General features: G+C 39.7%; 5 protein-coding genes and 1 pseudogene across 6 annotated transcripts in view; 5 read left to right on the plus strand and 1 right to left on the minus strand.

The window, feature by feature from the left end:
• The first annotated feature begins 35754 nt into the window (after positions 1 to 35754).
• LOC142160249 (interferon-induced protein with tetratricopeptide repeats 5 pseudogene) lies at positions 35755 to 37542 on the plus strand (annotated as a pseudogene).
• A 9106-nt stretch (positions 37543 to 46648) lies between these two features.
• On the plus strand, positions 46649 to 66141 carry LOC142095324 (interferon-induced protein with tetratricopeptide repeats 5-like). Its single transcript, XM_075178279.1, has 2 exons — positions 46649 to 46797; positions 64479 to 66141. Exons 1-2 carry the CDS (start codon positions 46649 to 46651, stop codon positions 65929 to 65931), a joined length of 1602 nt encoding a protein of 533 aa, XP_075034380.1. The 3' UTR covers positions 65932 to 66141.
• Positions 66142 to 74026: 7885 nt separating this feature from the next.
• Positions 74027 to 80614, plus strand: LOC142095325 (interferon-induced protein with tetratricopeptide repeats 5-like). The gene is made up of 2 exons (XM_075178280.1): positions 74027 to 74079; positions 79159 to 80614. The coding sequence occupies exons 1-2, from the start codon at positions 74027 to 74029 to the stop codon at positions 80612 to 80614; spliced, it is 1509 nt and encodes a 502-aa protein (XP_075034381.1).
• Positions 80615 to 84580: 3966 nt separating this feature from the next.
• LOC142095327 (interferon-induced protein with tetratricopeptide repeats 5-like) lies at positions 84581 to 88703 on the plus strand. Its single transcript, XM_075178281.1, has 2 exons — positions 84581 to 84670; positions 87230 to 88703. The coding sequence occupies exons 1-2, from the start codon at positions 84666 to 84668 to the stop codon at positions 88701 to 88703; spliced, it is 1479 nt and encodes a 492-aa protein (XP_075034382.1). The 5' UTR covers positions 84581 to 84665.
• Positions 88704 to 93107: 4404 nt separating this feature from the next.
• LOC142095328 (interferon-induced protein with tetratricopeptide repeats 5-like) lies at positions 93108 to 114269 on the plus strand. The gene is made up of 3 exons (XM_075178282.1): positions 93108 to 93408; positions 111842 to 111905; positions 112768 to 114269. The coding sequence occupies exons 1-3, from the start codon at positions 93108 to 93110 to the stop codon at positions 114062 to 114064; spliced, it is 1662 nt and encodes a 553-aa protein (XP_075034383.1). The 3' UTR covers positions 114065 to 114269.
• Positions 114270 to 134041: 19772 nt separating this feature from the next.
• Positions 134042 to 144179, minus strand: part of SLC16A12 (solute carrier family 16 member 12) — a 71201-nt gene continuing 61063 nt past the window's right edge. For both annotated transcript variants that reach the window (XM_075215186.1, XM_075215187.1), the window contains 3 exons: positions 140255 to 140810; positions 137570 to 137829; positions 134042 to 136191 (listed from right to left, as the gene is read on the minus strand). In XM_075215186.1, the coding sequence (XP_075071287.1) occupies positions 135968 to 136191; positions 137570 to 137829; positions 140255 to 140810 (1040 nt within the window). In that variant the 3' untranslated portion in view covers positions 134042 to 135967. The remainder of the gene's footprint in view (positions 136192 to 137569; positions 137830 to 140254; positions 140811 to 144179) is intronic.

Here is a 144179-nt window from a genome sequence, read left to right on the forward strand (position 1 = left end):
AGCACCATATTCTGCCCTTCAGCAAACTGAAAACTGTTATAAATGTCCAGCACATCCTCTCCTATCACATGGAGGAAGATGGATGACTTTGTTTTATCCTCCATTGCATCAGCTCCACATGCAGCAAGATATATATTAAACCTTTGTTTAAATCTTTTCCAGTTTTCAGACAAGTTGCCAGACATGAGCATGCCTGCTGGAGGAGACAGCCTATCCATAGTTACTCACTGTTTGATGTGACCAGAGCACAAGACAGATATTCAGACACTGCGTGTCACAGCTTTACAGACTTCTGCAGGATCCTTTCACACTCTGAGCTCTAGCAGTCCAGTTAAAACTTCTTCTGACACCATGTTTTGTTAATATACTTGTAAATCAGTTCATCAGGACACTGAAGCATGGGTGGGCACTGCTGAGCTCTTTATTCAGCCATTTGCAGACTCTGGGTACATTGCACACTGGCCACACCCACTTCCCAGCATTCCCCATGGTCTTAGGGACCATCACTAAAGATTCAAGCTTAAACATATAAGGGAGTGTCTACAAACATTAAGCATATCTAATGCAATAACATCACACCCTCCACGCCTTTTCCACCATTCAAAACATTTAAATAAACTTCTCCCACAAAACAAAATCTCTTTGTGCCAATGTAGGTGTGTTATGTCACAAATTAGTAATTTTATTTCAATTTATCAGCCAGCTTGAGGTATTTGAAAGAACAGTAAGCGTAATTATAGATGGACTTCGTAAACTGTATTTGTACATGCTTCTATTAACTCCCATTTTTAATACCCTCTCATGCTGAGTATGGATTAATTTTCTGAAATCAAAATATTCACAAAGTACATGCAAGTGTCACAGATGGCGATTAAATTGTAAGGAACATCATAGTTGCCTACTCTCCGGGAATATCTTGGAGACTCCTCCTGGACTCCCGAGCGAGCAGGCAATTATCCCTGATCCTGGCCGGCTGTGTAAACAAAATGGAGGGAACGGGGCTTAGTGATGTCATGGACGCATTATCGTGGCCCAACCCCCTGTTTTTATTGGTCCATAGTAGTGATGTCCGTTTTGGGGGCATGGCTAATGATGCAATTCTTTGAGCCCCGCCCCCACACACCCACCTGCACCCCAGACCTCCCGGGAAACATCTTGACAATGTTGGCAAGTATGAGGAACATTGACAGAGACAAACTCATTAAACTCAATATCAGCAACTCCTGAATTGAACTGATGACAGCAACAAAAACCCCAAAATTTAACATTGATGGAGAAGCTACTAATACATACAAGCGCAATACAATAGATAATATGTGCTTAGTATTCTTTTTAAATAAAAAGATAAATCAAATGTATAATAATAGTAACCCACAATAATGTATATTCATATGTAGATTTGTAAATCAAACGGGTCTATCAGCTTGTTATTATTATTCATGTTCTTTGCCAAACTTCTCAAACAGAGGTCACAATGTTGGATGCTGTTTACATATTGAAAAACTGTGCAGATAATATAGGGAAATGGAAACTAGAAACTAAACTGCTCTGGGGAAAAGATCCACTTGCTGAGCTAGAAAACTGGCAGCTGTATAAGAAACACAAAGTAACATGATGTAAATTTAAAGGGACACAAGAGATTGGGGGAAGATGTAAGTGCACAAAGCAAACATGAGAAATAAATAGAAACACAGAACACATCAGGGAAAGGTGAGGGAAAAACAGGAAACATGAAGGAGAGGTGATGGAACACAGGAGAGGTAATTAGACAAAGGAAAGATGAGAGACAAAAGGCTAGATATCCTGTATCATTTAATGTGTTTTATATTATACTATATAGTGTTCAAAAGCATCTAAAATTAATTTCACACTATACAAATCCCTAAGGCAAAGATTTGGGTCTGCAGCGACCCACACATACTCGCCCACAATCGGGATCGGAGAGTCAGCTCACAGAGCAGGAGTACTGTCCATAGCGCTTCTTAGATGGAGCTCTTTTAAAACTCTTCTGTTTAATTGCTGTGGATGTCTTGTAGTGTGTGTGTGCACATTTTCTCTGCAGGGACAAAAGCAGGAAAAATAGCCAACTGGCTCTCTAGTACGGGTAGACAGTGGTCACTTCAGGGGAAAGGGGAGATGGATGTCAAAAGTGCTACACATAGGGAGAAAGAATTTTTACGAAGTTATTATCCTAAAGTGGACAAACTCGTTACTATAATGTTTTGGAAGATTGAGATATTTTTTACAAACTCTGTCCTGTTGTCCAGCACGCTCTCTATACTCTTCCCACTCCCGGCACAGAATCTTGTGCCATAATAATACTTTGTCCAATAGAAAGCGCATGGCCCTTTAAGAGCTCTGGACCTGTGATCATGTGTTCTGACCTGAGACCCACCTTTTTTGTCAGCTCACCTATTTAAACCTACTCAGTGCACAAGCCTGTGCCAGAGTATTAGGCTCCAAACCTTTACTCCAGCGTTCCAGTACTTCTTGTGGCTAATCCCTGTGAATTCTGACCTGGACCGTTCCTGGCCTCTCTTCTGCCTGTCGTTTAGTACTATTTATGCTCCTGATTGTTGCTGATCCATCTTGTTCTGACACTTCTTCCGTTTGCTGATTTGGCAAGCTGCAGTCCGTTTGTGTATCAGTCCTGGCTACGTTGAACAGTCATTTGTGACAATCTGTTACCAGCTCATCATGCCTGGAGGCAGCATTGAGGGCCACGACCTGCGAAACTACCTGTAGTAAAATCCAAACTTACTTGCTGGTGTCCCTGGCGAAAACCGGGGGGGTTCAATAGACTCTGTGCCTCTGTTATTGCCAATGCTAATCCAGTTTGGTGAAAGTGAATCCACTTTATCCGCTAGACTTGTGATACCTGAGAATTAATATTTCTATACGTTTTTGTTGTTGATCGAGTAATAAGTGTTTGATGAAACAGTTGAATTTTTTTCTATATGTAATGTACTGATGGAACACTGGCCATATAAAAATAAATGGTAATTTCCCACCTTTTCTTAAAAGCCTTCCAGTTTCCCGCATAACTACTCACTTTGTCGTCTACCTCTATCCCCTTTTTCCCCCTTCCTTGAGTTACTGTGCTTATTGTTAATTGTACCGTGCTGTCTCACCGTGTACTGCGCCCTATAAATAAAAACACAGGTCTGCAAAAAAAAAAAATTGCAAATAAGTTTCAGTGTTTCTCATACAACTGAAAGTCTCAGCATATGGTTGTTTGTCGGCTGAGAAGTAGGTTGAGTTTCAGTTTCCATTCCCTTATGCTAGCTGCACAGTTTTTCAATACGTAAACAGCGTTTCAACATTTGAACCACTGTGTGAGATATTTGGCAAAGAGAATACAGTGTGCTAAAAAGCATATACTAATGTTTAATTTGCAGTATAAAGCTGCTAGTACATATAAATTATTATGGGTTAGGGTAAGTAATTTTTAAATGATGTATGTGATGAAGAACTGGCAGCCATTGCACTTTTTATTTATTGCAGTGTGATGTTCAATGTTAATTGTTGTTGTTGTAGTCACTAGTGGTTTAGGTGTAAGTGATGTAAAACTTCCTTTTTAGAATACTTAGGATATCTACTCCCAGGTCTCATTCTACACTTTAAAAGTTTTTGGGACAAACGTTACACCTATCAGTTACACTTATGAGAGTGAATTATTAGCTATCCAGCGATGTCTTGATGACCTGGACAACAGAGGGATATGCAACAATCTACGGATCAGGGGGACTCCTGAGGACATACCATCGTAGGGACTGGTGGATGTCCTAACCAAAATATTTAATGAAGAAAGGCAGCTTGAGTGAGTGATTTCCTCCAGAGCTATTCTACACTACGGGACCATTTATAAGGATGAAAGAGAATGTGAAACGACCAATGATGTCTGGTGAGAATAACTTTAGGGGATGGAGAAGTTGAGAGGTGGGGGAGAGGTTTAACTTCTTACTGGTAGTATTATCATGTGTAAAGTGTCATTCCTTTTTGTGTGGCCAATGTTTTATCCAGTGATACATATAGCAAAAAAATTGATTTATTACTCAATAAACAACAAAAATGTTTAGAAATAGTAATTCTCAGGACAGAGTAGCTACCAAAACATTGTATTAATGGGTTTGCCTACTTTTGGACAATCATTTCTTAATAAATTCTTCCTCCTTTGTATAGTGCATAGGAAGAAGTATTTACCTTTACCTGAATCAGAGAGCCAGCTGGCTACTTTCCATACTTTTTTCCCTGCAGGGAATATGAAAAAGACATCCATAGCAATTAAACAGAAGAGCTTTGAAAGAGCTTAACAGAAGAAGCGCTATGGACAGACTGAGTCCTCTAGCTCCATAGGTCGACTTTCCAAAGCAGGTAATGGGGGTGTGTGTGTGGGTCTCTTGGGACCCACCTTTTACTATAACTGGAACCAGGATTGATTAAGAATGGGTTTTCCAGTTTTGAATGAATTATTTAATTCATCCCAAGTGAATACAACTGGAAAATAAATGAGAATAACAGAAAAAGAGAATTGTGTCCTGGGTGGAATATTTCATTTATAATATACAATAGGTTACTATAGAATAAATGTAAATGTAACCCCTGCCTAAGGTGGTCCATAGGTAATAGTAGGACAGATTCACTCCATTTCAGCAATGCCTGGGATATTCAGATTTTAGACAGCGAAACTCCTACAAATCCACAAGTCGATAGTGCGAGTAACTTATTCTAAATTACAGAAGTGATTATGTTCTTCTAATTGAAAATACAAATTACTTGGTTTTTTTTTATATATATATATATATATATATATATATATATTTATATATATATATATATATATATATATATATATATATATATATATATATATGTGTGTGTGTAAATTATGTGATTTTCCTACACGTTTGCTGCAGAGCTACTAATTAGGTTATATTGGACATATATGGAGACAAATCATTAATATTTAACAAAGATAAAAAGGTGGATAAAACCATTACCTGTACCTCTGACATGCATATAGCTGTTTAACACTGCAGTAACACTAAAGATTATACTGCAAACCAATGATCAGATTAAGGCTAATGCAATAAACTAGCCTTGTAAAAAGCAAATTGGATAAGTCAAGCAAATGTTATCCATTTTCTACTCGTATGTGCAAAGCACTATGAGATATAACTTGCATATTTATGTCATACTATACAACAATGTTTTTTGATTCACCAATATACGTATTTTGGACTTTGATAGTAGTCATAGAAATGAATAAGAACAAGTGTGATTATTTTAATAAATATATATATATATATATATATATATATATATATATATATATATATATATATATATATGGATAGATAGATAGATAGTAAAAGTTTTAGCATTTCTTAAAATGTAACCATCACTTACTAGCAGTTGAAGCAGGTGTAGAGTGAGAAAGTTATCTGGGCTGAGGATACTGACACATGGAGAGAGTGGACAGGCAAAGGAAAGGAGAAAGTACAGGGGAGAAATTATGGAAATTTAAAGGGACACTAGTGATATGAGGGAAAAATGTAAGTACACAAAGGAAACATGAGAGATAAATAGAAACATGGGACACATCAGGGAAAGGTAAAGTAAAACAGGAATCAAGTGGGTAAGGTAAAGGGACATATTATACTATACAGTAATCAAAAGCATCTAAAAGTAATTTCACCTTGTGAATATCCCTAAAGGTTCTGGAATTACACAGGACTGATGATAGCGCTCACCTTTCCTTCTCCGGATAAGCATTTTTCCAGATGCCCCAAACAATCTGAAAGGGGATTCATCAGAGAAAATGACTTTAACCCAGTCCTCAGCAGTCCAATCCCTGTACCTTTTGCAGAATATCAGTCTGTCACTAAAGTTTTTACTGGAAAGAAGGGGCTTCTTTGCTGGCCTTCTCGACACCAGGCCATCCTCAGAATGTCTTCTCCTTACTGTGCATGCAGATGTACTCACAACTGCCTGCTGCCATTCCTGAGTAAGCTCTGCACTGGTGGTGCCACGATCCCTCAGCTGAATCAACTTTAGGAGATGGTCCTGGCACTTGCTGGAAGTTCTTTGGTGTCCTGAAGCCTTCTTCACAACTATTGAACCTCTCTCCTTGAAGTTCTTGATGATCCGATAAATGGTTGATTTAGGTGCACTCTTACTAGCAGCAATATCCTTGCCTGTGAAACTCTTTTTGTGCAAAGCAATGATGACTGCATTTGTTTACTTGCAAGTAACCATGGTTAACAGAGGAAGAACAATGATTTCAAGCACCACCCTCCATTTAAAGCTTCCAGTCTGTTATTCTAGCTCAATCAGCATGACATAGTGATCTCCAGCCTTATCCTCCTCAACACTCTCACCTGTGTTAACGAGGGAATCACTAACCTGATGTCAACTGGTCCTTTTGTGGCAGGGCTGAAATGCAGTGAAAATGTTGTTTTTGGGATAAAGTTCATTGTTATGGCAAAGTGGGACATTGAAATTAATTGCAATTCATTTGATCACTTTTCATGGCATTCTGGAGAATATGCAAATTGCAATTATAAAAACTGAGGCAGCAGATTTTGTGAAAAATAATATTTGTGACATTCTCAAAACTTTTGGCCATGCATACAGTTTAACTCAAAGATGCTCATTATCATGCATCGGGGCATTCTCCCCCCCCTAGCAGCAAAAAGCTAGGTCCCAGCCGCCGATTAAAACGGGAGGGGCGGGGCTAAGCGCGAGTGGGGGGCGGGGCTAAATGTGGGCCAGCCAATCAGAGTGGTCCCAGCGGCGACCACAACGGGAGGAGGCGGGGCCAATCGCGGGCGGAAGGCGGGGTTAACGCAGGCCAGCCAATCAGAGCAAAGGAGGGGCGTGATTATGCAAAATCGCCCCCCCCTAAACATAAAGTCTAGATCCGCCCCTGAACCTGAATGCTGTCTGTCAAGTGTCTTAGCCCCTGGATGAGACAGTATCTCAAGTATTTTAACCCTTGTCTGGCATTGCTGTACTTTATCCTTTGCAACCTTGTGTCCTGTCTGCGAGAAAGAAAGTAAGAAGTGTTTAGTATGATGAAAAACAAATCAGGACATAACAATACTACATTTACATACTACTTAAAACCGACCTATTGTTTTAGTTGGAGAGATTAAAAACAGTCACACCAGGCTTGTGCCAAAATACTGAGGCTCTCTAGGTATATTGTACCCCTTTATAAGAGAAAGAAAAGCTACCTGACAGAAAAAAATGTAAGAACGGAGAATAAAACAGCAAGGAATAATAATAATGAAATGATTTGCAGAAAAGGAGATTTACATCAAGATGACAGCTGGATTGGGCAATACAGGGAATTGGCTCACAACTATTTCATTAATCCCCTTAAATCTTGAACTAACCCTAACCTGTAGTCCCTCCCCCATTCGTCCTAATCACAACAGGGAGTTATATTAGTCCTCCATCCAATGTCCTGTCCATCTTTTAGTCCATAAGGGACCTGGTATCTTGATCACAGTTATTGTTATTACCATTACCTGTGATGGACTCTTATCTATAACACTGGTGCGCAAAATTAACCCTTGTAAAGCATATTCTGTACATCCCATGGGTGTCTCCCTGGAATATCTAAAAACACCATCAGAAGTACAGTATATAACACATCCTACTTTACATAATACATTTTGGTGACGTTAGTGTGAGCCACCACAACTAGAAAAAAGAATGGTAGAATGACCCAATGTTAACGTCTGCCGGTGACTGAAATATATCTATATATATATATAGATATATATGGACAAGAATTTTTTTTAATTAATACCTTATGTGACACACTTTTTTTTTCTTTACATTTGGTTCTTATCATTAGTCAACCAGACTGCAGACTTTAGTCTGTTTGCCTATGTATCCATTCAATGCCATCAGATGTTTATTTCAGAGGTTTAGCCTGCCATTGAGTGAAATACTAATCTCTACCAGTCTCACTGGTTTCAGCCACTACCCCTGCGGATGGGAATGTTCCTCCTTTGTTTTGCATATGTGGCAGTTCCTGTATATTAACAGCAGGGCTATGGCTGAAACAAAATTGGGTTCATCATCTTATATTATGCCACTCAATATGAGTTATAAATTACATTTGTTATTTTTTTTTAATTTTTGGTATGGTATCCATTATACTTTCTCTCACCGAAGGCCTGTGACAGCAGCAGTTGCGCTGGCGCACTCTCTTTGTTCTGCAGCACAGCACATGTTCTCTTGTGCAAAATATTCACTTCCTGTTGCCACAGATTTAAACAGTCAGTGTGTTTAATTCTCTACTTTAGTGATTTACACAAACATTTTTATGTCTAACCATACTCAATATCTCTGGATCAAAACTATCAACTTTAGGAAAAAGGTTTCACACATTCAACGGTCATTTTGACCCATTTATCGCCATTGCGTACACACCATATGTAAAACTTACCATACACTTTCCTAGCTTAACCTGTACTTTGGGTACATTGCCATCTTGCACCCATTTGGAAACGGAATCCTCAACGCTTCACAGCATTCTATTATAGCCAATATTTATTGATTTAAAATGACTTCATCCAATTACTCGACTTCAACACTATAGGTGTCTATTAGCTGCTATTGCTTGGGGTGCACTTACCTTTAAAAATTATGTGCAGGTTAGCCCCAACCCAATTAAAAAGCATAGCAATGATCATGTTAAAATTCAGATTGAATTCATGTTTGTATTTAGTGTAGGACTGATCAGAAGAGGAAGACATTGATGTCAGTTGGTCAGCTTAACATGTATTACAATATGTGGAACTAACATTTCCTGTTTATTATAGAGAGAATATAGCTTGAAGTAGCTAGAATGTCATTAATAATTTATTTGCTGAGTACAGAGTATCAAATATATTTTTGTTTACCCAATCTAATCACACCCTGCTTGCACCCTAGTTGTCAGGTTTTTTACATTCATTAAAAACTTGGGGTAGAGCAAAATACTTTGCAGCCATTTTTGTGTGTGTTAGGTTTGCCTAATGTTACAGTAGCGCCTTGCATTGTTGTGACTCATACCATTGATACAACTAGGGATTAAGGTGTGCTAATCATCCTCCACTTTTAACCAGCCCACGTGAGGCCACTTTCAGAATTTGTCCCAAGGTCACTTTAAGTTTCCAATCATTATAAGTGTAACATATCCAAAGTTCAAGATGGTACAGGTTGAACAATCCTCCCAAGTCCAGTCATTGGGCTGGAGACAAAGGATCAAGATCCTTGGATAACAGAGAAGTTGTATGTGGCCTTTGTCTTCCAGAAGCTATGGACCAGATCTTTTTAGAGGGTTTGTAAGCATTGCTTATAGGACAGTCAAAGAAGGGGGTGCAGAACAGATTATTGCGGTGAAATATTCAATTTAGCAGAAAGATCCATCATTCCCTCCGATGTCTTAGCAAATAGTTGTCTGCCCTCATGAGACACTACTGGGAAACCGCAGTTATACTTAATATCTCTGTCTCTGAGAACCGTAGTGAACTCCTTCAGTTGATATCTTCTGAATGTGGTAGGGGCAAAGTCTTGGAATACAGCCAGACGAATGTCCTCAAACTAGCATTTATCTTTATGATCAACGAAGGATCTTCTCTTTGGATTTATAATAGTGCATTCATAAAACAACGTCCCAAGGAGGGGGAGAGCCCCGGGGTTTTTAACACAAGGTCTTTTGGGCACTATCGATAATGGGTTGTTGTATAGTAAGATCAGGAACAAGATGTTGGAAGAATCTTAATAGGAATGGCTCAGGTTGTGTAAAGTCAATGACATCCAGGGATATTGTTGATCATGAGCTTATTTAATTTTGCTCTGTTATCCAAGTCCTCATGTCTCGTCTAGAGATATTTAACATGAGTGGGGTGTTTGCAGTTACTGTCTTATTTCGTGTTGGTATTCAGTCATTTTATCAAATTTATTTTTCAAGGTATCAGTCCAATTTCCAACATTGCCAATCTCAGAGTGCAGATCTGCAATTGCTTCTTGTAAGTCAGACTGCAAAGTGTGTTTTGTTGATCTCATTTCACTAAGAGTGTAAGCAATATCACCTTCTGTAGAATATTAAAGACAGAGATTTCTGGATCTCAGTCTGATCTAGGTGGTGAAGAGTCAATGGGTGTGTGTTCCATAGCTGAAGATCCCCTTCAATTTTATAGGCATTTTTGAGATATATTGAGATGTCTCTGGTTCCTTGGACTTTGGCATCTTAGATTTTGCAAAAATAGTTTCACTGAAAAAAATAGATTAGGCAGTGTTTATAAACATCTCTAGTATCATAAAAATGGTTGTTTCTCTCTGGTGGGAAAAAGTCTTCATAAGGCATAATTGTAAGGTAAAAATCAAAAGTGGTAGGAATTAGGGCATTCTGACAGCCATTGGCAAAAGAACTTACCTTGATGCGTCCCATTTAGAGGGCAGATAAGCAACCGTTATTATGTAAGGGAAAATATGGATGGATTATTAGAAGAAGTCCTTTGTTCTGGTGAAGTAAACAAAAAGACTAAGGCCCTAAATCGTTAAGGCACTTAAATGCTGAAATGTGCCGTATTTAGAGTAAAATCGCTCTGCACATGCCTAGAAACAATCCATGCGCCAGAGAACGCAGCAACGTCCAATTCGTCTTCAAGTGCAAAGTACCTTTGCAACAGCCTACAATTTCAGGGGTATGTATAGTAAGGATGGGCCAAGCTTAAGCGCATGCAGCAGTGTCCGATTCAAGCTTTGGGCCTCTCAAAGGTAAGTGTTTTTCTGTCATATCACTTGCATTAGCTACCGGTCTGGTGTAAGTGCCAATTACTAGTGGTGACGGTCGCATATGCAAGCTACAACTTGTGTTTGCAAACCAAAGCAACTTTAAAAATGCATTTATGCACAGTAGACATTCATAACATCCCAATAAATGTATTTTATGGGGGGAAAATGAAAAAAACTACTTTTTTTTTTATTTTTTAATGTTTTGTTATTAATTAACATTAATATTAACAGGTGATATTACTTGAATAGTTTTATTTATCTATGCACTCTTTTGGGACATTATATTCCACCACAAAGACTCCTTTTTCTTCACTCGGTTTTCACATCTTAGCACTTCCAACTGCCGCTGGACTACTTACTACCACCCTCTCAGCTGGATTTTATCCATATATACTAGTATTCTTTACATATACTATAAGTCTCCATTTGTTATGAATGTTTAGAAAAAACATTGGTAATTGCTGTAGGCGGGGTCTACAAGCATATACCCTGCAATAAATCTATTAAGGACAGGCACTAAGCAAAGTTGCCTAGTTTCCTGGAATCTGCATGACACTCTGGACGACTTCCCAGACTAGAGGGAGAGTAGTTCACCCTCTTGGCCCCACTTCTCTTTGTTGTGAAGTAAGTGGGGCAGGGCCATAATGGGGAGGTCCAAAGAGTAGACAATTATGGAATTAAGGTATAATATCATAAAAATTCCATTAATAATAAAATTATTTAATACATGACTGATTAAGGAAAAAGTCCACTAAATAAAAATAAGCTAAATAAAGCTCCAGGTCCAGATGGCATACACCCAAGGGTTCTTATGGAGCTAAACTCAGAAATAGCTAGACCTCTATTCTTAAAATTTCATAGATTCAATTTCATCAGTACCAAGGGATATGTGGTGCCATTGTTTAAAAAGGGAATGAGATCATAACTAGGCAATCATAGACTTGAAAGCCTAACATCAATAGTGGGGAAACTACTGGAAGGTATATTAAGTGATGTTCTTCAGGATTACTTGGTGTGCAATAAGATTATTAGTGGGAATCAGCATGGATTTGTGAGGGATAGGTCATGTCAAACTAATCTAATCAGTTTCTTTGAGGAAATTAGTGGGAACTAGTGGGACAATGGTAGTACAGTAGATGTGGCCTACTTAGATTTTGCAAAGGCCTTTAATACAGTGCCACACAAGAGGTTGATTTAAAAAATAAGGGAACTGGGTCTAGGAAACAAAATTTGTAATTGGGTCGAAAACCAGTTTGAGAATTGGGAACATAGAGTTGTGATAAATGGAATATTTTCTAATTGGTCAAAAGTTTTAAGTGATGTACCTCAAGGTACCATGCTGGGGTCACTCCTTTTAATATATTTATTAATGACCTTGGTGATGGTTTAGAGAGAATTGTTTCCATTTTTGCAGATGACACTAAACTTTGTAAGATAATAAAATCAGAGCACGATGAAGTTACTCTACAGAGGGACTTGAATAAACTGGAGGATTGGGCAGCCAAATGGAAGATGAATTTTAACAAAATGTAATGTTATGCATTTAGGAATCAAAAACATGCACGCAATATATAAATTAAATGGGATAAATTGAGGTTACCCCCTAAGGTTAGAGGACAAAAAGTTTAACAATCAGCAAAGGAAGGGGTTCTTGGTAGTGCTGTTCTCTGCTACCCGAGGTGCTGCTGTTGTTCTTGGACAGTTTCTCTTTGCCTGTAAGGGCTTAAGCCTTCATCATCTGAACTGGATTGTTCTCACCTCTGTCTGGCCTTTATTAAACTACCTTTTTGCTATAAACTGGTGTCAGTTTTTTGTCTTTGCTACTGCCGGTATCTCTGTGAAACTACTGTTTGGATCCTGACTTCTCCCTGGCATTTGACTCCTGCTTATGTTTCATTGTCCTGCACCGTTTTTTGTGATCCAGATCCCGGCTTTGTTTGACCTTGCTCCTGCTTACTCCCTGGTATATTGTGAATTTTCCGGCCTATGACCTCTGGCTTGCCTGACTCTGCTTTTGCTTGATTTTCCTGTGGATCATCCAGTGCCTCATGCCTCCTGGCTAACCTGTGCCTCATGCCTCCTGACTAAACTTGGTAACCTGAATCTGCACTTCACCATGTGTGCCTGATATCCAGTGTCTCCAGCTTCATCTACTAAACCTTCTAAGCCTGGAATCCTGCCTCATCTGTTACACCTGGACATCAGTCTTTCCTGCTCCAGCTTTCCAGCAAACCTGAGTATCCTAATAAATCTTTGCTAATTAACCAATTGAACTTTGCATTTGTGTTAGAAACTTGCCAGTCCAACGCTTCTGCTGCACAATTTTGTTCTGTTGATTCCTCTGATCTGTGTGCAGGTCAGCATTTCCTGGTTCAGGCGGTCACATGATCTGAGCTAGGAAACGGCATATGCAATCTGCAAACTATATTTAGCTCAATTTGTTACTGTAGTTGTGTCAGAGCAACAAGTTACCACTTGGCTTCTGGCTCTCCCTGTGTAAAAATTATTAATTTTATAAATTTGATCTTTGACTACAAACCCTTGAATTCCACTATTCTCACTGGCAATCAACCAACAAGCTTGTCACATTCCACATCTAAGAAACCTTTGCTTTTAATCTGACTGCCAAATTTCAACCTGACAATTACAGTGGGAAAAGAAGGTTGGCAGTGTGTTTCCAATCAGAAGCAAAATGGCAAGTGACAGCAGATATAATTTGGTGGGCCAACTTGTTCTGGTGTTTAGTGGCTCTAAGGAATCCAAGGGGCAGAAGGAAAAATTTCAGTCCAAGTGGAGTGTTGATCTGAATAATGAATTCTATCAAGTCTTTTACTTCCCACCACAAAAGAGTTACACCATATATGAAGAAATGAGACTACGCCAGAGCATAAATGTCAATATCTGTCAGAGGAGTCAGGCAACATTTTATGGGATGCTCACTATTTTTTAAGATATATGTATTGCTATCTGTAGGGTTTTTATAGCAATTTACTTGAATCTTTCCATTATTAATATATATTTCAAGATCTAAAAAATTGTCTGATGTCTTACTAATATCGAATATAAATGAAATGTTTCAATCATTCTCATGAAGATATATACAAAATTGTTCCAAATAAAAAAGACATCATCGATGTATCTAAACCAGAATACCAGGCCTGCCCCGAGTTTTCCAGCATCACCTATGAATAAGACTGTGTATAATCAGTATATTGTGATTTTCTATTTTCATGGCAATTCCATTTGGTAAACATTCATTGTTTGAATAACTGGATCAGAAAACTTCATTAAGAAAAATGTAAGTATAACTTTTTCATTTTTATTGATATGTATCTAATAATAAATAATAACATCACTTGTATGGTTTCTAATTGTTATTTTTCATCAAAGGAAGAAAAGTCTATTACTCCCAAAATCAACCCTGATGGTGGTGAGATTCGCTAGCGACGGATTCCCCATGCAAATTTCCCAAGTATTATGCGCTTCCCCCAATGTGACCCCTTCCACCCTGTACAATATGCCCTGCACCAAAGCATCCTTCCAAATGTCTTATTGCAGATACCTGTGCTGAATTAATTAATTCATAGGTTCAAATAGGTGAATGTATGAACAGTCGGGTTATTTTCCCAGTTCTGGGTATAGGCATTTGCATCCTTTAACTCTTAGTAATAAACTGTTAGTGGTCATGAGGTATATATATTGATCATATTTTTACGCACAGAGGCATTTTTAATGGTAATTTGTGACATCCATTTTCTTGATGTTTTATAACTATTTTGTTTAATAAATGTTTAATTGTTTTGTAGAAATATATGTGCTTTTATGAACATTACATTTAATACACCCTGTGGTGCTGACTAGATCTTGTATTTTTAATAGCCATGTATATGTCTGTTTATAGTTTAAACACAGGGATTCAGTTTCTATTCCAGGCTAGAACTTGGTATTTATTGCTACAGCAGACTTTGACCATGTTCATGCAGACTCCAACAACAAGTATCATTTCCCCCATGACTCCTCCTATAAACAGTGTCAACTCAGCTGATCTTCATAACACAGAGCGAAGACCTTAATCATTAGTTGTTGTGAGATTAACAGTATGACTTTTCACATTCTTCTGTGGAAACATAAATGGGAATTTTTCACAATTCTCAGTCTAATTCAGATTCCCCAATTTATTATAAGATTATGTAAAAGAACATACCTCCCCACCGCCCCGATTTAAGCAGGACAGTCCAAATTTGAGGACAGCTTTCCATCACAGGTGGGAAATTTAGGAGGTATGCTTCATTCACAGCTGTTCTGCATGGCGCAGGGCAACGGAGGTATTTGGAGGGGAGGACACACGGCGCAGCCTAACACTTCAAAAGTTCGGCCACACCCCAGTATTCAGGGCCATCTTAACAACATTATGGGCCCCCGGGCAAAGCAGTGCACCGGGGCCCTAGATATAGATATATAGATATATACAGATACAGATATATATATAGATATATAGAGATAAAGATAGATAGATGTACTTGCTCAGTGACCCTTGAAGGTTTTTTTTGCAGGTTTATTTCTTTTGCAGGATTATTTATTCTCATTAAGAGCCGTGCCTATGGGGCCCCCTTGTCCATGGGGCCCCCGGGCAGCTGCCCATCGTGCCCAATGGAAAAGATGGCCCTGCCAGTATTGACATGCTCATGTCCCCATCGTGCAGTGGCCATGCTCCCTGTCCCAATACCCAAATATTAGGAAGAATAAAAAAAATTAGCATATATTAGTACATGTTTTGTTGTCTTCAAGTGGACGTCCAAATCAATACCCATGGAGCATTAGTAGCTGTGTAGCAGTGAAAATGCACTAAAGATACTTGAATAGAGGTCTCTCCTGTTATAAAACCAAAAAGAATTAGGGATCTATTTATCAAATAGGGAAAAGTCTTAAATGCAGCAAAATGGGTGTTTTCTCAAGAGTTAGGGTTTCTCCCTATTTAAGAATTCCTCCCTCTTGATGATAGCTTTGGCCAGCTATTGCCAGCAATTGTTATTGCCAGGTTTGTCTAATCTATTTAACATGGACCGTGGCAGCATGACAATTACCGGGGTTCTGAAATGCGTTGTTTATTTTATATAAAGCATTTTTTACTTTGCATAGTAAAGTTTCCTTTTCTATATTTATAATTTTTTTTTTTAGCTTAATTTTTTTTTTTTTAATGAATCTGGAAATGGAAGCCAAAGTCCAGGCTTCCAGTATGCATCTGTAAGCCAGCAAACTGGCTCACACACAGAGCTGTAACTGGGCAGGTGCGGGCGGAGCCGTTGCCCAGGGCGCAAGCCCAAGGAGGCGCCCGATACCTGCCTCTGTGCCCAGGCTCAATCACTCCACACAGTGCCACAAGTCTAATCTCGCCAGCTATATTACCAACTTCTCCCACACAAGCAAAGATTCATTCCCGGCATCAGAAACAGTCATTGAAAGCAGGAAGTCCGGCATTTGGAACGCTTTCCGTGGAACGTTCCACTGCTTCTGATGCCGGGAATGAATTTTTGCTAGTGTGGGAGAAGCTGGCGATATAGCATGAAATGAAGACTGGGCATACCATAAAGGCAGCATGTGTGGCTTCTGAGCCACTTCTTTGGACTGACCATGAGACAACGATTTAGGAATAGGCACTGGTCCTGAACTATCCATTCGAGCCACAATAGAAAAAACAGATTCTCTGCTGCCTTCATTTTCATACTCTGCAATAGAAATAAATTCATTTAAGTTGCTTAATTCAGTTTGGTCAGTGGTTTCATATGCACTCTCCCCAATACCAGAGTATTTTATCTCTGGGAGGCTGTCCAGTAAATACTGAATGGAAGTCTTCCTTTCCTGGTAGTTGGTTGCTTTCTCTTCTCGGCATTTGGAACGCAAGTTTGCGTTCCAAATGCCGAACTCCCTGCTTTCAGTGGAACTGCGTTCCACTGCTTCTGATGCCGGGAATGAATTGTAATCTCCCGGATACAACTTCCCGATTTACACTTTCCAAAGCGTCCCGTCTCTATCCCGCAGGATTATTGTCATTTCAGTGGACCTTGAATAGGAGTGCCATACACACTAGATGAATTTGGACTTTGGAGCATATCAAAACCCAAAATTTGTGTGTGATTTCAATTGTCCTCGGCAAGGGGGACATACAAACTACAGTCTAAGTTTCAATGGCTCATTTACTAACTTTGCATTTAAGCACAAAAGTTGGACTAAAACATAGCAACCATCCACATACACGAGACAGCTATAAGCTGGTTCAGGGCAAATTGTGCACCTAAATGGAATGTTAGTAAATGAGCCCTTCACACTCAAAATAACTTGAGTGCAACAGTGTCTTCAACTGATCTTACACTGGATAAATTTACATAATTACATCCGTTGGAGTAGACAAAGGTTTAGAAATCATATCATTTTAATAAAACAACATTTCAATAGATGATCAAAAACGTAATGCAAACGGAGCAAACACGAAGTGCAGAGCTCTGGTAATTGACCCACTATGTCAAAATACTGACTCCTACTAGTATTATTTAATACTAGTTAAAGAGTATGAGGATGGAACCCAATGACCCCATACTTACTAGTATTTGAATTTGCTGTCAGGAGAGTTTGTGTTGCGGGATGATTTTTCCAATGCTGCCTGCTCCATTTCTTGCATTCAGTGAATGAACTGGGATAAATGCATGGTCCTCTATTGAACCCACAGACCACAAGTGCAAATACTAGTTAACCACTGTGTTTTACATGTAGTGCCACTGGTATTTAATCCAGTGTCTGTGGGTAAGGGCCCTTATATGTGGGATTTTCAAATATTTCTAATAATTTTCATGCATATGCGAATATATGTAACAGAATTCTTTCAGCAAAGTGCCAACCACACCCCCACATTAGGTAAATGTCACTCCCACTTAAATGGGGGCTCCGATGCCCTGTCTCGCCCAGGGCACTAAAATATCTAGTTACGGCATTACTCACACATGTGCAGATGGACCCTGTCCCTTGCTAACGAACTCCCTTGCCAGCCAGTATTGCAGGAAAACTGAGCATTGCTCAGCTGTCCCTGCAAATTTTAAATAATATATTGAACAACAGAAGATTTTCTCTCGCTCCGATAAGCAGAGACTATAAACTGCCAACTCAGTCTTCCTAGGGGTATAATATTCAATAGTATAAAGCAATGTTTGGCAATACCACATCCAAAAAGAGTTGATGCAAAAGTTTATTTCACACATGACAAGGTTACAGGAAAGTGTTCAAAGTTCTTGCATACAGGTACATTCATGTACAATACAGCCTATTTCACAGGATGAAATCTTTTGATATTCAAGCCCTTCAGATTATACCTATTTCCAGTTAGACCATATAAGTCAATATTGTCCTGACTTGAAGCAATGTTTGTCGTATTGTGGCTGTTTATTTTGGCCTGTCCTTATCAATAACAGATCCAAGCCCAATACAATCTCAAATGCTGCAGCCAAGGCTTTGTCATATAAATAATACCTTCTTATTTTCTTTGTAAATTTTGTAGTTAGGCCTTTATCAAAAGGATACAAAACTTCTCTCTTTGTAACCGTTGGTCCTCTCATGGTCACTGATTCTATATATACTTGTTTGACATTGAAATATGATTTATAATCCCCTATCCACACATGCTACTTTTAGAAGGCTATGATAATGGGATGGCTGGCTGTGGCTGGGATATTATGACCAGCAAGATGATCCTGGAAATATATCATCTAGTATGTATGTATCCTAGAAAGTAAATGAAACCTGTTTTTACAAAATCATAATGACAATTACAAGTTGTGATAAACATCAGACTGATCACTTATATTGGGGACAGTGATACACATGCAAAGATCCTTGCTGTGTGACACTAGTAGATGCAGATACAGGTCCCAAGACCAGCGGAAGCTCTGTGCCCCAGGTGTGACCTTCTCGTAATGTGAAGCCCCCCCCAGACGTGGGCACCCCAACCCATGCTGCTGCTTACCTGAGCAGATGGAAAGAAGTGTCAGTGACATCTCTTACAATATTCAGTCTGGGAGAGTGGTGTTAGGCAGGGATATCATAGCCCAGCAACACTATTTCAGCACATCACTGACATTGACGAGCAGCCATGGCCGCTATCAGGGGTGTACAGGTGGTGCCAATGTATTGGGCCAGGGCTGACCACAGTCAGAATTTTTTATTTTATTTTAATAATCTGTTAAGTCCCTCACTCATTCACTCATTCGGAGTGGGACCCCAGAGAACAAAAGATGAGCACAGGGCGAAAAATTCAGGCATTCCTAATTGAAGATTAGGTTAGGTTTATTATAAGCAGAAGAGCCTATTACTGGCAAAATCAACCGTGATGAGGGCAAGATTCGCCAACAAGACTTCCCCATGCAAACTCAACAAGTGTTATGCAGACTCCCTAACATGACCTCTACAATATGCACTTCCTACTAAATTTCTTATTTCAGTTACCTGTGCTGAAGTCACAAATTTAGAAGTCCTAATAAGTGGATATATGAACAGACATGTTGTTTTCCCAGTACTGAGAACAAAAATTTGACATCCTTCCACACTTAATTACAAACCGTCAGTGTTCAGGAGGAATATATGTTGGTCGTATTTTTACGTGCAGAGTCATTTTTTTTAATAGTGGTTTGTAACATCCATTTTCTTGATGTTTTATAACTAATTTGTGTAATAAATTTATAATTGTTTTACACAAATATGTGTGTTTTTGTGAACATTACACATACTACACCCTGTGGTGCTGCCTAGATCTTGTATTTTAAGTAGCGATGTATATGTAAGTTTATAGTTTCAACACAGAGATTAAGTTTCTATTCCAGGCTAGAACTTGGTATCTATTGCTGCAATGACTTTGACCATGTTCATGCAGATTCCAGCAACAAGTATCATTTCCCCCATGACTCCTCCTATAAACAGTGTCAGCTCAGCTTATCTTCATAGTACAGAGCAGATACCTAAAATCATTAGTTGTTGTTAGATTAACAGTATGACTTTTCACTTTCTTTTGTGGATACTTGTATGAGAACCTTTCACAATCCTCAGTCTAATTCAGATTCCCCAAGTTATTATAAGATTATATAAAATAACATACCTCATACCTACAGGAGACTCCCGACTTTCCGCGGATTCCCGGGAGAGTGCGGCAATCTCCCGGATCTGCCCACTTCACTGCCCACTAGGTCCAAAACACCGTGATTCACCAGGAATTGCGTCATTTTGAGGCCAAAATGACGCGCTTTTCGGAGCCCCTCCCCTGCACGCCCACCTTCCCCAGCAGGCTCCCGGATCATACTTGCCATAAGTTGGCAAGCATGACATACCTCTCAACCGTTCCGTTTTAAGCAGGACGGTCCCAATTTGAGGACAGTTTTGCCCCGCGGGTAGGAAATTTAGGAGGTCTGTCTCATTCACTGCTGCTCTGCATGGCAATGGAGGTATATGGAGGGGAAGAGAGTACTAGGCAGCCTAGCACTTAAAAAAAAAAAGCTCTAGACATGCCCCTGGCCACACCCCGATTGTGACATTGTGACGCTGCCATGCTCTGTGTCCCAATACCCAGATGTTGGGAGGTATAAAAGAATATTAGTATATGTTCGTACATGTTTTGCTTTCTTCTAGTGGATGCCCAAATCGATACCCATGGAGCATTAGCCAGAGATCTATGTAGCAGTGAAAATGCACTAAAGATTCTCTGATAGAGGTTTTTCCTGTCATAAAACCAAAAAGAATTAGGGGCAATTAGCGTTAAATGCAGCAGAAATGGGTGTTGTCCCCAGATTTAGGGCTTTGCCCTAATTAAGAGTATCTCCATCTTGATGATAGTTTTTTGACGGCTTAGTCTAGCCTTTTAACATGGACAGCATCAGCATGACAATTCCTGGGGTTCTGAAGGAAAAATGCGTTATTGTTAAAATAAAGCATTGTTTCATTTTTTAGTAAAGTTCCTTTTATCTATACTTATATTTCTTTTAGCTATTTTTTTTTTTTATTCACAGTTAATATGGAACTAGAAGCCAAAGTCCAGACTTCCAGTGTGCATCAGTAAGACAGCAAATTGGCTCACACATGTGCAGATGGACCCTGTCCCTTGCTAGCGAACCCCGCTGCTAGCCAGTATTGCAGGGAAACTATGGCAGAAATATGCAGCTATAGAAAATCTTCATTAATGTTCATTAATATACTTATCAATAACTTGATAAGTATACCTCTTTGTATGAAACTGTATACCTGCTGTTGAAGATGAAGTTATTAAATAATAAATTATAGACTATCAACTCTGTCTTCCTAGGGGGAAAATATTCTATATTATAAAGCAATGTTTGGTGATACCACGTGCAAAAAGAATTGAAGCAAAGATTTATTTCACACATGACAAGGTTACAGCAAGGTGTTCATAGCAGAGTTCCCCATGCCCTTAATTACAAGTGCATTTATGCACAATACAACCCATTTCACAGTATAAAATCACTTGATATTCAAGCCCTTCAGACTACTGTACACCTATTTACAGTAAGACTGTATAAGCCCATATTTTCCTGACTTGAAACAATGTCTCTTATGGTCGTGTCTGTATATTTTGTTCTGTTTTTATCTGTAACAGGTCCAAGCCCAATAAAATCTCAAATGCTGCAGTGAAGGCTGTCATATAATAAATACCTTCCTTTTTCCATTTTGGAGTTAGGCCTTTATCAAAAGAAAACAAAACTTCTTTATCTTTGTAATGGTTGGTGCTCTCATGACTGAATCTATATATACTTGTTTGACATTGGAATATGATTTATAATCCCCTATCCACAATGCTACTTTTATAAGTTTATGGTAATGTGATGGTTGGCTGTGGTGCCTTGACCAGAAAATGCCAACTGGGATTTTTATCCCTAAGAAATACAAATGTATTTCTTTTTAATATTTCGCTACTATTTAAACCATCAGGAGTTTGAGCTATTTTTAATGAGTTATTAATAAAATTTGAATATATATTTTTTTAAGCTCTTTATTTTTGACAACAACATGAATACAATGCTGAACATGAGAAGCATAATCGGTCATTGTGACTGAACAAAACAACCACAGAAATGTAGTACCTCAAACAAAACATATTCATTTTAGTGTGTTCAAAAATAAGGACCACTTCAGTGAGCCTGTAGTAATAATAAGGAACTTTCTAAAGTGGATCAAATTCTTTTGCTTGCTAGATCCATGTTGTTGGGGGTTTTCTATGTTATTATTTGTTTTGTAATTTGTGAAGGGATAAGGAGAGAAAGAAAATGAGGGAAAAAGGGGAGGGCGGAGGGAGAGGGAAGGGGGATGCGACCTGCACATCAGCCCCTCGGGGACACACAGATCCCACCGATATGCACTCAAGTGTCTTACATCCAATTCCGCAGGGCCTTTTCTTTACATTAATACCAGAAATGAGAATAGAAAATGTATGAACACTCAAGATATTAGCAAATGTTGTGGTTTACTGAGTAGCAGTCATTGGGGGTCTGATGGAAAGAATACCAAGGGTCCCACACTTTGTGGAAGTGTGGGATTTTGTCACAAAGAAGACTGGTGATATATTCCATTGAGGCCATATACCAGACCCGGGAGATTATGCGCTAGAGACCTGGGGGGCGGGGAGACTTTGATTCTTTAGCTATTTGCAGGCGCATTGTGGCGCAAATATGTTGCACCAGCTTGACGCTGTGTTTAGTTAGGGATTTAACCGGGGAGCATAATAGCATAACCAACCGGTCCGGGGACACCTCAATCTTCAAAATTCTAATAATAGAAGCTGAAACCTGAGACCATAAATTAGAAATGCTAGGACATGACCACCATATGTGGTAGAAGGACCCCACGTCCCCACAGGCCCTCCAGCACAGATCCGACATACCTGGGTACATTTTATGCAATCTCGTGGGAACCATATACTACCTTGTATATACTTTGTATGTGTTTTCTCTAATCGAAGTGTTCATGGAGACCTTGGAGATTCTGAGTCTAAGCTGGGACCATCCCTCCTGATCCAAAGTTGTACGAGTGTCAAGCTCCCATGCAGACTCAAATGGTTCGTTGAGATCTGTTTCTGGATTTAGATAAACATGGTAAACCAGAGATATCAATCCTGGGACTCCAATTCGGTCCATACAACTCCTCTCAAAATGGTGTGGGCATGCGCAGTTTTGATGCTCTGCATTGGGCTTGAATAAAGCCTCTAATTTGAATGTAAGCAAAGTACAAGGATGAAGGAAGACCAGCTTTCTCTTTCCATTCCAGGAAAGTCTCAGAAGCAATTTCTTCTAATATGTGGGTAAATTGAGTGATGCCCGCTTTCTGCCAGGGTGATGAGTATGAATTAGAGTTTCTTACTGGGAAGTCTGGGATGTGCCACAAGGGAGTGAGAGGTGAGGGTCATGAGGTAAGTATCCATCTTTTGTGTAATTTGTCCCAAATATCAAGTGTGGATTGTATAGTAGGGTGAGAATAGACTGAAGCCAGTCTTTGACTACGGGGGAGCCATGGGAGGGAGTTCAAAATGTGAGCTGGTGTGAGTGCATTCTCTAGGTCAACCCATCTCTTAATCCCCAGGGTCGACTGCCAAGAAATAATATGGCTGAGGTTACCTGCATGATAGCAACGATCAAAGAGCGGGAGACCATATCCCCCCCGAATGGGTGGACTTGGCTAGACAATAACACTTGAGCCTAGATTTCTTCTCCTGCCAAATTAATATACCACAGATTAGTTGTAGGTTCGCTAAAAATGTGCCCGGGACTGGTATAGGTAAAGTTAGGAACAAGTATAGAACTCGGAATAAAACGTTCATCTTTATAACATTGATCCTGCCAAACCAAGAAATAAAAAACGAATCTCATCTTTGGAGATCTTTTTTTATTGAGTCAAGAAGAGGGGTGTAATTAGCGTGGAACAGCTGTTTATACTCTTTTGTGAACTGAATCCCTAGGTAACGTAACGCTTTGGGCACCACTGGAAACCAAACGATGATATATTTTTAAGTCTGCTAGGGACTTGAAGCGATAGAGCGTTCGACTTATCTGTGTGGAGTTTGTATGTTCACCCCGTGTATATGTGGGTTTCCTCCCACACATCAAAAACATACAGTAGGTTAATTGGCTGCTATCAAATTGACCCTAGCATCTCTATCTGTCTGTGTGTGTGTGTGTATGTTAAGGAATTTAGACTATAAGCTCCAATGGGGCAGGGACTGGTGTGAGTTCTCTGTACAGCGCTGCGGAATTAGTGGCGCTATATAAATAGATACTGCTGCTCTTTAAGCAAGTTTGTAAGTGAAATTAGTTAGTTGGAGGGCGTTAATAAGACGTCGTCAGCAAATAACTATATTTTGAAATGACGAGGGCCTATCCGGAACCCAGTTATATCTGTGTTTTGTCTGATAGCTGTGGCCAATGGTTCAATACACAAGGCATATAACAACGGTGACAGGGGGCACCCCTGTCTCGTGCCATTACCCAGAGAGAAGACAGGGGAAAATAAGCCGTTCGTCAACACTGACGAAGAGGGGCGGTGGCTCAGTGGTTAGCACTTATGCCTCACAGCACTGGGGTCATGAGTTCAATTCCCGACCATGGACTATCTGTGTGGAGTTTGTATGTTCTCCTTGTGTGTGTGTGTGGGTTTCCTCCGGGTGCTCCGGTTTCCTCCCACACTCCAAAAACATACTAGTAGGTTAATTGGCTGCTATCAAAGTGACCCTAGTCTCTCTCTCTCTCTCTCTCTCTCTCTCTCTCTCTCTCTCTGTGTGTTTGTTAGGGAATTTAGACTGTAAGCTCCAATGGGGCAGGGACTGATGTGAATGAGTTCTCTGTACAGCGTTGAAGAATTAGTGGCGCAATATAAATAAATGATGATGTTGGTATAAGGCCTGAATGGCCGATAGAAATGCCCTGTTCAGGCCATAGTGACTGAGGGTACGAAACATGAAAGGCCATGAGAGCCTGTCAAAGGCTTTTTTTTGGCGACTGATGGAATCTTATTTTGGTTAATATGGGCGATAATATCTATAGTTCGTCTGGTGTTGTCCAGAGGTTGCCTAGAGGGGATAAAACCTACTTGGTCAGGGAAAACCAGGGTTGACATGTAGGTATTTAAACGAGTTGCCAAAACTTTGGTGAAGAGTTTTACATCTGCATTAATTAATGAGATGGGAGGGTAACTAGTAGAACATGTAGGTTCTTTATTTGGTTTAGGGATAACCACTAAAGTGGAATGAGTGGATTCGTCATGGAATTTACCTCCCTGCAATATGTTATTGCAGATGGGTCAGATTAGGAACAAGCTCTTTAGAGAATGTTTTATAGTATGACATCATAAAGTCGTCATTACCAGGGGCTTTAGAGTTTTTCTCTGATTTCAAAGCAAATGTTACTTCCTTGTCAGTAATATCTTGATTCCGAGTTGAGACCTGATGAGGGGACAGTATGGGCAGTGAGCATTTGTCTAGTATTAGTTAATATCCTGAGAAGAGACTACGGAGGCATTTTGGTCTTTATGGAGGTTGTATAAGTTTTCATTAATAACCCTGGGGTCAAAGGACATGTTCCCTTTTTTATCTCTAACTGTAGTGATTGTTTGAGAGGCCGTTTAATTCTCAATATTTTGGCCAGAAGTGTATCGGCCTTATCTCCCTTCCCGAAGTTGGCATTCAGTCTTTTCGGCGTGAATCGATTGGATTTCTCCTCTAATCTTTTGTATACATTGCAACAGTAAGCAGGAGTTAGACTGTTTATGTAGAGTTTCTAAGTTTTTAAGCTGAGAAGATAGGTTGTTAAGAGCCTCACTACATTCCTTTTTCCGACGGGAAGCAAATTGGATAATTTCTCCCTGGATCACTGCCCTATGGGCCTTCCAGGTAGTGGGGGTTGGAACCTCTGAGTTTGAGTTAATATCAAAGTATTTCTTTATAGCTTCAGTTACGTACTCTTTAAAAAAAGGTATTTTGAGAAGAGTCTCATTTAACTTCCAATTTGTTCTACCCCCAGGATTTTGAAAGAGGCCGACCGAGAGTGAGAGTATTGAATGATCAGACCAAGTGTTAAAAATAATATCAGCCTTCTTTATGTGAAGGAAAATATTTGTACATCCCATAAACATATCTATCCGAGAGTAGGATTGATGAGGAAATGAATAAAACGTGTAGTCCCTGGATGTGGGGTAGAGCGCTCACCAGATATCAAAGAGACCGGCCTCAGTCACTTGTTTTTGCAGATTTTTTGTATGTGGGGATAGCGAGGAGGAGTGCCTAGAGGCTGATCTGTCCAGGGAAGGTGACATAACAGTGTTAAAGTCACCCCCTAGGAGAAGCAATGCAATTCTGAAAAAAAAGTGTAAAGAAGGTCGTCCGGCCTGTATTAGGCGCATAGATGTTGGCAAGAGTTATTTCAAGATGCCCAATCTTTCCTGGAAAGATGAGAAACCGGCCTTCAGGATCTTCCTTGACTTCCGCTATTACGAAGGGAACAAAGTTTCAGAGTAGGATAGCTACACAGTTTTTCTTTGCGGGATGAGAGGAGTAGTATGCCATGGAGTATCTTCTTGAGGACAGGGAGGGATGGCCACCAGCCTTGAAATGAGTCTCCTGCAAAAAAATAATATCTCCTTTAAGCTTATGTGTGATATGGAAAAGTATAGAATGTTTTTGCGGAGTATTCAGCCCTTTGACATTGAGATTAAGAATTGTGAGGGACATAATTGATACCCAGGGGGTCACAATAAATTAGAAGGGAGAAAAAAGGAGAGCCCCAGAGAGACAAGAACCACAAAAAAACAGAAAAGGGGAGAAGGATAGACACCAAAAACAATAATATAAATTACTGCGCTGTGGTACAGAGGTAGAGAGGGGAAGGAGAGGGTAAGGAAGAGAATAAGCAAAAGAATATGGAGAGAAGGAGGGAGAGGGCGTAGGCTCGAGCCTCACAGGCAGAGGGGAAGCCTACAGGAAAAGTGCCTAAAAAAAAGAATAGCCAACAATTAGGTGAGATACACCTATACAGTGAATTGTATCAAGGCACAATGTGTGGGAGTGCAATTAAATTTTATGTTTCTAAAAAAAAAGAGAATGTATGATTCCCTATGTGAGAGGGTGGGCGGCTAAGGGGACAAAAAAAGAATGTCCCCCGCCGTCTGTAAAAAAGTGAAGTAAATAAATATTAGTTAGAAACAAACAGCCAGAAATGGCTGCATCTATATCAGAGCAATAAGAAAGTTACCATGAAGAAAACAACAAAAAACATTTGTTAACCAAACAGAGGAAGAGGAATTTTTTTTTGTCAACAAGGCATGCCAACATGTAAACAGTGGGAAAGATAAACAATTAGATCCTTCCAAATAGAAGGGATGGGAATGTAGGTCACGGAGGTTGTTGTGCGGTGGAGCTCTGTGGATCCCCTTCGGCAGCCCGATCAGAACGAGAAAGGTTGAGCCAATGAATCAGGCCTTTCCCTTCTTTAGGTGTGCGAATCGATTCTTGATGATATTCCACTTCAATTATCAAGCGAAACGGAAATCCCCAGCGGTATTTGTAGCCATTCTCTCTGAGGATACGGGTTACTTCCCTAAGGTCGCGTCTTTTAGCGATCATTGTGGGGGCAAGATCTTGGAACACTTGAATGCAGCAGCCATCAAAGAGAATGTAGGGTGAGTTCCTTACCGTGGTAGAGATGAGGTCTTTAGTCTTAAAAAATAATAAACACAGAATTACATCCCAAGGGGGGTCAGATTCTTTTGGGCAGGATCTCAAGGCCCTGTGTACTCGCTCAATCTGTATTGGGTGGAAAAGAATTTGCACACGTATTCTTCTAGGTCTTTAGGTTCAACAGATTCAGAGATGTTACATAGGCGGAGGTTGTTACGGCGTTTCCTGTTTCCCAAATCCTCCAGTTTGTCTCTCAGGAGATTGTTCTCTTTAAGAAGGAAGTCAGAGTCCTAAGATGCTTCATTTTGGAATTTGAGTGAAGACTCCACCTTGTTTTCCAGGACCGTAGTTCTTTTAGATATTATGACCATTTCTGACTTGAGTTCTCCTATAGCTTTCTGGAGGTCTACAGAAAAGGCATTAGTGCGGTCTACGATTAAATTACGTAACTCGGCAAAGTCGGCCTTGGTAGAGGATATTGTGGTGTTAGGAGGATCTAGGTCATTTTGAACCCCTTGGTGGGAACGGGGAGGTGAAGAGGTGATTGCTTTCTCTTAATGGGCAAGTGCCGCGTAATTTCGCCAGCTGTAACTCGGCGACCTCTGCCCACTGGTTTATTCATGGTTAGGATAATGTCTCTGTTGGTCTGATTGACCATTGTTAAATATATAGCAGACAGACGGGGGGCAAGCCCAGATGGGCTAGATGGACATCAATAGCTGCTAAATTATTGCGCGGAAGAAAAGAGTACCTTAAGTGCCAGTAACAGGTTTTACCTTTAGAGGCCTCTGTGACTCTAGATCCTAGAGTTGAATAATGAGACAGTGATCTCCCAATATTAGGCAAGAATGATATAAACAAAATGCCACACAAAGCCTAAGGACAAGTTTGTATACTTGCGGTTACAGATAGTCTGGACACCCAGGAGGTGTGTTGCAGGGTTCCAGGCAGCTGTTAAGAGAGCTTTGCTTAACTGCATATAGAGGCACAGATCCAGCAATAATCACAAAGACGGCTTTGCTGAGTAGCGATTAGCTCCGCCCACACCGGCAGTGAACCATTGTATCACCGCACCTCGGGGCTGGAAAACTGGAAGAAGGCCTCTCCCTCCCCACGAAGCACCAACTGCACCAGAGTTCAGCCCAGGCACTAAAGCAAGGCGAGCACAGCAGACACGCTGCTCCGAGCTGTCAGGCATGACCCAGTCAAGGTACGTTGTGCCGGGTAGATGCCGTGTCTGTTTGTGATCGGCCGTCTGGGATGGAGTGGGCAGCCCGTTGCAACTTGTAAGTGTAGCGTGGATGCGGAGATTCTCCAGAGAGGGGTCAACCGGGTCCAACGTGCCAATTAAGGAGGGAGCACTGGGAGCCAGCAGTCCCGCGTAGACCGCTGCAAGTGACCAACTGCAACTCTCACCGCCGGAACACAGTCTCATAATATTCGGCCTCCCGCAGCTTCCTCTGTCGGGTAAGGGAGGGTTTGGGCACAGATTTAGCCAGGATGGCAAGGTTTTTTTTCTTTAAATGGGCTCGGTGAACGGAGCTAATGAAAAGCGTGTCCATTCAACATGGCCCCCAAACCACTCCAAACTTTGAATATATTTTAACAACATTCTGTACCCCAGAGTGCCCCTCTAGAAACATATTGCTCTTCTTTTTGTGTGTTAAAAATAGACTTAAACATATGTATGGGGGCACCTCCCAGTTTATATATATAATTGATGTTCTGGGTGGTTAAATATTCTACAAATTGCTGGGGATGTAAATACCTGGTGTGGTTGGAATCTGTGGTATGTTTCTGTATCAGTTTTATAGATATCCCAATGTTTCTGTTTTACTAGTCATGTTGTTTGACTTCCATTTCCTTATGTACTGACGTAAAAATAGGCAGCAAAAGACTATAAAAGTCTTTAAAATCCCTGCAGAAATAAGCAGTTCACTCTCACAGCATAGAGAACTTGCAAGTCTACAAAGTACAGAGCTGAGATTGGAGTGACACAGAACGTGACAGAATGAGGTACGGTACAGTAAACTGTAGTTGCATTATTTAATAATATTTAAACATTTAACAATTTTACTTTTAAATGCACATGTGACAGTAGTCTGTAAGCAATGTAAAAATGTTTAATCAATCTTACAAAAGAACTTGTATTGATTCATTGTTGGATTTAATGCAGCTATTTAGTTGTGTGCTTTGAATATAAATCATGGTCAGTCTTCTTATGAAGCATACAGTAGATGGATTGGAGTTTCAACGTTTCAGGAACTTATTTCCTTAAAAGCATGTTTATTGATTAATAAGCTATTTATTTTTCCTGTATGACATATCATCATCTCAATTTACTTAAATTACAAAATCCGTAGCACCACACAATCAACAAAAAATAGAATAAAATACACATAAGTAAGGGGCAAAAGAATAAATAGAATTAGTGAAAATCAATACAAAAAGAGACAATAAAGCAACTACATAAGAACACAGCTATAACAAAGGAAACCTTGCACAGATGATGAGGAGATAGGAAGTAGAGAGCACCAAACTTGTGATAGTTAACATTTAAGAGGATTAGGGAAGTAAACAGAGACAATAGGGGAAATTAGGAGGAAGAGGTAGATGGAGCAAGAAGAGGGAATTGTTTAGGATAGAGAGGGGTTGCAAATGGAGGTAATAGGGTAGAGGAAAAGGAGTGTAAGGGAAAGGGGTAGAACAATGTATATCCCTTACTGTGAAAAATATGAATACTAGAAGTAACTGAGGCGTTTCATGACAATAGAATGAGGCTACAGATCAAGTGCTTTTTTTTCCTCCAAATCCATAGTTGCCAATTGTCCCTAAGTCTATAGTCAAATTAAATAAAGTTGACACAACTGGGATTGCAGTGTCCAAGGTTCACCAAGATAATACAGTATGTGACATACTTTGATGTAGTGGCTCAGCAGCAAAACGTTCCTTGAAAGATTTTAAAATGTTGCCAACAATACCTGAAGCTTCTACTATCCTAATATTTATTATCTGTGACAGAATGCTGCATAAGGTAGTGGCTGTTGCAGGATTGATGCTGCATATGTTTTATGATCAAAATAAATGGGACAATAAAAATCTAAATTAAGAAATGAAAAATTGTGTAGTTTAAAAATTTAAAATAGAATTGATCAATGCTGTGATGCTAAAATAATGCAGAAATGTATGCAACATATAATTTATGTGGGGACTCACAAATCATGATTTCAAATAATCACTTATTGGTCACTAACCCTCAAGACTAATAAACAAGAATATTGGATATAGGTTTCTATCACAGGCTCCGGACAGCAGTAAATATGTAAGTTATTCTTAATTTATATATATATATATATATATATATATATATATATATATATATATTGTGCATTGACCATAACAGCTGAAACTATTATGAAACCACCCGTAAGTTACAGCCCTATCTCTGCTACAGCTTGGTGTCCTGTCACATTGTGAGGCTTTTTAGTCCAGGCTAGGAAGACTTCATAAATATGGAAGTTTATATACTGAACTCTTTTTTCATTATGTCGCATTTTATGCATTTCCTGCATTGTCTATTGCAATACAGACCTTGCTGGTCTAACTCGAATCAGACTCTCACCCCTACAATTTATTTTGCATGCAGTGGTGAGATTGATTTTCCTTTCAAATTATTCTTCCACTGCTGATCTGCTCTGTCAATCTTTACTTTGGTTGCCTGTTTTTTACTGAATCCAATATAAAATACTTCTACTAATGTTGTAGGATACTTTGTTACCATGCCGACCTTAAGCAAGGAATCCCAGTTGTGATGCATTTAAACTTAAAAGAGCGACTTATGCGATTTCTTTGTTTGCCAGGCTTTAGACAGCCCAAGTATTACACACCTAATGACCTCCACATCGTATAGTCGACCAGTCTACCATTATGTGTTAACTGCTAAATAAATAGCAATCTATCATTCACCTCACTTTACTGAATTATCATCCTTTCTCTCAGTTATCTAAACATACAAACATATGTGAGGTACAAAATCTTTTACTTTACAAAGATAACTTTGAGATCAAGTATACAGTACATAAAATGCTTACATACAATACAGACAATACATTAGTTTCAATAGACATGATGTTATTATATATATTACTAAGCCACTTCAGAAGTGAGTTGCCAGTTCAAATCTTATATGTTACGCTGTTGCTATCTTAAATTTGTATTACATTAATCCTCCTTTGTGTATTCAGGGATTCCTTTGTGTGTGTGTGTGTGTGTGTGTGTGTGTGTGTGTCTGTGTGTGTGTGTTTGTGTGTACATGTATGTGTGTATTCTGAAAGGCAGAAATAATGTATATGGGTGTATGTTCAGTCCTTGCTCTTTGTGAATGAGTGCTTATGTTGAGAGAGAGAGCAAAAGAGAAACAAGCATGCACGAGTGTGTGTTTAAGTGAAGAGGAGGTGTTTGAGGAGAAAGAGAAAGACATGTGGGCAGAGCATGTTGGAGATGAGAGATAGAGAAAGTATGATAAATGAGTTCAGGCTTGAGAGAAATAGTACAAGCATGGATGAATAGGCCTGAAAGAGAAAGTATCAAGGAAGTGGGGGAGGGAGAGAGAAAGTATAAAGTTAGATATATAGAAATAGATGGCAGGATTATTTTAGAAACAGTACATATAAATACAAGCAGATATATATATATATATATATATATATATATATATATAGTGGCAGGAGCCCGCTACTGCAGAAGCACACGCGTACAACTTCTTGCTTTTTATGGTTCTTTATTGTCAGAATGGTAATAATGTTTTGACACCGTATACTTGCACAGCAATTATGGAGACCCTCAACGCTTACTATACATAGTCCAGCTCTCTGTCCAGATCAGCCAGCTAGCCCAGCGTTGATCTCCCTGAACAATGAAACAAGCAGGGTTTTATACCTGACACTCCTCCCACAGGCCTAGCTTGATGGACAGGTGACACACCCACCTTCTCTTTAAAAGGAAACGCCCATCCCTGGCTCTGTTTAGACTATCAGACCCACCCTGTCTGTTTTTAATAGATTCAATAAAATTTGGAATTCCAATAATTAATAAAAATATGATTTCCTTCCTTTCAAATCAAGATGGTAACGTCAGCGTATCTAAATATATATGGGAGTAAAAGGTAAAAAAGTTCCCTGACCCCTGCTATAGATTGTAAGCTTTCTGAGCAGGAACCTCTTACCTCTCTGTCTGTATTACTCAGTATTGTTTTATTACTGTGTTTGTTCCCAATTATAAAGTGCTATGGAATATACTGGCGCCATATAAATACATGTTGATGTTGATGATTGTTTGGATATTAATATAGCCCTTCCCCTTACTTAACATGACATTTACCTTATACAAACAGCCTGCTTGGTATTCTTAAATACATACGATTGTTATTCCATCTCTTTATCCTTTTACAATTGTCAGTAATTCTGGTTCTCAGGGGTGATGTGGGCCTACAACCAAGCTGGTCACATTTAAAGTCGCTCCCATCAAATACATACTGCAGAATATTAATTATTAAACAAGGACATTTCAATATATTTTAGCAAGACTAATTTGCATAATGGAATTTGCTTATACTTGCCTAATTTAAAAACCTCCCTTCCTGGAGATGCCAGATGGGAGGTCAAGTACAAAGCGTAGGTGTAATGCAGAAAATCTTGCAATTTTGGCACCACCTCCCCATGTTGAAATACTGTGACTGCGTCATCGAGTCGCAGGCCTAAATTTGCTGCATATTACGTTACTAGGGCCCCCATCCAGCCCACTTAACTAGGAAGTGGGCAGGATCTGGGAGAAAGGTCTAGAGTAGGCTTACTTGCCTACTCTACCTGAAATTCCAGGAGAGTAGAATGAATTTGATATACATAATAGAGTAGGCAAAATTGTAAAATGACACAAAAACTAGAGCGATAATGCAATGAAAATTGAGAATGGCTATTCAATTTTAAAGACACCTGAGTTCAAAAAGCCCAATAGATTATCTTAAATAAATAACATCTTTATTAGCAAGACATATAATGCATTCCATTGAACTAGATCTCTGAACGTTAATAAATCCAATTATGCAAATATGATGAAACTAGTTTAAAACCTGTCAAAATGACAGAAAAAAATAAGAATAAGATCATGTTGGACCCTTTTTTGGTAACTGCTAAATTCTGCATATAATTTAACCCACGACTGTGCAATCAACTATCGGCTCAAAAAAAAAAAAAACTTAACAGGGGCAGACCTTAATGCAACCAATTTGACTTTACACTTTTGGCAGCATTGATTGAATAGTTTGTCAGATGGCTACTCAGCCACAAAATGCTTTTCAAAATTCATGGGACTACAGTTATGAGCATTAATATTTGTTTCATCAAAGTTACCGACATCAAGAATGGTGTGACATCTTGTTCGCTGACCTTGTAGTCATTGATGTGATATTAGCTCTGTCCTGTTTGCTTTTCGATTGTTTTCTCTGTGCCTGTCAATTTGCAGAGGAGTCATATTTGAATGGTCATCAGTCATAGTTTGTCGTTGAGCTTTATCCCACTCCTCCTTTCATCTTTTTGCTGGTTCTTGCTGTGCAGTTACTCCCACAGCAGACATTTGCCTTTTTGGTGACATTGCAGTTACATTTTGCTGCTTAAATAAATTAGTATATTCCTATTACTTTAACACTAATAAAACACTAATAAAACGAATGGATAGAAAATTGAGTCAATTTTGAATACCAAAGGTCATTAGAAATGGTAACTGCAACACAAAAAAAATTAATAAACCAAGCAAAACTAGGAAAAAACAAATAATGAGGAAAATCTAGGCAATAGGAATAGTCAAGTACACAAATGAGTTCTTTGAAAACATTTTATCAAATTTGTTTGTGAGTTTTGTGTGTGTAATTATAAAGTTGGGATGCTCCAGACTGGCTTTTACTCCAGAAAGGGACCAGATATTTCAACACATATACCTGCAGATGATATTTCTAAGGGCAGTGATTGTGTAAGGCCATTCATTTGGGTTATATTCCCTTTCTCATGTGTATTGTCTATGTTAAAATCCACCCATGTCTTGTCTATGATCCCCACTGCCCCCTTTGTCTAGTATATGCCTTCTTTATGCTTCTCTTATCTATATTTTCTGTCTGCTGTTTATTCCTTTTGTCTATTTCCCCGCTTTTCCATGTATTTTTGTTGAAAACTCCACGTGTGTCTTGTCTATTTCCCATCTCTCACTCTCTTGTATCTTGTCTTTATCCCCCCTTTCCTTCCTGTCATTTGGCTGCCTTTTTTTGCCACCATGTCTTGCCTCTGTAGCTTCTCCTGTCTGTGTTTATTTGTCTCTGTTTTCCTACTCTCTCCATCTTCTGCCTCTCCCAATGTCTTTTTATTAGCTACCTTCCCTCCTCTGTGCGTGATCTGTGCCCATTTCCCTCCCTCTAGTGCATTGTCTGCAGTCCTCTCTCTCTATCTCCAGTATCTTTTCTGTTGTCCCCTTTCTCCCCATTCTATGCTTAATTTGTCACCCCCTACCTATTCTGTATCTTTGGTCTCTCCCCCTCCTTTTGTGCCTTTTCTGTTGTCCGCTCTACCCCACTTTGTGTGTCTTATCCCCTATACTTCCTGTGCCTTATCTTTACTCCCATCTTATATCCTCTTTTGAGTTGTCTGTGGTCCTCACTCTTCCCTTCTGTGCATTGTGAGGAGTTCCTCCCTGTCCATATCTGTGCCCCTACCCCCGTGTCTTGTCGGTTGTTCCTTTTATTGCATTCTTGTGTCTTGCCTGTGATCTCCCTCTCCTATATACCGTGTGTGGGTTTCCTCTCTCCCTTTCCTAAGCCTTATCTAAGGTCCCTCTCCTCATACAGTGTCTTGTGTGGGGCTCTTTCGCCTCCCCTCCTATGTATATTGACCCTCTTCTTTGCCTCAAATAAAAAATTGGAAAAGTTTGAAGCCATCTTAAATGTTTTCTATAGATCAAACTTATTGACATCTAGTACAAGACGGTCTGCCCTAGCTTAGTGCAGACTGAATTTACATGGTAGTGAAATGGACCAAAAGATTTTGGCCTGTAGTTTTTATATTTCACTATATTTAATACAAGTGCATATCATTAAGCTATGAATTATCCTCTACATAAAATATATGTAGTTTATGGTTTCAAAATGTTTTGCTGTATGTAACGTATTAATGTTACTGCTCTGCAAAATTTTCAATGAACCAAATAAACAGTTTTTATTCATTAAAACATTTATATACTTACACTACTACTTTGGGTAGTTGACACTACTGCATCAGATATGTAAGTGTAGTGCTGAACCAGTTAATAAAAAAATATTCTTTAAAATGATGCATATTGATATTGTTATTGATGATTAATATTTGCAGGCATGGGTTTATATAGCAATCTACTAATACATTAACCACTTCTAATGTCTCTAATGTTTTTGTACTATAGTGAGCTGTCAGAGAAAACCTTGGAATCACGTCTACTACAGCTAAAATGCCATTTCACGTGGAGTTTCCTGGAAAAGGCCACTGATATTGATGCTTTGGAACACAGATTACACAACCAACTGATATTTCTGGTCACCAAGAAAAATTACATAGTGTTCAATCTACTGGCCTATATAATGCACCTTAAAGGGGACTATACAGAAGCTATTGTCAACCTAGGAAAAGCTGAGGAAAGGATTAAAGAGAACAATTTAGGTGGAACAGATAAAAAATATCTGGTGACATTTGGGAACTACGCCTGGGTGTACTACTACTTGAAGCGGTATGAAGATTCTCAGAACTACATAGACAAAATAGACCAAATTAACAAAGAATTAAAAGTTTCACCAAATGACAATCAAGACATAGCTGAGATTTATGGGGAACAAGGATGGTCCTTTTTAACATTTTGTGCGAAATATTACGAAAAAGCTAAAGAATGTTTTGAAAAGGCTCTTGAGCTAGACCCAGAAGATCCTGAGTGGAACTCTGGCTACGCAACAGCCGTTTATCGAGTGGAAGGATTCAAAGGCAAAATATGCTCTGCTTCAGAATGCAGATCATTACCACTTCTGAAACGTGCTATAGAGCTAAATCCAAATGATGCTGTGGTGAAGGTACTTTTTGCGCTGAAACTGCAAGAACTAGAAAGAGCTGATGAGGGAAAACAATATGTTGAAGAAGCTCTAGAACAAGCTCCAAACCTTCCATATCTACTTCGCTATGTTGGAATGTTTTACAGAAGAGCTGGGCTGGTGGATGAAGCTCTGGAAGTTCTAAAAGCTGCACTAGTTCATATATCCTCTGAATTTGTACATTTTCAAATAGGACTATGTTACAAAACAAAGATCATTAGCAAGAAGGAAATTAAAATGGCGAGCATCCAAAATAGTCAAATGCACACAGAGGAAATGAATGCACTCATCCAAGAAGCCATATTTCACTTTCAAAAAACTGTGGAATACAAGAAAACATATGTATACGCACAGGTAGAGTTAGCAAAAATGTACGGTGAAGCAAAGAAATACCGAAAAGCAAAACATATATTTGAAAATGTTTTGACATTCCCCAATCTTACAGATGAAGAGAAACAGCAGATCTACTTGAATTATGGATGTTTTGAAGAATATACCAAGAAATCTGAAAGTGAAGCTATAAAACATTATAAAAAATGTTTACAGATAACTGAACCAAACCAATACAGAGAACGCTGTGAGAAAGCTTTAAGAAGACTAGCCGATTGGAAGATTCATAGTAACCACAATAATGTCCTGGGGTTGGGGTTTGGTTTGCTTGGATTCGTCAATAAGAATAATGGTAGCACCATAGAGGCAATTGAGTATTATGAAAAAGCTTTAATATATGATCCCAACAATGAGGAATATCTCAGTGATCTGAAGATGATGAAATGCAAGACTAATGGGCTATAAGTAGTATAGTGTCATGTACTGTCCTGCACAGAGCCTGATTAAGGGTTCTGGCAGCTCTAGGCTTATAAACTTGCAGCGCCCCCCTACGCCCCACCCCAATATATAGGAGCACAGGAATACTTCTGAATATGAATATTAAAGAGTATTCTCTAACATTCAAATTTAGGCAGACTGTGCCGTTGTCTCTTACATGTTCTTGCTCTTCTCTCTTGCTTGTTCTTGCAGCTTTGTTGTCCTCAAGGCTTCTGGAAAGTTGGGGTTTTGTTTTGAAAATGCAAAAATTGTATTATAATGCAAAATGTTAACAAACCCTGAATGATTAGGCCCTTTAGTTACAACAAAACCCTCCATTATGGCCAAGTAAAACTAACTCATTGTATAGGCATATATAAGCAATATCTGAACATTTGTGGTCAATCAAATACAAACTTATATCAGTTCCATCTTACTAGTATTTAGTATTCTAGTGATCGCTAAGACCACAAAGAGCATCCATGTAACCGCCACACAATAAAGAGATCATGCCCCCCCAAAGCTGCTCTATTCTTTAAATATCCCCTTAGCCATTTCATTACCTCAACCACTATTATTACTTCCCACACTGCATACATTCCCCCCTTCACCCCCCCTTCAGCCATTTTCCTTAACCCCCTGCAGCCATTTTCCTTACCTCCCACCCTTCATCCATAACCCCACCCTGCAGCCTTTTTCCTTACACCCCCTGCAGCCTTTGTCCCCCCCGCAGCTATTTTTCTTCCCTCCCTCCCCCTGCAGCTATTTTCCTCACCCCCCTTCAGCCATTTTCCTTACACCCCGATGAAACCATTGCCCTCCGTGCAGCAATTTTCTTTACCTCCTTTCCAGCATCCATTCCCCCTATATTTCTGACTTTCCCAACCCGTAGCTATTTTTCTCACTTTTCCCTCTGCAGCTATTTTTCTCACCCCCTGCAGCTATTCGCCCCCCCCCAGCTATTTTTCTCACCTCCCACTCACCTGCAGATATTTCCTTCACTACCTCCCTTGCAGCCATACCCTCCCCCCCAACTCACTCACTTACCTCATTACAGCAGTCATCCTCTTGTACAAAAGGCAGTCTGCAGGAAATCCACTTATCTGTTGTCTGTGCAGGGGCAGAGAATGCTTAGTCAAGTCTCGTGAGATGTGGAAATTTTGCAAGACTTGACTAGGAGCTCCGTGGCTGCAAGGCAGTGAACAGCATGGGATTTGCTGTCAGGATGCCTGTCTCCATATTGACAGTAGGGGCTGCCCCCTTTGGACCAGGGGTGGCCCCAATGCCAGACAGCAACGAAGCACCTCATTTTAAGAAAAAAAGTGAAAAAATTAAATGTTGGCAGCGCCGCGTCCCTCGAGACCCAGGCTGCAGCCTGATCAGCCTAATGGTTGATCAGGCCCTGGTACTACAAATATGTTTTAATGTATAAGGATGTTAGAATGAATAGTGCTAAGAAATTACATAGGAATGTTTAATGATGTTATAATATTTGATTATTTGAATGATTTTCGTGATAAAGTTTGAAACATTTCTGGTGGCAAGGTAATATCTGATGATGTGCATAATGACAGTTGAAGATGGAGTGAAATAAAGACAGATGACAGGATTTCATTCTAAAAGGAAAAGATGTCTTAGAAAGATGTCTTAGAAAGATGTCTTCATTACTGTACTGTGTTAATTTTTGTCACATTATACTCTCAAATAAAAACCTTTCCTGGCCTTGTGGTTCATCTCATTTACTCATAGTCTGAATCCGGCTGGGGCCTAGCCTTTCTTTGCCTTGGGGTTGTCAACGTCCTCTCCAGAGATGCCATCAGTGCCCCGTCGGATCATAAGATTAGTGCAACATAAAATACAGCCATAGAAGCATAAATGCATGGACACATTTTTTTTGTACGCAAAAGTTGCAATTTTTACGTGAACTAAATTAGTCTCTCTCTCTTTTTATATAAATAGTAATAATTACTGAGTGGCGGCATTGCAGAGCTGTCAGCTGAAAAACTAATTTTAATAGCAAAGCTTTATTGTAATTTATAGCCAGTAATACAGGTGTATGGTATCTCAACCACTTCCAGCGGTGAATCTGTCGACATTTATCCTGTCGACATCAAAATTGTGCTACGGCAAATGTCGACAGATTCAATCATGTTTAAAATGTAGACATTACTGCTGTCGACAGTCACAATGCTAACATTAAAAGAGCAATGTCGGCGATTCCGGAGGCTATACAGCACAGAACAGTTTTAAAAAAAACAAATAAAAGCACTAATAATGCTTAAACCCCCTCCAAAAACACATGAAAACCTGTGTGGACACTCGGGAGACCCGGCAGCAATACAATTGCTGGACCCGCCAGCTGCCAGCACACAAAGGATACAAATTTTAAAGAAAGAGCATGCCCTCTCTAATCACATTAATCCTAGTGCTGCCAATCTAGTGTTGGTACTAGCAAAATCAGGGGGACAAAAAGTGTGGGGTCCTACCGATTTTAGAACAAGTACTAGGCTGGTTTTAGGTGTATTTATAACTTAGGATTTTCCCATGACACAACTCTGACAGTTTGGGAAAGTTCCAGGTTATAAATAGACCTAGCGACTGTCATTCTTTCATTATGCGGCTGCAGCTCCTGACTGTAGGAGTTGTGGTTCCCGAAGTGCCAGCATGCCCTGACAGTCATGGGAATGCTGGTGTTTGGAATGCTGGTGTTCTGCAAGCACCAGCATGCCTAAACTGTTGTTATTATTATTAACTTTTATTTATATAGCGCCACATATGGTCCACGGCACCGTACATAGAGCAAGGGACAAGATGGGACACAGCATACAGGGCATAACAAAAACAAATTATTGACCCAGTTGAAAGCAGATACACTGGGCAAGGTGAAGGCCAGGACACTAAGAAACTAGAGAGTGGAAGAGGGAGAGAGAGGGTAGAACTTGTAGCCAGGGCAGTGCTTGACAAAGAGGGAAGCAGATGTAGTCCAGTGAGAGAGAAAGAATAGCCTCGCTGCAGCAATAAGTATGGACTGAAGAGGAGGGAGATGGTTCAGGGGGGGCCACTAAGGAGTAGGTTGCAGTAATCAAGGTAGGAAATGATCAGGGCTGGATGAGAGTTATGGGGGGATTGATGGAGAGGAAGGGTCTGATTTGAGAAATATTGCGAAGGTGAAAGACGCAAGATAGGTTGAGTGATTGGATATGGGGAGTGAAGGAGGGAGAGGCGTCGAAGATAACACCCAGGAATATCAAACTTGGGGAAAATAGGAGATGTTTGTATTACCAATAATGGTGGAGAGGATGGAACGATGAGACTCTTGAGGGAGGGAAGATTATAAGTTCACATTTGGCCATGTGCAATTTAAGGAACTGATGGGACATCCAGGAGGAGATGGCAGCAGGACACCTTGGAGAGGCGGGAAGGGAAAAGATCAGGAGAAGTGAGGAGAGGTGGATTTGGGTGTCGTCAGCATAGAGTTGGCACTGAAGGCTGAAGGCTCTGTTAAGTTCACCCAGTGAAAATGTGTAAAAACAAAAGAGCAGAGGGCCAAGGATGGAGCCCAGAGGGACTCCAACGGGAAGTGGGAAGGATGGGGAGGAGGATCATGTTGCATTACCGCTTTAAATATGCAAGTCACGGTTCAGTAACGTAATTTTAAAGTGTCGGGCTCTCCTCACATCGTAACTGTGGTGTCTGTGTATACGTAAGTCTGTGTTTTTGATGGTGTCTTATGATTCTAATTGTTTATGTTGGTGTAAAAACTTTCAGTGTTTACAGCACTGTTAAACTGACTACTACCGAAGGGATCCAACCCCATGCTGACCAGCCTGGGTCTTGTTGTTATTTTGTTACCCCACGCTACGGGTTCCCTTGCTATAGTGCTACCAGCTGGCAAAGCCTAGTGCTGGTTCTAGTAAATTCAGGGACCCCCACGCGTTTTGTCCCCCCAATTTGGCTAGTGCTGGCAGAACTAGGGTTTATCTGATTAGGAGGGGGAGGCAGTGTCAGATCTACCATTGGTGCAGCAGGTACAGTGCACCGGGGCCCATGGAGATAATGGGACCCGCTGCACAGGGAACTAGCTAGCTAGCTCTGGGCCTCAGTTCCCTCCTCCCTGCTTCCACAGCTCGCTAGTTCTGCTTCTGGGGGGGGCACACTCTTTTTTTTTAACATTCTTTTATATTTAACTCCCTGTATTGCCACCTGGTCATCCCGCTGCTAGCACAACTTTACATTTGTTTTAGGAGGGGGTGTGTGTGACAGGATGGAGAGCCTATGTCTCCTTGTCTGTTGTTGTTGGGAACCGGCTGGGCTTACTTTGCCACCGTCCTCTTTCGCTATTCTAAATACGCCCCTCCTGCCGCAGTGGGAGTGACCTGCTGCCACCATTGAACTCCTTTTATGGCACTGCTAGCGTACCTCGTTGCTGGTGTACCTGGGCTGGTACTCCTGACCTCTTACTCTGGATCAGGGTTGCTGTGGATGGATCCCCCCTGGCCTATCACACTGACCAGGGCTGCATGAGTAGCAGACAGAGAGGTGGTACTGGAGAACTGGGTCCACCTCAGAATCAGCCAGAGAACAGATTAGAGTTTGGGTCTAATCTGTAGGTCACAGGATTTTTAGCATGGAAGATATTTTCAAGCAGGTTTATGAATCAAGTGATGTTTACTTGCTCAAAAACTGGTTGAAGGTACCAGCGTTTATTTCAGATGAAATCAGAAATATAGGGAAATATATAGGGACTCTCATTGTTTAGAGTAGGACCATCCTATTAGCAAAAGCGCCTTGGCGTGGCGGATGGCTTAAACATACATTTGCAAATGTGTGCAACAAAGACTTTTGCATTTTTATCTACAGTAGAAATGGCAGATCTGTTGCTGGCTATAGCAGTGTGCTGGGGGAAAAAATGTTGTGTGTATTTTCCTTGTAGGATAACCCCACCCTTTCAAGCACCTGTTATGGCCTATAAATTGATTTGAGCAGCTTCCACTTTTGTATTTGTCTGAGAGGCATGTTGGTGTCAGTAGCTGAGGGGGAGTGCTGACATTGGATTGCTATTTGGAGGCTTCTGGGGTACCTCTTTGGTAAGTTAGCTCTCAATTTAAAAACACATATGTATGGCCCAAATATAGGGACTCTCATTGTTTAGAGTAGGACCATCCTATTAGCAAAAGCGCCTTGGCGTGGCGGATGGCTTAAACATACATTTGCAAATGTGTGCAACAAAGACTTTTGCATTTTTATCTACAGTAGAAATGGCAGATCTGTTGCTGGCTATAGCAGTGTGCTGGGGGAAAAAATGTTGTGTGTATGTTCCTTGTAGGATAACCCCACCCTTTCAAGCACCTGTTATGGCCTATAAATTGATTTGAGCAGCTTCCACTTTTGTATTTGTCTGAGAGGCATGTTGGTGTCAGTAGCTGAGGGGGAGTGCTGACATTGGATTGCTATTTGGAGGCTTCTGGGGTACCTCTTTGGTAAGTTAGCTCTCAATTTAAAAACACATATGTATGGCCCAAATATAGGGACTCTCATTGTTTAGAGTAGGACCATCCTATTAGCAAAAGCGCCTTGGCGTGGCGGATGGCTTAAACATACATTTGCAAATGTGTGCAACAAAGACTTTTGCATTTTTATCTACAGTAGAAATGGCAGATCTGTTGCTGGCTATAGCAGTGTGCTGGGGGAAAAAATGTTGTGTGTATGTTCCTTGTAGGATAACCCCACCCTTTCAAGCACCTGTTATGGCCTATAAATTGATTTGAGCAGCTTCCACTTTTGTATTTGTCTGAGAGGCATGTTGGTGTCAGTAGCTGAGGGGGAGTGCTGACATTGGATTGCTATTTGGAGGCTTCTGGGGTACCTCTTTGGTAAGTTAGCTCTCAATTTAAAAACACATATGTATGGCCCAAATATAGGGACTCTCATTGTTTAGAGTAGGACCATCCTATTAGCAAAAGCGCCTTGGCGTGGCGGATGGCTTAAACATACATTTGCAAATGTGTGCAACAAAGACTTTTGCATTTTTATCTACAGTAGAAATGGCAGATCTGTTGCTGGCTATAGCAGTGTGCTGGGGGAAAAAATGTTGTGTGTATTTTCCTTGTAGGATAACCCCACCCTTTCAAGCACCTGTTATGGCCTATAAATTGATTTGAGCAGCTTCCACTTTTGTATTTGTCTGAGAGGCATGTTGGTGTCAGTAGCTGAGGGGGAGTGCTGACATTGGATTGCTATTTGGAGGCTTCTGGGGTACCTCTTGGTAAGTTAGCTCTCAATTTAAAAACCCATATGTATGGCCCAAATATAGGGACTCTCATTGTTTAGAGTAGGACCATCCTATTAGCAAAAGCGCCTTGGCATGGCGGATGGCTTAAACATACATTTGCAAATGTGTGCAACAAAGACTTTTGCATTTTTATCTACAGTAGAAATGGCAGATCTGTTGCTGGCTATAGCAGTGTGCTGGGGGAAAAAATGTTGTGTGTATGTTCCTTGTAGGATAACCCCACCCTTTCAAGCACCTGTTATGGCCTATAAATTGATTTGAGCAGCTTCCACTTTTGTATTTGTCTGAGAGGCATGTTGGTGTCAGTAGCTGAGGGGGAGTGCTGACATTGGATTGCTATTTGGAGGCTTCTGGGGTACCCCTTTGGTAAGTTAGCTCTCAATTTAAAAACACATATGTATGGCCCAAATATAGGGACTCTCATTGTTTAGAGTAGGACCATCCTATTAGCAAAAGCGCCTTGGCGTGGCGGATGGCTTAAACATACATTTGCAAATGTGTGCAACAAAGACTTTTGCATTTTTATCTACAGTAGAAATGGCAGATCTGTTGCTGGCTATAGCAGTGTGCTGGGGGAAAAAATGTTGTGTGTATGTTCCTTGTAGGATAACCCCACCCTTTCAAGCACCTGTTATGGCCTATAAATTGATTTGAGCAGCTTCCACTTTTGTATTTGTCTGAGAGGCATGTTGGTGTCAGTAGCTGAGGGGGAGTGCTGACATTGGATTGCTATTTGGAGGCTTCTGGGGTACCTCTTTGGTAAGTTAGCTCTCAATTTAAAAACACATATGTATGGCCCAAATATAGGGACTCTCATTGTTTAGAGTAGGACCATCCTATTAGCAAAAGCGCCTTGGCGTGGCGGATGGCTTAAACATACATTTGCAAATGTGTGCAACAAAGACTTTTGCATTTTTATCTACAGTAGAAATGGCAGATCTGTTGCTGGCTATAGCAGTGTGCTGGGGGAAAAAATGTTGTGTGTATGTTCCTTGTAGGATAACCCCACCCTTTCAAGCACCTGTTATGGCCTATAAATTGATTTGAGCAGCTTCCACTTTTGTATTTGTCTGAGAGGCATGTTGGTGTCAGTAGCTGAGGGGGAGTGCTGACATTGGATTGCTATTTGGAGGCTTCTGGGGTACCTCTTTGGTAAGTTAGCTCTCAATTTAAAAACACATATGTATGGCCCAAATATAGGGACTCTCATTGTTTAGAGTAGGACCATCCTATTAGCAAAAGCACCTTGGCGTGGCGGATGGCTTAAACATACATTTGCAAATGTGTGCAACAAAGACTTTTGCATTTTTATCTACAGTAGAAATGGCAGATCTGTTGCTGGCTATAGCAGTGTGCTGGGGGAAAAAATGTTGTGTGTATGTTCCTTGTAGGATAACCCCACCCTTTCAAGCACCTGTTATGGCCTATAAATTGATTTGAGCAGCTTCCACTTTTGTATTTGTCTGAGAGGCATGTTGGTGTCAGTAGCTGAGGGGGAGTGCTGACATTGGATTGCTATTTGGAGGCTTCTGGGGTACCTCTTTGGTAAGTTAGCTCTCAATTTAAAAACACATATGTATGGCCCAAATATAGGGACTCTCATTGTTTAGAGTAGGACCATCCTATTAGCAAAAGCGCCTTGGCGTGGCGGATGGCTTAAACATACATTTGCAAATGTGTGCAACAAAGACTTTTGCATTTTTATCTACAGTAGAAATGGCAGATCTGTTGCTGGCTATAGCAGTGTGCTGGGGGAAAAAATGTTGCGTGCATGTTCCTTGTAGGATAACCCCACCCTTTCAAGCACCTGTTATGGCCTATAAGTTGATTTGAGCAGCTTCCACTTTTGTAGAAATCAGAAAGATGCATTTCAGTGTACAGTACACTGTTTTTTATACAGATTTAGACACAGGCTATTTTTAGAATCAGGATGTACCCTGCTTACCAAAACATAGATTTACATGCATTGCAAAGCTAACGATATTTACACTTGTCTGTGATATCTTACAAATCCAGTGATGTCTTGCATCTTGTCTTTAGACACAGGAAATTTAGTAGCAAGGTTTTAATTAACCCTTTCAGTGGTGCACGCAAAGGGGGTTTCTGGGTCTCCAGAACCCCCCCCCCCTCCGCTAACTAAGTGCCCACCATAGTGGCACTATCCTATACAGCAGCCACAGCGCTGTCAAAGAAGCGTCCGTGGCGGTGCTGTATTGTATACGCTTCTTTGACAGCGCCACGGCTGCTGTATAGGACAGTGCTGCCGAAACGGAGCTGCTGCGCATGCTCTCGCGTGTTTTTTTTGGGGGGGAGGGTCAGGGGGGGAACGCCCCCTGACAATCCTGCGTGCGCCCCTGCCTTTCTGCCTTCAAAAGGCTTCACATATCAAAACATCCAATCAACGCGAATCCTTTCATTAGACAGTAGCAGGATACGCGTTCCCAAAGACAGGAACAACTAAGCAGTTCCTTGCACCAAGATATGCAAAAGGCTTTCAAAACAAAGACTTATTGTATCAGAGATAAGGTATTTGCTTTTGAAAGGTTTAAAACAGAAAAACCAAATTTTCTACCCTGGTCTCAGCTATAATGATTTCCTATCTCACAATATACACAATATCAAAAATAAGTGCACATGCAATTATATAAATAAGCGCCCTTCGCTATTTCCTTTAAATAAATATATACCAAAGTTATTTATCAGTGACCCAGTCACAGGGGGGTTAAGCATTATTAGTGTTTTTATTTGTTTTTTATAACTGTTTGTGCCAGCGGGTCTGTTTGCTTTATAGCTGCCCGTCCCGCTGGCATTGTTCTTTTAATGTCGGCATTGTAACTGTTGACATTACTACTGATGACAATCACAATGTCTATATTTTAAACATTTTGTCAGAATGAATCTGTCAACATCTAACCTGTCACCATTTTGGTGTCCACAGGATAAGTATCGACAGATTCGGAAAATCGTACCCAACCCATCCAAACCACAACTCAGCCTTACTGGTGCCTGGATTCGGCTAAATAAAAGGCCTGCAGCAGAAAGGCATTTGAATCATTGATATATGCAGGGATTGAAAGTTCCATATTAATCTTTTGGTAGAGAACTCACCTGATGCTGCTTTGTTTAAGGACCGCTTTATGGCAGCAGTAAAGCAATAATCACTAACTTCTGCAAAAAAGATCCCAGCATGAGAAAATAAATGGGGTGAAATTACTAGAAGTACTTCTAATAGTGTGCTTTGGCAGGATTTTTCTTATTGGTATGAGTAGGTTCAAAGAAAAGTGAGTAATAAAAAGGGTTAGAAAAACGTGGAATCAGAAGGATTGAAGATGATTAAACGATGGAACTTGAGTCCCAATCATAATTAAGATGCCCAAATGTAATTGTTTTCATTGTTTCAGTACGCAAAATAGATGCTAAAAGAGACAAAAGCTGGGACTCAGATTACAGAGGTGTAAAACACAATATGATGTGGAGGTCCACTGATGTATATAGTTATATACATTTTTAAGAAGAGGTATTCAAAGACATTCCATTTCCTGAAGAGTGGAAAATAGAGATCATGAATTTGTCCTTAACATGTGGTGTCACAAACCATGGCAGTAGTGACCTTCCAATGGCCTAGATCAATTTACATAATGAGAAAAGCATTCTATAAGAGACTGTCAAAATGTTATAACTCAAATGCATTCACTGTACTGGCATCTGGACTGTGGCAGGGAAGGAACTGGTAAGATAGGAGATAGTAATTGGTGCCAGGCGCATACCTGCCACTATAAACATCTGTAATTGCAAGCATGCAGCAAGCAAGTCTTTTTTGGTGTGGACTTGGCCACCAAATTCCCCACATCTGTGGGATGTGTTGAAAATACAAATCAGAGCCACTTCACAACTTAATGGATCTGCTGCTAACGTCATGGTGCCAGATGCCACAGGATACCTTCAGAGGTCTTGTGGAGTACATGGCCTGATGGGTCAGAGCTGTTTTGGCAGCATGAGAGGGACCTACACAATGTTAGGCAGGTGGTTTTAATGTTCTGGCTGGTCGGTGTATATCAGAGACATTTACTATTGGTCCATTGCTGTTGGAGTGCTGAGCTCTTATGGAAAATTACTGTTATCACAACTTGCATTATCTACAATACCCACCTGGGAACATTGCCTCCAGAGCAGGGGCGGATCTAGACTTTATGTTTAGGCGGGGCGATTTTGCATAATCACGCCCCTCCTTTGCTCTGATTGGCTGACCTGCGTTAACCCCGCCTTCCGCCCGCGATTGGCCCCGTTCCCTCCCGTTGTGGTCGCCGGCTGGGACCACTCTGATTGGTTGGCCCACATTTAGCCCCGCCTCCCGCTCGCGCTTAGCCTCGCCCCTCCCATTTTAATCGGCAGCTGGGACCTAGCTTTTTGCTGCTAGGGGGGGCGAATGCCCCGATCGCCCCCCCCTGGATCCGCCACTGCTCCAGAGGGATATATCTAGTATATATTACACATATATAGTTAACTACATACAGAAAGTTGATAGTGGATACCTCCAGCCACTGGGGCCTGTTTAACATGAAAGACACTAGATTGTGACAGTATCATTTATGGCAGGTCGCAAAAGTGAAAGCCTTTGAAAATATCTCTTTCAGGACAGTGAAATCTAAAGCTGGGTACACACTACAGGGTTTTTGTCCAATAATCGGCTCAACCAGCCGACATACGACCACTCGTTCGAAAGTCGGGTCAGTGTGTGTAGTGTGTATGGTCAAAAGTCTGCCCAAATAGACGATTATCGCCTCATTTGGTTGGTCGTACCATTCAATTTTTTCTGATCAATCAGCTAACGATCATGTAGTGTGTATGCACTCATGTTGACGATCTCCATAGAGTTTACAGAGTCGGGCTCTTTTCAGCCGATGTTAGCACTGAATGTCCCGGTGAATAAATGTAGAGAGTGCTGTAGAAGGAATAATTCATTTGTTCGTTCTGAGACAGAATATTTTGTTTCAGAGTCACAGAAGCTAGCAAAATTCGTTAGGACATGTGGATAGCTATAACAAGGCGATTTTAATCAGTGTGACAATGTGACAGTAGTGAATGAATGAATATTGTGCTGCCATTCTCCGGATTAGAGGACCAGACAAAGGACCAGATGAAGAGCACAGATCTGTAAATCGTATCAGTGTGTGTGCATGAATCGTCACACTGATCGGACCTTCAGTCTTAGGTATAATCGTTTGAGATAGCACGTCGGTCTGAACAATTCTTCAATGTGTACCGAGCTTATCACACCTCTGGGAAGCCACAGACAGGCCGACTGCAGAGACAGGGTTATGTGTTAATGACAAATTCAGCTGAATACGGTCATAGGAAAATATCAAATATTTTTCTCCAATATCATACTTACCAGAGGCATGTGTGGTATGCAGAGGAAGGGAAACTTGTGAACTGTTGTGTGGAGGTAAAATCATGTTTGTAAGCCATTCTGGTAATAAGTTGGGACAGGGTATTTGAAACCTGACTTAGAAGCTGTGTCCACAGGGGTCATAAAACCCTAATTTGCATTCACACAGGCCTTTTAGTACTGACATCACAGGAACGGGGGCTGTGGGCCCAGCAGCTTGGTTTCAAAACTGCACTGTGAAACTAAGGATTTGTTAATTTTTGGGAGTCAATCTGATATTGAAGAGTGTCCCATTTTCCTGCTTCTCCTAGCACCAGAAACTTGATAATACGTGAGATATCAATTCTGTGTTTTATCCTTTTTATTTTATAAGAAGCAATTGCATTATATTTGTATATCATTTTACTAACTGTTTTATCTTAAGCATTGTGTATTTTCCACATTAAATTACACTTAATAAGTTCAAGTCTCACGCGACAGTTTGGTCAAAACGTTACATAATTGAAAAACGGGCAGAACATTGTGGTCTATGTTAACTCTGACTAAAGTAAATTGTGCTAGATTAGTTCTAAGGGAGAACCAAACCCTTTGTCACACACACATCATGCAGGCTCAGGTGAGTGCTATTCGTGACACCTGTAAACTTCATGACTTCGGAATGTGAAGGACTTGCTTGTACAGTTCAGGGCTAAGTTTATTATTACTTAAACATAGCAACTTTTATCAAGGCAACAAGTAGTAATTTGAATCAAATAAACTTACCTTTGCTAGTGCAAGTATTAAGGTAGGTTTGCAAAGACCTATTTTATGTGCTTTTCAGTCATAGTGCTAAACATGCAAATATACAAGTGCGACACCGGAAGATGTAGATAGAGGGCCCAGGGCTGCAAAAACACTGTGCTCTGGGTGCCAACCCCCCTTCCTCAACCTCCCCCATCCTCAAAAATAAAAAAGCTGGCAGCTGTTTCAACTCCACGTCAATGACTGACTGGGCCAAGTAGGTAACGAGATTTTTGTGGCTATCCGATAAAGAGACTCATCTGAGAGTAGATACAGCTTGGTGGCATAGCTCAAGTTTTATAAGGACTTCCTAATTAGACATTTTTGTAGTAGGGGGAATGTAGTCTTTGGGGTAAAATCCATGTGGCATATACCTTAGGAAGTGTGGGGTGCTTAAGGCGGTAAATAGGTAGACCCAGACTACAACCTCCATCATTAAATTCTATCTGGGGTCAGTTGCTTAATAGGCTCCGCACGGAGGAGGAGATCAGGGGGGGACCGGATCGCCAGCTGACGTGACCGCGTGACCGCAAGGTAAGCATTTAGATTTTTTGCAGGATTTTTTTTTCCATTATTAAGTGCCTTACACAGGCCATCCGTACACAGAAACTGGGCAAACCCTGCAGCTAGAGTGGGCTTCCCTCTTACTAATTGCAAACCCCAGACCTTGTGAGGGGTATTATGCAGCGCTGCCTCAGCCGGGCCCCCTTGCCCACAGGGCCCCCGGGCACCTGCCCATTGTGCCCAATGGAAGAGACGGCCCTGGTCAGACTTACTCCATTGCTGAGAGAAGCTGTGCTGAAAGTGACGGTTGAAGGACTGTGGGATGTACTGATTATTTATTGAGTTATCTATTTACTGGACAGAGTTATGTCACCACAGTTTAGTTAAACAGAAAGCAGTGAAGTTTCATCATTATAGCTAATAGAAAGGAGCAGCCACCATATTATTTGCACCAGCTTCTACCTCCATTTTGAGAAACATCAAGTGAGGGAGTAGGAGTATTGGATATTACATTCATGAGAAGATTCTGCAGGTTGTTTGTTATCACTGCTGGCTTTATTGCTCTGCCAAGCCCAGTGATTCAAGTAAACTGTGTTATTTCTTTATTCATCTGAATAGCATAAGTGTTCCTAATGTCTTCTATCAAACAAGCAAGGATTTGTACTACTGATACTAGTGGATAACAAAGATTTGGACATTTATTACTGCATTACCGTTTTATTACAAGATTACGGTATTGCACTGTTTGAGCAAGTTTAAGTGTGTCAGCAGCATATGTTTATTAAATACTGCCTGCGTAATTAGAGCATTGTTATAGTTTTTAGCAACATCAAGGAGTAAATTTATCAAACTGCGAGTTTCTGGCAGGTTAGAACAGTGGAGATGTTGTCTATATCAACCAATCAGATTCTAGTTATCATTTATTTAGTACATTCTACAAAATGATAGCTAGAATCTGATTGGTTGCTATAGGCAACATCTCCACTTTTTAAAACTGCCAGAAACTAGCTGCTTGATAAATTTACCCCCTTGTGTTTAGTTGGTGAACATTTAATATGCAAAGCAAAAGGCAACAATGCTTACAGATTATAAAAACAATTAATGAAAATGACATGCCACAAGAACAAATATAATATAAAAGCAGAAAATAGAAACTTAGATACAAGTTATAAATCCAGCTCCTGGGCCTGGCAGGAAAGGTGGACAGCTTACAATTTATTACAGATATGTTTCCAAAGACTGACAATAGCTATTAGATGGCTTGGTCTTTTAAAAACTGGTTCTCACTTTCTTCCACCTGCTGGTTTATGAGTGGTCAGCTAGTCTGATGACAGAATTTTACATCCTCACCTTTACAATTCACTTTTTAATCCCAATTGCTTGTAAGAAGTAGATTTTTACTGGTGCTTGTCATACAAACCCAATTTTATCATAAATCAATCCAATATAAATTTACCAATGTATAGATATCAAATAAAGCTATGTCAAGTTGACTCAATTCATTTTAGACAGCTTTATTCGGTGTATGGGTTGCCATTCATATTCCTATTTATAAATATATATGTTTGGTCACTGTTAATATGAATTAAAGGGGGAGGGGGTGTATTTAAATGGAATTAGATTTTGTTTATATGAAACTTCCATTTTTTCCCAGCCACATACTTTTAATGATACACATCTTAAGCTTCATAAATTAACATGTATGGAAGTCTGCCTAGAGTGAATCATGTGTATTAGACCAGCAAAGGGATACTGGACATTGCATTCAAATGTCAGGTCTATGTATCCTGGAAAATTACTAGATGTTCCGGCATCATCCAGGCAACTTCTACAATATGATCTGCACCAGGCTACACGCAAATTTTATTAGTGTAAATACCTGTAGGAAATTAATGAACTTGCATGGTGAATCTAGAGTGAAAACTCAGGTGTGTACCTGACTCCAGTAATTGTCACTTTAGATAAGCCTCCAGGGGGTAAATGTATCGCTAAACACAGGCGAGTTTAAATCACTGCAAATCATGAGAGAAGAACAGAGATTTGGGGCTAGATTTATTAAGCTGCGGGTTTGAAAATGTGGGGATGTTGCCTATAGCAACCAATCAGATTCTAACTTTCATTTATTTAGTACCTTCTACAAAATGATAGAATGCTAGAATCTGATTGGTTGCTATAGGCAACATCCCCACTTTTTCAAACCCGCAGCTTAGTAATTCTAGCCCTTGGTGTTTGAGGCTAAAAATCGCTACGTAATACATATGGAAACTTGGGGATCCAAATCGCCGTTTATCTCTCTCTCGATTTGCAGTGATTTTATATCACTGAAAAAAAAAAGTGCACCTTGATACATTTTCTCCCAGATCTTGATTTCTCCTAAAATCACCTGGTGTCAGAAAAAGTGGGATGTAGACCTCTGGAAAATGATGGATAAGTAGCGTTGGGCGACCAGAGAAAGCTTTGAGGTACATTTTCAATCTCTGTTTGAGGATCTAGTGGCAAACCTGCGATTCCCTTTCACTGCCAGTTCCAACTACATCTGACCTTTTTCCTGACTGTCCTCATGTTAAGCTTATAATTTATGGATTCTAATACTTTACTCTTAAGCTCTATTTCTGAGATCTCAAGTTTTTTTTTTCTTCCACTCTCCTATATGTTGCAGTAGAAGTCAAATTGTTGAAATTGTCCTTTCAGTAATCACTGCAACAAGCTCTGTTGTTTGTGTGACTGAAGGTGTAAACTGAGAAGTTATATGATTTGGATCATTGATAGTAAATGTCCACCATCAGACACACTAGCATTATGTACACACTATGGTTCAAAGGCTTGCAAGTACTTAGAAGAAGTTCAAGTTTTTCCTGAAAGGTACCTTTGATTTTTGCAGGAGAGTCATTGAGCAAAGAGGTTCAAAATCTCTGCTTCTCAATGGAAAACAATGTCACTGGCAAAATGAAGCTACTAAAACAGGAAAAGTCCCAACCAGGAAGTCTAGGTTGAGAAATATAAATTTAAAACAGAATCAGAGGAACTTAAGGAGTGTGGGTAAGACCTCAACTTGATTTTCTTCAAATGAAAAAGGATTGCAATTTTGAAAATGTAGTTGTTTGCATTTGGTTGAAGCTTGCCTATGGGCAAAAACAGATACAGCAATTGTCAGAAACTGAGAACAAGGCACTCATTTTACTGGCTGCATAACACAATAATTTGTAAAGCATTAGGGAAAAAACAGAAATTACATTGTTATGGGTAGACCTTATATTTGATGATACATTTACAATTGGAACACTTGCTAATGCTGTGTTGCATCATGTAATTATGGGCACATGATGAATAGAATGGAATAAATTATATCTTAAAAATACAATTATATCTTACGATAGCCTTGTCTTCTTCTTTTTCTTTCTCCTTCTTTCTTCTTTCTTCTTTCTTCTTTCTTCTTCTTCTTCTTCGGAAGGTACCACTATGGTCCACAGAACCATTCATTATGAAACACAGATCATACATAAAAACAGGGACATACAAGGTAGGTAAAATAAGTGAGGAAGTGAAAGAAAGGGTAGGAAGAAAAGTTAAAATTTAAGGGGAAAATTGCAGAGCTGAGACAAGAGGAGGAGACTATGACAAGATACTCATTTTTTTGGACATCTTTATTGATTTAATATTTTTGAGAGTGTTTTGAGTGCACTTTATTGAATGGCAATGTTACTTCAATATATCAGGCAGTTTTCCATATGAAATCATATCTGTGATCAGTTTTGTGGTGTGTGGTACCCTTGCTTTATTTATGCATGTTTTCATTGTTTTAAATATGTAGGTATGTCCTAATCAAATATTAGCCATATTTATGTTTATGTGTAAATCATATATTCCCATTGACAATATTGGTATAGCTATGCCATTGAGATTGGATAGGTTGTGTATTTTATATAGTTTTTTAGTTGAGGATTTTGCCTTTTAGATGCACCATATATCTATAGACTAATAGATTAATTACCTGATCAGCATTGTCGTGAATTGCAACCAGATACTTTAACAGGATTTCACTTTTCTGTGAAACAAGTTGTATATATGAACTTTGTTTGACACCATAAACTTTCTATATCAGTTTTACAGCACCCTCACATTAATTCTTTTTCTGTTGTCATATTCCCTGAGTATCGATTCTTCCTTCACTCCTCCCACTAACACTATCTATCCATATTGCCTTCCTATAAAAAGGCTGCAGTAGTGAGTAGTTTATATTCCCAGAACTGAGAAGCTGCATACCTTCAAGTTAAAGAGATGAGTTGGGGTGACACAGATTTTGGCAAAATGAGGTACAGTACAATAAATAAAAAAATGTCTCTCATGATTTTTAGCATTCTGAATAGTGACCATATTAAATAATATTGTAGATGGTCATTTATTTAGTTACTTTTCAATTCACAAAGAAACAAAAGAAAGTAAACAAGGATGAAGGGGGGAAACTATAAGTTAACAATATAAAACATAAAACTGAAATGAAATACTGGGTGGGGGACAATAGGCTGGGTGGAGGGATGAAAGGGTATTTGAATATATATTCTTATCAAGGTTATGCGTTGGGGCAGTAGCATTAATTCCTGCCAGAAACATGTGTTGGGTAATCTAATATGGTTAACTATAGGGAGTAGTTTGAGAAATCTCTCTTGGGCAATAGAAGGTTAGAAGATTGTGAAGTACTTGGGCTAGGTTATGATTCAGAATATTTTTGGGGAACTATCAGATTTTAACCATTAAAACCAAGTGACTGTAAATTCAGAGTATCTGTCAGAGGCAGAGGTAGCCACATCTCCCATAGCCATATTATGTTGAACTACTCTAGGATGATTGGAGGGGAAGGGGTTTTCTATATGAAAGCAATGGCTGTTTGGCTGCATTTATCAGATGCTTTAGCAATGTTTTTTTTTTTATTTAGTCATAGTCATTGGGCTAAGGAACCAAAAGTCTAGGGTCAGTGGTACAGATCGATTTGGATTATTTTGAGGTAGAAATAAGTGATTGTCCAGATCAAAAGAAAATGAAGTAATAAAGATTTACTCCCAGCTGACAGAGAAAACAAATGTTTGTGATTTTTCTGAACTGTGTTAAGCTCCCTCTTTTCTATCCTGTACCTCTTGCCTCTTTTCTCTGGTAGGTGTATGCCTTTAATTTCCTAGTGATCCATTCCTAGGCGTAATATCAGCCTACTCTAATAGTCTTTGCCAAGGTTTCCATACATAACACAAATATTAAGGAATATAGTGGCCCTAGAGCCATTTGACATGTAGAATGAGTCTGAGAATGAACCACTGATTTCTGTATAATGATGTTATCATATTCAAAATGCTTTTCAAAGTTAATCATTTTCTCAGGTGTCTTATCTATGCATCCGATAGACTATGTAATGTCATAATCCCATATCCTTCCTGTGTTTTGTCTGTCCCCTTTTCCCATCATGTCTTTGCATCCTCTTCTCCTTGGGTTTGCCTAGGCACCCCTCCACTCTTCCTATATCTTATCGATGTCCCCTTTCCTTATGTCTTTTCTTTCACTTACAGTTCTCCCTGTGCTGTATCTGTCATTTCCCTCCTGTGTCTTGCCTGTCATTCATTATTTTTCCCTGTTGTGTCTTTTATGTTTTTTTGCTTTTGCTGTTTTCTTCTCCACCCCCACTCCAAGTGTGTTATTTGTGTTTGCCTCATCATACTTTCTGAGACTTAGCCAGTCGCAAAATGGCCATAGACCTTACCGGGAAGTTTCCCGGTAGGCCGATGGCCTAACGAGGCCACCCTGGAGGCCTCCTTGTTTCTCAGGTTAAAAAAAACAAAAACTTTTTTTCACAGGTATTGGGGGGTTGTCCACAGGGGGAAAGAGGGGGGGGCTGCCTATACTATATTATACTATGAGGGGCTGACAATACTATACTATACTAAGGGGGGCTACCTATACTAGAGATGGGCGGGTCCGGTTCTCCGAGAACCGAACCCACCCGAACTTTGGGTATCCGAGTACCGAGCTGAGCAGCTCGGTACTCTCCCGCCAATTCCGAATCCAAATCGAGGCCGAACGTCATTGTGACGTCGTCGGATCTCGGGACTCGGTTCTCGCGATACTTCAACTTTATAAATACACGCCTCCACAGCAATCCATCGCCATTTGACAGAGGGAGAGAGCAGGGTGTAGTCATAGGCTAATTAGAGCAGGGACAGAGAAAGAATACAATATTGTTCTTGCAATTGCTCTAACCAAAATCGCTAGTGCAGAGAGGAGGATAGAGGTTTATTATTTTTTCTTCATATTTGGCACTCCCCAGCGCTTTTGGGTTGTCCCCCATAATTGTGCATTAATATTTCTGGCTGTCAAAAGTCATATCTGTCAGCAGTATCTACTCAATAAATGTTAGCACTCCTCAGTGTTTTTGGGGTGTCCTCTCTAATTGTGCATTAATATTTCTGGCTGTCAAAAGTCATATCTGTCAGCAGTATCTACTCAATAATTTTAAGCACTCCTCAGTGTTTTTGGGGTGTCCTCTCTAATTGTGCATTAATATTTCTGGCTGTCAAAAGTCATATCTGTCAGCAGTATCTACTCAATAATTTTAAGCACTCCTCAGTGTTTTTGGGGTGTCCTCTCTAATTGTGCATTAATATTTCTGGCTGTCAAAAGTCATATCTGTCAGCAGTATCTACTCAATAAATTTTAGCACTCCTCAGTGTTTTTGGGGTGTCCTCCCTAATTGTGCATTAATATTTCTGGCTGTCAAAAGTCATATCTGTCAGCAGTATCTACTCAATAATTTTAAGCACTCCTCAGTGTTTTTGGGGTGTCCTCTCTAATTGTGCATTAATATTTCTGGCTGTCAAAAGTCATATCTGTCAGCAGTATCTACTCAATAATTTTAAGCACTCCTCAGTGTTTTTGGGGTGTCCTCTCTAATTGTGCATTAATATTTCTGGCTGTCAAAAGTCATATCTGTCAGCAGTATCTACTCAATAAATTTTAGCACTCCTCAGTGTTTTTGGGGTGTCCTCCCTAATTGTGCATTAATATTTCTGGCTGTCAAAAGTCATATCTGTCAGCAGTATCTACTCAATAATTTTAAGCACTCCTCAGTGTTTTTGGGGTGTCCTCTCTAATTGTGCATTAATATTTCTGGCTGTCAAAAGTCATATCTGTCAGCAGTATCTACTCAATAATTTTAAGCACTCCTCAGTGTTTTTGGGGTGTCCTCTCTAATTGTGCATTAATATTTCTGGCTGTCAAAAGTCATATCTGTCAGCAGTATCTACTCAATAAATTTTAGCACTCCTCAGTGTTTTTGGGGTGTCCTCCCTAATTGTGCATTAATATTTCTGGCTGTCAAAAGTCATATCTGTCAGCAGTATCTACTCAATAATTTTAAGCACTCCTCAGTGTTTTTGGGGTGTCCTCTCTAATTGTGCATTAATATTTCTGGCTGTCAAAAGTCATATCTGTCAGCAGTATCTACTCAATAATTTTAAGCACTCCTCAGTGTTTTTGGGGTGTCCTCTCTAATTGTGCATTAATATTTCTGGCTGTCAAAAGTCATATCTGTCAGCAGTATCTACTCAATAATTTTAAGCACTCCTCAGTGTTTTTGGGGTGTCCTCTCTAATTGTGCATTAATATTTCTGGCTGTCAAAAGTCATATCTGTCAGCAGTATCTACTCAATAATTTTAAGCACTCCTCAGTGTTTTTGGGGTGTCCTCTCTAATTGTGCATTAATATTTCTGGCTGTCAAAAGTCATATCTGTCAGCAGTATCTACTCAATAAATGTTAGCACTCCTCAGTGTTTTTGGGGTGTCCTCTCTAATTGTGCATTAATATTTCTGGCTGTCAAAAGTCATATCTGTCAGCAGTATCTACGCAATGGATTCAAAGCAGTCCACATATGATCTAAATGAGCAACCAGGTTCTGTCACCAGTCCTGATGTTAGTGTTCCCAGTACGTCATCTGGCCAAGGCGATGTCAAACAACAGAGTGTTTTCAAATTAGTGCAAAAAACAAAAACCAAAAAAAAATTTACTGTATTGAAGCGAAAAAGAAGTGTAACTGAGCAAAAGTTAAGTGACGATAAAAAAAAAATTGCAAGCATGCCATTCTACACACGCAGTGGCAAAGAGAGAATGAGGCCTTCACCTTTGGCTATTAGTGGCAGATCCCAAAAAGTTACCCAGCCTACAATTGGTGCACAACTACTGTTACGCGTCAAAGCCGAGCTGCAAGATAACAGTGAGGCATTACAGGAGAATATTTGCTCTGATTCACAAATGACAACAATCCCTGTGGAGAGTCCATCCAACAGTGGGATGTCTAATCGTGACCATTCTGTTAGTCTACCCATAAAGAAGGGCCCTTTCAGCAGTTCTGCTGATATGTGCCTGAACAGCCCGAGTGTAGCCGGTGATACACCAAGTGAGGATGACACTTTGTCTTTAGAAGAGGATGTGGGGGAGATTTGGGTATCCGACGATGAGGATGCGGTTGATTGTGTAAGTCCTGCAGCAGTGTGGCACCAGTGGGAGCAGTTCTGGCATGTGAGGTTCTGGCACCAATATGCACTTTCCAAACACAAGCAGGGATGACGCAGGGGGCAGACCACAACAGTTTGACATCTGGGCTGGTTTGAAGGATTTGTCAAAAAAATGTGTGACCTTGACCATAATTCCAACCAATCCTACTATTAACATGCAAAGGATGGTGGAGGGCCTATCAGGGATTAAACTGTATTTTTCATAATTTTCACTAATAATGTTTGGGTGTAATATACACCCAAAGACGAGTGCTCAATTGCTAAGAGTCATTGATGGAGAGGAAGACAAGCAGGCTTGTCTGTAGAATTTGCAGGCAAATTGTGCTGCGTTATATAGGTAACACCCAAAGAGAAGAGCTCCATTGCTCCATTGCTAATTGTAATTGCTGAAATAGAAATAATAGGGCTGACAGTCTTGGTCTAAATCTGCAGTTACATTTTATTGTACCATAGCTCACTGCGAAACTGGAGAGGTGGCAGGGTTTAGTGATAATCTTCCTCCAACAATACTAATTCATCCCAATATCCCAATATCATAGAAGTCTGTGTAGTATGATGTAATTGCTGATAATGGCCTTCCAAAGGGAATGACTAGTTGATTTTAGGGCAGAGCTGTCACGGTTTTTGGGCAATTCTTTTACAGCACAGCAAATATCAAAATGTTTAGCGGACTCATCTGCATCACCACTGGGTGTCTTGGGAAAGCAATTTCTTTTACTACAAGCAGTTGCCAGAGAAACTGAAGGAGAAGACGTCCCAACAAGATGTTGATAAGTCTGGGATCCTTGCAAAGAAAATTAAGTATTTCATCTACAATTAAAATATAGTTAGCACATTTACTTTGTTTTATTGCACACTATAATTTTATGTAGCACCTTTTCAAAATCTATTATTAAGGCAATCACTTGACTCAAGCTAACCGTGTCTGCACTTTCTTCACAGGTAACTACTTCGCTGGACTAAAGTATATTCCCCTCAAATGCTAATCTTCTTGCAGCTGCTGTATTCTCCTACATGCTGTTGCAGAAACCACAAATTGACCCTAAATGTTTATGGACACAAACAGCATCTCCTGCATGTCATTTTTCAAAAGTTCTGTAACACCAAGTTGATAGTGTGTGCAAAACAGGAAATGTGATGGAATTCAGCCCCGCTGTAATGCTGGACCAATATTGGGGTCGTAATCAGAAATGACATATCCTCAGGAGACTCCAAGCAGGATTAGCCATCTTTCAATGACATCCCTTAGTTTTTGGAACAGTTTGTCAGCTGTATGCCTCTTAGTGAAGCTGCTGATACACAGAGTAGCCTACTTCTCAAAAATGTGATGTACCTGGGTACATGCTGCTGCTGTCCATGCTGGGGAAGGCGAATGACCAACCCAGTGGGCTTTCACAATCATATAATATTTTGTTTGCCCAGTTACGCTTGTACACATATCTGTGGTTAAGTGTACAGTGGGTAGAATACCATTTTGTCACCCAATAATGACATTTTTAGTAAACTTTCGGTACAGGAGAGAATTAGCTTTTCTAGTAAAATGGTATAGTGATGACATTTGCTAACAGGGACATAACACCTCAATTAAATGTCTTAAACCAACTGTATTAATAGTGAACATTGGACGCAGATCTAACACTAGCATAGTACCCAGGGCGTCTGTGATCCGCTTTGCGACTGGGTGACAGGTTTCATTCTTGCTTCCTCTTGCAGAGGATTGTTTAACTGCCAATTGTTGGGGGGGAAGACTGCAGGTGCTGGGATGTAGATGAGAGAAGGGAGGTAGATTATGCTGGAATGCTTGTTGTTATTTTTTTTTTAACCGAAGTTTCTGATTTTCCCAACAGTTTTCCAATAACTCGCTGAAAAATGACGAAACATGGATGAGGATCCCAGATGGTTAAGGTCCCTACCTCTACTGAGTGTGGCTTTCAAAATGCTACAAATGGATAGACAACTCTTGCCAGGATTCGTGTAAAAATAATTCCACACTTAAGAGTGGATTTTTGGTCTTATGCCCAGGCATGACAATGGCCTTTTTGTTATCACTGGCAAGAACTGCAGCAATTTTTCTTTTCAAGTGTATGAAAATCATATTGTGACATAGGAGGTGTTCAAAATTGAATAAAAAATGACTGGAAATTAGTGTTACTGAGGTTAATAATAATGTAGCTACAAAATAATACCTAAATTATGTTATTTTAGCACCAATAAATGTAATTTTTATAACAAATTGCAAAACAAAACCAAACAAAACCAAAACCAAAACCAAAACACGCAATGGCGGTTTTGCAAAACCAAAACCAAAACCAAAACACAACGGTAATCCAGATCCAAAACCGAATCCAAAACCAAAACACGGGGGTCAGTGACCATCTCTAACCTATACTAACTATACTAAAGGGGGACTGCCTATACAATACTATAGGAAGGTGGTGGCTGCCTATATACTATTCTATAGGAAGGGGGGCTAGCTATATACTATACTATACTATAGTAAGGGGGGCTGCCTATATACTATACTATAGGAAGGGGGGCTGCCTATATACTATACTGTAGGAAGGGGGGACTGCCTATACTATACTATAGGAAGGGGGGACTGCCTATATACTATACTGTAGCAAGGGGGCGCTGCCTATATACTATACTATAGGAAGGGGGGACTGCCTATATACTATACTGTAGGAAGGGGGGCTGCCTATATACTATACTATAGTAAGGGGGGCTGCCTATATACTATACTATAGGAAGGGGGGACTGCCTATATACTATACTGTAGGAAGGGGGGACTGCCTATACTATACTATAGGAAGGGGGGCTGCCTATACACTATAGGAAGGGAGGATACTGCCTACCTACTATACTACAGAAAGGGGGGGCCTGCCTATATACTATAGGAAGGGGGGGACTGCCTATATACTATACTATAGGAATAGGTGGGCAGCCTATATACTATACTAATGAAAGGGGGGACTGTCTATATACTATACTATAGGAAGGGGGGCTGCCTATATAATATACTATAGGAAGGGAGAGCTGCCTATATAATATACTATAGGAAGGGAGGGCTGCCTATATACTATACTAAAGGAAGGGGGCTGCCTATATACTATACTATAGGAAGGTTGGCTGCCTATACTATAGGAAGGGGGGGACTTCCTATATACTATACTATAGGAAGAGGGGGACTGCCTATATACTAAACTATAGGAAGGGGGACTGCCTCTATACCAGGGATGCCCAGCACGCCTGTTAATGTGGCCCAGAAGTAGTTTTGGTTGTGGCAAGAGGGCAGCGCTCTTAATGGAAAAAAAAATCCTGCAAAAAAAAAAAGAAAAGAAACTACTTACCTTGTGGTCACGCGGTCACGTCAGCTGGTACTCCGGCTGCCTCCCTTGTCTCCTCCTCCGTGCGGCGCTCGCAGTGAATGTCGGGCATGATGTCATCACGCCCAACATCCATTGCGGAGCGCAGCACAGAGGAGACACCCGCGCGAGAAGAACAATCAGCAGCACAGAATTGGAGAAAAGAAGAGGAGAACAAGCCGATTAAAAGGTAAGTTAAGGGGGATTTTTTTATTATTTCAAGGGACGCTGACAAGTGAATAAAAGTCACCTGGTCCTGGAGCATCATGGATAAATAGATGTGTTGCATAAAAGTGTCATAAACATTGGAAAAAAGGACATCCCGGTCCCACAAGTCCAAGAAAGATTTACATAGTATAGAACACATTTAGCACCCAATTCAGTGCTGAAAAGCTATATATAGTATGTAATCTCCACAACAAATAATAATTGTGTGAAGGTACAAAAGATAGCAAGCACACCAATAATATGTTTTCTGTGTCATGGGGGGGCTATATAATCTGACCCAGACCTCCATTGTGTCCTGTACTTATCAAGGAAGGGAGGTGACAGAATGTCTAGAAAAAAACAATAAAGGAACAAGAGTTTATACAGGGACTCCCAATAACAACAACAATTTTTTTATTGAGATATTTTGTATCTTAGGGAGAAAAAAACCCACTGGTATTATATAATATTCATCCAAATGAGATCCAGTGTCTGGGATCACACCTACACTTTTTCTGTAATTGGAATTTCATTGAAAACTTGGCCTCGTAGACATTCACTGGCCACAGGACAGTAGTTCCCACTTTATCTGCGTGTCTCACTATGATGTCAGCGGAGGGTATGATTTCCTTAACTGCACTTCTCTCACTCCTCGCTACATTATGGTGGATTCCTGATTCCTTTGGAACATCATAAAGAAGGTGTTCACAGTGTTTTTTCATACAATATTTCACATTTACCAGGCAGAATCATTGCTAAATTAGAGAAGTCTGATGCAGAGCTGAAACTTAAAAATGTTAGCACCTGGGGCGAGAAGGAAAACTGCCGCCCCTTTAGCCCTCAATTTTAACCAAATGAACCTAAAATATTCATATACTGTGCCCCCCTTCAGCATTGCGCCCTGTGCGGTTGCCCCTATCACACAGCCCAAGTTACGGCCCTGGTCTGATGTTTCATAATAGATCACAATAAAATATACAAAGAATACATGGGTGGATAGATTAACAGTTAATTCAGGTACCACTAATTCCCTCTTTCTCCCCATGCAGTTATACCAATACTCCCGCTGTGAAGCCTGGATCAGAGAGCCCCATTTTTCTCTGACTCAATTTCTCTCTGAATCGTCTGATAATAAAACAGTAAAAATATGCTCCCCAGACTCTCCCCACCTGCCCTCACAACATTAGCAATTCATCACTGTTCAACTGTTCCTTACCCCCCTTTTTTCTCTCTCACTTTACCTGAATAACCTCCTACCACATTCTATGTCTCCTCCTATACCTGACACAGAAATATCCCCAGTATACATAGATCCTTCACCTGCATTTAGTTCCTTTTTGACTGTTATGAAACTTGACACCTATGTATCTGTTGAATTGTTGTTTATCACCACTTTGCCTTGAAATACCAATAAAAAACTTTTGTTCAAAAAATAAAAAATATGCCCCCTAGACTGAACATTATTTATTTACTTCTGACACCTGTAATTTGTCGGTATCTATATGTGGTATATTTTGTATTTATTGTCTTTTTTTATGTGCATTACATACCCAATAAATGACATTTTGCGTTTTTGTAACTGGATTATGTTATGCATCTTTATTTGAGCAGTTTTTCTTGCAGCTTCTGTACTTTTTTTTACTGTTAACTATGAACTAAATAAATGTTTTTACTCAGAAATACATTTAAGTACTCCCAATTCTATAGTTTTGGGTAGTTGGAATGCTGTTACTTTCACCTGTATCAGCAACATAAGTGGAGTGCTGGACAACACAAAATTATTCTGTTAAAATGATGAATCAAAAAGGTTTTGAAACAGATCTGATCCCCAAAATGTTAAATTGTGAAAGTGTGTATACCTAATTGCTTGGGTGAATTTAGCAATCTACTAATACTTACCACGTATCTTGTTTTCTTATTATAGTGGGCTGACAGAGAATGACTTGGCATCAAGGCTGCTACAGCTAAAATGCCATTTCACTTGGAGTCTTCTGAAAAAGGATGTTGATATTGATGCTTTGGAAGAGAGATTGCACAGCCAACTCCAATTTCCGGTCACCAACAACAAATACCTAATGTATAATCTACTGGCCTATGTAATACACCTTAAAGGAGACTTTACAAAAGCAATTTCCAACTTAAGGAAGGCAGAGGAAAATATTAAAGAGAACAATCCAGATGGGATAGATAGAAAGTATCTGGTGACGTTTGGGGACTACGCCTGGTTCTACTACCAGTTACAGCAGTATGAAGATTCTCAGAGCTACATAGACAAAATAGACCAAATAAATAAGGGATTAAAACTGTTGTCACATGAGAGTCAAGATATAGCTGAGGTTTATGGGGAACAAGGGTGGTCATTGTTAACATTTTCTGGTAAATATTGCAAAAAAGCTAAAGAATGTTTTGAGAAGGCTCTTGAGCTAGACCCAGAAGATCCTGAGTGGAACTCTGGCTACGCAACAGCAGTTTATCGATGTGAAGGATTCTATGGCACAATATGCTCCGCTTCAGAATGCAAATCATTAGCGTTGTTGAAACGTGCTATAGAGCTAAATCCAAATGATGCCGTGGTGAAGGCACTTCTTGCATTGAAGCTACAAGACCTAGGCAGAGCTGATGAGGGAAGAAATTATGTTGAAGAAGCTCTAGAACAAGCTCCAAACCTTCCATATCTACTTCGCTATGTTGCAATGTTTTACAGAAAAGCTGGAATGGTGGATGAAGCTCTGCGTGTCCTGCAAACTGCATTAGATCTTACTCCAGCATCTTCATTTATACACCACCAAATAGGAATATGTTACAAACAAAAAATACTTGTTAACATGCCATTTAGACAGGCGGAAATCCGAAATAGACAAATGTACCCAGGAGAAGTTGAATTAATCAATGCAGCCATATTCCATTTTGAAAGAGCAGTGGAATACAAGAACACATTTATATATGCATACATAGAGATAGCAAAAATGTACAGTGTAGCAATGGAGTACGAAAGAGCAGACGATACATTTATAAATGTTTTGACATTCCCCAATCTTACTAATGAAGAGAAACAGCAGATCTACTTCTATTATGGACGTTATGAACAATTTGACAAGGAATCTGAAAGTGAAGCTATAAAACATTATAAAAAAGGTTTCCAGATAACTGAAAAAAATCGACACAGAGACGGCTGTGAGAAAGGTTTAAAAAGAATAGCTGAACGGAAGATTCAGAGAGACCGCACAGATGCTCTGGGGTTTGGTTTGTTGGGATTTATCCATAAGAATAATGGTAACATTTCAGAGGCAATTGAGTGTTATGAAAAAGCCTTAAGATATGATCCTGACAATGAGGAATACCTGAGTGATCTCTATGATCTGAAGTTGATGATGTGAAAGACTAATGGGTTATAAGAAGGACATTATATATGCACTGTCTATTTTTTATGTAAATATAATCTTTCAATGTAGCAATATCAAACTAATATTATTTACACTATATATGAAGGACATGCTTGCATTTGGCAGAAGGTTGAATGACTGGAGGTGAAAAGTAATTGTCCTCACCAAGAAACACAGGAGACTGAAAAAACCCACATGATATGGTAATATACAAAGGAAATAACTAAGTGCAAACAACAATTTGAAATGTCACAGAACTTTTTGATTATTGACAATTCTGCATCTCAAGCTTACATTAGTTTGACTACTTGGAAAGGGTTGAAGGAAATAAAGGAGAAGAAACTCTACAACAAGGCTTAGACCTTCTATATGTACTTTACTTTGTTGTTATGTTTTGAAAGAATTACTAATGCTGCTGCACCCTCACCAGGTAAAAAGGGAACACTGTAGAAATGTATCTACATTTCCATCCTTTATTAGCTAAATGTAATGTGAAGCAGGGCTGTTGGGATGATGGACTACCTAACTAATTATACACTGCAAACAGTGCTTCATCTGATGATACAATTCACCAGTGTTCCACTAACCCTGCTATAGTGTGTCTCCTTCTTCCATTGTTCTGTTGCTATTTGACAGAATGTGCTGAAGATTTATTGCTATTTACTTTGTAATCATGGAGCCCATTGTTTAATTCATTGCAGGAGAGTTGTACAGAAAGTTGGTACTTTACATCAAGACTATTGTTGTTATATTTTACCAAATTTCAAACATTTGATAATTATGGTATGCTGATACTATTATTTGATTATATGTTTTGCTAATAGTACAAATTGTGTAATGATATTTATATGTTATTTTACGATAAATCAATAAAGTATTAAATATAATTAAGAATTGCCCTTAGGAAAAAAATATTTTCGACCCCCAAACTGTACTATGCCTAGGCTTCTTATGTTTTATAATATAGTTTGTTATAGCTTGACCTTGTTATTCAACGGGTTGGAGACCTCTGTACACATCATAACTGCCAGGTATATCCAACAGGATCCAGATATACCTGAAAGTAGAGAATGTCCCAGGGTAGCATGTAAGCCTTTTAATGTCACTGATGCGCTTGCTGTAGTTTTTAATACTTCTTTTAATGGGACCCACTGCATTCACAGCGTCATATAATTGTGACCACAGTTGATTTTTCTTGCAAAAGTGGTCTCTGCAGCAAGACTTCCCAAAATATGCTCATACACTGGGACTAGATTGTGTATGAGGGCACAATTCTCTGCAAATCTAAAGCGCAAATTGTGCCCAGATTTAGTATTGCCCCCAAAAGGGCCTACCTCCTCCTATCTCCCTCCTCCTCCCCACTCTCACTAGCCTCCTCACGACTTCTGCCTCTCACCATCATCACTTATTTGTATAGTGCCACTAATTCTGCAGCGCTGTATAGAGAAATCACTCAAATCAGTCCCTGCCCCAATTGGAGCTTACAGTTTAAATTAATTGACATACACTAACAAAGACCGAGAGAGACTAACATCAATTGTAATAGAAGCCAATTAACCCACCAGCGTGTTTTTGAGTGAGGAAGGAAACCGAAGAACCCAGAGGAAACCCACACAAACACAGGGGGAACATACAAACTCCACACAGATAAGGCTATATTTGGGAATTGAACTCATAACCCCAGTGCTGTGATGTAGAAGTGCTAACTACTAAGCCACTGTGTTGTCCACCATCCAGACAGACAATAAGACAAATAATGGCAACTAGCCAGAATAAGAGAGAAAAAAAACACAAACCTCCCTTTACGCACTCCTTTTCGCAAACTAAGCTCTCTCCTACACTGTCACCAGCTCTCACTAACTTCTGAAATCGTTATAAACTTAAATAAGGAAGTACCTTGCTTTTTTTTAATGCTAATGAGGTCAAAATCACTCGAGTTTTGCATGTAAAACTTGCAACCAATCAGAAAGGAGTATTGGTTTTAAAATGGCGGTTTTCAGCTAAACACAGGCGACTTTAAATCGCTGTAAATCATGAGAGATGAACAGAGTTTGGTGTTTGAGGCTACAAATCGCTACGTAACACATATGGCAACTTGGGGATTCAAATCGCTCGATTTGCAGTGATTTTATATTGCTGGAAAATAAAGTGCACCTTAATACATTTCCTCCCAGATCTTGATTTCTCCCAAAATCACATGGTGACAGAAAAAATTGGCTGTAGACCTCTGGAAAAGGATGGATAAGTAGTGTTGGGCTACCAGAGAAAGCTTTGAGGGACATTTTTAATCTCTGTTTGAGGATCTAGTGGCTAACCTGCGATTCCCTTTCACTGCCAGTTCCAACTACATCTGACCTTTGTCCTGACTGTCCTCATGTTAAGCTTATAATTTATGGATTCTAATACTTTACTCATAAGCTCTATTTCTGAGATCTCAAGTTTTTTTTTTCTTCCACTCTCCTATATGTTGCAGTAGAAGTCAAATTGTTGAAATTTGGATTCAGCCTTTTTGTCCTTTCAGTAATAACTGCAACAAGCTCTGTTGTTTGTGTGACTTAAGGTGTAAATTGAGAAATTATATGATTTTGATAATTGATAGTAAATGTCCACCATCAGACACATTAGCATTATGTACACACTAATGAAGAAGGAGAAACAAAGTTGACGTTTTTCCTGAAAGGTACTTTTGATTTTTGCAGGAGGGTCATTGAGCAAAGAGGTTGAAAACCTCTGCTTCTCAATGGGAAACTTAATTTGACTGTCAAGATGAAGCTACTAAAATAGGAACAGTCCAAACTAAGAAGTCTAGGTTGAGAAATATAAATCTTAGACAGAATCAGAGGAACCTAAGGACTGTGGATAAGACCTCAACTTGATTTTCTTCAAATGAAAAAGGATTGCAATTTTGAAAATGTAGTTGTTTGCATTTGATTGAAGCTTGCCTATGGGCAAAAACAGCCATTGTCAGAAACTGAGACCAAGGCACTCATTTTACTGGCTGCATAACACAATAATTTGTAAAGCATTAAGGATAAAACAGAAATTACATTGTTATGGGTAGACATTATATTTGATGATACATTGTAAATTGGAACCCTTGCTAATGCTGTGTTGCATCATGTAATTATGGGCACATGATGAATAGAATTGAATAAATTATATCTTAGAAATTCAATTATATCCCACGTGAGCCTTGTCTTCTTCTTCCTTCTTCCTTCTTTCTTCTTCCTTCTTTCTTCTTCTTCTTCTACTTCATGCCACTGTGGTCCACAGAACCATTCATTATGGAACACAGATCATACATAAAAACAGGGACATACAAGGTAGGTAAAATAAGTGAGGAAGTGAAAGAAAGAGTAGGAAGGGCCCTTCCGACCCTAAGAAGTTAAAATTTAAGGGGAAAATGGCAGAGCTGAGACAAGAGGAGGAGACTATGACAAGACACTTATTTTGTTTTGGACATCTTTATTGATTTAATATTTTGGAGAGTGTTTTGAGTGCACTTTATTGAATGGCAATGTTACTTCAATATATCAGGCAGTTTTCCATATGAAATGATATCTGTAATCAGCTCTATGATGTGTGGTACCCTTGCTTTATTTATGCATGTTTTCATTGTTTTTAATATGTAGATATGTCCTAATCATAAATTAGAAATGTTTATGTTTATGTGTAAATCATATATTCTTATTGACAATATTGGTATAGCTATGCCATTGGGATTGGATAGGTTGTGTATTTTATATAGTTTTTCGGTTGAGGATTGTGCCTTTTAGATGCACCATATATCTATAGACTAATAGATTAATTACCTGATCAACATTGACGTCAATTGCAACCAGATACTTTAACAGGATTTCACTTTTCTGTGAAACAAGTTGGATGTATGAACTTTGTTTGACACCATAATCTTTCCATATCAGTTTTACAGCACCCTCACATTAATTCTTTTTCTGTCGCAATATTCCCTGAGTATCGATTCTTCTTTCCACTCCTTCCACATTCCTATAAAAAGGCTGCAGTAGTGAGTAGTTTATATTCCCAGCACTGAGAAGCTGCACACCTTCAAGTTATAGAGCTGAGTTTGGGTGACACAGATTTTGGCAAAATGAGGTATTGTACAATAAATAAAAAAAAATGTCTTTCATGATTTTTAGCATTTTGAATAGTGACTATTTTAAATAATATTGTAGATGGTAATTTATTTAGTTACTTTTCAATTCACAAAGAAACAAAAGAAAGAAAACTAGGATGAAGGGGGAAACTATAAGTTAACAATATAAAACTGAAATTAAATACTGGGTGGGGGACAATTAGCTTGATGGAGGGATGAAAGGGTATTTGAATCTTTATCCTTATCAATGTTTTGTGTTGGGGCAGTAGCATTAATTCCTGACAAAAACATGTGTTAGGTAAACTAACATGGCTAACTATAGGGAGTAGTTTGAGAAATCTCTCTTGGGCAATAGAAGGTTAGAGGATTGTGAAGTACTTGGGCTAGGTTATGATTCAGAATATTTTTATCGAACGATCAGATTTTAACTAATAAAGCCAAGTGGCTGTAAACTCAGAGTATCAGTCAGAGGCAGAGGTAGTCACATCTTCCATAGCCATATTATGTTGAACTACTCTAGGATGATTGGAGGGTTTTCTATATGAGAGGAATGGCTGTTTGGCTGCATTCATCAGATGCTTAAGCAATGGTTTTTTTAAATTTGGAGATGGTAATAGTCATTGGGCTAAGGAACCAAACTTCTGGGGTCAGTGGTACAGATTGATCAGGCTTATTGTGAGGTAGAAATAACTGATTGTCCAGATCAAAAGAAATAATCCAAACTTTGCCCCCAGCTGACAGAGTAAACAAATGTTTGCACTTTTTGTCCAATACGTTATGCTCACTCGTTTATATCCTGTACCTCTTGCCTCTTTCTCGGGTAGCTGTATGACTTTCATTTACTCATGATCCATTACAAGGCGTAATATCAGAGCTAACTCTACTTGCTAACTCTACTTGCCTCTGCCAAGGTTTTCATATATAACACAAATATTAAGGAATATAGCGACCCCAGAGCCATTTGATATGCAGAATGAGCCTGAGAATGAACCACTGATTCTGATTGTGGCTGAGAAATTTCTGTACAATGACGTTATCAAAATCAAAATAATGTTCAAAGTTAATTATTTTCCTAGGTGTCTTATCTATGCATTCAATAGACTTTATAATGTCCATCCCATATTCTCTGCCCCCTTTTCCACCATGTTTTTGCCTCCTCTCCTCCTTGGTAGAGATGTTCACTGACCCCCGTGTTTTGGTTTTGGTTATGGATCTGGATTAAGTTCCTGTTTTGATTTTGGCAAAACTGCCCTTGCGTGTTTCGGTTTTCGTTTTGGATCTGTATTTTCTAGAAAAATTTCTAAAATACTCTAAAATCACATCATTTTTCTCTTTTTTGTTCCTACATTATTATTATTAACCTCAATAAAACTAATTTCCAGTAATTTCCAGTCAAGTTTGACTACCTTACAGGTCACAAAATTATTTTCATACACTTTTGGACAAAGACTGTAGCAAGCTGGTTGGATGCTAAGCGACAGAGCAACAACACAAACACACAGCAGTTCATAGCACATCTAGGAAACATTGCCACACAGCAGTGAAGAAAAAAAGAAAAGTGGTGCAAGATGGAAATGTCCTTGGGCCCTTCCACAGGGTGTGGTACGGCATATTGATGCCGGGGAAGAGTGGCAAGACTCACCCCAATGTGACTATTCTGAAGGAGCTGGTTCCCAACCCTGCCTGATGACGACTCCTCTTCACCCCGACAGCAGCCAATGACGACGAAGCAAGAAGGCGGCTGCGGCTGATGACGTCATTGAGCATTGTATTTTTTTTTATAATTTTTTATTTTCAGTGGTCAATCAAGAAAATACAGACAGCAAAACGATAACACTGTGTAGCATACACAGTAAAATCACAACAGTTATTGTGGTGTATCGTATATTAGGAAACCTTTAGACAAAAATGACAGTTTTTAACATTTTTAAAGAGTAATATAAAATGGGTGTAGGAACAAAAGGGATTGTGGGGAGGGGGGTGAGGGGTGTAGGAACACAACAATAAGCACTGTAAGTATTTAGCACATGGGTCAGGTCGGAGGACGCGGAGCATTGAGGGTGGAAGGTGTTTTCCATGGCTAGCCATGGAGCCCAGACTTGACTGAAGACGTGGCCTATCGTGGTGGAGGTAGTACGTAATCTCCTCCTTAGCGGCCACGTGCCAAATCTGCCTCTTGAGAGCCAAAAGGGAAGGAGCTGAGGTCTTTTTCCAATTAAGGGCTATGAGTGATTTGGCTGCTTGAGCATTGTATTTTGTATTTTAGAAAGGATTATACATTGTACATGGATGCATACTTACCTCACCCCCTTAACAACAGCGATAATCCCGTCGACAATGCTCAATGATGTCATCAGCTGCAGCCGCCTTCTTGCTTAATCGTCATTGGCTGCTGTCAGAATAGTCATGTTGGGGTGAGTTGTGGGGTTAGTCAGCATCGATATGCTAACTACCACCGCTCCCAAAAAAGCAAGGTCATCGCTGAGCTTCGAATCGGCCCAATCCCCAAAAAATTACAACATAGCTAGGTACCTTTGATGTAAAGTGCAGATTACAAACACTTTGTGCAATACTGATGAAACAGCAGCAAAGTGAAAGGTTTGAGTAATACATATACATTCTATACACTATTTAGACATCCACATTTACATTACTTCTGCAAGCAACTTTGTTCTCTGTTAATAAAACTTATCTTTATACTGTTAATCAAAAATAATAATAATCCTCCATCTTTCTTTGGATGTAGATATTAGGAACAGGTGGAGTTACGGTACCGGTGTCACAAATTTTCGTCAATTCTTTTAGAGTAGACCAGACCAGGGGGTAAATGTATCAAGGTCCGATTTTTTCAGCGTGTTAAAGTTGTGGCAAAATTTCTCAAATGTATTAAGCTGCGATTTTTACCCCGATCTTCAAAATCGCTGGTCATCTCTGGGGCTTTGCTGCGATGTAAAACACTCCTGCGTTAGTTAACTCTCCTGTGTTGTAGCAGAGTTTTCTATAAACCCATCACTGTTACACTGTCCCCGCCTATACAGCCGGAATTCCAAAAAAAAAAGTGTGGGGTCCCCTCTCTATTCACTATTAACCCTTGTGTTGCCAGACTACAGCTGGTTCCATGAAAATCTCGGAAAAAATTTGCGTGGGGTCCCCCCAATTTTCACTGAACCAGCACTAGGAAAACCAACCGGGGTTGGTGGCACTATAGCAGGGGGACATAATGCCATAATGACAACCAACCCCAGGCTGTTCAGCGCTAGGATGGATTTCCTAGGGAGTGGGGTCCACCGAATAAAAACGAGCGGGTTCCACCTCTAGGGACAACCAGCCCAGTGCTGAAAGCACTAGGGCTCTTCCTACCCCCGTGGGCTGTGGGTAGTAGGGTAATAACTGCAATATAATTTGAAAAAAACGAACAACCGCCATTTTGTTTTGTGGAACTACAAGTCCCAGCCAGCCAGGGTGCCATAAATAGTGTGGGCATGCTGATACTTGTATAACTACAATCACCACCATACCCATGGCAGCCAGGGCATGTTGGCACTTGGAGAACCACAAGTGCCAACATGCCCTGACACCCAGGGCTGGCTGGGACCTGTAGTTCCACAAAAGAAAATGTTAAATAAACCACGACACCCTTGTTAAAACCACATACATTTTATAAAAATAATAAACCCACAATAAAGACAGTAAACATCCTCATTTATACCACATATTTTTATTAAAAATAATAAATGCTCTATACTCGCCACAGATGTTTTCATCTGTCGTCAGCAACTTTTAATCCTAAAATGAAACAGAAGGGGATGTGTGCACTGGGGCAACTGGGATATACGAGCAGCTAGGGGAAAGGAGTAAACCGGACTCCTATTAAATAGATAGAGATGGGGGGGTTTTCCCTTGCGCTCAAGTATACCAATGAGTATCAGCAAATTGTGGTGAATAGGTGTGGCTGCGGAGGGTGGATGCTATGGAATGAGAGCCAAATTAGAAGATGGGAAAGGACAGAATGATGCAGGGGTGGCAAGGTGAAATAGCAACATGTGTCAAAACATGTTGAATTATGTAACAAAGGGGAATGGCAGAAATGGGATGGATGCAAAATACAAAAAACAAAACACAAAACAAAACACAAACAAAAAACAAAATAATGCTAAATGGTGAATAATTGCAGTCTCTACAATCTCGATAACAGTCCTGTGTAGCTTGCACTTGACGACCTGGAGTGTCTCCAGGATACCTATGTGTAGAGGATTCACACAGAGGTGACAACAGTATACAGGCAGTGATGTTATGCAGGTGACAATCTTGTGCAGTGGTAATCCTATGTAATTACCTTGAAACGGTAGTGGGTACGCTTCAAACTACCGTTATGGTGGTTGACGATCCTGATTGTTCCAGATCTTGTGTGTGGTCTAGCTGCGGTCCGCGGCTGTGTTGTGGATGCGTCTCTCCGGTGCCGTAGGATGTGCAGGTCAGGCGGGTGGCGCTGACTGCTGATGGCGGCGTGTGTAATGGCGCTGAGTGCTCGTGGTGCAACTGCTGAATCCCGATCCGTGTAAACCGCGCGTGCGTGGCATAGATCGCTCGAAAAAAAGGAATCTTACATAGTGAAGTGCTGACAGAATTTATTCAGGTGTGAAATACATGCACTTACATATGGGTGTAAGAAATTTGGCAGGGTAACAGTAAATGAACAGGGAGTTGTGTCTTCTCCGACGCGTTTTGTCCAAACATACGGACTTTTTCGTAAACCAAGTCCCAATTAAATTTGTATCCAAAGTCCGGCTTGTAAAAGTTCAAAATAAATTTGTAATTCCCAAACTCCGGCTTGAAAAGTCCCAAAAGAATTTCTACATCCAAAGTTCCTGCTTGTAATGTCTTCTTTTCTTCTTGGGCAAAAATCCCACCTTGTTGCTTGCAGCCTTCTTATCTTCAGTCAGGAGGGCCCCAGATTTGTAAGATCCACGCCGGAACATGCTTGAGTAAAAAGAAAAAAAGATTGAAGAGAGCCGCCATAAACAGCTTTTCCTGTGTAGAAGCTCCGGAGCGCAATGAGCTTAGTTCATTGCGCTAGGTCTATTTATAGTATTAGGGGATTTTCATAACATTGGCACACAGCGGTAGCTGAAAGGAAAAATGGTGCAAGATGGAATTGTTCTTGGGCTGTCCCACCCACCCTTATAATGGACCTTAAAAAGGACATTCACACTTTAACAAACCAAGCACTTCAGCGACAAGGAGTGCCACTTTTGTGGCTCAAGTGCTTGGTTTGTTTGGGCTTCCCACAAAACAAGGACTTAAGGCAGCTAAGCTAACACTGCTGTCAATGAACTCTACTGTGGCAAGATTTTGTTGTCATCATCATTAGCATCATCCTCACCCTCATCAGTGTCTACATCATCCTAACACAATATTAATGCATATCCGCAGGAATCCACCATTACAGAAGTCTCTAACATAAATGTAAAAAATAAAAATGTAAAAAAAAGAGCTTTTACCTTTTTAAAGAAAAAAACAAATCTTTAATAAAGGTGAAACTTTACTGTAAAAAAATATAAAATTGCCAACATGCCATTTTACACAAAATATTAACAAGCACCCCAGCATCAGCTAGCTTCATTCTCTTAGCTAGATCCCAGCACCTGCAATCTACACTGTCATTATCCTCACACTCATCAGTGTGTATATCATCCTCAAACAATACTAACTCATCCCTGCTGGAATCCACCATTGCAGATGTCTCTGTACTTTGATGTAATTGCCAGTAAAGGCCTTGCATACTGAATTTGTAGTTCATTTTGATGAACATCATCTTTTTCTCATTTTCAGGAAATGTAGCCTCCTACACCAATCGGCTGTGCTGAAAACTCTTTCTGAGTACACATAGGAGGCGGGGCAGCTTAGACATTGCAAAGCGAGTTTGTACATTGATCTCCAAATGGCCCCTTTTTTTCCTCCCAGTATGTAAAGGGACTGTCTGACATGTCTATTTTTATGCTGTCGTTAAAATAATCCTCCACCATTCTTTGGATGTTGATAGTAGGATCAGATGGTGTTATAGCAGAAGCGCCACGATATCTGGGCAATTCATTTAGATCAGACCAGGGGGTAAATGTATCAAGCTCCGATTTTCAAAATCCAGCGATTTTCTCATGAGAGTTGAAACTCGCTGATGTATGAACCTGAGATTTCATTTAAAATCGCCAGAGATGTGTGTCATACGCTGGGTCTTCGGTACCTCTAAACCGAGACCCGGCTTACTGACCTCCCGTCTCCATGGCCGTCCGCCATCTTAGGTTTCGGTCCGCGCATGCGCAGACCCGAACCTAAGGATACCTCTCTCAGTTATCTTGGGAGTGGAATCCTCTCTCCCCTAACTGGGGTCCCTCCCCTTTCTTTTGCCTTACCTGTATTCACTTCTTTTCTTTAATTGTCTCATCTGTGATCTCTTCTTTCTCTGTTAATGAATGTTAAATTATTAATATTAAGCTGTATAATGAAAAATTAGCACAGCTCTTTTGAAACCTCCCATAGAATCATGATATTGCCTATATAGCAAACCCAAAGATAGATGTATTTCATAAAAGTATCATACACATTGGAAAAAAATGACCATCCCAATCCCACAAATCCAAGAAGAGATTTACATAGGATAGAACACATTTAGCACCCAATTTAGTGCTGAAAAGCTATAGATAGTATATAATCTCCAAAAAAGTAATATTGTGTGGTTGGACAAAAGATAACAAGATAACACACCAATAACATGTTTTCTGTGACATGTGGGCTATTTAATCTGACCAAGACCTCTATTGTGTCCTGTACATATGAAGGAAGGGAGGTGACGAAATGTTTAGAAAAAAAAACAATAAAGGAACAAGAGTTTATAAACGGACTCCAATACCAACAACAATTGGTCGACCTTTGGTTATATTGAGATACTTTATATCTTAAGGGGGGGGGGGGGGGGGGACCACTGGTGTTATATGATATTCAACCAAGAGGTGTTCGAAATCGGTGTCTGGGATCACACCTACACTTTTAATGTAATTGGAATTTCATTGAAGGCTTTTATAAGTAACTGTCTTAACAACTTGGCCTCGTAGACATTCACTGGCCACAGGACAATATGATGTTAGCAGTGGCTATGATTTCCTTAATTGCATTCTCTCACTCCTCGCTACATTATCCAAATCATGATAAACCTATGGAGAAATCCTGTTTCCTTTGGACCATCATAAATGTGTTTACAGTTTTTTCTCACACAATATTTCACATTTACTGGGCAGAATCATGGCTAAGTTAGAGAGGTCTGAAGCAGAGCTGTAACTTAAACTTTTAACATCTGGGGCGAGAGGAAAAACTGCCGTCCGATTAGTCCTCAATTTTGACCAAATGAAAGAAAAATAATATTAAACTGCGTCTCCCTTCAGTGTGTGCCCTGGGCGGTTGCCCCTCCCACACAGCCCTAGCTGCGGCCCTCGTCTGATGTTTCAGGGACGAAGAAGTCCCTCTTTCTCCCCCATGCAGCTATACCTATACTCCCGCTGTGGAGTCTGGATCAGAGAGTCAATTTTTCTATGATTCTCAATTTGCTTTCTGAATCCTCTGATAATAACATACTTAAAATATGCCTCCAGACTCTCCCCACCTGCCCTCTCAACTTTAGCGGTTCGTCACTGTTCAACTTTTCCTCATCACACCCTCCTTTTTTTCTCTCTCACTTTACCTGAACAAACCCACAACCCCGATCTATATCTCCCCCTAAACCTGGCACACATATATCCCTAGTATACATAGATTCTTCACGCGCATTTAGTTCCTTTTTGAATGTTAAGATACATGACATCTATGTATCTGTTGAATTATTGTTTATCACTACTTTCCCTTGTAAAATCCAATACAAAACTTTTGTTATAAAAAGAATATATATATATATATATATATATCTAATATATATATATATATATATATATATATATCTAATATATAAATGTCTAGTGGCGTCCGTCTGTGTGTGGAAAAAAAAAACCGAGATGCAGCGCCACCTGCTGGGCAGAGTTATACACTGACCTACTAAATTCTTAGTGTGTGTGGGGAAAAAAATTCAAAAAGGGCTGAAATTTGGTAGGGCTCAAACTCATTTTCGTGAGGTAATTTTACCTCATGAACACACATGTGTAGAGGCGTGCGTTAGTGTGTGTGTGTGTGTGTGTGTGTGTGTGTGTGTGTGTGTGTGTGTGTGTGTGGAAAAAACTATTTTCTCAGAAAGGGCTCATCCAATTGACCTGAAATTTGGTATACTGACATTATTTGACAAAAAAATTAGAATAGTCAAGTCAGTTAACTTCCATCATCCCCCCTTCCCCCCGTGGGAGGGGTAGTAAAGGCTAAATTTACAAGTTGAGGGGTCAACCTCATTTTCGTGAGGTAATTTTACCTCATGAACACACATTAAAAAGGGCGCTTGCGTCGGGAAGTAACGCTTTCCCCTGAGTAGGCCTGGGCTAGGCCCAAATGCATGACAAGAACCTTTTAAAGACCTTAAGTAGCTTGATTTGACTAGAATGCATGAGTATCATGCACGGGTTAACTTGTGTATATATATATATATATATATATATATATATATATGCCCCCTAGACTGTACATTATTTAATTTAGACATCTATTATTTGTTAGTATCTATATGTGTTATATTTTACATTTATTGTATTGTGAAGTACATTCAATACCGGATAAATTGCTTTCTGTATTTCTGTAACTGGATTATGTTATGCATATTTATTTGAGTAGTCTTTCTAGGAAGGTTCTGTACTTTTCTTACTGTTAACTATGAACTACATAAATAAGTGATTTTACTCATAAAACCATTTAGGCACTTCCATTCTATAGTTTTGGGTAGTTGGAATGCTGTTACTTCAGCAACATAAGTGGAGTACTGGACAACACAAAATTATTCTGTTAAAATGATGAATAGCAAGAATATTGAAACAGGTCTGGTCCCCAAAAGGCTAAATAATCAGGATGTGTGTATACCGAATTGCCTGGGTGTATTTAGCAATCTACTAATACTTACCACGTATCTTGTTTTCTTATCATAGCGGACTGACAGAGAATGACTTAGCATCAAAGCTGCAACAGCTAAAATGCCATTTCACTTGGAGTCTTCTGAAAAAGGATGTTGATATTGATGCTTTGGAAGAGAGATTGCACAGCCAACTCCAATTTCCGGTCACCAAGTTCAAATACCTAATGTATAATCTACTGGCCTATGTAATACACCTTAAAGGAGACTTAACAAATGCAATTTCCAACTTAAAGAAGGCAGAGGAAAATATTAAAGAGAAAAATCCAGATGGAATAGATAGAAAGTATCTGGTGACATTTGGGGACTACGCCTGGATGTACTACCAGTTAAAGCAGTATGAAGATTCTCAGAACTACATAGACAAAATAGACAAAATTAATAAGGGATTAAAACTGTTGTCAAATGAAAGTCAAGACATAGCTGAGATTTATGGGGAACAAGGGTGGTCATTGTTAACATTTTCTGGTAAATATTGCAAAAAAGCTAAAGAATGTTTTGCGAAGGCTCTTGAGGTAGACCCAGAAAATCCTGAGTGGAACTCTGGCTACGCAACAGCAGTTTATCGATGGGAAGGATACTATGGTGCAATATGCTCCGCTTCAGAATGCAAATCATTACCACTGTTGAAACGTGCTATAGAGCTAAATCCAAATGATGCCGTGGTGAAGGCACTTCTTGCATTGAAGCTACAAGACCTAGACAGAGCTGATGAGGGAAGAAATTATGTTGAAGAAGCTCTAGAACAAGCTCCAGACTCTCCATATCTACTTCGCTATGTTGCAATGTTTTACAGAAAAGCTGGGCTGGTGGATGAAGCTCTGCGTGTCCTGAAAACTGCATTAGATCTTACTCCAAAATCGTCATTTATACATCACCAAATGGGACTATGTTACAAACAAAAAATACTTGATAAGAAAGAGATATTTAGAAGGGAGAACATTCAAAATAGACAAATGTGCATGGGAGAAACTGAAATCATGAAAACTGCCATATTACATTTTCAGAAAGCAGTGGAATACAAGAAAACATTTATATTTGCATACATACAGTTAGCAAAAATGTACAGTATAGCAACTGAATACAGAAGAGCAGATGATACATATAAAAAGGTTTTGACATTCCCCAATCTTACAGATGAAGAGAAACAGCAGATCCACTTCAGTTATGGACGTTTTGAACAATGTAACAAGAAATCTGAAAGTGAAGCTATAAAACATTATAAAAAAGGTTTCCAGATAAATGAAAAAAATCGATACAGAGACGGCTGTGAGACAGGTTTAAGAAGAATGGCTGAATTGAAGTTTCAGAGAGACCCTAGTGATGCTCTGGGGTTTGGTCTGCTTGGATTTGTCTATAAGAATAATGGGAAAACCTCAAAAGCAATTGAGTATTATGAAAATGCCTTACAATATGATCCTAACAATGAGGAATATCTGACTGATCTCTGTGACCTGAAGAAGATGATATGAAAATCTAATGAGTTCTAAGAAAGATACTATATAATATGCACTGTCTATTTTTTATGTAAATATAATCTTTAAATGTAGCAATATCAAACTAATATTATTTACACTATATATGAAGGACATGCTTGCATTTGGCAGAAGGTTGAATGACTGGAGGTGAAAAGTAATTGTCCTCACCAAGAAACACAGGAGACTGAAAACACACACATGATATGGTAATATACGAAGGAAGTAACTAAGTGCAAACAGCAATTTGAAACTTCACAGAACTTTTTGATTATTAACAATTTTGCATCTCAAGCTTGAATTAGTTTGACAACCTGGAATGTGGGGAAAAAAGGAGAAGAAACTCTACAACAAGGCTTAGACCGTCTATATGTAGTTTGCTTTGTTGTTATGTTTTGAAAGAATAAATAAAACAGCTGAACCCTCACCAGGTAAAAAGGGAACACTGTAGAAATGTATCCACATTTCCATCCTTTATTAGCTAAATGTAATGGGAACCTGGGCTGTTGGGATGATGGACTACCTAACTAATTATACACTACAAACAGTGCTTCATCAGAGGATTCATTTCACCATAGTTCCACTTACCCAGCTATAGTGTGGCTGCTTCTTCTATTGTTCTATTGCTATTTGACAGAATGTGCTGAAGATTTATTGCTATTTACTTTGTAATACTGGAACCCATTGTTTAATCCATTTCAGGAGAGTCACACAGAAAGTTGGTGTTTTGATAATTTTGCTATTAGTACAATATACTGTATGTAATGATATTTATAGTTATTTTATTATAAATCAATAAAGGTTTAAATATGATTAAGACTTACCCCTGGGAAAAAATATTTTAAACCCTCATGCCTAGGGTTCTCATGATTTATAATCTAGTTTGTTGTAGCTTGACCTTGCTATTCAAAGAGTTGGAGACCTCTGGACACATCATAACTGCCAGGTATATCCAACAGGATCCAGATATACCTGAAAGTAGAGAATGTCCCAGGGTAGCATGTAAGCAAATGATGTGACATTCTTATCCAATCATGGGAGACCCTATTTGGCCAGTAAAGACCAGCTGGCATACGATCCCACAGCCTTCCACAGCCTCATCATGAAAAATAATTTGGGTGACTATCTCGCTTAGTCAGGATTTAGTCCGACTGCAAGGACAGTTGGGAGGTATGTTCCGCTTCACAAAGTACTGCTTGTGAAAGCAAAGCTATGTGCATATAACAGTAGTGCACACAGTATTGCCTGTGTATTTGTCTAAAATGATAACCATGTTACATAATAGGGGCCCTGCTGTCTTAAAAACCCTGGGCCCCCTGAGCCTTAATCTACCTCTGGTTAGGGGAAGGGAGCTGATAGCTGCTCCCGGTTCTTGGACAGGACACAGACTGCAGAGCAAGTCGAGGAGCTCTAAGTATCACAAGATTTGGTAATCTCCTGAGACAAAGAGGTTCCCTGCTCACTCTACAGGAAGTTTCCACCCTGATGGATGTCAGCACCATCAGAAGCATAGAAAAGTACAGTGGGCTGGGGGTTTCATAATGTGGCTGGAAAAGCGTGATAAATGTAATGTTTTATTACAATATATGTATCAATGCCCCATATTGACCACACCCCCAGCACAATGTGGTCACGCCCTTTTCGGCGCTCCCACTGCTCGGCGGCACACAATTTATTTACTACTCGTTTATGGAGGGGGTCCCCAAAAGTTCACTGTACCTGGGCCCCTGTACATACCATTATCTGATACTGGTAAGCCCTATGCTGCAAATAGAGAGTCAAGCTGCTCATATTACATTTGTATGTCACAGGACACTGTATAACAATGACCTTTGCAAAATGTACTGTAATATTATTATTATCTGGAACAGATGTGAGCATGGGGGCCTTAAATGCCAGGGCTGATTTTTAGTCCCAGTCCGGCCCTGACTGGGTTAATTAATAGTAAATGTGCACCATCAGACACACTAGCAAATGTGTGTCTCATAGTATATGGTTGCAAATACTGCAACAAATTAGCAAAAGGATAATCAAAGTTTTAGTTTTCCTGGGAAGATACCGGGAAGAGTCATTGAGAAACAAGGTTCAAAATCTCTGCTTCTTAATGGGAAACTTATTTTGACTGGCAAGATGAAGCTACTAATGATGAACAGTCAAAACTAAGAAGTCTAGGAAGAGAAATATACATTTAAGAAGTAATCAGAGGAACTTAGGGAGTGTCTGGGCAAAAGCAGATACAGTCATTATCAGCAAAAAGCTGCTTAAGGATTTTTTTCCAAGGTTTACAACTGTAGCGCCCATATTCATTACCCCCCTCCTCCCAGAAGCCATATTCTTTACCCCTCTCCCCATGCAGCCATTTTCATTACCTTCCCTCCTGCAGCCAATTTCATTATCAACCCACCCCCCCCACCCACACACACACACCCCCACACACACACCCCCACACACACACACACACCAGAGGCATTTTCATTACCTCCGCCTCCTTCAAACTTTCTCCCCCAAGACTCACTTACCTCAGTCTTATAGGCAGCAAATCCACTTGCTGTTAGCTGCCTGTCAGCGCAGGTGTGGACGGTTCTTAATGAAGTCTTGTGAGATAAGAATCGTAGACAAGCAGCTAACAGCAAGCGGGTTTGCTGTCACGCTGCCTGTCTGCTATAATAATTGTTGGGACCAATGATGCCAGCCAGCCCCAGGAGTTCCTGCCACTCATATTAATAATTTAAAGAGACGTTAAACTAATCAGCAGTGCTGTGTTTCCCCGAAGCCAGACTGCAGCCTGATCAGCCTTTGATCATCAACTGAGATCAAGGGGTAAATTTACTAAACTGCGGGTTTGAAAATGTGGAGATGTTGCCTATAGCAACTAATCAGATTCTAGCTGTCATTTTGTAGAATGTACTAAACAAATGCAAACTACAATCTGATTGGTTGCTATAGGCAACATCTCCACATTTTCAAACCCGCAGTTTAGTAAATATACCCTCAAGACTCCACTTTACTGGCAGGAAATAAAACACATTGTACAGCATTATTGATAAACCAGAAGTTACATTGTTATAGTTAGATTATATATTTGATAAATTATTAATCATGAATTAGAATACTTGCTAATTATGTGTTGTATCATGTAATTTTGGCCACATGAAAAATAGAATAGAATAAATTATATCTTAAAAATCTTAAATTAAATTGTTATAAGATTTTCCTTGCCCACCATGTTTCCAAAGAAACTTTTGTTAACATTGGCAGCATGCATGCATACAACTAGCACAATTTATTTGTACTTTGGTATCTTACAGCCTGAAATCCACATTGACTGAAAATACTAATTCACACTATGTTGTGCGATGATTGAGAAACTGAATGGGGACAACCATGTGCAATTGTATTTAGTATTATTATTGTTGTTGTTGTTATTGTTGACATTGTTGCTGTTTTGTTGAATGGTAATGTGCCATGGCTCATTTTGTGGTGTGGGATACCATTGCTTTATTTATGTTTTTTACATTGTATAATATGTTAGTTTGTCCTATTCATTTAGTAACAACATTTATGTTTATCCATAATTCATATATTCCAATTGATAATACTGGTATGGCTATGCCATTGGGATTGGTTAGGTTGTGTGCCTGTTTTATATAGTTTTTCAGTTGAGTATTGAGCTTTTTAGATGCACCATACATCTATTGACTAACAGATTACTTACGTCCTCAAGATTGTTGTGATGTGCAACCAGATGCTTTAATCAGCTTTCACCCTCCTATGAAACAAGTTGGATGTATGAACTTTGTTTGATACCTAGATATGTGTGACACGATAATCTTCCCATATCAGTTTTATAGCACCCTCACCTTATTTCTGTTTTTGTTGTCATATTCCCTGAGTATCGTTTCTTCCTTCACTCCTCCTACTAATATTATATATACTCTTGATTTCCTATAAAAGGGCTGAGTAGTAAGTCGTTTACTTTCACAGCACTGAGAAGCTGCTCATCTTCAAGCAACAGAGGTGAAATTGGGGTGACACCGAACCTTACAGAATGAGGTATGGTATAATAAATGCAAAGAAAGTCTTTCATGATTTTTAGCCTTCTAAGTTGTGACCTTATTATACAATATTTTAGATATTTATCTATTTAGTTACTTTTCAATCCACAAGAAACAATAGAAAGCAAAATAGGGTGAAAGGGGGAAAACTCTACGTTAACAATATAAAACATAAGACTGAAATGAAATACAAGTGGGGTACAATTGGGTAGAGGCATAAGGTGAGGGAGTGGGCAAGGTACAAATAGAACAGTCCAAGGATTATGCGAGGTTATTTGAGTCTATATCCTTATCAAGGTTTTGTCTTGGGGCAATATCCTTAAGTTCTGCCAAAGATCTGTGTTAGGTAAGTTAGTATTGGGCAGTTTGAACAATCTCTCTAGGGCAATTGACGGTTAGTGTATTGTGAAGTACGTGGACTATGTAAAGATTCAGATTCTAACCAATGAAACGAAATGGTCTGAGGCAGAAGTAGTTACATCTTCCATAACCATATAAAATTCAATTATGTTGATCGACTATAGGATGGTAGGCAAGGGGATTTATATTTAAGAGTAATGGCTGTCTTGGCTGCATTCATCAGATGGTTTAGAAATGTCTTTTTGAATATGAATATAGGTATAGTCATCCAGCTAAGGTGCCAAAAATATGGGGTCAATGGTACAGATACACCTGCAAATTACTCTGAGATGAGGGTGACGTCTTGCCAGAAGTCCTTTTCATTTAAAGCCACCAGATAGGGATTGGAGTTCCTGAGGCTTAAATCCATCTTCAACATTGGTCTGAGAAACCAGAAAACATTTTATGAATTACCCTTGGGCATTTGTACACTCTGTAGAAAACTTTGAATTGTGTCTTTAATTAACATGAGCTTGGGTTATAAAATGTAAATATCATTGTTCCCCAACCAGGCTTCTGCTAGTTCCCTATTCCGAACTGACGTATTTGGGAAGAGAATCAAAGGATATTTTGATCATTTACTTTGTGAGATCAAATGTCTGGGGGCTACAAATGAGTTACAGATTAGTTTAAAAGAAGAACGTTCACTGCAGAGTGTATCATTTTGGCTTATACTATATAAATATATACTGTATAAAGTGGCTGATTTGGAAATTAAGAATACAGAAGAGCAGGTCCCACTTCACATTGTACTGCTTGTGAAGGCAGAGCTGCGTGCACCTAACAGTAGTGCACACAGTTTTGCCTGTATATTTGTCTAAAATTTGTCTAAAATAATAACCCCCTGTCTTAAGTGCACCAGGCCCCCCCCCCAAACCCCTCTTTGCAGTGCTACATGATATTAGGTGGGCCCCAGTCATTGGTTTCCCCCGGTGGACCCTTCATGTCCGACACTAGATAATATACGCTCTCAAAAAAAAAAACTAACAATTGTGTGAGAGAACAAAATATAACAAAGTCACCAATAACAAGTTTTCTGTGCCAGATTATTCAATCTGACCAAGACCTCTTATTATGTTCTATACATACAAAGGAAGAACGTTTCAAAAAAGGTAATGATTTGCCTTTTGAAGCACAATATTTTGTGCCATAGGAAAGCTATAGATAGTATGCAATCGCCACAAAAGTAATAATTATGTGAGAGGATAAAACATAGCAAGCACACCAATAACATGTTTTCTGTGACATGGACCCAGACCTCTATTGTATCCTGTACATATAAAGGAAGCTAAATGGCAGAATTTCTAGAAATAAAACAATAAAGGAACAAGAGTTGGTCCCAATACCAACAATTCTCTGACTCTCACTTTTCTTCCTCTCATAATAAAAAACTTAAAATGTACCCCTCTCCTCTAGACTTAACATTCTTTATATACTTCTGACACTTTTTATTTGTTTGTATCTCTATGTGGAATATTTTAAATGTTTTTATTGGACCTGATTAATTAAGGAAAGTTAAATAAAAAATTGAGTAAATTTTTCTGGACAAAACCATGTTGCACATAAGGAAAATACTGGCTGTTTTTTTAATGTAGCACACAAATACTTGATAGCTTATTTGTACACTGAAATTTAAAGTTGATCTAGGAAATCACATTTTAAACATACCTCCCCCCCTCTCCAATGCAACATGGTTTTGCCTCACTTGCTTACTTTTGCTTAACTCTTCTTAATGAATCAGACCCATTGTCTTTTTATGTGTATTATATTCCCAATAAAAAGCTTTCTGCATTTATGTAACTGGATTACGCTGTACATCTTTATTGAGCAGTATTTCTAGGCAGGTTCTGTAACTTTTTACTGTTAACTACAAACTAAATAAAGAAGTGTTTTTACTCAGGAATACATTTAGGCACTTCCAGTTCTATAGTTTCGGGTAGTTGGAATGCTGCTACTTTTAACTGTGTCAGCAACATAAATGAAGTGCTGACAATACAAAACAATTTTGTTAAATGATAAATAGCAAAAATATTAAAACAGGTCTGGTTGCCAAAAGGTTAAACAATCAGCAAGTGTATATACATAATTGCTTTTTAATTGCTTAGGTATATTTATCAACCTACTAATATTTACCATGTATCTTATTTTCTCATTATAGCAGGTTGACAGAGAATGCCTTGAAATCCCGTCTACTACAACTAAAATGTCATTTCACTTGGAGTCTTCTGCAAAAGGATGTTGATATTGATGCTTTGGAAGACCGATTGCAAGACCAACTGAAATTTTCAGACACCGGCAAATACAGAGTGTATAATCTACTGGCTTATGCAATGCACCTTAAAGGTGACTTTGCAAAAGCCATTGAGAACTTAGAGCAAGCAGAGAAAAATATTAAAGCGAACAATCCAGATGGGAAAGATAGAAAATATCTGGTGACATTTGGGGACTACGCTTGGGTGTACTACAAGTCAAAGCAGTATGAAGATTCTAAGAACTACATAGACAAAGTAGACCAAATTAATAAGGGATTAAAACTTTTGTCACATGAGAGTCAAGACACAGCTGAGGTTTATGGGGAACAAGGGTGGTCATTGTTAACATTTCGTGGTACATACTGCGAAAAAGCTGTAGAATGTTTTGAGAAGGCTCTTGAGCTAGACCCAGATGATCCAGAGTGGAACTGTGACTACGCAACAGCAATTTATCGATTGGAAGGATCCTGTAGCACAAAATGTTCTGCTTCAGAAGGCAAATCGTTACATCTTTTAGAACGTGCTGTACGGCTAAATCCAAATGATGCCGTGGTAAAGACACTTCTTGCATTGAAGCTACAAGACCTAAGAAGAGATGATGAGGGACACAAATATATTAAAGAAGCTCTAGAACAAGCTCCAACACTTCCATATCTACTTCGCTATGTGGCAAAATTTTACAGAAGAGCTGGGCTGTTGGATGAAGCTCTGGATGTCCTAAAAGCTGCATTAGACCTCACTCCAACCTCTTCTTTTCTACACCACCAAATAGGAGTATGTTACAAGCAAAAGGTGACCAATAGCAAGAAGACATCTGGAAAGGCGAACATGCAAAATAGACGAATGAACACAGGAGAAATTGATGAAATCATCACAAAAGCCATATTTCACTTTGAAAACGCGCTGGAATACAAGACAACATTTGTATTGGCATACTTAGATTTAGCATATATGTACAGAGAAGCAAACAAGTACCAAAGAGCAGAAGACACATATGAAAATGTTTTGACATTACCCAGTCTTACAGATGAAGAGAAACAGCAGATCCACCTCTATTATGGACGTTTTAAACAGTATAACAGGAAATCTGAAAGTGAAGCTATAAAACATTATAAAAAAGGTTTCCAGATTACCAAACCAAATCGATACAGAGAAGACTGTGAGGCAGCTTTAAAAGGAATAGCTGAATTTAAGTTTCAGAGAGACCGCAGAGATGCCGTGGGGTTTGGTTTGCTTGGATTTGTCTACAAGAATGATGGAAAAACCCCAGAGGCAATTGAATGTTATGAAGAAGCCTTAAAATATGATCCTAACAATGAGGAATATCTGAGTGATCTCTGTAATTTGAAGTTGATGATAAGAAACAATAATGGGTTATAAGAATGACATTATATATGCAATGGCCATTGTTTATATTTATATGATCTTTCAATATAGGAATATCAAAGTAATATTATTTACACTGTATATGAAGGACATGCTTGCAGTTGGCAGAAAGTTGAATGACCTGAGGGGAAAATAAATTACCCTCACCAAGAGGACTCTGAAAACCCACATAGGACAATGGTAATATACACATAGGAAATAACTAATTAAGTGCAAATAATAATTTTAATTCTCAAACAACTTTCTGAGTATAGATAATTCTGCATCTCAAGCTTGAAGATTATTAGTTATTAGTTTGAAACTTGGAAGGAGCTGAAGGAAAGAACGTAGAATAAACTCTACAAGATTAAACTGCGTGTTTTTTAAAAAGTGGAGATGTTGCCTATAGCAACCAATCAGATTCTAGCTGCCATTTAGTAGAATGCACTAAATAAATAACAGCTAGAATCTGATTGGTTACTGTAGGCAACATCTCCACTTTCTCAAACCTGCAGTTTAGTAAATCTAGCACTTAGACTTTCTATATGTATTTTGTTTTGCTGTTAAATTTTGAAAGAATTAATAAAACAGCTGCACCCTCACCAGGTAAAAAGGGAACTCTGTAGAAATATATCTACATTATATTCCTTTATTAGCTAAATAAAATGTAAAGCTGGACTGTTGGGATGATGGACTGCCTTACTAGTTTCACACTATGAACAGTCCTTCATCAGAGGAGACATTTCATCAGTGTTCCATTTACCCATCTAGCGTGTGGCTGCTTTTTCCATTCTTCCATTGTTATTTGATGTAATGTGCTACATATGTATTGCTCTTTACTTTGTATTCATGAAGCTAGCTGCTTAATTCATTGATAAGCACTGCATGGAAATTTAGTGCTTTTCCATCTACAGCAAGGATGTTTTTATGTTTTACCAAATTTTAAAGCATACATTATAAATAATTATTGTATGCTGATACTATTATTTGCTCATATGTTTTGATGATAATTTTCCTTTTAATACAATTATTGTACTGATATGTTTGTTATTTACTATAAATCAATAAAATATTCAATATGATTAAGATGTGCCCTTGAAAAGATCTTTTAGACATCCAAATAATTCAATGCCTAGGGTTCTCAGGGTTTATAATCTAGCTTGATATAGATAATTTGACATTGCTATTCAAATGGTAAGAAATCTCAGGCCACATAACAATATTTATAAGAATGCAACCGGGGAACTGGCCAGGAGTCGGATGTACCTGGCAGTAGAGATCATGCCAGGTAGGATGTAAGGAAATCATGTGACACCCTTGTCCAGTCCTGGGAAACCCACTTTGTTTGGTCACGCAAGTTTGGCTACTGTCCAGTCCACCAATATCCCCACTGGTATCAGTGGACTGAGAAGTCCTACCAAAATTTCATTTTTATACATACAACAGCATGGGTTTTTTTTTTTTACTTTTTTTACAATACACAAAGTCCTATTCATAATAATTATACATACATATTACTGAAAGGCATAGTCTGTGGTATTTGATGAAAAACAAGAGTATTTCTAAAATAAACACTTAATTTTCACTTGCATTATGATATACGGTTTATATAATATCTAAATATTTGGCTACTGCATCATTTCAGTAACAAAAAAAGTAATTTAAAACAAATATATTTGTCTTTTACAAGCAAAATAGTAGTTGGCATAATGTGTAATCCAACTAATATAACAAATGTGTATATCTCACATTTGTTATATTGATTGTATTATTTTGTGTGAAGTGGCACTCGGTTGTATACTGTGGCAGTCAAACACAGGTAGATTTCAAAAAAGGGATATATATTTTATTTTGTTACTATGATGTGTAGTCCAATCACCTAAACCACACCTAAGGTGTTTTTTATTTGTGTTGAAAGGAAGGGGTAAAAGCCCTGTTTCCAACAGCCAGATCCTAGGAATCTTACAACCTCCCAGATTCCTACATTGGTGCACTTTGGGTATGGATGCTGAGTGTGCCTGGGGAAGTGGGGCCCGCGATAGGCTTATCTGGGGGTTGGCTTGAGTAGATGAAAACTTCCTGCCTCTTCACGATACCTTGTTGTGATGGCTCCTTTGAGAGGGACATTGAGCACTTGATGACAATGGTATGCAAACATGAGAGACAACGGTCTGGTAATGCTGCTGATATGGAGGGGTTGACTACCTCCTGCAATTTAAACCATTCCTGGAAAACGCTGCTTTCATCCTATGAATCACTTAAACAGCACTCATACTCTTCTCTCCACAAGGGACCAGCCTGATCACACTAGAATGGGCATATTATTAACATTATGGGCATGATTCATTAAGGAATGCAAATGCCGATAGGTGCCGTATTTTGGACAAAAAAAATCGCTCTGCACATGCCCAGAACTGGCACATACACCAGTGACCACAGCAATGTCCAAATCATCTTTGATCGCAAAGGATACTTACTACTGCCTAATATTTCATGGGCGGAATAGGGAGTGTACTGGGCATATGAATGCAGTCAATGTACAGTAGGGACGTGCTATGCTCGCACACAGCATCAAGTTTTGGCCATCTCAAAAGTAGGTGTTTTTCTGCCGTATCACTTGCACCAGCTACAGATCATGTGTAAGTGCTAATTACTAGTGATGCCTGATGCGTATGCATGTCAGAACATGTGTTTGCAATCAAGAGCAGCTGCAAAAATGCATTACGTGTAGAGTAGACATTAGGAACATCCTAAAACATGTATTTTGTTGGGGGGGGGTGAAAAAAAGCAATTATTTCTTTTATTTTGGCATTAATGACTATATTATTAACAGGTGACATTAATATTTTTTTTTCTGTGCGTTCTTTTGGGACTTTATATTCCATATATGTATTGGAGGTATTCTGCAATGTATTGTCTGCTACAGCAGAGTGCATCAGGAAGGGTCACATGTCTATCAAAATACAATAATTGCACTAACATATTGTTCATTGCCCCTAAAAAGGGCAGGGTGGAAAACATTTAGAATAATCTTTCGGGGAATCGTAACGACCGTAATTAATAGAATAATAGCTCGGCTCCCTGAGCCAAAATGCCAATTGTCAAAATTGGAACATAGCATAGCTTAGGGATCTTTAATTAAACGTAGTTTAAAAATAGAATTAATGAAGACAGTGATATTATCCTTTCTGATTTTGCTAAATTCCCAGACATTATGAAAGAAAGTAGCATAAGAGCATTTACATTTAGGACAAATGCCTAATTACTCAGAAGTCAAGTGTTGCCTTTGATTTTGAGAATAAGGCGTCCGAAGACACGATTTCTAAACCATCTCTCCACCAACTTTGCACACAACTATCCCACATTGTATTCGAATCAGATCGCAACAAATTTGTAGAAATAAATTTGGCTCTGTACTTATTGGTCTTAAGGAAATGTAGGAGATTAGGCAATGAATATTGATCAGATATGATCAGATACTTCGATTTGAGATCTTGGAAGGTAAAAATGGCACCCCCTTGGTCAAAGATATCTTTGATGACTTTGATTCCTTTTTCCTTCCAATGTAAGTACATTGCATTGTCCAGACCACGGCTAAGCAAGGTTTACCCCAAAAAGTTATGCATTTAGAACTATTAAAATTACGTGAGTATTTAGAATTTATAGTTAACCACGACAAGTAGGTGTCTTTAAAGACTATGTTATCCAAAATGTGTGCAGGGACGTGTTTCTGTGAAGATGTAGTAGAGCCCCAAGGGAATAGGGAGAAAAGACTTCTTCCTCCAGTAGCTTATTAGTAAAAATGTCTTTATCCAACAAACACTCCGAGATATACCAAAAAAGACAGTCTGTGAACTGGCCAAGAGGTCCGGAACACCTAAACCAGCCTGCGATCTATGAAAACACAACTTAGACATTGTGACTCTGGGTTTTTTATTTTTCTAAAAAAATGTAATAAAGAATTAAAATGTTTAATATCCGCTCTTGAAAGGCAAATAAGTAACATTTGGTGTAGGCCAACTTAGGGAAAATTATACTTTTATTCATCACAATCCTACCAAACAAAAGCAAAGGAAGAAGGTTTCAATTATGGAACATTTTAGTAATTGTTTCAATCACTGGAGTAAATTTAGCACCATAAAAGCCAGCAAGTTTAGATCCTATAGGGATCTCTAGATATTGTCCCAATTGTAAAGCGCTATGGAATTTGCTGGTGCTATATAAATAAATGTTGAAGATGATGATATTTGAATCAATGGTGCCTAATTTTAAATTGTCAAACAATATGAGGAATACTTTGAATCATGTCACTGCCAGTGACAGGAGTAATCTCTGATTTCTGAAAACTAACCCTATATCCTGCAAATGACCCAAATCGAGTGATAACGCCAACTATTACTGGGATCGAAGAAGCTGATTATGACACAAACAAAAGCAAGTCATCAGCAAATAGAGCCAGTTTGCTCTCAATCGAGCCAATCCGATTTACCCGAAAATTGCCCGATTGTTTTAATGCGACAGTTAGATGCTCCAAAACAAAATGCAAAACGCAAAATGCAAAACGCGGTCAGTCTCGGGGGATGCACAGATTTTACCCCGAGACTGACCGCGACTTCCGCATCAGTCATACAGCAGGACGGCACAAGCGCTTTCACGGCACCAGTCATAACCAAAATCAAGCAGTATCCCTGGAGGGCATCACTAGCCTGTCTACGTGAGGGTAAGTCCTCAACCATCAGCCCACCCCAGGTTTTCTCCATTGGAACATTTTGTCAACTGACACACAATTAAGGAGAATTTCCAATTTACCACATACTTACAGGAATTGACTCTTTCTCATTCTTCACAACAATAGTGGACTTTAATAGCCCCAACAGAGATTTGCTCCAAATGTGGTATATGTGGACTATATGTAATATATCCTGCTTGCCATCTGTGCCAATTCCTTTCTTCCTATGTGCCTGATTACCGTTTTTCAATTGTATATCGGTTCTTATATAGGTGTATAAGTTAGGGTTGCAACCCATCTATACTGTTATATTCAATAAAACTGTATTTTATTTACTTCTCTGTACCACTCTGTTACATGGGCCCAGGGAGTGTTACATCTATTTCTCACATACAGTGTAATTATTATTAACATCGTAGATTTGTAAGGTGCCACAGTGCTTTGCAGCGCCGTACAGTAGGAAGACAAGGACATACATAAAACAGGACATACGTAAAACAAGAACAGACAAGGCAGGCAAAATTAATGTAGACATGAAAACAAAGGGATAGTTGTGAGAGTGCATTAGTATGAACAGTGTTATTGAGGATAAGGTCACCTCTAAAAAAAGAGATGGGTTTTCAAAGAGCATCTAAAGATTTGAAGGCTGTGGGAAAGTCTTATTGTGCATGGTAGGGAATTCCATAAGTGGGGAGCAGCATGGGAGAAGTCTTGTAGGTGGGAGTGAGAGGTGGTTATAAGAGACGAGACAAGGCGCAGGTCAGAGGTAGATCTAAGAGGGCAGGAGGGAGAGTATTTTGATATGAGATTTGAGATGTATGCAGTGGTGTTGTTGTTGAGGGCTTTGTAGGTAAGGGTGAGTAATTTGAATTTGATTCTGGAGGACACAGGAAGCCAGTGTAGGTATTTGCAAAGTGGTGCAGCAGATGTGGAGCAGTGAAAGAGTCTTGCAGCAGCCTTTAGGATGTATTGAAGTGTGGATATATGGGTGTCAGGAATTCCAGATAGCAGGAGGTTGCAATAGTCAAGACGGGAAATGATGCGAGAATGGATGAGTATTGGTAGCATGTTGATTAAGAAAAGGGCGAATTCTGGCAATGTTTTTAAGGTGGAGCCAACAGGAATGGGAGAGAGTCTGGATGTGAGAAAAAGAGCAGAGGGCTGAGTCAAGTGTGACACCAAGGCAGCGGGCTTGTGAGACTGAGGAAATTGTGGTGTAATTGATAGTGTGGGAGATTTGAGGGCAGGTGGTGACTGTGGCAGGAGAGAAGATAATAAGTTATGTTTTGGACTTGTTGAGCTTTAGGTATCATTGAGACATACATGTGGAGATAGCAGAAAGACAGTTAGTTACACGAGATAGTACAGAAGGAGAGAGGTCAGGGGAAGAGATATAGATTTGGGTGTCATCAGCGTAGAGGTTGTATAGAAGGCCAAATGCGCGATTTAGTGTCCCAAGAGAAGAGGTGTACAATGAAAAAAGTAAATAACTAAGAACAGAGCCTTGTCAGATAGTGGGAGTGGAGGACGTACCAGAGGTAGAAACACTAAAGGAGCAGTTCGATAGGTAGGAAGTAAACCAGGAAAGGACTGTGTCACAAAGGCCAATGGAGTGAAGGATGTGTTGGAAAAGAGGGTGATCAACAGTATCAAAAGCAGCAGAGAGGACTAGAAGAATGAGTATGGAGAAATTACCATTAGATTTTGCAGTAAGTAGATCATTGGTCACTTTTGTGAGAGCAGTTTCAGTGGAATGTTGGGAGTGGAAGCCTGATTGCAGAGAGTCAAGAATAGAATGAGAGGAGAGAAAGTGAGACAGGTGTTTCTACACTAATTGCTCAAGTAGTTTGGAGGCAAAAAGTAGGAGATAAATAAGGTAGTAGTTGGAGAGAGAGGCTGGATCAAGAGATGGCTTCTTTATAATAGATGAGATGAGTGCATGTTTAAAGGAGGATGGAAATGTGCCAGTGGAGAGAGACAGGTTAAAGAGGTGGGTTAAAGGGTGGGCATGCAGTGGAGGAGAGGGAGCAAAGTAGATGGGAGGGAATAGGGTCAAGTGGACAGGTTGAAGGAGGAGATGATAAGATGAGAGCAGAGACTTTGTCTTCAGTTACTGGAGAGAATGAATTAATTGTTGGGGAGTGTAGGTAAAGCTGGGTAGAGTAAGTGGAGTGAGTGGAATTTGGCATGAGGAAATTGCCAGTAATACCTTGCCATACAAAGTGAGGAGAGAAGAGAAACCCACTGCCTTATCAATGGTTATTTAAGGAAGGAAAATGGCATATTCTTACCGACCACTGCCATCTTATGATCTGCCCTAGAGGCATAGGGAGACGCTTCATCATACTTAACAACTTTGGAGATCACCCCTCTGGGAGATCTCCAAAGTTGGCTGTGTCTTGGGGACGTGGCCACGCTAATCGCGTCATTAGGTCCCGCCAGGATGTTATGATTAGCCCCGCTCCCAACAATAAAAGTGAGAAGATTACAATATGGACTTACCATATAGCAGTCATTCATTATGTTAGGCAGCTTTAATGATCTACACATGGAAAATGCGACGTCATAAATATCTACATAAAGAAATCACATCATTTCTAATAGACAGATTGTAAGCTTGCGAGCAGGGTTCTCTTACCTCTCTGTATATGGACGTATGAGTAAACATTTTTGTGTGCATGCGCAGTACAGAAATGCATATTTTGTGTAAATTTGTGTACATTTTATAAAGTTTTACTTCATACAAAAACAATTCAAATTCTTGCATTTCTTTCTTCACATTTTATTTTCTTTACATGTTTTATTTAGCATATCTAGATAAATTACTGAAGTTATGTAAAACATATTTATAAATATACAGTAATTTAAATCTTTGGAGTGTTTACATATTTATATATTTATGTATGTTGTAGGCATGCCTTTACTGTATATGATTATCCATTCTGTAGGTGGAAATAGGACATTGTAAAGAAACATGTTTTGTTCAATTTTTTTGAAGCTGCAGCAATGCTCGTCCACTGTATGGACCCAGGTTTACCAAAAACCCATGTATGTCAAGTTGGTGGCCTCAGTGGTTGTACAAAATTGAGCATCTTTTGGTGGGAAGATGGGGGCTTCTTTTTAGATTAGCAGCACATTTAGACTAGCATATAATCATTACCATAGACGTTTTACACAGCTCATGTCGTCCAGGTGATATACAGTAATAGCATATATTAAATTAAATTCTGAATTTGCTAGATACAATTTTAAAGTTATCTGTAAACATTCTTTGGCTTTTTCATAGCATTGTCCTGAAATCAAAATATAGACCACCTAATTCACTTTATGGCTCCAAAAGAAGAATTTTAAACTTTGGGGGAGACTTATATTTTTTTAAATTGTTCAAAGTTTTTAGCATCGGCACATCCTGTTATAACCTGGCTTATGTAATAGGCATAGTTGACATATATCACAATTCTTTTAGCATGTGTGTCATCTGACTTGTCCATCTTTTGGAACTGTGCCTCAGTCTTTTGTTATGGGGCAGTGGCTTTCTCATTGTCTCCTATCATATACTTTAATATTTTAAATGATGCATAAAAATGTTCTTCATAATATTGCAAAGTTTAATCACAATATCCAAAATACACAAAGTAACTCCTGCTCTTTGGAATAGATTATTGCAGCAGATAATTATTAATTGAATTACTCACCGTACTGTCATGTGCTTAAATTTGTGACTAAGATGGAAAGTGAAACTATGGAAAATCTGAGAAATGAAAGTGACATCAATACAAATGATTCAGACTAGCTAAGCAATAGAAACCACTAATTAGTAATAACAGATACAAGTTCCTTCACATCCCACTGAGTAGTAACAAGTCAATGATTGGGGAAGAAGAACGGAGATAATAACTGTAGCATCATAATGCAGAACTTAACAGAATACAAATGTAGATTTTTATGGAAAATGCTATCTACAGTAAATAGACAGCTGTAACCTTATAATAAGCAATAAGTACTCTCACCCTGTAAACAAATATCAACAATTTTTAATGTATATCCACTGAGAAAGGTTATGAAGTTAGCAAATTGTAAATGTATACTATGATCTCTTAAATGTGTATGAATCATTAAACATACAGAAATGGACATATGGGTGTCTATTTATTATTAGGAGAAAAACCTTAACTGGAAGGCTTGTTTTTGGTATCACACAATTTATTATAGGCTTCAACACCAGCAACAAAGCTGATTTCACAAGCAATAACCCTGTTTACATTGATTATCTATATAAGTGTCTAAGTGGTGAAAAGGTTTTATTTCTATTTTGTATGGTATTAACCAGTGAATTCTACAGGTAATTCTCCCTGCCGGAGGCAACTACTCACTTCCTTCTTTTTCCTCTTCTCCTCTAGTAGGAGGGAAAGCATGGAACTGCCTCACCCTTCCTCCGTCACATCTCTGCTTCTCCAACTTCATCTTTATCCAGCTTCATGATGACTGTTATGTGTGCTGGGAATTTCATCTGTGCAGGTTCTGGTATTTCATTATTAAATAGTTCCCTTCAAGGTCATGACTCCCTTTATCAGACTGTGATGATGCTTATAGGACTAGAAAGAGCATCCTATGCTTCCTTCCACATCTAGACTGATACCACATCCCTGCTACAAAGTACAGCAGCCCTATCAAGCCTACAAATGAACATTTCCAGAACTGAACTCATTGTCTTTCCTCCTCCCAGCCTCCCATCCCACCATGACCTCTCCATTGTCATTAACAACACTACCATCTCCTCTGTCACCCAACTCCGCTGCTTGGGTGTCACCCTTGACTCCTCTCTCTCTTTTGCACCCCACATTCATTCTCTTGCCCAAGCCTGCCGCTTCCAACTACGCAACATCGCCCGCATCCGTCCCTTTCTCTCTCAGGAGGCCACCAAAACCATCATACACACACTCATCATCTCCCGCCTGGATTACTGCAACCTCCTCCTCCCTCCGCTCTATACTCAATGCGGCCGCAAAACTCATCTACCTCTCACGCCGCTCCTCCTCTGCCTCCCCTCTCTGCCTTACCCTACACTGGCTCCCCTTCCCCTACAGAATTCTTTTCAAACTCCTCACCACCACTTACAAGGCTCTCTCCCACTCTACTGCCCCTTATATCTCTAACCTCCTCTGCATTCACACTCCCGCCCGCTCCCTGCGCTCGGCCAATGACCGCCGCCTCACCTCCACTCTGATCACCTCTTCCCATTCCAGAATCCAGGTGAATCCCTCAACTGGCTCCTCTTGTGCCTGGTCTGTTTAACCCTCTCTTAGGATGTAAGCTGGCATGAGCAGGGCCCTCTTCCCTCCTGTCTCCTTACCCGTTCTTCTGCTCCGTGTCTATTGCATCTGCCTGACTGGAGTTTCTGAAGTATTGGTACTTTTTGTTTATTGTTCTGTACTGTTATACCCTGTATAGTCTACTGTTTGTACTATGTGCAGCGCTGCGGAAACCTTGTGGCGCCTAACAAATAAATGATAACAATAATAATAATAACATTAACCATTCATTAACTATTAATTCTGGCCAGTGACTTTTATCCAGCTCCAGAGATCACTCGCTGTGCAAGAAGAAAGGAAGAAGCATGGAAGTATCGGCAAGATCAGCTGCAGGAAAAGGTTATGGAGGGGGCACATGTCAATCCGTTCAGTTTGAGCCTCCATGTTTACAATGTTGTACACAGACTGTAAAGGATAAGATTCAAGGCTGGCAAAAGTGGCAGGTAAAAGAGTCCATGCTAGGGTCTGCACTAGTCTTGGGTACGATTGCAGAGAATCCATTGACACTCTATATATGTCTTGTGTACACCCCACTGTTTGAGCCACAGATGAGTGAGCAGGCTGCAATGTGATAACCATATGTAAATATACATTATGGCCAAAATCATCACTTTCCAGGGTGTTGAAACCAAAGAATACTTTTGTTACTGTGGTATGGCAACGGCAAAAGTTATCTCTTGGAAGATATGTCTCCATGGGACATACACTTCTCACAAGCAAGGTCCTGGTGAGATAACTTTCATAAATTGCGGTGTAGTTATATTTTTTCTCATTGAGATAAGCGACAATAAAACAAATATTAGTTAACTTCAAATTCAGAGGGACTTTAATAATCAGCAGACAAGCTAAAAGAAGCGGGTCTTCTCAGCATTGTTGTAATTACAGGACATTTGCTTATAAATGTCTCCTTACTAGAATAGATCCTGGCAGGTGATCTTGGTATTGTGATCACATTAAGCTATGACGACAAAGCTATGGCTGTTAGCCTATTTAGCTAACGTAAATTGTGTAATGTTTTCATGAACACAACAATAGTTCAGACGAATTCAGTAGCAAAGTTTTGACACAAGCTAACTCTCTTTGAATTGTACAAGAGTTATCTGAAAAGTTTTCACTGTGAATACATGTGGAACACTGTGAATACATGTCATCCTCTAATACTGGATGGACTGTGTGCCTACCTTTTTAGGGCTGGAGAGTTATATACACTCAAATATTTCCATTGAATATGGTATTAAAATCACCAGCTTTTGTATAGTCCATTGAAACTTTAACGTGTATGTTTTGGCCTCTGTAACCATTAAAACTTTATTTAAAAACTATAGTACCACTTCTATATATCTCTCATGGACAATACTTATCTTAATAATTCAGCTCAGCTTACATTATTTATCTAATTTGTGGGATTTCCCTCTGTATGTATATTTGCAATTATGATCTATTAATTAAAGAAGTGGCTGCCCTATCAAGGCACTTATCAAGGTACATGCCTAATCTCCACTGTCAAGAGGTGTGAGGAGAGGTAGAAAAAGAAGAGGTGCACTGTGCAAAAGTGTTCACGTCAGTTCAAAAGTCCAAACTCAGGGGCAGGCTGAAAAGCCTCTGCAAGCCACTTGTGAATTTATTTGTAACAAGTCTTAATAGGACGCTAGGCCTCCTCCACCAGGTACATATATAATGCGGCCACATAATTTGTCCACCCTGCAAGGGGGAGAACAACTTGCTGGGGCACCAACACGATCGCCCCCATTGCTCTGTAGAATGGTCCGCATGCTGCCTAATCTCATTTAGAGGCAGCATGAAGCTAATCTGTTTACTCAGAGGATGTAGTTTCTTCACGTGCACAAACATGCCCCCTGATCCTACTTGTTCATACCCCCTGTTCCTACAGTAGCGTGCTGTCTGAATCCCTCTCTCATGCTGTGGACGCAAAACTATATAATGCTTTATGATTTTGGTGTGGGCAAAAAAGTGGTGGGACACTTAACTGATCCAGCACCAGTGCCAGGAACAATTTAATTCGGTTCCTTGCACATAGCATTCAAAGCGACTGTTGTGTGCTTCAAGTGACTTTGTCTCTCCCTTTGTATTTGCTTCCCTGTCTCCAATTTTGTATGTGCACCGGTCTCTTCCATCTTCCCACCTTGTGTGTGTGTGTGTGTGTGTGTGTGTGTGTGTGTGTGTGTGTGCACGCGCATCTGTGTCTTCTATATATGTATTTGTCTGTTCCTTTCTTTCCCCCACTTTGTGTGCATATTTTATATATGCACCCATGCATGCTTCTGTCGTCCCCATTTTTAGTGTGCGTACATTTGTCTCCTCTTTTGTGTGTCTGTCCCTTTCTTGCCCCTCTCTATGTGTCTGTGTCTAATTTTGTAGGCACACCTATGTCTCTCCATCTGTCTCTCTTAGTACTCCACCTTTGTGTTTGTGTGTCTCTGTCTCCATATTGTGGGTGTCTCTCCTTTCTCTCTGACCTCTGTGTTCCTTTCATGTCTCCCTTTATCCCTTTTATCATATATATCCCCACCTTCTTCTAACATTTGCACTATTACCACTTTCCCATGTGCCCTGCATAACCCATATTTTCTTTTGTCCTGCACCTCCACCCATCTCCCCCATGTTCTTCCACCTCTCCCCTCTTCAACTCCTCTTTTGCTGAAACCTTACTAGTACAGCCGTGATACTGTCCATCACACAATTGCCTTCACAGTCAAACACTTGGATTTTATAATCAAGAAATATATTATTTTGGGAGGAGTGTTAAACACATGCAAGTTACTCTCTGTTTCAGTGGCTTCATTAAGAAGCATAAGATGCTTCACCCCGCTAAGGCTTTCTCCAGGATTCCTCATTGCCAATAAAGAAGTGAACATTGTGAGTGCATCTGACTGGGTGAATTTCAACCTTGGTGTGTCTTCTTTTCTAAAGATTACAATTTATTACTGTCTCTGCTGTCCCTCTTCAATCATCATCATCATCACCATTTATTTATATAGCGCCACTGATTCTGCAGCGCTGTACATTTTGTAACTCATTCACATCAGTCCCTGCCCCATTGGAGCTTACAGTCTAAATCCCCTAACATACAGAGAGAGAGAGAGACTAGGGTCAATTTTGATAGCAGCCAATTAACCTACTAGTATGTTTTTGGAGTGTGGGAGGAAACCGGAGCACCCAGAGGAAACCCATGCAAACACAGGGAGAACATACAAACTCCACACAGATAAGGCCATGAGCTGGCTGTGGATCTAGGATCCTATTGACAAAGTCCGCTAATACAGGAGTCTACTGATTGCTGGTTCTATGCTTGAATATATTTTATATCTGGTACGTGTATATTCTGTTTTTAATAAAAATCTTTTATTTGGATAACGCACTATGAAAGCGCCCCCATTTGTTTGATATTCCAGGAATTGATTGACCCGTGGAGATCGGGTTAGAGAAGGGGAAGACGCGCAGACGAGTGACTGCTAGTGCTGATACTATCTGTGGGAATATTGCTTATGAAGGACTATTCTACCCGGACTTTTTAAAAAATTTATACCTTGTTTAAGGTAATCTAACAGATTTGTGTTTGAGCGCACTGTATTTGTTGTATTGCTATATATATATATATATATATATATATATATATATATATATATATATATATATAGATAGATAGATATATAGATACATATATAGATATAATATTAGTGAAGTGTAAGAAATATGTAAAACAGACAGTTCAGGTAGGTCAATAGTTGGCCTTCCCACACAAATAAGTGTGTATAACTGGCATTGATGTTGGTTTGCCTGCCAAAAACATCTGTCTTGACAAGACAATGTAATTGAAACACCACACTCTGAGAAAAATTAAAATGACAGAATTTGACATTGGCAATGAATACAAGTACAGATGGAGATGTGAAGATATGAAGACTGACGATTTATGCTATGTGATGGACTTAGAGATCAGTATAGATTTGTTAATTATTTTTTTAATTGAATTGGAGAAAGCAAATGCACCAATGGCTTAGTTACAAAATCCATCATTACAACAGCTCGCTGCAGATTTTGGCTAAAATTGGTGAAAATTTGGACAGTTGTGAAGGGATCATTAGAAAATAGACTGGAAATGACTGGAAATACAGCTCAAAATCACATACATTTACCTATTTTTAATACTTTTTAGTTAAATCCAGATCCAGATCCAAAACCTAAACCTTTCACAAACACGTTTTAGAACAAAAAACAACATCCAAAACCAAACACGGGGCTCAGTGGACATCTCTAGTACAAATAGGTCAGAATTAACACTGCAAAGTATTATCTCTATGCTATTTATGTGCTAGTGAGGTGTAAGTACACACATGGTATGCCCGATATACGTCTGGTGCAGAGACTTAACACATGCATTTAAATAAACTTTTTCATGTTTGCATCCTTTTTAACATAATTATGAGGTGCAAATGAGTATTCCTCTATATGAGCCCCATGTATAAAAGTAATTTGTATTCTGCTCAATGATCCAACACTCATGGAAATGTGGTCTGTCATCCCCCTAGGCACTAATTCATCATGAGTAATGGTCACGGATTTCCTTGGTAATGTAAATGGGTGGCGGTGGTATTATTGTAATGTGTGGGTAGTGGTGGTGAGGAAGGTGTTTAGGTCATGTATGGGGAGAGGGGTGGTAGTGATATTATTGTAATATGTGGGTAGTGGTGGTGAGGGAGGTATTCCTGTAATGTGTGGGTATTGGTGGTGAGGGAGGTATTTGTGTAATTTGTGGGTAGTGGTGATGAGGGAGGTATTTGTGTAATGTGTCGGTAGTGGTGGTGAGGAAGGTGTTTATGTCATGTGTGGGGAGAGGGGTGGTGGGGTATTTGTGTAATATGTAGGTAGTTGTGGTGAGGAAGGTGTTTATGTAATGTGTGGGGAGAGGGGTGCTGGTGGTATTATTGCAAGGTTTGGGTAGTGGTGGTGAGAGTGGTATTTGTGTAATGTGTGGGTAGTGGTGGTGTGGAGGTTGTTTATGTAATGTGTGAGTAGTGGTGGTGAGGAAGGTGTTTATGTAATGTGTGGATAGTGGTGGTGAGGTGGGTGTTTATGTAATGTGTGGATAGTGGTGGTAAGGAGGGTGTTCATGTAATGTGTGGGGAGAGGGGTGGCGCTGGTATTATTGTAATGTGTTGGTAGTGGTGGTGTGGAGGTTGTTTATGTAATGTGTGAGTAGTGGTGGTGAGGAAGGTGTTTATGTAATGTGTGGATAGTGGTGGTGAGGAGGGTGTTCATGTAATGTGTGGGGAGAGGGGTGGTGCTGGTATTATTGTAATGTGTTGGTAGTGGTGGTGTGGAGGTTGTTTATGTAATGTGTGAGTAGTGGTGGTGAGGAAGGTGTGTATGTAATGTGTGGATAGTGGTGGTGAGGAGGGTGTTCATGTAATGTGTGGGGAGAGGGGTGGTGCTGGTATTATTGTAATGTGTTGGTAGTGGTGGTGTGGAGGTTGTTTATGTAATGTGTGAGTAGTGGTGGTGAGGAAGGTGTGTATGTAATGTGTGGGTAGTGGTGGTAAGGAGGGTGTTCATGTAATGTGTGGGGAGAGGGGTGGCGGTGGTATTATTGTAATGTTTGGGCACTGGTGGCGAGGGAGATATTTGTGTAATGTGTGCAGGGCTGGCAAGAGGAATTCAGGGCCCCGCACAAAATTGGTGGTGGGTGTGGTCATACAATTGGGGCGTGGCTAAGCATCATTGGGGCGTGACTAACAGGTCAAAATCACTAGGCCCTGAATTTGCCGGAGCGTGACATATCTCGAAGCACTCCTGACTTTCTGGACATCTAGCGCCACAGTGTAGTATAGAAAGAATGCAGTGTGTACAGAAAGAGTTCGCAGTCTTGACCTGCACCTTACACTGGGCAGAACACTCACCAAAAATTGGCATTGTCCCACTAGAATCACAACATTTCACACACTCTCCTGCTCTCTCCTACCTGTTCACTTTCACCACCTGTGACTGCTGGTTTCTTTAGTTGCGGCTTGTCTGGATCCTGGAAAGCTGGGGGCCCTATTTGGAAAAAAAATGGGTAATTTAGATAATTGTCACTGTGAGCAAAGCTTTATCAATCCCTGACATTAGTGCATATGTGTGGGCCATCATGTCTGCTAGCACTACATATGTAATGTGTGAGGAGAGAGGTGGGCGTAGTATTATTGTAATGTGTGGGTAGTGGTGGTGAGGGAGGTATTGGTGTAATGTGTGGGTAGTGGTGGTGAGGAAGATGTTCAGCTTTTTTTCCTTTCTGTAACCACTGCAAGATGTAAATTGAGAAGTCATATGATCAATATAATTAATAGTAAATGACCAACATCAGACACACTAGCATATGTTTTGACACTATGGTTCAGAGACTTGTAAGTACTTAGAAGACTGGAACAATAAAACAAAAGTTATACTTTTCCCCAGAAGGGACCTTTGATTTGGGCAGTTTAAAAATCTGCAGTCATTGAGAAAAAAGGTTTGAAATCTCTGCTTCTCAATGGAAAACTTATTTTGACAGACAAGATGAAGCTACTAAAAACAAGAACAGTCAAAACTAAGAAGTATAGGAAGAGAAAAAGATAAAGAAAGAATCAGGGAAACTTAAGGAGTGCCAAGTAAAATCTTGAGTTGATTATTTTCAAATGAAGAAGGGTTGCAGTTTTAATGTACTGTAATTGTTGGCATTGGGTTGAAGCTTACCCAGAGACAAAACAGATACAGTCATTGTCAGTAAGAAGTTGCTTAAAAAGTTTATTCTAAGGTTTGGGTTACCTTAGATCATCAACTCAGACCAAGGTACCTACTTTATAGGCAGGGTAACAAAATACATTTGTATTAATGCTGTGTTGTATCATGTAGTTGTATACACATGATAAATAAAAGAGAATAAATATCATAAAAATGAAATTAAATCTTAATAAAGTTAGCCTCTCCCCCCTGCTTTCATAAGATACACACTTTAAGCTTTGACATCATGCATATACTCCCAGCACAATTTATATATTTGCACTTTGGTATCTTACAGTCTGAAACCCATATTGACTTCAGATTTTAAACCAAACTACGAAAAGCAGAAGAACTATTTGTAACTGAAGTGAGTAGCATTTTTATTTTTATTGTTATTGTTAGATTTTTTTAAAAAGTAGGTAAAGTAAGTGAGTAAATAAAAAGAAAAGGTGGGACGTGCCCTGCTTGTAAGAGATTACTATTTAGGGTGAAAATGGCAGAGTTAATTTTGTGTTGTATCTTTGACATCTCAATTGATTTGATATCTGTTTTAATTGCATTTTGTTGAATGGCAATGTTGCTTCAATATATCGTGCGGTTTTCCATATGAAATTATATCTGTAGTCAGTTGTGTGGTGTACCCTTGCTTTATTTGTGATTTATTACAATTGTTTTTAGTATGCTAATTGTCCTAATCATATATTAAAATTTTGGCAATGTTTAGGATGTGTGCCTATTTTATATACCGTATATACTCGAATATAAGCCGAGTTTTTCAGCACATTTTTTGTGCTGAAAAAGCCCTCCTCGGCTTATACTCGGGTGATGAAGATCCAGACCTCAATAAACAGTACTGAACGTCACTCGCATTACAGGAGAGCTTCAACGTGTTGGACTGTGGCATCTATCGGGTGATCAGTCGTAGAAACAGCCAGTCTGACGAGGACTCCGGGTCCCTGCACAGTCAGACGCTGTCCGAGGACACTGAGAGCTCTGCAGGAGACAGTAACTCTGTGTAAAATTCTGCAGGCTGTCAAAGAGACATGCGGGGGAGGTGGAGCGGAATAGCAATGAGAGCGCAAACGGGAGAATGGGCTCGGTCCGAGTACCCTCCATATTCACAGATGAATGAGAAACGGTGTCTGACGAGCAGCACATGCATGATAAAATAAAGGATGGAATGAGCAACACAAAACAATATGTACGAACTGACAGCCCCATTGCACCACGGTGGAGAGTGTCCGGATGCAGGTATGGGATCTTTTATGCAGAATTTTACACGTTGAAGCTCTCCTGTAACGCGAGTGACGTTCAGCATCTGGCTAATCGCTAAACTTACATTACAAGCTGCCCAATATAACGTTCAGAAATATATGAGACAGATATCAGACATTGTGACACAGGTGTCACAATCACTGATGTGTGTAACTATTGCTAATGCTATTGGAGTAGTAGGACCAAACGGAGCTAGGAACTTTCTTTCATATGACTTGTGTCTGGATGGCTATTATAGGCTGCGCACCCAATCTGTATGTTTGCTTGCAATCTTTAAGGAATACCGCGGACGGACTGAGCACGGCTAAGAAATCGTGAGTTATACACTCCCAACACTGCTCTGCATTGTTCCTTATTGTTATGTCCTATACAGTTTGGAGCCTCCGGATATACCAACATTCCCTTCAGTACTGTTTATTGAGGTCTCTCAATTAATCCAAAGAGAAAGGGAAAAAGGTTGATGACCTAAACAAACACTCCAGGTACATATAAATAATAAGTTAATACATATTGTTTTTATTGGTATGCACTAAAAATGGTACGTATAGATATACCACACAAGTAAAAAAGTCTCTCAATTAATGTAATTTTATTGGTATCTATTTTTATTTTTGAAATTTACTAGTAGCTGCTGCATTTCCCACCCTAGGCTTATGCTCGAGTCAATAAGTTTACCCAGTTTTTTGTGGTAAAATTAGGTACCTCGGCTTATATTCGGGTCGACTTATACTCGAGTATATACGGTAGTTTTTTCAGTGGAGGATTGTGCCTGTTTAGATGCACTATACATCGGGGAGGGCTGGTAAAGTTTAGCCTGGGAGGAAGACTTGACTCAGCAGCCTATTAGAAACATTTTAAAGGGAAACAAATGCCGGTGACCCAGTGGACCAACCCAAGGTAGCCCAGCATGGGACCAGCATGGGTGGCCAGATGCCCCCCTTGTCCCTCAGCCCAGTCTGCCCTTGAATATATATTTATAGGGCCTGAGTCATTAAGGAGAGCAAAGCAAGAAACAGGAGTAACTTTGCACCTGACCAAAACCATGTTGCATTGGAGGGGGGAGATAAATTTAAAATGTGGGGTCAGATTTATAGTTGGGGTAGGGTCAGGGCCGGATTAACCCGAGGTCTAACTGGGCTATAGCCCAGGGGCCTCGGGCATCCAGGGGGCCCTTCAAAGTTTTCAGCAGCATTATTGATCGGTCCAGGGGCGGGAGCGCCCCCAGCCTGATCAATGCTGCTGAGCACAGTCAGTTCAGTCCTCCGTCCCCGGCGCTCAGTAATATGTTTACTGAGGAGATCTCGCGAGTGAACTCTCGCGAGATCTCCTCAGTAAGGAGCTTACAGCATGCCGGGGACGGAGGACTGAACTGACAGGTAAGCGCTTGGGGGGGGTGGCGGGTGGCTCACATTGGGGGCCTCAAGGGGGAATGGAGGCACCCTTAGCCCAGGGGCCTCCATTCCCTTAATCCGGCCCTGGGTAGCGCATGTCAATTTGAAATTTCAGTGTAAAAATAAAGTTATCAAGTATTTGTGTTTTACATGACAAATAAGACAGCATTTTCTTCATGTGCAAAATAATAAACGCATTTGCACCCCTTGCATTGAAACATGGTTTGTCCAGGAGAAAACTTACTCCTTTTCTTGCCTTGCTATCCTTAATGACTCAGGCCCATAGATATCCTTAATGACTCAGGCCCATAGAGCCTTAGATTAATTACCTGCTCAACACTGTTGTGGATTGCAAACAGATACTGTAACTGGGTTTCCCTTGCCTGTGAAACAAGTGGAATGTAAGGACTTTGTTTCATATGTAGGTGTGCTTGAAACCATAATCTTCCTACGTCGGTTTTACAGCACCGTCACATTATTGTTGTTTCTCTCGTCATATTCCTTGTGTATCGCTTCGTCCTTCACTCCTCCCATTAATACTATCCATCAGAGTAATACCTTCCTATAAAAGGGCTGCAATAGCAGGTAATTTTTAATTCACAGCATTGAGAAACTGCACATCTTCAGAGCTAAGACTGGGATAACACAGAACTTGTCAGTATGAGGTATAGTACTATAAATACAATAAATGTATTTCATGATTTTCAAAATTCTGAGTATTGACCTCATTAAATAATATTTTAGATATATTTTTATTAAGCTACTTTTCAATTCACAAAGAGAGAAGAGAAAGAAAAAAAGGTGTAAGTGGGAAAACTATAAGTCAACAATATAAAACATACAACTCAAATTAAAAAGCAGCCAGGAGACAATAAGGTGGGATGAAGGATGGGGTGATGGAGCAGCAGAATACAAGTAGAACAGTCAGAGGATTAAGAATGGATATTTGAGTCTATATCCTTATCAAGGTTTTGTTTAATTTCTGAAAAAAATAAATCTGTCTTGGGTAAACTTATCTAGCTAGCCAAAGGGGGTAGTTTGGGAAATCTCTGTAGGGTAATAGAAGGTTAGGGGATTGTGAAGTACTAGGGCTTATTAATGCTTCAGAATATTTTTGAAACTCTCAGATTCTAACCAATGAAACCAAGTGACTGTAAATGCCAAGTATCTGGCAGAGCCAGTTACATCTTCCATAGCCATTTAAAATTAAAACTTTTAATTTTTGAACCACTCTAGAATAGTCGCAGGGAAGATTCTGTTTCATTCATCAGATATTTAGCAATAGCTTTATGAATTTGAAAATACTCATAGTCATCAGATTAAGGAGCCAAATGTCTGGGGTCAATGGTACAGATACACTTGTAACTGTCTCTGAGGTTAACTTCTTGACAGAATCCCTTTCATTTGGAGCAATGACACCAAATATGGATTGGATTCCCTGAGGCTTGATTACACCTCTAACATCGGTCGGAGAGACCAAGGTAAATTTTATTAAGAATACTTGGGCAACTGTACCATCTGGAGACTACTTTAAAGTGTGTCTCCAACAAAGAGATGCTACATGAGCTTACATTAGAAAACTTAAATATCTGATGCTATATTTCCTTATTGAGACATTGCTCTAGTTCCCTATTCCAGGGTTATGTGTATTTGGGAAGATATTCAAAGGATACTTCGATAAATAACTTATAGATTTGTGAGATCAACTGTCGGGGAGGCTACAGATGAGGAACAAATAAGTTCAAAAGGAGAACGTTCCCTATGGAGCGTATACTTTTGTCTTATACTATGTATAAACTGCTTGATTTGGAAATAAGCCAAGAGTTCTTGATTTGGAAGGTTAAAGGTACTTTTAAAGGCCTTCAAATGTCCATACGCCTCTATGGTCCACAAGCTGGCAGATACACACGGTCTCTGATTGTGACCATAATATAAGATGTATGGGAAAAAGCCCTGGGGGAAATTCAGATTAAATACAATTGTTATTAAGGGAGATATTAGGAGCAAATACTTTTAGTGGGTTAAATCTCGTCCAGTATTTGAAACTGTGCCAGACAGTGGGCTTGTGAGACCTAGGGATTTCCATTCTCCAAGGGATTATATTTCCTGGGGCAGACAGGTAACTTTCCTCAATAGTAAATGTTCTGTCCTCACTATAACTTCCCTTTGGCCTGAATATGATTAGACAGACAGCATAACCACTCCTACTTTAATGCTGTTTATTCAAGTAGTTAAGAATGTGATAATTCAAGTGGTAAAACTGTAATACAGAAATGATGGAATACATTTGTAACATGAACAGATGCAATGTAATACAAACATAAAAAACATGGCAAAAGTGCATAACTAGAGAGCAATCTTACCATCGATGTTGTGCTAAGGGGAGAGATATACTGCACCTCTTACTTCTTAACATGTAATATCTAAAATGAAGACCTCCTGTAATTACCCATGGTGCACTGAAAACTAAACTACAGAGGCCCTGAGAGTTCAATTTTAAGCTAATAACAGACTGGCCACTCAGTGGAGTTTACACAGAATACATATGTAAATATAAAAATGCTGAAGGCATAACAGTAAGCTATTGTTTCACCGACCTCCCCTGCATCAAATCTGCTATACGATTACGTAGCACAGAATGTTACTAAACTTGTGAAGCAGTGAATTTGTAGACAATCTCATGAGTTCTGTTTAAATAGTATTGGGCATGATTGATCGTCCGACATAAGTCCATTTGTGTGGTGTATCTTGCATGAAAAAGCTCTATGCATGCGCCAGAACAGGGCTCATGCCAATGAATGCAATTGCAAGCAATTCATGTCTGCAAGCAAATGACAAGATGCCTATGATTTGAAGGGGCAGACTGGGGGTGGGAAAGGACGGACCAATGTAGGCAATCTACAGTAAGGGCATGTCGAGGGCATGCTGAGGGCTTGCCAACACAGATGCAGCCGATTCAAGTTCTGAATTTTACTTAGGTACGTGTTTTTTAACTGTAACATTTGCACCAGCTACAGGGCAGGTGTAATTGTTGACTGATAGTGATGAATATCACAGAATCCTCTTTGTATTAAAAACTACACATATGCATCCCACTAGATAGCACAGAACATGTGTTTGCAAGTAAGAGAAACTTGTAAAAATGGATTATATGTACAGTATGCATGAAGAACATCCTGATTTATGTATTTAATGTAAAAACACAAAATTAAAACATATTTTTATTGATCATTATAGTATTAAGAGTTGCTCATTTGTTTTATAAAATATTTTTTGTCACAGCCTTGCAGCTAACTTTCTCCCCACACTCTCTCTTTTAAAATGGGAAATGAGAACACGAGTGAGGGCTATATATGAAAAATATTGATCCAAAACCCACAAGATCTGACATTTTCCCGGAAATCAAGTTTTGCCTAATTTTTCTATACATTTTTGGTGCAAGAAACTGAGTCATGACTCGGTTTCACTCGGAAACCCATAACTTGTCTCGTACTTCACTTAATCCAAACAGCTCATCTCTAGTCATAATCACCTCTCTTGTGTTTTGTCTGCCCTTATTCCCACCATATCTATCAATTGTCCCTTCTCAATGTTGCAACTCTTTATGTCCTATATTTCACTTCCTGTCTTCCCTCTACTTCCTGTGTTTTTACTGTCATTCCTTTTATTTCCCTGTTGTGTTTTGTCTAGGGTCTGCCCCTTCTCCTATGCCTTTATTTGGTTCCCTTTCTTCACCTCCAGTGTCTTCTTTGTGGTCAGTTTCTTTTCTCTGTCTGCTGTGTCTTCTATGGGTTTTTTTCCTAATCTGTTGTCTGCTTCACACCTCTCCATGTACCGTATTTGAGTTCATTTTTGTTAAACTATTTTTCACATTTACTCGGCAGAATCATTGCTAAAGTAGAGAGGTCTGGGGGTAAATGTATTAACATGCGGGTTCTTCAACACCCACGAGTTCAGCGTCTTCGGCTATTAAATTTAAAGCTGTGCTGTCTTGTAAAGGGAAGTTTACAATGTAAAGGGAAGATTCCCTTTACAATGCAGCGCTGCTTTAAATTTAATCGCCAAAGACGCTGAACTCGCGGGTGTTGAAGAACCCGCATGTTAATACATTTACCCCCTGATGTTTCAATATGGAGAGATACGGTTAGGGTTTCAGATTTCCAATCCTCAGTTGATATCTGTTTAGAAAAAAATGTACTCAAAAGTAATTTTATTCACAGTAAAAAGAGGTTTAGATTAACAGTTAATTCTCCCCCTTGAAGCTATGTCAATTCCGCATGAGAAAGTTCCATTTTTCTCTCACATAGTTTTCTTTCTGAATTCTCTGTTAATAAAACACTTGAAATATGCCCTTTAGACTGAACATCCATTATCTATTTCTGACACCTATTGTTTTTCTTTATGTGGTATATTTTAAATGTTCTTATTATCTTTTTTTTATGTGTATTCTATACACAATAAATAGCTTTTTGCATTATTTTAATTTGATTACAGTCATGTATGAAAACTTGTCTGACCATCGAGAGATTAAATAGTCAGCTAGTGTGAATACCTAATTGATTTTTAATTGCTTGGTTATATTTAGCAATTTACTATATCTTGTTTTCTTATGATAGTGCACTGTCTGAGAATACCTTGAAATCACACCTGCTGCAGCTAAAATGCCATTTCACTTGGAGGCTCCTGGAAAAGGACGCTGATACTGATGCTTTGGAAGACAAATTGCACAGCCAATTGTCATTTTCAGACACCAAGAGCAAATACAGAGTTTACAATCTACTGGCTTATGCAATGCACCTTAAAGGTGACTATACAGAAGCCATTGCCAATTTAGAGCAAGCAGAGAAAAATATTAAAGAGAACAACCCAGATGGGATGGATAGAAAATATCTGGTGACATTTGGGGACTATGCCTGGGTGTACTACTACTTAAAGCAGTATGAAGATTCTCAGAACTACATAGACAAGATAGACAACATTAATACGGGATTAAAACTGTTGTCAAATGAAAGTCAAGACACAGCTGAGGTTTATGGGGAACAAGGGTGGTCATTGTTAACATTTTCTGGTAAATATTGCAAAAAAGCTAAAGAATGTTTTGAGAAGGCTCTTGAGCTAGACCCAGAAGATCCTGAGTGGAACTCTGGCTACGCAACAGTAGTTTATCGATTGGAAGGATTGGAATGCAAAATGTTCTTTGCCTCAGAATGCAAATCATCACTGCTGTTGAAACGTGCAGTAGAGTTAAATCCAAATGATGCTGTGGTGAAGGCACTTCTTGCATTGAAGCTACAAGACCTGAAAAAAATTGATGAGGGGAAAAAATATGTTGAAGAAGCTCTAGAACAAGCTCCAAACCTTCCATATCTACTTCGTTATGTGGCAAAGTTTTACAGAAGAGCTGGAATGGTGGATGAAGCTCTGCGTGTCCTGAAAACTGCAGTAGATCTTATGCCAACATCTCCATTTCTACACCACCAAATAGGACTATGTTACAAACAAAAAATGATCCTTAACAAGAAGGCATTTGACACCAGGGACATCCAAAATAGACAAAAGCAAACAGGAGAAATTGATGAACTCACCAAAAAAGCCATATTTCACTTTGAAATAGCGCTGGAATGCAAGAAAACTTTTGTATGGGCATACATAGACTTAGCAAATATGTACAGTGAATTGAAGGAGATCAAAAGAGCAGAAGAGATATTTAAAAAGGTTTTGATGTTAACCAATGTTATAGATGAAGAGAAACAGCAGATCCATTTAAATTATGGACATTTTGAAGAATTTATCAAGAAATCTGAAAGTGAAGCTATAAAACATTATAAAAAAGGTTTCCAGATAGCCAAACAAAACAAATTCAGAAACGACTGTAAGAAAGCTTTAAAAAGACTACAGAAAAGAAGGAACTGAAGAAGAAGAGTGACTACAGTTTTGTTTGGTTTAATTGAGTTTGTCTATGAGAATAATGAGAAAATCTCAGAGACAATTGATTGTTATTCTTAAACTTTAAAATATTATCCTAACAATGAAGAAATTCTGAGTGATCTTAAGCTAATGAAATGCAAGACTACTGGGTTATAAATAGTGTAGTGCCTAATACTGACATATAAATAAGTTTAAGGGGTATATTTACTAAACTGCGGGTTTGAAAAAGTGGAGATGTTGCCTATGGCAACCAATCAGATTCTAGCTGTCATTTTGTAGAATGCAGTAAATAAATAAAAGCTAAAATCTGATTGGTTGCCATAGGCAACATCTCCACTTTTTCAAACCCGCCGTTTAGTAAATCTAGCCCTAAGTGTGTAAGGATATTATTGTGAAAAATCATATGAAATTATATAGAAATGTTTAATGATGTAATAGTGTTTGATGTCAATATGTTAGACATGTCAGATGTTAAAATGATACATTGATTGTGATAAAGTTGAATAGTGTGAAACATTGTTGGTGAATTGCTACAGTAACATCTGATGATAAGCAGAGTGTCATTTGAAGATGGAGAGAAATAAAGAGAGCTGACAGGATTTAGTTTACAAAGGAAAGAGAGCTCACAGGGGATTTGGAGAGATTCAGAGAGCTGACAAGAGTCCGTGAGATAACAACTACAGAGATATAAGAGGCATCACCTGAGACTGATCCAGTACCTGAAGTAAAAGGATTATTTATACGTCCCCAGAGGGATAAGTTAGAACGCTGAAAGATTTGTGAAAGATTTGTGCATTTTAACACCACACGTTATAGATTGTATATATAGGCCTGGCAAAGTGAAAATATTGTCATTGGACATATAGTAACCAAGGAGAGATTACCCATATGAGTAAAATTAGAATAATGTGCATATTGTATTGATGGCTGTTAAATTAGTTTATTGAGTAATTTAAGGACATGCCTTTCTGTATTAGCCTAAATAAAGGTTTCTTACTTAGAATGTGTCTTTCTTACTGTACTGGGTTAATTGTTGTCAGATTCTACCCCCAATTCCTTCCCCAAATAAAATACTTTCCTGACCCAGTGGTCCATTTCCCTTCCTCGTCGTTTCAAACCGACTGGGGCCTTTTCTCTCTCTCTGACTTGGGATCGGCAACATCCTCTCTGGAAATGCTGCTGGCACCCCCTCGGATTAAAAAATAAATGCAACACAAAGTACAGCCAGAGAAGCATAAATGTATGTACACATTTTTGTTTGTATGCAAAAATTGCAATTTTATATTGAACTAAATTGTATATGCAAATAGGGTATTACATTGTAACAATATTCAGTTTACATTACTATTCATGAACGTTAGTCCTTCAGTTGACAAAGAGTTAAATGAACTGAAGTGGAAACAAACTGCTATTCTAACTTCTAACTTCTCCCCAGAGAAGCAGGACACCGAAAGACCCTACAGCCCAATGGCAATATTGGCAGGACCTATAAATAATGAATTAAAGGGCAACTAGCATTTAGAAACTTAACACAACATCCTGTTTATTGATAAGTCTGCATCCCACACTTGAGTATTAAATTGACATTTGCACAACCTAGAAAGAACTGAAAGAAATAATATAGAAGAAATTGTCAAACCACACCCAGAACGTTTATGTAGACTTTGCTGTGTTAAGTTTTAACAAATCTAATAGCAAAAAATGATAAAGGTTCGTGACCCAGTATTGTGGGAAATGCACAAGTTAATGTTTTAGCCTGTGGGTAGCTGCCAGAAGCTGGCCAATCAACCTGCTGTTATTTTCTCTCTCTCTCTCTCTCTCTGTCTTTCCCTGTCTTCCCTATTCACTACCCATTTTTCCTTTTCCCTCCCTCCCTCTAGTCACGCTCCCTGTCCGGGATCTCCCGGACTTCACTATTTGAAAGTAGGCAAGTATGCTATAAGAAATATCATCAATTCCATATTTAATTAAGTTAAGTTGCAACATTTTGCAGAATTGATTACTGAATAGTTAAAATTCACTATAGTTCGGCCAGAGACCTTATATTTAATCCGCAAGCACTTGTAGTATGCTTTATTATCACATTGGCATGTGTTCCAAAACAAAACTATCCTAAGCCACTTTTTATGTAGAAAAGGCTTTGGAGCTTTACAAAACATTGGTAATTGTTTACATTGTTCCGTACATGACTGTGAAAAGCAAAGGAAAACTTGTGCACGTGGAAGATGACACTAAAGAAAACAAACAATGTCACTTACAACAAGAAGCAGATGGGTTAGAATATCTGCCTTCTCTGAGGGCATGGTTATGAAAAAGTTAGACAGGAAAATTGAGAAGTACTAGTTCAGTGGATAAAGGTGCTAACTTTATAACACTGTCAACAGAGGAAGCAACATGTGTATACCTCAATCAAGAAACAGTCGTTGTGTAAGTCCAAGGAGTCACGTCAATATCTTGCTCCATAGGATATCATGTAGATATGTGCATACATTCAAAATACAATATATTTTATACAAGCATCTATGATTCAGTGCCAACAGACACTTCCATCAGGAAGGTACAAACCCTCGCTGCTTCTGTGGTAAAAATATAGCATGTGTATTTTTACATTACATCATTTATAATAAAGGGACAGAGATGTGCTGGAACCTACATTAAGTTGGAAGTTTGATTGGCCAGGAAATCTGTGCCTGGATAAAAGAAAAAACCAATAGCATACACATAATGGGCCTCATTTAGAATTGGATTATAAATTCAACATCGGACCACAAAAATTAGTTTTAAGTTAAGCCTAAGCCTAAGTCCAAGTTAGCCAAGTACATTTACAAGTTAATTTTTGTCGTCCGATGTTGAATTCAAAATGAGCTCTCCTATTCTTCGAGAGGAGGTTTGTGTACATGCAAGCGTAAGTGTAGCCAGCCTATTTAGAGTAGGTCACATCTCAGATATGCCTCTTAGGATGTGTATCTTTTGCTTCTCCCTTAGGCCTGGTATGGTAAAGAAATAAGCACCAGTGCTTATAGCCTGGGCTGGCTCCTGCTAATGCAGGGGGTCAGAGAGCATGGGGTTCCCTTGCAAAAATGTTAACCAGTACCACCATAACAGACTATTCTTACAAAGTAATCTTTAAAACTCAAGGAATTAATTATTCCCATTGTAAATTGTCTTGTTAATACCCGTCAAGTTAAGTATTTACTGTCTTGTAAATCCCGTGAAGGGCTAAGAAACATTTGGGGGTTCCCAGGGTAAAAAAAACCTGTAGGGGGTTCCAAGTGTAAAAAAGGTTGGGAACCACAGCTGTAGCACATTTTTGGGGACATTCAATAAAAGGTAATGAGCAAGCTGCGCCATGCATGAAATTGCTTGAAATCTGGGATACCCGCACCTCCACCACGAAAAGGTTTCTGCAGAAGTCAAAGTTTTACTTGGGCCGTTCACCTTTCCATATGAATTTGGATGTGTAATTTTGTAGGAATTTAATTTTTAGGGTTTTGTACAGGAATCTAGGGAGGACATTCATTTTAACAGCATTAATACAGCCAACCCAAGCAATAAATATTGGTAGATGCCTATTAGAATGTAACAGGTATCAGCAGATGTAAGAAAGGAGGTTAAGCCACACCGTGCTTCTGAACCAGAACATTGGTTTTTTGAATATCAGATACACAGGTTAAAGATATAACGAACAGTTTGTGGAATTAGATTCTCAAGGAGCTAAGTAGTGCACGTCCTGGCGGCACTACAACACTCAAACGCAGTAAGTAATCTAGCATTACAGATAAACATCTTCGACAGACAGGCACAGTGTGTCTGTTATCTGTTATCTGTATCTGTTATCTGACCTCTGCCCAGAGACAGCACGTAACACCTACCTCTCTCAACACCCCCCCTTTGCTGCATCTCACTTAGAGATTTCCTAGGTTGCAAAATACAGTTATCAACATTATCATTAAACTTTCACCTAGTTCACCTGTAACCAAAACAAAAGGTTGCAACAAATAATAACAGTAAAAACCATCAGCATTCATAACATTCCAAACCACATTTTATACAAACTGCAATTAACATTTGTGATGTAAGTCCTTTAGTAAGCAAATCAGCTGTTTTTTGTTCACTTATAATGTAGCTTACACTAATTCTCAAGACGTTCATGAATGAAATGATATCTAATGGCAATGTGCTTAGACCTGTCATGATGCTTGGTACTGGCTGACAAATCAATCAACCTTCATTGACACATTTAATGTTGATGGTTTCAACTCTACTTAAAATATATAGTCATAAAGTCTCTTTAATCCACAGAGCTTCCTTTGATGCCTTCGTTAAAGCCATATGCTCTGCTTTGGTACTAGAAAGAGCAACTGTAGGTTGTTTCCTGCTTGCACAGTTGATCGTTGCACCTGTTAATTCAAACAGGTAACCAGTATATGAATGACAATCATCTTTGTCTGCTCCCCAATCTGCACAGTTCTGAAGACTTGAATTTTGAGTACTATAGTTTTAATGAACTTGTACCTTTCAGGTATCTCATAAATCTTTATTTTTTATTTTTTTTTAACATTAATCCTTTTTATTGATATTTGTTAGGTTAACGGGGGATACAAAAAGAAAGAAGGGGAGAGGGGGGGATATGGACACACCAATACAGCTTATGCAGGTTACAAACATTATACAGTATACATTTTACATTCTACTGTGGCTATATCACCTAACCCACCAGACTTGGTCTAAGTCTTTGAAGGCCCAATTTAAGCACTCAATCAAGGCACACCTATTGGCGTAGGACCTCCATTAGTAGGGGGAGGGGAAGAAGGGTTATCAACTGGAGCACCACCTCCATCAGTCACATAGACATGCCATTCAAACCATTTCCACAGTGGGGAGGATGGTCTCATAGAGTAGGGGACATCAAGTGTTTCCATCTCGAATGCATAATGGACTTTGGTTATTACTTTTGACAGGGTGGGGGGAAGCGGCGCCCTCCATGCCTGGGCTATGGCAGCTCTGGCAGCAATAAGTATATGATTAAACACATAACAGGCCTGTCTTGGGACATGAGGTGGATATATTTGAAGAAGGGCAATTTCAGGGGCCTGAGAAAGATCTAATCCAGTCACCCTCTTAGCTAAATCAAATACCTGAGCCCAAAAGGAACGTAAAACCGGACATGCCCAAAAAATATGAAGCAAATCCCCAACCATCGAGCATTGTCTCCAGCACAACTTAGACTCGGAGGGCCACATTTTATGGATTCTGGAGGGGGTCAGGTATAGTCTATTAACTAGTTTGATAAACATTTCAGTGTGGTTTAAACATTTGGACATACGAAAAGCATTTACATAAACTGCCTGCCACTGGTCTTCTGTGAAGGATGTCTGGAGATCTGATTCCCACTGGAGTTGGCTAGAAATTTTGGCTCTTGGCTTTGGGGAAGTGAATCTGTACCAGAAGGTGATCCCCGCTCTATTATCTCCCTTCGTAAGTTTCGAGACAAGTGGGGCTGGCGGGGCCTGCAGGGTCATGTTATATCTCGAGAGGGAAGCTATCCAGTGCCTGATTTGTAAATATTTGTAAAAATCTCTCGTAGGTATATGGAATTGGTGCTGAATTTGTGCGAAAGACATCAACCCCATGTCATCAAATAAAGACCTTAGGTCTACTATGCCATTCGTTATCCACAGGGACAAATTCAAGTCTGGGATCAATTTCGCCACAGTCCAAAGTCCACAGTGACAGGTTATTAGCGGGGAGGGAAATGGTAGGGGGGGTCTCAACCAACTTATCCCAGGCTCTCAACGCGTCCCTGACTAGCCGGGACATGGGCCCACAGGGAGGGCGCCACCATCTGGGCAGCCAGAGTAGATCTTGCAAAGGGAAAAGAGGATTGCAAGCCCGTTCCAAATCTACCCAAGGTTTTGTGTTGGGGGGAAGAGACCAGTCTCTAAGTTGTGCAAGGAGGCAAGCCATATGATATCTAGCCAGGTCTGGAAGAGCTAGGCCACCCATTTGTCTGGTTAAGGACATACGAGCACTTGCTATTCGGGGGGGTTTATTCTTCCAAATATATGAGCACATGATAGAGTGTAGTTTGTCCATTATAGGTTTTGGGAAATACAAGAGCAATGTACGGAACAGATACATTAGTTTTGACAAGATCATCATCTTAAAAGCTGCCAGCCTCCCTAACCAGGAGACCTCGCTGCACATCCATGACTTGGTCAAGGTGAGAATTAGGGGAATCAAAGCCACAAAGTTAAGGTCTACAATGTTGTTTATCGAGGGAGTAACCTGAATACCTAAATACTGGAGCGCTTCAGACTTCCAAGAGTAAGGAAAACGAGCTCCAAGGCTCGACACTTTAGCTGGCGGTAAATTAATAGGTAATGCGTCAGATTTAGTGGTATTCAGCTTATAGTAGGACGCTCCACTGAATTTATCAATTATAGCATGGAGGGGCGGCAGCGAGGACTCCGGGCCAGTTACAAATAGTAAAATGTCATCTGCAAAAAGACATAGCTTGTGAACCGTCTGATTGATTGTAACCCCAGGAAAGGACTCAGCCTGTCTAATAGCTTGAGCAAGAGGTTCTATTGCTAGAATGAAAATTAGGGGAGAAAGGGGGCACCCTTGTCTGGTGGCATTAGAAATCTTAAAATGATCGGACAGAAAGCCGTTGCTGAATACTCTAGCTGTGGGGTCGCTGTAGAGGGCCATAATCCCATTCAAAAACCTATCTTTCAAACCAAATCAAAGAAGGACCTGTTTCATAAACCCCCAGTGCAACCTGTCAAAGGCCTTTTCTGCGTCGAGGGAGAGGATTACCAGTTCTAGGTGGGACCCCTCGACACTTTCAATAATGTTAAGGACTCGCCTTGTATTGGCCTGACGCCCACCGACAAATCCCACCTGATCAGGGTGTATGAGCTGCGGGATGAGGTCTTGTAATCTACTAGCAATGAGCTTGGCGTATATTTTAATGTCAGTATTTAACAAGGCAATAGGTCTGTAGTTAGAGCAATATGCAGGGTCCTTCCCCGGCTTCAGGATTGTTATCAGCTGAGATTCGAGCATCTCTTTAGGGAAATGCCCCTGTTCAGAACCAGTATTATACACTTGCATAAGAATAGGGGCTAAGTCAGACTTGAAGGCACTATAGAAATTATTAGTATAGCCGTCTGGGCCTGGGGCTTTATCTTTTGGTAACTTTTTGATAGCCTCTTCAATTTCAGGCTGTGTCCACGGGGCATCTAAGGTCATGGCTGTTTCAGGATCTAGGCTGGGAAGATTTAGGCCTTGTAGGAAGGAATCTATGGTTTTACTATTAGGCTGGATCATAGAGGGATCATCCTTCAGATTGTATAGGGTGGCATAGAACTTTGCAAATATATTAGCTATATCTTTGGGGTTAGAAGCTTTCTGATCCCCTCCCAACGATAAATATTTTATTCTGTTCCTAGCTTGTCGGCCTCTTAGTTTACGCGCTAACATCCTTCCTGCTCTATTCCCAGCCACGTAGAATTTTTGCTGCAATCTGTTCAAGGCTGCTTGAGTCCTAGCCATAAGTAGTTTCTGTAGTTGGGCCCTTACCTGAGTAAGTTCCTTTTTAATCTCTTTAGATGGGCGGGCCTTATTTTGAGCTTCAAACACTTGAAGCTTGATTTCTAACTCTTTCTGGCAGTGTGCATTCGCTCTTTTCAATCTAGCGGTCTGGATGGCAACCCCCTGCACCACCGCCTTTAGAGAACACCAGAAATTAAATATATTAGTCTCTTCCAGGCTATTGGTTTGGCAGAATGAGGAGATAGAATTCTCTAAAGCTAGTTTAGCTTCTAGTAGGGAGAGCAAATAGGCAGGGAAGCGCCACGGTCTGGGAGGCATGTAAGGGCGTGACAGACGCCAGGTCCAGAGTAACGGGGCATGATCCGACCACGTCAAAGGCAAAATCTCCATGCGCATGGACCTTTGTAGCGTCCACTTATCCGTCAGTATGAGGTCTATACGCGAGTACGAATTATGGACATGGGAGAAGTATGTATAATCTCTCCCCTCTGGCTACGAGACCCTCCAAACATCATAAAGACCATACTCCGCCATAAGTCTCGAGAAAGCACCCGCCGGGCCTAGCTGAGAGGAAGCCACAGAGGGAGGGGAAGATGGAGATCTGTCCATCCTAGGATCGGCCACTATGTTAAAATCACCCATTGTTATTAAACATCCCTCCCTATGTTTATCCACTTCCTGGAAGACCTCCCTTAAGAAGGGTACCTGGCGAGAGTTTGGGGCATAAAGGGAGGTGAGAGTGACTAAAGTGTCTTCCAAAAGGCCAACTAAAATCAAATATCTACCTGCTTTGTCCGCAACCCGTTTTTTAAGGGTGAAGGAGGTATTTGAGCTAAACTGTATGGCAACTCTATTTCGTTTTTGTGGACCGTTCGCCGTATAGCTTGTGGGATAGTGATTGTCTCTAAAAGTGGGGGGGCGGTAGCTGAAAAATGAGTCTCTTGTAGTGCAACAATATCTGCCTGATGTTTAAAAAAGGAGGACAGTGCCATACGGCGTTTATTCAGTGAATTTAGGCCCCGGACATTAAGAGAAAGTAGCTTAACCATCTAAGTTTAGTGGGAAAGTGCATTGTCTGGGTGTGGTGAGACCACAGTATACCCCATTCGAAAACCGGAGAGGGGAGCGAACCACAATAACATCCTGAGCTAAGGTGTGAACTTGAGTGGGAGCAAAGACATGTAGGGTAATAGAGGAGAAAAGGGAAAAAAAGGGGGAAAAAGGGAAAAAATAGGGCAAACTAACTGAAATAACCCAAACCATTGGGTTAGTGTATTTGCTGGAGGGGGAAAATTAAAAAACCAGCAAAATAGGTAACGGGGGGGAGTATGTACTAATGGGGTCCCCACCCACGTACAAATCACCCACTAAAACCCAATAACAAATGCCGACCCGGACGGCATCCCTCAGCATAACATGTATAGTAAACAATACCTTTAAGAGGTAGAACAAGAGCTACCACTGCATAACAGTATCATCATAATAACAAACGAACTGTTGCGACTCAACAAAATGGAGTACCTGAAAGATAAAACATGTAAGTGGCAAAATAACAGTTAGAGACCAAACACAGATAGTCCCGGCCATGGCTTCCAAGAGATCACCCTATACAGGGTAGTCCTTAAGAAGAAGAGTGTTCACTCCAGTTTCAAACGTTTAGAACTGGACGGGCTGCCAGAAGGCCGGGAATATCATTGGTGATAGAAAAAGGTACTAGGCCCCTCCAGAAGCACTTTTCGACCAATCCCCTCTCACTCTCAATTTAGGAACAGAGGCCGACTCACGCACTGGAATGTCCCAAGATTTCAGCAGGGCAATGCCATCTTCCACCGATGAGATCACATGAGAGACATTTTGGCGACAAACCAGCAACTTTACTGGGAAACCCCACCGGTATTGGATCTCTTGTTCCCTTAAGGCACTTGTTACTGCTTGAAAGGATCTGCGTTTAGCTATAGTGGCAGCCGAGAAGTCAGGAAAGAATTGGAGATCTTTAAGGATTGACGAGCTTTCATCCAACCTAGCCGCCTGTAGTAAATGATCCTTGACCTGAAAGAAATGGATCCTAAGCAGGGTATCGCGAGGGAGGGACTCAGGACCAATCCTCGGCCTTGGGAGACGATGGATACGGTCGATAGTTAAATCGAGATCAATCGCTGCGGGTAGAAGTTGGTGGAATATGTTGGTAACAAAAGGGAGAAGCTCAGACGGGGAGACCGTCTCCGGAATCCCTCTTATTTTGATGTTGTTACGTCTCGACCGATCTTCCATATCATCCGCTTTTTCTTAAGAGGCGTTAAATTCCGCTCTCAGTTTTTCGTGTTCTGTGATTAACTCGTTGTGGGAGGCCGCCACTTCCTCAAATTTTTCTTCTAGGTGGCCCGTTCTACCTCCCAGTTCAGTGACTTCACGTTGAATATCTGCAATTGATGACCTCATTTCTGATAGCAATTCTGACTTGAGTGTAGCAAGCATAGATTGCATAGCTTTAATTGTAATAGGGCCGTCCCCATCAACGTGGGAGGGAGAAGATGGAGAGGCACTGTTGGGGCCCTCTCGTGAGGATGGTGAAGCGGCCAGCAATGCAACAATGGCTGGGTGCTTGTTTTTCCCTGCATTAGCGGAAGAGGAGGCCTGTGATTTAAAGAATTGGCCTGGCGGGGATTGAATAGGCTTAACTCGTTTAGGAGCCATAGCGCCTTGCATGGGGCTAATTATAGACTGAGAAAAGATAGATGCCAGGCCTAGGGATTGCAGTATTAAGTCCGGGTACAGTTGAGAAGACTAGGCAGACTAGCGCCACTTGCTAGGGGTGTTCTGCAACATGGTAGGGGACCCAGGAAAGCTCAGTCCAGCATTATACAATCAGGCACATACCATTGCCCCTTCTTTCTCCCCAGATAACATTCAGGGTAAGTGATAGATGGAAAGCCAGAAGCTTCTTACATCAACAACAACCCCACATGCACACAAGGGTAAGGGCTCAGATGGTACCTACTATTGTAGCAGCAATCTCACTGCATCCAGATCTGCCACCAGCACATCCACTACCCCCAGGCTCTTCTATCCTTTTGGTTCAGCAGCCCATCTGAACACCACTCCTCTGACCTGGTTTAGTGGGGAAGAGGGCTCAGGCTGATCCACAGCAATGCCTGCTATTGGGAACCGCTTGGCAGCTTCACCGCTGGGCAACCGGAAGTCCCGTCCCGCAAACCGGAAGTGGGCAGGCCGAGGGACCACACACAACCTGAGGCTGCTGCTTTAGCGGTCGCACACCCCCCGATGCCGCTGTCTGACCCCGAGCCTCGCTGGAGATGAAGAGGCTCTGTTTTCTATCCTCCAGGGGCCGCTCAGTGGTGATGGAACGTCCGCTGGTTGCCCGATCGTGGCTGCTTTTTCTGTCTTTGCGGGGTCACACTGGTCTCTCCAACTTCCCCGGGGCTTCCCCCACCGAAGCAGGTAATTATTTATTTTTTAACAAGCCTTCTAACAGGCTCAGGAAGGCAACTTGAGCGGAGCTCCTTCCAAACGCAGCCGGACAGGATGGCGACCAAACTCCGCCCCCCATAAATCTTTTTACAATTGTCCAATGCTGTTTCCTGGAATTTATTGCAAACAGACTAACTCAGCTCACTGCATGTCAGGGCAAGTTCCAATACTTACATACATTAAACTCCCAATTGCATTCTGATAGTGAATTCCTTTCATTTCCTCTATTTCAGATTCACTTGATGACATACTTTTTGGCTAGTTTTGTACTTTTGTCAACAGGAGTATTTACTGGTTAAGCATCTGTCATCCCATACTAAACTAATTTGCCCCCCTTGCATTGTAACATGGTTTGTTAATTACTTCTTTTTTTGCCTTACTTTCCTAAATGACTCAGGCCCTTCATTTACAAAATAAGGAACTGTAATTGTTTTAGTCTGTTTTGCATATTGCCGTTATACGGCAGAGTACAGTTGCACAGAGAAATAAAAGAAATAGTACCAAATAAGTTGTTGTGTGAATTGACCCAGGCCTCAAGTGTCAAATGGCTGTCTGCCACATTGAAAGCCACATTTAAAGCTGACTATTAAACCTTATTTTCTTAGTGAGCAAAGCAGTTGTTTCAGCTTTAGCATCCGCTCCTGGAATTGTAACAGTTTCACCCTTATGATCAATTCTCTTTAATAGTTTAATGAAGGGAGATTTAATGCCCTGCCCCCTTTATCATTCCTGGCAGGGACAGGCTGCCTGTAGCAGCACACAATGTACATGTGCCTGTCATCAGAGACAGGTAGGAAGAGGTTATTGCCCAGCCACAAGCAGGCTTCTCTGTCTGCCTCTCAGCCAACAGGCACATGTATATACTGTGCAGTCAAAGACAGCCCCCCCCCCCCTGCTGGGGAGGAGGGATCGGGGCAATTGCCCACCTCTGGATCCACCACTGGACAAGGAGGAGTACAGGACAAGAAATATATCCAATTTAGAGAGAAGGTCTTGCCTTTGTTCGAGGAACTTCACAAAATTGAATTGCAGCATTAGCAAATAAAACCTGGAGTTGGTAGGTATCTAATGTTATGTTGGATTCTTGTGACGTGTTGAAGTTCATTTAGCTTCTGAATAGCAGAAGGAGCAAAATCCTGAAATAGTTTGATTTGCATTTCTTGGAAAACTATTGTGGAGTTGCTCCTAGTTGCCACCAAATTCCTTTCTTTGGAGCTACATACTCGTATACATAAATATATTGATATTACTTAGGTGTCATTAGTCGTTTTGCTTTGTAGGTCTTTACCATGAGTCACTCATTGTCAGAATATATGGAATAATATGTTTGAGGAGGTCCTTGAGAAGGGCTTAAAGGAATGAGACAGGAACAGATTCCGGGACATTAAGAACTCGAAGGTTACTTCTTTGGGACAAACTTTCTAGATCCTCTTGCTTCTTCTTCAGTGTCTCAACTTCAACTGTTTTGCAGCCTGGACAGTTCTTTGTCAAGCGTGCTCTGGAAGTAGCAGAGTTCATCTGTCTTAGATGTCTGTTCTGGTGCATAGCTAGGATATTTCAGAATTAAGTAAGCAATAGCCTTGGTAAATACCTGTGAAATACTGTTTTGACAAGTACGTTGTTATGATTTGATGGTCAAAGTCAAAGGGCTAGATTTACTAAAGGACGGCTTGGTGAAACCAGTGGTTTTCGGATTTACTAAAGCCCAAACCACCATTAAAACTGCCAGAATTGTCATTTTTCAACACCACCATTTTACTAATCGCCATCCCAATTTTAACAATGATGAACATATAAACCACCGGATTTACTAAGCTGGGGTTTTCAAAACTGCCATCCAAATGGTCAAAATAAAAGAGGTGGTTGTGAGTGGCGGGATTGCTCAAACATGATGCTGTTTGAGCTATTTTGCCATTCATAACATAAGAGAAAGCACCATTGTCATTTAAATCATTTGGGCAATCATTATTTATTGATTAAGGAACAAAATTAATTTAATATTTACTTATGGGGGATTTTTTTATATTTTTTTTAAGGGGACACTATTATAGCATTATATTATGTGGGAAATATAAATATATAATAATATTAACTGATTGTTGATGGTGGATATAATTATTTATGTTGCACAATTTGGCATTACATAGGGCCCGAATAATATAATAATTAAATAATTTTGTCCCCTTAACATAATGGAAAAAAATCCCCCATAAGTTAATTTTAAATTAATGTTGCGCCTTAATCAATAAATAATAATTGACCAAATAATTTAAATGTCAATGGTGCTTTCTCTTATGTTCTGAATGGGAACATAGCTCAAATGTTTGAGCTATCAAGCCATTCAAAAGCGGGTATTAAAACTGTCCTGTCCTGTCTTTTGGATGGCGGTTTTGATGGCGGTTTTAACCAAACTACAAGCAGTTTAGCTTTTTCAATTTACCACATATAGTCATCCATTGCACCCTCAAACCCCCTATAGTAAATGCAGAGGTTTGGACTACTAAACCGCTGGCGATGTGTGGCAGTTTAAAACTGCCACCAAACTCGATTCTTAGTAAATATAGCCCAAAGAGTTTGAAGCATCAGAGTGATCCGAGTGTTGTGTGATAGATATCGCTTTCCTGCCCAAAAAGTTGAAAGAGGAGATGGTTTTGTGTTCTTCTGCAACATATTGGTACCTGCTGTATTATAGGGATGGAGGGAGGTGAGGAGGACAGAAGATAGGGGATGTAATGCACAGACTTTTAATAACCCATATCAGGGGCCTATTTGTTCCTTGGCTAGACGAGAACGTTTTTACATCAGCGCTATTTTTGATTAACAAAAAGAGTCAGGGAGACCTTAAAGACTTTCAAGTAACCTTTTGAGGAAAGGCCGCCAAAACTATTAGGTTCCCACAAGAGGTGCTTTATGGTACAATGGGAGAGCCAGAGATGAGCAGACGAATTACTGAAATAATCAGTAATTGTAGTTAAATGCAGAGAAGCAATATTTACTGTTGTCCACTCGAGGGCAGCAACACCTCTGGGAACCACTGTTAGGTCAGCAAAATAGTGTATGAAGAATTCATTTCTTAGACAACAGATTATTTGAAGATCAACTGTATTATGCTATTGAGCAACTAACCCTTAATGAGGATAAAGAATATATGATCTACTGAATGACCCTCAAGTTTTTGCTTGTCGAGTCTGTTATTACAAAATCTTTAAGTAGAATAAGTGAGAGAGTACAGGAACTGTAGAGATGCTGTGTGGCAGTTCCTGCAATTTGTACTCTGTGCACCCTGTTTCCACTGTGTTGTGGGTCTCACTATTTTTGATGGGACTTAGGTTGCCACTTGAAGCATTTTCAATGGGTAAGTTATGTGCTGTCAATGGCAGGCAATACAGTGAGGTCACCAAGTGAGAGAAGAGATTGTCTCTTAAGTTTGAATGACCCAGTAAATATTGTCACAGGGTCTCTGTCTTTGTAGATATTGTCTCAGATGAGTGAGACAAGATGGTAACTAGTTTCACGGCACCTGTGCTCAGTGGTGAGAAACATTGCACCTGGTTCTGGAAGTGAAGTTGAAGGTATCCCAGAATGCTTACAGTAGGAGACACCAGGACCGCCGTGTATATTTATTATACTGTTGCTGGTCATATGTTGGGGGAGATGACTCACTTTCTCTGGGGATCTTGGAAGTGGAGCTGCTAGGCAATGTAGTCTGCAGACCCAGGAGTCAAGCTGTGAAGGGAACTCTACTGGGGCTTCTAACTGGTAGTTATTTTGCGCTGGGAGATTGGACTAAATGGCGACAACTATGGGACGGCAGGTTTATAAGCCCCAGTATTATCGTCTCCCTGAATTTCAAACTGCCTAAAAGGTGGCCCCAGTGGTAGCCTAGTGTGTCAAGAGGCTACCTCAGTTAGTTGGACCTCTAGAGGGGTAGAGGAACCCACAGATGGAGGTCAATATATATATTTAGGGCACATAGCTCAGCTGACATACTTTTTGATCCAATGGTTGCTAGGCCTTTCCTCCTGATTTTGAAACTTTTAACCATTACCCTGGCAACTCCCATCCATGGTTGCCAATATGAGTCCTAATGCTGCATGGTGTGGGGTTTCCCTGTTTAGGGAGACTCACTTTGTCAGACCTGAATCATGTTGAAGAAGACTATAACACTCCTCTCATGGAGAAGACTATAACACTTTTTTCTCCCTGTTATTTGCTTCTACATTACTTTTTATGACATCACTAAAGCAACAATAATATGTATTTTTATGATTGAGCTATTAATTCTATAAAATGAAGTACGGTGGCTTAGTGGTTAGCACTTCTGCCTCACAGTCCTGGGGTCATGAGTTCAATTCCCAACAATGGCCTTATCTGTGTGGAGTTTGTATGTTCTTCCCGTGTTTGCGTGGGTTTCCTCCGGGTGCTCTGGTTTCCTCCCACACTCCTAAAAACATACTGGTAGGTTAATTGGCTGCTATTAAAATTGTCCCTAGTCTCTCTGTCTGTGTGTGTGTATGTTAGGGAATTTAGACTGTAAGCTCCAATGGGGCAGGGACTGATGTGCGTGAATTCTCTGTACAGCGCTGCAGAATCAGTGGCGCTATATAAATGATAATGATGATGATGATGTTGATGAAGTCCCACAGTATAGCCCGGGGGGAGATTAATCCATTTACACCTATAGCAAATGTAAAGTATCTAAAGATGTTTCAGTACCCCCCAAACCTGTAATTATATTATACTGGTTTCTTAAGTATTATTATATAGATGCAATAACTACTGCAATTCAATCAGTTACATTAAGATAGCTAGATGTTCCCAGGTATGCTTTATATATTTGACACTGAAACAATTCCAACATTATCTAGATAGCAATGTTTAATATGCTATTATAGACTAATACTGTCCACACACACTGTAATATTACAGCTGATATCAGGCAAATAGCCTAATATTGCAGTGGATGTGGCCTGAAAACTACAACAATTCCAGATAATGATTGAAATTGAAATCATTTAGATTATTATCAGACATTTTTGTAAATGTACAGAACATTGCTGTCAACTAATGTGTGGTGTCACCTTCTGACCATATTCTTTAGATTAAAATTCGGACAGTCATGTGACCTAAAGCTTGGTCACAAAGTTTGAGACTATAACATCCACCGCATACTTCCTTTTACAACACAAATAAGGTAATAGAAACTTGTCCCCACTACCCGTGGTAATTTGCGTCCAATCCTTAATTCATACTAGCGTACTCACAGAATGTCTAGGGGACCCCCGAATTTCAGGTAGCACAGAAGAGCACATCACCCTCCCGTATCCTGCCCCCTTCCACAGTGAAGTGGGTAGGGGCGGGGCTTAATAACATCAAAGTTAGCAAGTATGATTTAATTATGATAAATTAAGTATTGTGAGGGGACTGTCCTGAAAAACACAGGACACACCGCAGCTAGTAGGAATGGACCATACGTGCTCAGCTTTTGAAAACCTCAGGTGAAATGAGTACTCTACATTACTACATCAAAAAATGGGAGCTCTTAATTTGTCTTTATAATTGTTATTCTTATTTATCATCTAATAAGAAACAGGAAATAATAAGCCATTCAGTTAACAATGAGATTGAGGGCACTGACGTGTCTAGGCGAGATGCCAGTGCCAAAAAACTGGACTTGTCTTACAATGGCAATGCTTTGCAATCTCTCTTTTCAATGAACAGAAATGGACAATTCAAGGAGAGCAAAGTGTTTTTTTCTCTGTAGTGGAGTAACTGACTTTTGTAATGTGGTGTAAAATGGTAGTGATCTTGTACTTCACTTATTCATACTTGTGCGATTCTTTCAAACTTCTTCTTTTACAAATGTACATGACTGGTGACCAGGGCAGGCCGAACACATAAGCATGGCAGGGGGTGCCACTCTTCCAGGTGCCCAGCAAGCCTGCCTGCACTGGGAAAAAAAATGTGGTGCAGGCAGGATGCTGCCTGCCACAAAATTTCAGAGATGGCTGCTAACCTGTATAACTGAACAGAGAGGCGCAGAGTCTAACGTTCCCCCGGTATTCACCAGGGACCCCCGCAAGGAAGTTTGGGCTTCGTTGCAGAGGGTACGCATGTCGCAGTTCTTCAAGACAGTCACCGAAGTAGCGACAGCAGTAGACAGGTGTAGTCAGGCAGTCCAGCTCAAAGCCAAACGAGCGGTGCGGTACACAGGGAGGTTCCAGAGAGAAGTCAGGTCAAGCCAAATAGTCAAACAGCCTGGCAGCAAGGTACCAAAACCAAACACAGGAGAATAGTAACAAGAACCGAAGCACACTGGATCAGAAGTTGAGGAAGCTCTGGAGCAGGAGTGAACCAATACTCTGGCACCCAACATGTGTCAGAGGGTGCTCTATAAACCATAAGGTGCATCCTGATTTGGTGATGGGGATTTGGCGGTCAGACATGCTGACCGCTGACAGGTGAGCGGAGATAGCGTCCCGCTGCCTAGCAAAGGGGACGCAACTGAACAGAGCATGCACACACATTGCATGCAAGGAAAAAGGAGCGTCCCGCTGCTAGACAACGAGATGCGGCTGTCGAGAAGCTGCAGGCATCCGTCTCCTGCACCAAGTGTCAGTGCGGAGATGGTGCCTGACACTGCCATTCCACCTTCTGAGTAGCAAACACAGGCATATGGGGGTTGACCCAGAAAACCCAGCACCGACCCTGCTGGTGATGTCAAAAGCAGGTATACTTTGTTTGACAATAAATCATGACAGATTTATAGACAATGGAATATGTCTTTGTTTAACTATTAAATCTGCAATTATATTAATATAATACTGTCTTGATAATACTAAAGTATATGGTATTGGTTTAGGTTTAGCCTGTCATGAAATATTAATGGAATTATCTTTTCATTTAATATTAATTGAAGTCAATATATATATATATATATATATATATATATATATATATATATATATATATATATACTATTCCACAGTATTTGCAGGTTAAACTGTAATTGTAATTAATTTAATATTAATTGAAGTTAATATGTATACAGTCAAGTCCATAAATATTGGGACATCGATACAATTCTCATATTTAGGGCTCTATACACCACCACAATGGATTAACAAACAAGATGTGCTTTAATTGCAGACTTTCAGCTTTAATTTTATGGAATTTACATCCAAATCAGTGAACAGTGTAGGAAGTACAACGGTTTCTATATGTGCCTCCCACTTTTTAAGGGACCAAAGGTAATGGGACAAACTAAACAATCCTACATCAAACTTTCACTTTTTAATACTTTGTTGCAAATCCTTTGCAGGCAATTACAGCCTGAAGTCTGGAACGCATAGACATCACCAGACGCTGGGTTTCATCTTCAGTTCCCGCTTGTTCTTGGGGCATTTTCCCTTCAGTTTTGTCTTCATCAAGTGAAATGCATGCTCAATTGGATTCAGGTCAGGTGATTGACTTGGCCATTGTATAACATAACACTTGTTAGCCTTAAAAAACGTTTTGGTTGCTTTTGCAGTATGCTTTGGGTCATTGTCCATCTGCACTGTGAAGCGCCGTCCAATGAGTTCTGAAGCATTTGACTGAATATGAGCAGATAATATTGCCCGAAACACTTCTGAATTCAACCTGCTGTTTTTTTCAGTATTTACATCATCAATAAATACAAGAGAACCAGTTCCATTGGCAGCCATACATGCCCACGCCATGACACTACCACCACCATGCTTCACTGATGAGGTGGTATGTTTTCGATCATGAGCAGTTCCTTTCCTTCTCCATACTCTTCTCTTACCATCACTCTGCTACAAGTTGATCTTTGTCTCATCTGTCCACAGGATATTGTTCCAGAACTGTAATGGCTTTTTTAGATGTTGTTTGCCAAACTTTAATCTGGTCTTCCAGTTTTTGTGGCTCACAAATTCTTTACATCTTGTGATGAACCCTCTATATTCACTCTTGTGAAGTCTTCTCTTGATTGTTGACTTTGACACGTATACACTTACCTCCTGGAGAGTGTTCTTGATTTGGCCAACTGTTGTGAAGGGGTTTTTCTTCACCAGGGAAAAAATTCTTCTGTCATCCACCACAGTTGTTTTCCGTGATCTTCCGGGTCTTTTGATGTTGCTGAGATCTCCGGTGCGTTCTTTCTTTTTAAGAATGTTCCAAACAGTTGATTTGGCCACACCTAATGTTTTTGCTATCTCTTCGATGGGTTTGTTTTGATTTTTCAGCCTAATGATGGCTTGCTTCACTGATAGTGACAGCTCAGATTCCAAATGCAAATGTCACACCTAGAATCAACTCCAGACCTTTTACCTGCTTAATTGATGATGAAATAATGAGGGATTAGCCCACACATGTCCATGAAATAGCTTTTGAGTCGATTGTCCCATTACTTTTGGTTCCTTAAAAAGTGGGAGCCACATATAGAAACCGTTGTAATTCCTACACCGTTCACCTGATTTGGATGTAAATACCCTCAAATTAAAGCTGAAAGTGGTGTATAGAGCCCAAAATATGAGAATTGTGTTGATGTCCCAATATTTATGGACTTGACTGTGTATATATATATATATATATATATATATATATATATATATAATAGCGAGAGAACTAGACATTTATATATTCTAACCAACTTGCACAATTTGCTTCAAATGGTAAACAACAAAGGAACAGATTCCACAACATTTACGGGGGTTGTATAGAAATGCCTCATTTTTGTCTATAAATGAGATACAAAATTGAAGCATTTTTAATCAGTAAAGGTATTTTTCTTATTCTCAAAGAACACTTTTTTATATAAATATCTCTCACTGTATATATGTTATAAGGCAAATGAAATAAGATTTTTTTCAAGAGAGCACAGAAAATAATAGGTAGCAAAAAGCAACAAAGCAGTAATTAATATTTTTTATTTTGATGTGAATCAAGGCATACATTTGCAGAGTCATAAAGTGAGTAAAAAACGTGAAACTTCAACAGGAAGTCAGAATGACTTGCTGATACACTGGGTCTTCATACTGGCACATGGTAAGGCCTATCAACGCAGAGAATGGGAGGCTAGGATAGAACCAAAATGATGTATAGTTTTCAGCACACAGCTATCTATGCTTTCTTATTTTATTGACAAAACGAAAAAAGTCAAGAATGATGAAAACAATGTATCTTTCTCCTTTACCGGTTCAATGTCTCTTCAGTTTCATGTCACTGTACGCCATTTGTATGATGATCCGCGCAATGTACAGCGCTACATAATATGTTGCTGCTTTGTAAATAAAAGATAATACATTTTATAACAGTTTCAGCTGCTGTTGTCAGTCGGCTAGTGGCTGGTATTACAATATATGAAAACCTTGTTTAAGATTCATTAAGGCACAAGTAGAGACTAAATGGTCAATAAGTAGACCACTAATAGTCAATATAATGTATTTCAGAAGCCCTCATGTGTGTACTCTGCTACCTCAAAGGGACTGCACTAGGTGGTGAAGTGTCCTGTGTCTCCACACTAGGACATAGGCAAACCAAGAGGGGTTTCCTAGTGCCTGGAAACCCCCCTCCAAGCCCGGGGCACTGTATAATTGAGGTGGGTGCTCGAAAAGAGAGAGCTGCATGCACCTAACAGTAATGCACGCAGCATTGCCCATGTATATTATGGGGATAGGGAGAGTTGGAGAGCAACCAAGCACTCTCTAAAATTATGGCCATGCCCCCATGCATGTTGGTCACGCCCACTGGCGGCGTGGTGTGGAAACCCTCCTCTGCGAATTGCGTTTGCCCCTGTTGGAGGTATGTGCAATCTTATCTTCATTAATACCCTCAAACCAACATCAAGTTGTGTATACAGTGCAACAAACAGGTAAAACCATAGCTAACCAATAATTACTTTATCAGCTAGTTAAGCTGTGAGAGCATCAGGAATTTGGGATGTGAAATCAGAATCATTAGAAGAAGGTCCTATAACGGCCAAAGATGAAGCCTTTGGAGGCCACATAGTCTTCCATAGTTGCTGGGTGGTTTAGACATGTATTTTCTGCATCTAAACCCTAGAGGTCATTACTGATAGCCTGTGCACACAGGAGACAGCCAATTCATGAATTTAACTAACATTCACTAGATAGTAGTGACATTCCTGGGGAAAGTCATAATAAGCACCTTATGTCTCGGTCATGTCACTAGTTTCTAATAAATCAATTAGCTGCATTCTCCTGAATGTCAGTTTATCTCACAAAATGTTTCCACTATGACAGGTATATTTTAAGGCAATAATCCACAGTGAAGCCACCACCTGTGGTAACACTCATTCTGCATTGTGTATGTTCAATGGCACAGTGGGTTCCTATGTAGCTTTATCTCAGGTCCCTTGCTGCATTTAAGTAGTCCGTATTATAATTTCAAATTAAATAAAGCTTAATTATGTTCCAGTAGTGAAGATTGAAAAGTTCCTAGCTTATCTTCTTTAATACATTGCATTGAAAAAAGAAAGTCTCACATTCACATACGACTGCTCACCATAGTGTTTCAAGCTCAAAATACAGTTTATCATTTTCAAAAAAAATCTACTCCTATTAAAGAGTAAGCCAGGATAGTTTATAAAGTTTTCTAGAATGTTCCTTATAAAGTGCAGGTTTTCTGTATTTGATGTGCAATATGGACATCTACCAGCCCGGAAATTCCTTCTTCGCAGAATTGTGTCTGTTTGAAAGATGGTGGCTGGTATATGCTATAGTAGAACCTACTACACTTCAGAATGGCTTTTGTTGATTTCTCATTTTCTATAATCCAGGCCTCCTTAAAGCATTGACAAATTTGAAACCTTTTCACCTAAACCTCTTTGTGGTTAAACTCTTCAGTGGCTGGACAGGACACGTCTCCGTTACTCCGGATCTCTTGCTTGGTGTCAGTGACAGGCACAGTTAGTGGCAGCTTTCTTTTTTTTATCTTCTTTATCAGTTTGGAAACAGCTAGTAACACAGCACAAAAAATCATAGAAAATCCACTTAAAAGGAATGCTGCTGTATAGTTTCCTGTTGTGTCCACCAGCAAACCTGCAAAAAATAAAAACAAATAAATACATTTAACAAAATATTTCATATTAGATGAGTCAAATTAAAATTGCAAGCATTATTATTAATATTAGTAGTAGTAGTAGTGTTAGTAGTAAGCAGTTGTAGATTAATATTAATAGTATTATCATTATTATTATTATTATTATTATTAACCTTTATTAATATAGTGTCATGGCAAGTCATGCTTTGTTTTTCTATTTGTATTTGCATGATACAAAAAAAGCTGAAAAGTGGAATTAAATTGATTCCCTATTTTAGCCATACCTCCCAACATTTGGATAGGCAGCACTGGGAGGGGGATGTAACTATGCCACAATGGGGGCGTGACTCCACCCCATGGGCGTGCCCAGCATTTTCGACCCTGTTCTCTCCTTCCACCGTTGCTCTGCCATACAGAGCAGCAGTGCACAAAATACCTCCCAGGTTTCCCAACGATCAGGACAAAGCTATCCCGATCGGGATGGCAGGACAGTGCCCTTAAATCTAGACTGTCCCCCCTAAATCTGGATGGCTAGATGGTATGTATTAGTTAACTGAATAGATTTTGGAAGAAAAGTTTAGTCCTATTTAGGTCTCTTCATCAGGCATGTTACAAAATATGGGTTTATTCTTTCAAACGCAAAATTCTACTTATTTTACTGCATATGTGCCGTAAAACAACATGGAAGGCAGAATTTATTGTAAGTTATACTTGCAGCCTCCCTACGCCTGGAGAGGGGAACCAGGAATGTACAATTTAAATAATGTAAGGGTGTGCACAGATAAGTGTGGCAAGCCCCCTAGAGATGCAAGCTCCATTATGTCTATAAAAGGAATCAAATCAAACACCAATAACGAATGCACCAAAATGTTGTAGTATTTACCTGCTATAAAATACAACTACATCTAGGACGTACCATATAACAAGCGCCAAGAGCAGTTGTGTTTCCGCCGTTGTTGTTTATTTAGATTTCTTTTATAGACATAATGGAGCTTGCGCTGTTTAAGTGGCAGTGTATGTGTACGTTATTTGGCAACGGTTTTCTTCATTTCTACTTTGTCTTAGGACTGATAAATAATGATTGCTAGCTACCTAGCAACTGATGTCATCATTTACAGTTTTCGGTTTCGTTTTTTTATGTGTGGGGAGGCTCGCTATGATGCTTTTTGTTTGTAATGCTGTTTACTTTGCAATTGTTTCTATACCATGTTGGACTGATAGATAGATAGATTGATAGATAGATAGATAGATAGATAGATAGATAGATAGATAGATGGCTCTTTTCCCATTTTTACATTTAAATGTCAGAAGAAATCTTTAATTATTTATAGTTGCATACAATGTAGAGCCCATTTTAAAGTAGTGTAGTACACATACCTGATATAGGTGGGCTCACGAGGTACGGCACTGCATGGAGAAAGAACACCACTCCGAGGGCAGATGATAAGTTTTCTGTGCCTACAACATCCCCAGTCACAACAGGAATCAAAGCCACGTAGGCTCCATCAAAATAACCAAATGTAACAGAGAAAGGCACAAGTAGTTGGAAGCAATTAAGAAGTGGAAGGAAAAGGCAACTTAGGCCATCCATTGCCACTGCTATGAGGTAGCATGCGTATCGGTGCTTTTTCAGGAACCTGTAATAAAAATAAAATGTCAAATTTGTGATAATAGTTATTGATGTAATTATCCATTATTAGGGCTTTCATTTATTACAAATAAAAATGCAAGGAAACATGACATAGGGTTTGCATTTTTTTTTACACTGTATTATTACAAAACTAAATTTGAGATTGGTTATTCTTTACCGCACTGAATTGGTTGTGGAATTATTTGTCAGGTGAAACTCATGGCTAATAATTCCTAGATTTGAAGCTGTCACATATATGACCCTCTCTCACCTTTGCACTAGCCTACATTGCATGAGTTATCCCATTTAATACATCATTATAAGTCACTGCGGAATTTGTTGACACTATAAAAATATTTAATTTGATGAAGTTTCAAAAATAATTAAAAATAACAATAATACTAATTTAAACTTTGCAGAGGATTTTTTTTGCATGAAAGGAGAGTATCTAGACTAGACATTATGTCATAAACTACATTTGACACCAGGGGGCACCACCTCATATCAGTTGTATCAAGATTGTCAACCAGTATGTACATTGAATAGATATACCTGATGAGCATATGTATTCATATAGAATGTATACTTTATACAAGATTGGCATAAACATAGCAGGTTATAATTACTTTTTCACATTTAATGAATAAGTATTGAAGTGTTCTTTTATTCATCAATATCAGCAAGAATTCCTGAATTACACATACTATTACACACTCCCAATTTATGCTCTGCTGCATGCAAATCCCTGCAGTCCCCGTTTCACTAAAATCAATGTCCCTAATTTAGGTCAGTTATATTGATCCAAATAAATTTGATTTCAAATTTTGTGTGTGGATCTATTAAACATGTATTTATTTTGAAAATTAAACAAATAGTGTGTCTTTCTAGGCTGGAGTGTTCCAATTCTACCAAATCAACACCTTAGCCAGAACATGAGTCAAATGTACCACTTTTATCACTAGGTGGCGCCAAGTTCATGTGAATATTTATAATGTTCTCAAGCAGTATGTATGGTGTAATAATATTCATGTTAGTAGGTCATTTGAAACGGACCGTGTATGAATTCCGGACAGAAGAAATACCGACACTTATCCTGCCGGCATGAAAATGCTGACAAGGTGAATGCAGGTATTTCAATTTGCCTGACACTGATAAAATCTTGCCGCATAATGAAATCTGACAGCCAGTAGGTATAACATAGGGCTTTCGGCACTGGCCGTGTGGGAAAACCCCACACTGTTTGTCATCCCCCCTTCCCCCGACGTTCAGTCTATCATCACTAGGCTGGCAGCACCAGGGTTAATATGACTCTATTTTTAACACTGTTTACTGCCGGCAGCTCCGCTGACTGTATAGCCGCTGGACCCACTGGCATTGCTGATCTAATGTCAGCATTGTGACTGTCGGCAACCACAATGTTGGCATTTTATCAGTGTCGGGCAAATTGGAATGCCGGAATGTTTGTCTGCATTTTCATGTCGGCAGGATTAATGTCAGTATTTCTTCCTCTGGGAATATGACTACAACTGTTTGAAACATCTGGACATAAAACATGTAACATAATAAATAATTTCTTGGGTATAAAGGGGCTCATTTAGAGTAAACTTTTGTCTAAGATATACATTAATTACTGGTCATGTGCACCACAAATGCGTATGCGTACATCCTTATATAGATTTTGGCACATTGTTGACTTGCGTCCCCTGGAGATGCGGTACAGGAACAGATTGGGGTGATCAAGCACAGGATGCACACTGTAAGGGCACATTTATGCCATCGCAACATAATTAGATGTGGACATATCCACACCAGCTTTTAGGAGGCTGGATGGCTTATGCAATGTTACACAATGATGATGAGTATTATTTAGCTGTTTCTGATTAGCTGATTGCATATTGACCCCATCCAGCTAATAGTACTTAGAAAAGAACTTACATTTGGGCTGCTGTAGAAAATAACATTCCCATTTGTTTTTGTTCTGTTTGTAAACAACAGATGTGGAGGTGTTTGAATTGCATTTTATATGGAAAATGCAACTTTCGCATTTATTAAGGGTCAAGACAATATGCATTTCAATCCATTATTACATTGTGTACAAATAGGGTAATGTAACTTCAGCATTTACTACTAACACTGTCAAGCCACATCTACACTATTGTAGGGTGTAAGTATACATACTTGTGTGCCTGGCATACGTCTGGCACAAATGCTACTCTTTTGACTCAACATATTCATTAAGTCACCTTTTCCTTTTCAATGACCAAATGCATCTAACTCTAAATGAGCCCAATAGTCTTTAGCTTATTTGATTAGTATTTAGTATACTTTATCGCTATCTACCCCTAATGCTGAATTTTTATTCCATGTATGACACTAACCATTCTGTCTATACAATAATCTTTAAAACTGTATTTGAAATTAATTGAAATTACCTTCTGTCTGTCAGCCATCCAAAAGTGATGTTGCCTACAATGTCTATCACGCCAAGAATAGACATTAAGAAGGCGGCTTGTTGGTGGCTCACGCCGACACTTAGAGCATAAGGCACAAGGTAGACAAAGGGGGGGCTACATCCATAGGCTAGAAATAGGAAGGATATGGCAAGTATGATGAAGTTCGGTTTCAGCAGAAAGCTGTACTCCTTTTGAGAACAGTAGCATAAACTCTTGTGAGTGCAGTCCTGGCTCAGAGGTGAGCATTTGGAAGACGGAATGTTGCTTTCCCTTGGCTCTTTTGGATTATGCTCCTTCGGGTATATAGGTCGCATTAAAGCACCACAGACACAAAGATTGGCAACAAAACCACCAAGGATGAGTAAAGCTCCACGCCAGGAAAACTGTTCAATTAGCAGCTGAACCACAGGGGCTAAAATAAAGGTGCCGATCCCGCTTCCTGACATGGCAATTCCATAAGCCAAGGCTTTTCTCTTGTGAAAGTACTTTCCCACCATGGCAATGGCAGGACTGTAGCAAAGTGCAAATCCAAGACCTAGAATATTAGAAATAAAGAGTATATATAAATAAATAGAGACAGAATAACAAATTATTACATTATGAACTAAAATATGGTGTTTAGTTTCTTTTAGCTTAGTTTTAAAGTTTACATATTTTGTTCTCTGTTCTTTTGTTAAACCACTACACAAGTTTTCATTTCTATGGAAGTATACAATGGGCCTGATTCATTAAGCAAAGGAAAGCAAAAAAAAATGTGTAGCTTTTTACCATGGCAAAACCATGTTGCATTGGTTTTATTCAGCAAAGATTAGCCTCTATAACAGATGTCATATGGCATTTGCTATATTTTTATTAATACACAGAAAACTGCATTTGATGAAATGCTGAGATCGGCTGAGTGTGTATAAACATGGTGGGCCTAATTCATTAAGGTAAGTAAACCAAAAAAAAATGAGTAACTTTGCACCTTGGCAAAACCATGTTGCATTGGAGGGGGAGGCAAATTTAAAATGTGATGGCAGATTTATATTTGGGGTAAGGCATGTTCTAGATCAACTTTAAATGTCAGTGAAAAATAAAGCTATCAAGTATTTGTGTGCTACATGAAAAAACAGACAGTATTTTCCTTATGTGCAAAATAATAAATTAATTTGCACCCCTTGCATTGTAACATGGTTTTCCCACCTTTCAAAGTTACTCATTTTTTAGCTTACTTACCTTAATGAGTCAGGACCAAGATGTCTGCCCTGTTCCTACAATTAAACATTGTGTGTAATAAATATATTTATTTACATGTGCCTATATTTGACTTATATTCCAGGGTGTTCCTGTCAAAAGGTGAGCAGAGTACCTTGCCTCAGACAGCAAAACATGAAGGATGACAGGGAGTAAGGTAACCAACACAAGAGAAATATCTTGGTTTATGTCATTTCCATGTCAGGAATCAGCTCCTGTATTTTAGTTCTTGGCTGGGTCGTGTCAAAGCATACAGCCTGACGCCACTCCTCAGTTCTCTTTCCCCACTATCATCGGTGCACTGCTCAATACACTGATATCACAAGGACCATGCCAGTGACATCAGGAGATGAAGGGGCAGAGGAGAGTTAGGTTGGGAGAAACCTCAGGCATTCAGTACATCTGTACTGTGTCTCCTGCTGTCACAGGTTCACTCCTTGATTTACTGATAAAGGAGGAGACATGTACTGATCATATGCCCATATATCTTTGTGCCATGGAAGGGACAAGAGGGAGAGGGTAATGCAGTCAACGCCTGACTAAAGGCCCAATTATAAAAACTGGACTTGAAGAGTTTTTGATTGTTTGCTTTTAAAAAAATAATAAAAATTACTCCATTTGGGGGACTTAGAAACATGGTGGGGGGGGGGGGGGGCCTCTCTCAGGTGACATTGTGGCCAGGAGCAGTCCTGATAGCTAGCATAGGTTAATCTAATCTAGAATCATTCTTGGCTTCCTAATTTGGAGAAACAATGTATTATTTTCTTGATCTTTACTTTCAAGGAACGTATTTAGGGTTAGACTTCAGAGAGAAGCCGTCTCCAGGAAGCTGAAACAATAAACACCACCATTAATGAAATAATGACCCATGACATGGTGAATGGATGAGGTCAGCCACAGCTTTATTATATAATTATTCTCCTTTCAGTATGTAATACAAATGAAACCAACTATTACCATTAGGCAAATATATTAGCAGTAATTGTGACAAATAACTATAGGAAAAACAAGGAAAATGACTAGCAATTAACACCCACTCTGACACCTTGTATTACAGACAATCATTAGCCCCAGCAATGGAAATACCCTGGGTGCAGGGGTTGAGGACACTCCAGGGACCAGAGGCTTAGGGGCCCGGCAATGCTCAGAAGTGGCCCATCTGTCCTGTTTTTAGAGCACAGCGGGGAGGGGGCGGGTCTTTGGAGGATACAGTGGCATTGCTGTGCCCCTACCCAAACTTTGCTATGGGGCACAGCAATGCCCAGTTCCAGCCTGCCTGGCCCCTTAATTAGGGACAAATATGTTATGCACTTTGGTGCCTATTAAACTACATTTTTTGTGGAATTTATTATGTAATAGGATAAACGGTGCTTCATGTACATATCATCATATTTAAAAATCGTTTACAACAAAAGCAGATTCAAAGCAAACACTGACTAGTCTGTTGATGCAGGTGCCTCTGTGATGCACATTTTTCCTTTGTAAATGTCTGGCAGGTTTCCATACAAAAACAATAGTAATGCCAGATTATTAATACTATCCTCTAGGAGACCAAATACTAAGCTTTTAATACCACGGCTACTCTAAGCTAATAATGGATGTTATTATTCTCGTTTCCATTTAGTTAGTGAAAAAGCTAATTTAAGCCAACGGTCATTTGGCACCTGGTTATAGAGCTATACCACATTCTATAATTCAGTTTTATTACTTTTTATGTAAATAAATATATTGTAAGATGTTTGCAGCTGTATAAGAGTATGTGCTTTATGTAGACCCACCACCTTGTTCTTATTCAATGTACCCAACTATCTACATATCATACCCAGCAATGCTTATATTTTATTATTATATTACTATATATTGTTTATTATAGCCCATTATGCTGGGATGTTAGCAGTAAGTGGGTTTTTTTCCTGAGCAAATGACTATAAAGTGGGGTAAAGATTAGAGCCAACAATTAGCCAATCAGAGTATTAGAATGCTCACAGGGCTTGGCTAATCTGCAGCCAGTTAGAACGTTGGAATATTTAGAACACAATAGTTACTAAACCATGCAGTAAAACAAACAACAACAATATACACCTGTGAAATGCCCCTCTAAAGTTCATACATACAACTTATGAATCTATCCCTTTCCTGGGTGGCCATTAATGCCAGGAAATTTTTATACATTTTTACCTACTCTCCCAAATATCAGGGTGACTCTCTAATTTCATTTAGTCCCTCAGACTCCCAGAAGAGCAGACCTACCTCACAAATCCCCCCCACTTCTTTATTGAATTGGGCAGAGACGGGGCTTGATTGTGCGATTATAGCCCCGCCTGAACCACAAATGACAGCATTGCACAATATGGACCTCATTTACAGTCGGACGCAAAGTCCGTTTTAGGAGCATCCAACAAAAAAACACTACCACGCATGTGCAGAAAGCCCCAAATCCGCCTGCATCTTGGACGCAATTAACATTTGCGACAGATTGCGACTCACTACGAGAGAATGGGAGGAACGCGGAATTGTGAAGGCGTGACCATGTAAATAAATCCTAGTCGCAGTGATGCGCAGACGCAACACACGTCAAAACAGGGCTAAAGCTGTGCGGCAGGAATTAGGTGGCACAAGCGGTTACTAGCTGCAGGAACTGCTCGCAGCTCGATAGGGTATTAAGAGT

This window comes from Mixophyes fleayi, chromosome 6 (genome assembly GCF_038048845.1).
Source record: "Mixophyes fleayi isolate aMixFle1 chromosome 6, aMixFle1.hap1, whole genome shotgun sequence".
NCBI lineage: Eukaryota > Metazoa > Chordata > Amphibia > Anura > Limnodynastidae > Mixophyes > Mixophyes fleayi.

What these genes read in the sequence shown, in the direction of transcription:
- LOC142095324 (XM_075178279.1), top strand. Translation starts at nt 46,649, where the DNA reads ATGAATCTGTCAACATCTAACCTGTCACCATTTTGGTGTCCACAGGAT. An exon ending in AAAAGGCCTGCAGCAGAAAG is followed by an intron (nt 46,798 to 64,478) that starts GCATTTGAATCA and finishes TTCTTATTATAG; the next exon opens with TGGGCTGACAGAGAATGACT.
- LOC142095325 (XM_075178280.1), top strand. Translation starts at nt 74,027, where the DNA reads ATGAGAGCCAAATTAGAAGATGGGAAAGGACAGAATGATGCAGGGGTG. An exon ending in AATGATGCAGGGGTGGCAAG is followed by an intron (nt 74,080 to 79,158) that starts GTGAAATAGCAA and finishes TTCTTATCATAG; the next exon opens with CGGACTGACAGAGAATGACT.
- LOC142095328 (XM_075178282.1), top strand. Translation starts at nt 93,108, where the DNA reads ATGACACAAACAAAAGCAAGTCATCAGCAAATAGAGCCAGTTTGCTCT. An exon ending in ACTAGCCTGTCTACGTGAGG is followed by an intron (nt 93,409 to 111,841) that starts GTAAGTCCTCAA and finishes TGTTTTGTCTAG; the next exon opens with GGTCTGCCCCTTCTCCTATG. An exon ending in CCTCCAGTGTCTTCTTTGTG is followed by an intron (nt 111,906 to 112,767) that starts GTCAGTTTCTTT and finishes TTCTTATGATAG; the next exon opens with TGCACTGTCTGAGAATACCT.